The sequence below is a fragment of the Camelus dromedarius genome, chromosome X (assembly GCF_036321535.1).
Source record: "Camelus dromedarius isolate mCamDro1 chromosome X, mCamDro1.pat, whole genome shotgun sequence".
Classification (NCBI taxonomy): Eukaryota; Metazoa; Chordata; class Mammalia; order Artiodactyla; family Camelidae; genus Camelus; species Camelus dromedarius.
In genome coordinates this window covers 79,435,294-79,579,472 of record NC_087472.1, presented here as the reverse complement: position 1 = coordinate 79,579,472, position 144,179 = coordinate 79,435,294, and the positions used below count along the sequence as shown (strand labels likewise).

General features: G+C 40.2%; 2 long non-coding RNA genes and 1 pseudogene across 2 annotated transcripts; all 3 read right to left on the bottom strand.

The window, feature by feature from the left end:
* Window positions 1–5,360: 5,360 nt before the first annotated feature.
* On the bottom strand, window positions 5,361–7,614 carry LOC135320175 (uncharacterized). The gene is made up of 3 exons (XR_010379412.1): window positions 7,564–7,614; window positions 6,211–6,302; window positions 5,361–5,483 (listed from the first exon to the last, which is right to left on the bottom strand). It is a non-coding gene; the product is annotated as an uncharacterized LOC135320175 (long non-coding RNA).
* Window positions 7,615–40,868: 33,254 nt separating this feature from the next.
* On the bottom strand, window positions 40,869–132,576 carry LOC116150724 (uncharacterized). The gene is made up of 8 exons (XR_004134467.2): window positions 132,389–132,576; window positions 131,515–131,616; window positions 130,157–130,258; window positions 104,362–104,525; window positions 93,657–93,803; window positions 64,488–64,658; window positions 42,738–42,780; window positions 40,869–42,630 (listed from the first exon to the last, which is right to left on the bottom strand). It is a non-coding gene; the product is annotated as an uncharacterized LOC116150724 (long non-coding RNA).
* An 8,339-nt stretch (window positions 132,577–140,915) lies between these two features.
* On the bottom strand, window positions 140,916–141,427 carry LOC105091742 (large ribosomal subunit protein uL11-like; annotated as a pseudogene).
* Between the last annotated feature and the right edge of the window lie 2,752 nt (window positions 141,428–144,179).

Below are 144,179 nucleotides of genomic sequence, written 5' to 3'. Positions count from 1 at the left end.
ACGATCTCATTTATATGTGGAACGTGAAAAAAAAAAAAAGTTAAATTCATAGAAGCACAGAGTAGAACTGTGGTTACCAGGGGCTGGGATGTGGGCGAAATCAGAAGATGCCAGTCAAAGAGTCCAAGCCTTCAGTCATAAGATGAATTGGGGGCCTAATGTATAGCATGGTAACTATAGTTAACGATGCTGCATTAGATACTTGAAACTTGATAAGAGAATAGATCTTAAGTCTTCTTACACACACACAAAAATGGTAACTATGAGAGGTGATGTGTGCATTAATTAACGTGATTGTGGTAATCATTTCACAGTGTATACATATGTATACCAAATCATCACGTTGTACTCTTTAAATACACACAATTTTATTTCTCAGTTACACCTCAATAAAGCTAAGGGGAAAAGAATCACTGTAGTGTATGATAGAAAATTCTAAGGGGGAAGGTATAGTTCAGTGATCGAGCTTGTGTGCTTAGCATGCATGAGGCCCTGGGTTCAATCCCTGGTACCTCCATTAAATAAAAATAAATAAATAAACAAACCCAATTACCTTCCCCCCCAAAAAACCCCACAATAAAAGAAAAAAAATGCTATAGTAGAGTTAAACATGTGCTTACTTACAGGGGTGGGGCATGTCACCTCTCCTGGGGGAGAGAAGTTGGCTAGGGCCCACATGCACAAATGTCTGTCTATGCCATGATCCATTTCCATGTCAGGGACTGATATGTTTCTATGTGAGGTTTTGGAATTTTTACTATGGAGGACAGGAGAGTTGGATTTCAGAGGGCAAGAGTAGAGACTTTCTTATCTTCAAATATATATACACTTATTGAGCACTTATTGCATACCAGACTCGTTTCTAAGGACAGGGAATACAACATGAAACCAAACAGACAAACATCCCTATCTTTATGAAGCTTATATTGTACTGGAGGGAAAACTGGTAATAGTGTCTAACTAGGGAAAGCACCAGGCGCTTTTAGGCTGTGGAATGAATCTGTATTGTAGTGGTAGATGCATGATGCTATGCAATTCTCAAAACACGCAGAACTTTAAAACACAATGAGTGAACCTTAATATATATAATTTTTAAAAAAATCAATCAGAAGGTTGGGAGAATCCCAGGGTGGAATGGAGACACTAAGGCTAAAGACAATAGGGACTGTATAGAAACATGGGAAGCTAGTTGGTAAAGTTGTTTCTCATGGGGGTATGGCTTAACAATTCCAACATTGCTGTACAAGTATCCTGGGATAAGCAAATAAATTAAATGTGTACATGTGTGACTGAAACATTATTCTGCACACTGGAAATTGACACCTTGTAACTGACTGTACTTTAAATCAATCAATCAATCAATCGATCAATTGAGGGAGCCAGGCCACTCACTATTGGTGACAGAGGTTACAGACAAGCAAGGAAAGAAGGCTAGAATGATCCATATGGTATTGGATTAGAGTCAGAGATACCAGCATAAATTCATGCTGAGCTTAATACAGATACAGATGGATTCATACAGAGATAATTACAGATGCGACAGAAAGAAGGTCTGAGCCATGGCAGTGGTGGGAGGGAAGAAGGCAACGGACTTGAGAAATCTTATTTTATGGACTGGGAAGAAGAAAAGAATGGTCTGGAAGGAGAAAGGCCCCCTGACCATGGACAGTCCCTACACTATCTTATCATGTGACCATGCTCAGGGTGCCATGGTTTTACCATGGCTCAGTACTGACTGCATAGGGTCCTCGCTGAAACTCTGGGGTCCTGATCCTCACGTCTAGGAATCAGGACACTGAAGCCCCGACTGAGAGTTTCCCAGCTCACAGCTCTCAAGGACAAATTGAAAAGTTGAAAGTAGACCTTCTGACCATATATCCCATGATTTTCTTTTTTTTTAATTTTTATTTTTCTATTGAAGTGTAGTCGATTACACTTCAGTGTTAACAATGTTAGTTTCAGGTATATATATATATATATATATATATATACACACACATATTTTCACTTTGCCTCTGTCCCACAATACTTTTTGTGACAGTACCAAGACATCTTGAAGGGGGCATATATCATTGTACTCTGCTGAATCCTAGGAAGTTTGATGGCGCAAACAGCCACCTCCCCACCCCCCACCAAACCCCGGGGACAGGTCCTAGCCCAGTTTAAGCCTGACTCAGAAAAACTTCTCTAAAGGTCTTATAAGTTCTGATATGAATAACGTCTCTTTACAACCTAGATAGAAGGTCAGGGTGACAGGTTTCCCGCTACTATATTACCATCTTTTGAGATCCCAAATGGATCTTGGGACCTCGTGTGTGTGTCTGTGTGTGTGTGTGTGTGTGTGTGTGTGTGTGTGTGTGTGTGTCTGTGTGTCTGTGTGTGTGTGTGTGTGTATGTGTATCTCCTAAATTTATAGATTGCAGAACATATGTTCTCATCTGTGCACATGTTCTTAGGGTTGTCAAGGGCTGTAACTGCCCCAAACAAATTTTCCCAGGCCTAACAGCTGCTGGCTCCCCTTACGTGGTTAGCTGAGAGTGAAACCAACCACAGGAAACTATCATGCTAAAGTCACGCCCTTCCGGGTTCTCAGGCCTCGAGATGATAATGGTGGAGATCGGGAGCAGGGCAGAGCCCAGAGTTATCTATCTGATTGATATCTATTTGATTATCAGACCATGTTATAGCTAATATTATCAGGCCTCTGAATCATCAGGCTCCTGAAACCATAACATATAAAGATTTTTCGACACTCTCTGCCTCCCATTTAAAATCATTTCTAATTTATTTTCCCCCAAACGTCTTAGTAGTGGCTCCAAACCAGTCTTGGAAAGGCATCCCACCTTGTTAGCCCTGCACTTCCTCCTCTGTCTGGTCCCACCCCAACTCAATGCCACCCTTCTCCCAGCCCCAAAGAGCAGAATTTCTTCTCAGCCTTGAATCCCTGCCATGACCATCTTCTTCTGAATGGTTATATGGAACGATCCTTAGCATTCTGGAACCTTTCTGGATATTGAGCCTTTGTGAAAGAGGACTGAATCTTATAGCAGTGAGAAATTTGAGTGTGGAAAGATTTTTTTTTTCTCTCAAGTCCATTTTGATCTCAAGGAGGAAAAGGATGTTTGTTAAAATGCGTATCTGACCATGAGAATTTAATCTCTCTAACAATCTAATTTAACTTGACCCATCTTCATGTATTAATAGCTTTTAGAGCAGTGTCCTCCCTCCCTCTCTTACCCACTCTCTTTTCTCCTTTCTAAAGGATACATATTCATTAAAATCTCCGGGCTTAGTTGCTCAGAGGTGGACTAGGGGACTGCTTCAGCTGCTAAGTTCTTCTCTGTTCCCGAAGGAAAATCATTGGAACATCTATGTCGGCAGCCGTCTTGGAGAAAGACACGCGATTGGAGGCGTTAAATGAAATTACATTGTGGTTCTAAGTTAAACTGTCTGAGAACTGACTTCCTCGACAGCTCTGATTCAGGCCTCCCAAAATGTCGCACACTATGACTCATGCTTCCTTCTGGAAATGACAAAACTTCCTCACCACCCTGATCTAAGCCGCCTGCTTTTGGTCCTCCGTGCTCTCAGGAAGGGATTGAGTTGTATGTTCCATTTTTTCCATGGTGGGCAAGGAAACCCATCTTTTGTTTTTCCAAAGGGAGAAACACACACACACACACACACACACACACACACACACACACACAGAATGACACACTGAAAATTCTGAAAATTAATACCAGGCAGAGAATCAATACCATCATCCCCACCCTCCGCACCCCTGGAAAATAAATAAATGATTTCAGAATTGTAAAAACCGGAGGGAGCTGACTTTTTAACCATTTATGTCCCAGAGCTCTTAAAAAATATGTTCCGTTTTCTAAAGAAAGAAATGTATAGTAACTTTGCCAAGCTCATGTTTTTAATATTCAAAGTAGTCTTAAAGAGCTTGGATTTTGTAGGTGGCTAAAATTCAGTGCTGAGCAGTGTTGCTGGCGTGTTGCCCAAGGAAACTGCCTTCCCTGTGTGTCACTGGAAGAGACGCTGGGGGGACGAGTAAATCTGGGGCATCAAAGAGAGGAGAGGAGAGGGAGGATGAGCAGAGGAAGGGGTACCATTGCCAATGACATTTTGTTCTTCTGAAATCTGCTCTAGACTATCCCATAGCAGCCCCAAGTATAAACGTGTGCCAATCTGTGTATCACAATGCATAACCCAGCACTGATTAAAAAATATTATTTACTAGAGTGAAAAAGCATTTAGGATATTAACGCAGTATAAACATTTACCATCTGGTGAATAAGGATTTGTTTTGAGGGTGAGAAATTTTGAGATCAGAAATTTAAACTTATTTTTTTATTTTCTCGCTACATTAACTTGAAATTCTGATGAATGCTTTCTATATGACATGTATGCAATAAAGCATGGTATGCATGCCTATTTATACAGCCTTACTTTTGTTCTCTGAGTCTTTGTACATGATGATGGAGAAGGCGAACGTTGTCTTAGATACACTCCATCTCTTTTTCTGTCCCCACAGCAAGGCAGTGGGAATCAGTCCTGAGTTCTATTCCCAGCTCCACTACTGGGTTATTTTGGGCTAGCAGTTTAATTGAAAGTAAGAGGATGGAGCAGATGACTCCCAAAGAAACCTTCCAATTTTGAAATTCTATGGTCCAAAATTATTTTTCTATAGCCATGGGATTTCTCTTCTTCTTTTCCAAGGAAACACCAAGATGTATTGCCTGTTCTTGTTGACAGTTCTTGACTGTCACTTGGGGACCCTAATGACTGCCAAGCTCCAAGTCCTAGGAGATAGGGCCTAGGAACAGGACCATCACCCATCCTACTCTTTCTGGACCCCCCTCTCCACTGGCAGATCTCCACTGGCCCTTGGCCTGGTTCTGAGAGGGATCAGGAGGCCTGCCAGAACCTAAGGCAAGATACTTATGTTCCTCCTTGATCAACATTGATTTGCATTTCTTGCAAACAATTTTATGAGTCAGTAGAAGTCCCCATTCATGCCACACACATTTATGAGTGCTTGTCATATGCTTAAATCACTGTGAAGTTTCCCAGGTAATGATTCATTCTTTGAATCTTGTAAGTTCCTCAGACTTTGAGAGTACTCTATTATATATTTTTTAAAAAGTACTCAGAATGAGGGAGGAGCCTGTTTTATGGCCCCGAAGGAATGAAATGAAGAGGAGGAAGAGGTGGGGAGGGGTGAACAGACATCCAAGAGAGACTGGGGTGATTCACAAGAGGTGGGAAGAATGGGCCCCAAGAGGTCCATGCTTATAGAAAACAAAAAGTTCTAATTAAAGCATTCAACTAAGATCTGTCCTGATGGTGGTCTATTATCAGTTGGTCAGCCTTCTGGCAAACATTGAATTCCACTTGGGTTCCAGGCATCATTCCAGGTGCTGAAGATAAATCAGCGAACATGACAACACTGCAGAATGGAAGGAGCTTCAAGTCTACAGAGAAGGAGAAAGGCAGGAAGGGAGAGAGGGGGGAAGGTCATTTCAGAGCTTAATAACCACTAAACGACCAACCACTAAAGGGACCAAAGGAAGAGATAGTACAGGGTGTGACTGGGGAGGGCCGGAGTGGCTACTCTAGTTAGGGTAGTCAGAGAAGAATTTTCTAGAAGGTAATATTTGGGCTAAGGCCTGAATAATGATCTACAGGTAGCCTTGTAAATATTTGGGGGAAGAGTTCCACGTTAAAAGAACAGCAAATGCAAAGACATTCACAGCTTGCTTGAGGGTCAGAAAGAAGGCTGGTGTGGCTGGAGTACAGTGGATGAGAGGCGAGAATTGTAGGGGATGAGGCTGGAGAGTTGAGAAGGGGCCAGCTCATGCAGGGCAAGCTGATGCCTCAATAATAATAATAATAATAATAATAATAATAATAATAATAATAATAATAATAATAATAATAATAATAAAATAATATAATAATAATAATAACATCTGACATTTATTGAATCATTGCATCAGGCCAAACACTTCCTGTGGATTAGCTTCTTTACTGGTCACATCTACTCCATGAGGTGGGTGCTATTTCCAGTGTTCACATGGCCATTGGTACATGCTAGACCTGGGGTGTGAGCCCCCGCCCAGAGTCTGATCCCAAACCTGGTTCTAGTTATCAAATATTTTACTCAATTGACATACCAAGGAAATAGGCGGACTCACATACCTTGTTGTGCACATATAGGAGGCATGCCCAGTATCATCATCCAACTTAAAGTCCAGAAGGCACTATGGAAGGGACCGAGCTTGTTTAGAAGTCTGTGTAAGAGTGGAGAGCAGTGCGTGAGACTACAGCCTCTGTGTGGCTGCTCTGTCCACTGCCTATGGGTAGAATGTCATTTTTCCTTCCCTGATCTACCCTCAACCCTCACCCTCGGCCCAATGCTACTGAATATGGTGCCCAACTCACTCCGGCATCTCTTGAGGACACACCTCCCAGAGAAGAGGCACTGGAGAAAGGTGAGAAACATGCCGGCAGAGCAACACGAGCCCATGTTCCAGACTTACTCCTGCCTCAGTCACCCCGGAGGGTTGTTGGAGATGATCATCTAGTTCTCTGGGCTTCTGCTTTCTCATCTGTGAAATGAGATTGGCCCTACACAGGAAAACGTAACAGTAGGCAAAGGCAATTCAGCAGTCCCCAGGAGGTGCCATAAACTTTAGACTTTAAAAGAAATCATAATGTTTACTTGCTGAACTGCCGTCCCTAGAGCACACTGAAATTTGCAGTCTGGCTAGTATGATGGGCAGAATAATGGCCCCCCCAAGATGTCCACATCCCAATTGTCATCTTACATAGCAAAAGGGGCTTTTTCTTTTTTGGTTTTTCTTTGTAGGGGGAGGTAATTAGGTTTATTCATTTATCTACTTATTTTAAGGGAGGTACTGGGAATTGAACCCAGGACCTCATGCATACTAAACACACACTGTACCACTGAGCTATACCCTCCCCTCTAACAGGCTTTAAAGATGAAATTAAATGAAAGATCTTGAGATGGGGAGGTTATCCCGCATGATCCAGGTAGGTCCGAATGGAATCACAAGCTTCTGTCTAAGAGGGAGGCAGGAGAGTGAGTGCCACTGATTTGATGTTAGGAGGTCTCAACCCGCCATTTCTGGCTTTGAAGATGGAGGAAGGGGCCATGAGCCAAAAGACGCAGGCAGCCTCTCAAATCACTAGAAAATGCAAGGGAATGGATTCTGTCCTCCGAGACTCCAAAAGGAGCCATCCTGCTGACACCTTGCCTTTAGTCCAGTTAGACTGATTCTGGACTTCTGACCTCCAGAACCAGAAGATAATCAGTAAGTACTGTTTTGAGCCACTAAATAGGTGGTAGTTTCTTATGGCAGCAATAGGAAACTCAGCTGGCGGGACCTTTGGCAGTGCACGCTAGTGTTAACTCTCCACCATAAAGTCTTGTAATAAAAACTCTAAGGAGAATTTCCAATTTGTGCCTCATGACCTGGTTTCTTTAATTTGTCAGCAATGCTCCACCCCCTCCCCACTCACCCCTCTTACCTTGATCTCTTCTGCAACGTCAGGTTGGTATTTATCATTTTTCATTTCACAGGACACTGTTCCACAAAGGGAAAAAAATAACAACATCAAAAGGCAAATCCACCTATAGGCAAAAGTATTTGAGTTCTGTTTTAGAGAAATATTCCATGTACGAGCGCCATATTTGTTCTGTAAAGGGTGTGGCCACTTTTCTCTCTACTCCATGAACGGAATTCTGTGAAAGTACAAAACAGTCCTTGGATTCCAGAGCCATGTGCCATATACACTGACATAACTCACACCCCTCCTTCATTGACTAAATATAATGGGAGCTGTGAGAACTTTAAAGGCGGAGCGGTAGCCTCCTCGGTTTGGGAGGGATCTTAAAGATCACTTAAGTCCAACTGTGAGAACAGACATCTCAAAAATGGGATATGGTGGGGATTAGCCCTTTGCTAAATTAAATTGGGTCCTCTCTGGATCCTTGTAAGTTCTCACATGTCTATAAAATAAACATAAAAAGGCTGCCCTTCCCTGGTGCTACTCTGGAGGAGTGAGAAATAGGTCTCTTGGTCTATCCATGTAAGAGGAGCTGGGATGTCCAACTTCTGAGGCTGGGCAAGTGTTCCATTTCTCTTTAGCCTGAACTAGGCTAACATTTACTGAAGCTCTGAAGCTACTGTTGCTACAGAAGCCAACCAAGCAGATGAATACTGATATTCTTAGAAGAGATAATTTGAGAGTAATTTTCTACATCAAATGAAGATTCTAGGATAGCTACACACTGCAGATTTCTTATTTAACCTAATACTGAGTAACAAACATTGTGGTTGAAGGTACTGTGGAAAAAAAAAAAACTCTTCTTCAGCTTTTTTTAAGTTTAGAAGGGTAACAATCACGGGGATTTTTTTTTTTTTAAGATGGGAAACTTTTTGTTCTCAAGTCAAACAATTGACTATATTGCCTTCACAAGTCAAAAAAAAAAAATCTTTAAAAAATCTGACCGTGAAACATGGATATAATTTCCCATCTCTCAAAACATAACCTCAGATTACAAAATCCCACTTAAACTTCTCTTTTCTTTGAATCAAATGAGAAGCAGGAAAGTGAAACTGAAACACTGGTGTAAATAAGGAGCTTTTCGAGGAGTGCAGAAAAATCTGCATGTACACAATTTCTCAGTATTGCCAATATTTCGATAGATCTTTTTGGAAAGTTCAACGTAAAGAAAATCTACTTAACCCTTAATCAAAATGTTCTCCGTATTTGCTTTGTTCTTGGTTCTCTACAATTAGAACACAACAAGCATAATTTTTTTAGTGAATTCCTGCCTCTTTTTTTCCTTTTTCTTTTTATTTATTTTTTAATTTTTTAAAATTGAGTTATAGTCGGTTTACAATGTTGTGTCAATTTCTGGTGTATAGTCTGCCTTCCAAATGAATGCTATTGGTGATGTTTCTTACTTTTTGTATCACATTGCTTAATGAAGATACCGAACTTTTAAGGGTTTGTAGTATGTTAAGAAAACAATGGATACTTAGATGCTAAATTATAATGTCTGCCCAATTCAGAGTTTTCTGCCAAATCTAGGAGCCTTTAATAAAAAACCTTTTAAATGTTCAAGGCACATTAAACCTGGAATTGAAAGGTCACTAAAAGACACTGAGATTTTCAACCAAGTGTAGTTCCCTTCTGGAGAAAGATAACAGTTCTGATTCTCTGCATGAATATTCTTAAGGAATGATGAAGGGGTTTCTGAGAGTCAAGGTCCTTTAAGATCAGAAATAAGAGCATCAATTTATTCTATACGTCTGTTTCCCTTCAATTAGAAACCTGTACAATTACGTACACAGCAAAGTGAAAGCTTCTGCCATGCTGCGTACATATTACTTGCTATATGCTTGAACATTTGCAATTATATGCTTTATGTCATATTTCTTTCAAAACTCGGCTAAAGAAATTGCATGAAATTGTATCCCTCTCTCTCTCCAGTTGTATCATCAAGAGCCTATTATAAAGTCTATCTACTAGGCTTTCAATGTTGGAATAACTCCACAGTCCATTGGATGGACTAATGAAGTTGTGTTTGGCAATAAAAAGCAAACTTCCACCTTTCCATTCAAGACCATCAGAGTAACCCAGAGCGTTATCCAACAGTAGTAATGTTTTTAAAATTAAATTATTTTGCCTGTAACTTCTCTCTGTCACTGGAAGACAAGGAGATGACACAACTCCATGCTTTGTTGTCCTTGTATGAAGTGAACAACAGATGAGCAGTGACCTATCACTGGCTGACTTTGAAAAAGAAGGAATGTGATTGGTCGCTGACCATAACGTGCATCTGTTATTTACATAGTGATGTGTGGACTGGAGAGCTAGCAGTGAAATCTGGACTTTATGTAATTATTCATAATTAATACATGATGATGACTGAAATTTGAACGAAGTTGTTGGGTGACTGATGTTAACTAGCCCATGGTGATTGAAATTCATGTAAATCAGAACTGGCAAAGTGAGGACTATCTGTATTATTACAGATCTGTTTCTTTGCTTGTTATGTTTCTCCCACCAGAATGTAAGCTACGAGGGATGAAGACTTGGCCTATTTTGTTTACAGGTATGTGCCCAATGCCATAGAACAAAGCCACAGTAGGGGCTCAACCAATACTTGTAGGAAAAAAAAGGAAAGGAAAGAAAGAGAGTGGAAGAGAACAGGAAGGAAGGGAAGTCAGAGCTCAAATCATCAAGTTAGATCAACTATCACGGCTCTCTAAGAAGCAAAGTAACTTTCCCAAAGGCACTTCAGCTCTCCAATTTTCTAACTTGGGGTCTGATATTTACCCCCTAACTTACACTGTTCCTCTTTCTCTCTCTCTGTCTCTCTCTCTCTCTCCTTCTCTCCAATCCTTAATTCAGGCTATGCATTCACATGAAAATGGGACTAACAACATTGTCGGAGCCTTAATCACTTGACCTTTTGAGGAGGGATTAGAGCCTTAGCTCAGAAGGCCACAGCCCTGTGGCAGGGAGGTGACATTAGGGTCTTCCCAGACTTCCCAGTATCAGACCACAGAGCCTACTAATTCTTAGTCTATGTCAAACTATTTGCATTTTCTTTCCTAAATGTCCTTGTGTGGGGCTACAATCAGAGAGGACAGGACGCTGGGGTTTTTCTCTGAGTACCTCACTCCCTTGAAGTTAGGTTTCTAATTTACTCATGGGGCTCCTGTGTCCCAGAGCAGATGGGGCAGCCTGGCTAACTCGGAGGGGAAAAGACTGACTTCAGATGAAAAACTTCTGTTTCTGTGACTCAGGACTTAGTCAGCTACCTGGTTGAGGATGTACTATTTGTCAGAAAGTAGATCTGGAGGAAATATCACTCATTCTGGCTAGAGTAATGGTTTTCGGTGCATTTTTTACTCATGAAATTCAAAAAGAACAGGGTGCCAGTTTAACCTTGTGGTTAAGGTTATGAATGAGAAAGGAAGTTTAAATTACCCAGGGAGGCCGTCCCCTTAGTCAGAGTTTCAGAGCATTCCAGACTCTTGTGTCAATTAAAGCATCTTGAACTTCAATAAAATAACAAAAAGGCAAACGGTGGTCTGTTTGGAGATTCCCCCACTCCCCTACCCTTTTGCCCACTTGCGTTCTCTCTCCCCCTAACTCCCTCCTTCTCTCTCTCTTTCCCTCTTTCTTTCCTTCCTTCCTTGAAAAAAAAAAAGCAGCTGTTCTTTATAAGAATAAAATAACTTAAGTAATTAATTGGAAATGACCTTAGCTGATCTAAAGTTTCTAAATCCAGGCTCTATAAGCAACAACTATATGTTTTCGTTCATTTCAGATCTTTTGTTTGTTTCCCTTTCCTTCTCTGTCTCTCTCTCTTCCTCCTGGACCCTCAGATCACTATGCTTTGGACCTCCCACTAATGGTTCAAACCTGAAAACGAAGGAGCTTGACTCCCTACAGAAAGAGTTGCGAGGAGTCAATGGGGCCTGAGCCTCTTCTTGTTAGATACTCTTGCAGAAAGTTTGGGGAAAAGAATTAGTTGGCTAGAATTAGTCTTCGGTTTGGTCCATTTCCAACATCTGTGCTTTCCCTGGTTGTTATTAGCATAAATATTTGAGAGTCAACAACTGAAAGAATTTGAAAAACGTATTGACTGAAGATTTTTGTCACAGACACTCCATCTCGACTGGCATCTTTCACTCTTTAAAAGGGCTCTCATTTTAAACAGAACTTTCTTCTTTTGTCCTATTGGATTTCAATTATGTGCCAGCCCTGTAGGGAGACACCAAGATGGAGAGGACGTAGATCTGACCCTTACAGCTTAAAACCATGCAAGGAGATGATTCTGGATAGCCAAAAGCTGAATAAGAACATAGGGCTAAAATAATAGTAAGAGAAGACATTGAACAAGAAAGGGCCCATGCAGACCTTGTTTGACTTTCAGGTTACCATTACAGACAGAATATACCAAAGAAGGTCTGAGGAAAGAGGAACACCTTGGGGGTTGTGGTCAGGAGGGCACGCGAGGATGGAGAGAGGAGTTCAGATCAGAGATGCATCTGGAAGGAGTTGGAAGGCAGAGTTGCAGGGGAAGGTATCTTAGGTGGAGAATATGTGGGCAAACAGGGCCACCAAATGAGGTTGCACAATCCATAACACAAGGGGTTGCCATTCACATCATATTCTCTGCACAGAATACAATCTGTGTGGCCACTGGTGGCAATCTTGGGGCAAAAGTCTAAGAGTTATCCAGTATAAAATCTCTAGTGGAGACAAGGAGTAGACTTGCTACCTGGATGTAAGTCCTCAGAAGGCAAGGCCTGGGTCTTATTTGTCTGTGGATCCTCAGAGCTTTGCATAATGCCTGGCACATCTTAGATATTTAATACATGTCTCCCAAATGAATGAATTGTATAACTCAATCTTATCCACATCCCACCAGTTGGTTGGTCCAAATGAGGGGGAAGTCACAGAATGGGGAGAACTCATATTTCTTTGAGAACTCTGGATAATGTTGGGACTTCAGCCCCCACACTAGTCCCATCCCAAGTCATTTCAGTTACTCCCAGGACTTTAAAGGGTGTTTTACAGGTGCTCATACACAGCCCTCTCTTATTCTTCCAGTTTGGTCTTTATCCAGTGTTTTGAAAGGGCCAGCACCCCTGCCATGCCCACTCTGCAAAGCCTTCACCCCTTCTGCATGTACAGTATATCTATCGCCCAGGTATTTATCTGCGGCGCACCCAAAGCTGCTATAGGAGAGGCCATGATGGCGTCATGGTTCTTTTGATTCCTGGGATTGAAGCCTTATTAATTCTATGGAGGAATGGAGAGAATGGCCTTTTGTCCTCCAGGGTCATACACATAGACACGAAGCTATTGTTGAATGTCTCATATCTGACACAGCCCTCCTTAAAAAAAATGTCATCAGCTTCTGCTGATCCCAACAAAGAGATGCACGTCATGCAGCTCTTTCTACACCCTGTCCTCGAGGATCTTTCTGTTTTTTGTGAAAGAATGCACATTAGAAAATATGGGAGGTCTGTGGGAACATAGAGTATTTTAGTTTGGCTGGAGCGAAAGTTTTGTCCAGGCGAACGGGGACAGAAATTGGCTCAAAGGGAGACTGAATTAAATCGTCAGAATGAATAAATATGAACCCTAAATATTATTTAGTGGAAAACCATTTGAAAGTTATTTGACGAGAAGCCATGGTTTTATGATTAAGTATGGAGAAAAACATCATTATGACTGGTTAAAAATGTAACAAAAGTCTGGGCAGAACAGGACAGTGGAGTTACACAGACCCGGGTTCAAGTCTCGGCCACCTTAGTTAAGTCACTTAACCTCAGGGACTTCCTCGTTTCCTTATCTGTAAAATACGTATACTACCCACTTCTTGGGATCTTTTGTAAGAATCATTCATAAAATGCTTAGCACAAAACCTGGAACATAGTAAATATCTAATAAAATGACCAGAAAAAAGGAGCATATTGTAAGGTATGCTCACTTCTGGGGTGATCAGGAATCCCCAAACATAGCTAAATAATAAGTAAGCAAAACTGCAAAGGAGACAGAGTTTTTTACTTGGGGCTCCTTATCTTCTCCTTAACCAACCAATGGCCCAGATAATAACTAGGGAACCAGTTTGATTAATTAAGTCACATTGTGGTGGTAGCCCTTGGTTTTCTCCCATAAATTCCAAAAGGAAGGAGGCTGGGAGTCACCCACGGTAGAAGTTCAGAGATCAGCAGCAGTTTGGGACAAAGATGGTGGTCTTTTGAGTATGATTTTTTTGTCCCTAACCTTTTGCCCCTAACTTTTTGTACCACACTTAAGATGACTCATCATTACCCAGAGTTTATTTTGGATACAGTGGCTCAAGGCTTTTACTCCACTGAGCACTCTGTGTATTTCAGTCAAAGTTCATTGTGGAAGACTGGCACTGGACATCCAGAAGTGTGGCCTACAGTTGCCCACCCACCATTTTTAAGCACCTTATTCCCAGCAGCCAGAAAGCCCTGGATTCCAGGAACAGGCTCCACTTACCAAGAATTTCTAAGATCCCTGAAGATCAACTTCCACCTTATCAAGTACCTTCCAATTATTTTGGAAGAAGTGACAACACTACCGTCTCTTAGGATTATGGTTGCAAGTCTAGAGGTTCCTGAAGAGAGTTCATCATTGCATTTTTAAAATTTCCATTGACATAACTTCCAATAATATGAAGAAGAAAATTTTTAAATTGCAAATCCTGGTCATTTTGTAATCGATGGTGTATTTAAGGATGAGTCATACTTATGGTTACCAAAGGGGAGCGAGAGAGAGGGATAAATTAGAAGTTTGGGACTAGCAAATACAAACTACTATATACAGAATACATGAACAACAAGTGTAACACAGGGAACAATATTAAATAACTTACAATAACATATAATGAAAAAGAATATGAAAGAATATATATGTATGTCTATGTGTATGTATAACTGAATCCCTTTGCTGTACACCAGAAACTAACACAACATTGTAAATCAACTATACTTCAATTAATTTTTTTTTTAAAAGAGAATCATTCCTACTAGATGGCACTAGAGAAACAAGAAGTTTCTTGATGTGGTCTACTTCCCTGAGACACAAAAACAGCCAAATCTTGTCTCAATCTGAAAACTGAGTGATCAATCCATGGGATGCCTGACTTCGGAACAGAGGAATAGGACCACGCCACATGTGGGGGACTGGATTAAGAGCCAAGAAACCTGGGTTCTTCATTCTCTCTGCCCATATCTTGTAGCCTTGGAGAAGAGAGTTTCCAGGAGCCTCCTCATGATTTATGACACTGCTCACCTTGGACCAGGAGAGTTAAGAGACTTAAGGAAAGAAAGAACTTGGTAAGAGCTTCGAACTAACTGGCACTAGCAAAGTCGTCCACCAGTAATACTCAAACAAAGAGTCCTCGAGAATACCAATGTTGTAGCCAATCTTTCTGACATGTCAGGAGCCTGAGAAATGCCAGTGGGTTTCTACTGTCTGGGGCAGAGCTTCCTCTGAGGAAGTCCTCCTGAAGTGGCAAGTGTTTTCTTTTCCACTGCTTGAAGGTCACACCAAATCACTTCTTCCTCAAATAGATCTCATTTTCACAGGCTCATAAAATGGCCAAGTTAGGATGTGTCTTGGTTGATGAAGTCAGTTGAGGGTGTGAGGCTGACTCAGGCTTACCCAAGTTCCTCTGTTTATTCAGTACCAGGAATATTTTAAATCAGAGCTGACCTTAAAATAACAAGTCTTTTGAAAAAGGGCTCAGTACTGACTCTTAAGAATCTCCTACAGCGACTCCCTTACTTTTCTCTTTCAATGGTCACTGTTAGAAAGTCTATGACAATATATGCCTTGTGTCTGATATTTTCACTTTCGCTAAAGAACATGATTGTGCCACATAAAATTCTAGAATGCATGAGGGCTGATGAGAATACCTTAAATTCCTTTGCTCACTGAGAACATTATGGCAGAATTTTATCTCTTGCACTGGGATACTTAGAAATTGGCCTGCGTGAATATCTTTGTTTGATAAATATTTGAAGTATAATATTCTTCATTAAAGTTTTTAAGAAAAGAATACCACATTATTTCCTCTCATTTTATGTACTATGATCAAACCAATTTTGATCATTCTAACTACAACTGTGGACTCTCAAACTTCTCTCTTGGGGTCTAATTGGCTGCTATAACTTTCCACCTGAATGGCTCATAAAAACTCCAAACTCAGTGGGACTAAAAGATAATTTAAACCTATTCAGTTTTCTGGCTTCATCTTAGTTAATGACATGACAGTTGCCAATTCTCTCCAACTGGGAAACCTAGAGTCACTTCTCAAGCCTCCCCCTCATTCATCCTTATTGTGCAATTAGTCACCGTACACTGTAGATTCTCTGGCAGAAATGTCTCTCGGGTTGGTCCGCATATCCTTTCTCGGACAGCTTCATCAGCCTCCTGCAGAACCCTCTTGCTAATCTCCTCTCCAAGGGAGTCCAGGACCCACATCTGATCATGCCACTCCCTTGCTCTGAAACTTCAGGTTGTTGGAAGATTAAAATCCAGACTCCTTGGCTTGGCACTCACAGTTCTTCTTAGCCTGGCCCCAGCTGCCTCTGCAGCCTAATTTCCTGCCAAGTCACATCCCCTCCATCCCCTAGACTCCAGCCACGGTCATTTTTTCACCACTCTAGAAATATGGCTGACCTTTTTTGCCACAGTTACCTGGGTCCAGCCCCTTCCCTCGCTCCCAAAGGCCTCCTCCCTCCCATCTCAGCCCAGCCAAGTGCTACTTATCCTTCAATCCCCATTTCAAATGTATCCTCCCGAGAGAGGCCTTCCTTGATCTGTTCCCCAAACTCACCCCAAGTTAATGACTGCACCCTCCACTCTGCCTCAGCATTTATTAACACCTAGATGATAATGGAACTCTCACTCAGCATTTGTGAGAACCTGGCAAGAGGTGCCCTGTCTTTTCATTTCATCCCTGGCTCTCAGTAGCATTTGATAAATGGATTGATGGACAGATGGATGGGTTGGGTGGTAAAATTTTTGTTCTGGAGAGTGGGCAGACATTAGAGATGAAATTGTATAAGAAACTGGAGAAAAGGGGAAAAAATTTGGAAATCATGTCTCTTCATTGACTAGCTTCTAAATTTTATTCAATTCATCCATTTTCCTTCAAATGTACTTATAATGAATGTTAATCTTCTTAACAGCCCTATGCCCTTGTATTTAAGAAGCTGGGAAATTAAATTTCCCTTCCAAATCTGCTTACTGAATTCATGAAAAACATTTTCCTACAAGTTTATTAGTGGAAATTGTATTGCCTTTTAAATATTTTACAGCAAACAAAAGTACTATGAGCAACTTCCTCTTCGAGCCCAGATGGAATAACAGGGAGATTTATCTTCTTATCATCTTCGACAACTAAGGAATTGGACAAAATATATGAAAAAAAAAAGGTTTTTAAGACATCACACAGCAGGCAAATAAAGACAGTGATCCCTGAGAGGAAGTAGGTTCTACAATCACTCCTGCTTGCTGTCTAGAGAAGGTATCCAGGTCACAGTGCAGGGAAGAACAACTCGGGGAGGGGGCAGAAGACTCCTTGAGTTGAAGACGTGAAGCTGAGAGATCAAGGCAACTAGAACTCACAGTGTAGAGATAAGAGAGGTATACAGAGAAAAAAAACTCAGCAGATCAGCAGAAGGCCCCCGCTTAAGTATTCAGCAGAGTACTGATCACTGTGTGTGTGAGGAAACTACGCAAGGCTGGGCAAAGGACCACCCCAAAGGGTTAGAAGGAACAGAGTCCAGTGCTCACACAGAGCCAGGAAGAGTGCATAGTGCCTGGTCCTACCAGCCTAGGGATGGGTGGGGACGAGCAGGGCTACACGGAGTGGGAAGGAGACATTATCAAAGGTCAGGAGGAAAGTTTTGGAGGTGATGGCTAAGTTCATTATTTTGATTATAAGGATGGTTTCACAGGTATATATGTGTGAAAATTTATTGAACTGTATAATTTACATCTATGCAGTAGATTTTATGTGAAACATATGTCAATAAAGCTATTAAAAATATAGCAATTAAGGGGAGTAGGGTATAGCTCAATGGTAGAGCACTGCACTTAGCATGCACAGGGTCTTGGGTTCAATCCCCAGTACCTCCATTAGTAAATAAATAAATAAATAAATAAACTTATTACTTCCCCACCCCCAAAAATAAATAAATAAATAATAAAAAGAAATAAAAATTTAAAACTATAGCAATTATATGGTGGAAGTATGGAGTTTCTACAGATAATTCTTCTGTGTTTTGCTTTGAAACAATGATTTATGATAAATAGTTCACATAGATGTCCACCCATTCATTGATTTCAATGGTTTTTAATGCAAATGCAAATAACTCACTACATGTAAAAAAAATTAAACATCCAACTGCTAATGAAAAAGAAAAACAAACAATTACATAGCAAAGTAAAACGTGAGCAGTGAGACATGAATAGGCTAGAAGGAAGGTGAAAGGTGGGCTGCTTCTGTCCCAGAGAGATCCTTGGGCTGGAAGAAGCTACCCCTCCACAAGCATCTCTCAGCTCCTGGGAATGGGTGAGGCATAAAAATCTGACTCAAGCTGGGTCATCTCTGAAAAATAAATCTCCATTTTCTCCACAGATTTTCTCTTTTATGTGGATGGATAGACCAACTTTATAGACAAGCAGACTGAGAAGCCTGGCTAATTCCCCAAATCACGAGTAGGGGTGGAAAATGGGAGAAATTAAAATTGTATGAGTTTCCAATTCAATTTGGTGGGTGAACTTGAACTCATTTGAAACTGCCTTGTGTTGGAATGAGCAGGTGCTCACCAGAGTGGAGGGGACGTCTACAAAGACATCTAAAGGACAAAGACTGCCTGAGAATTAGCGGTGAATGTACTGACATACATTTTTTTTTCTGGCTGACAGAGTCATGAGGCAGCACTAGAATCAGGTAGAATATAGTTGGAATTACAACAATCTCCCTAATGGCTTCCATAATCTACAGCCACTTCAGGTTGAGGTAGGAGGACAGAGGCATGTGTGTGATTGGGCAATACTATGCCAGCTGTTTCTTCTTTCCTTGTTTTTGTATGTTTCTTTTTTTTTTTTTCTCACGCACGGCTCATAGCCCTTTACAATATTTAAGGATCCATTCCTTTGTGTTTTTTGAGAAACCAATTGTGGAACATTTTGATTTCGATTCTTCCAGTTGCCCTATCCAGTACCCACTAAGTATTTGGCCTTCCTTGGGCTGCTCTTAGAAGCCTGACCACAGGCATAGATACCAGATGAAGGATGGTATTTGCCTGTGAGAAAGAGTGTGGCTGGAAACAAAAGATAGTTTTTAGGAATTCTCTAGAAGATCTCGGTATTATTTTATTTGCTTTCTTTTCTTGAATGATAATCAGAATGATTATCAGAAATAAGTCTCTTTTGGGGTAGATCAAGAAGAAAAGGTTGATCAAAATTGGGATGGTCAATTTGAATTAATATTTATTGAAGCCTGGTATGTGCAAAGCTGTGCTTGGCACTGTTGGAGATTTATAGGCAGGAAAGACTCAGATCTTGCTTTCAAGGACTCAGCAGCCTGACATACAATAAAGGTAGGAAATCATCCACACACAAAGCTAGTAGGAAGATTAAAAGACAAAAGTAGTAAAATCATCTACCACCACAATAGGCAGTTAAGGAATACACAAAAAAACTAGATGTAAAATATGATATCAGAAAGAGTAAATGTGAGAAGAGAATGCAAATGCAGGGTTGTTAAAATGCATCTGAAATGAAGACATCAGCAACTTAAAAATAATCACATATATACATAGATTGCTATATAAAAATCTCATGGTAACTTCAAATCAAAATTCTTTAACTGATGCACATAAAAAAGAAAAAGGAATCCAAACATAATACTAAAGATAGTCATTAAATCACAAGAGAAGAGAACAAAAGAAAGGGAAAAAATATATACCAAACAACCCCAAAACAGTGAACAGAATGGCAATAAGAACATACATATCAACAATTACCTTAGATGTAAATGGACTAAATGTTCCAATCAAAAGACATAGAGTAGCTGAATGGATACAAAAATAAGACCTGTATATATCCTGCCTATAAGAGACTCATTTCAGATCAGTGGGGAGAAGGAAGGGGGAGGGCCAAGTTGGGGTAGTGGATTAAGAGGTACAAACTACTATGTATAAAATAAATAAGCTACCAGGATATATTGTACAACATAGGGAATATAACCAATAGTTTATAATAACTATAAATGGAGTATCACTTTAAAAAATTTGGAATCGCTATGTTGCACATTTGCAACTTGTATAATATTGTACCTCAACTATACCTCAATTGAAAAAAAAAGAAGCCAGTAGTCCGTTAAAGAGGAAATGACCAGTAGACAAATGGCTGGAACACAAAACACAGAGAAAGTCAAGACCTAAGACTGGGCCAGCAGATTTAAGCTGGGGAAGAATCTGGGGTTGTCCCCATGTCTTGCAGGCACCAGGCAAATTACTTTACAGTGATCTCTAGGGCTGGCATCACAGATAACCGAAGTCACAAAATGGCTTCAAGAACAGAGAGCAGGCTGGGTTGCTTGAATCCTGCTGGAGGAGTGTTGGGGCAGATTATTAAAAATCATACCTTCCTGTGTCCATGCCCCTTTGCAACGTGACCTTGCTGCTTTTCCCACCAAGACGTGACATATTTTCCCCTCCTCTTGACTCTGAGCTAATCTTGCGGCTTGTTTTGATCAATAGAATGGTCAAATTTACATCACCTGAGTGGGGCTTGTTCCATGTAATGAGTTCTTCCTAAATCCAGGTCATCCTGAATCCAGGAAAGAAAAAGAAAACGTTTTCTGAGCCCTTCAAGCACTTTAAGGCGTCTCGTCCTCTGCTATCCTCCACTGTCAAGGATTTGCTGTCTCTTGCTTCTAGATGGGGCTTTGTGATTAGTTCTCATTACCTGGAGTGCACGGAAGTGAAGGGTCACTTTTGGGTTGAGGTATTAAAAATTCAGAGGTGGTGCGCCTTCTCTGAGTTTTCTCCACCTACCTCCTGTCTGTAAGCAGATGTCCCAAGGTAACTGTGAAGCTACGTGAAGATAGTGGGATCCCGCAATGAAAGGAACTGGATCTCTGGGTTTTGCCTGGAGCAGCAACCCCTGTCAACTGGTATTATATGGTGATGTGAGCAAGAAATAAAAATGTATTGTGTCAAGTCACTGAGAGGCTGGGATTGTTTGTAAAAGCAGCTCATACAACCAGTTGTGTGCTGGTAAATGTTTAGCAACTGGATCTCCAAATGAAACAAAAGAAAAGAAAACAAAAAACCCTGATTTGTAGAGTTTACTGATTTCCATGGTATAAACACTCGCACCGTGGCCAATTTCAAGCTACCAAAGTGATGTCACTGAACACAGAGTCGGGAAGTGGTGCTAACCACTGGCTCTTGTGAGCCTGTATGAACGAATTCCAGCACACCACTGTGCATAACTTACCCTGACTTATTTACTCCGCCATCTTCAACTCAGGCTGGGTTTGGTGAGACTTCCGTCAGTGGGTCACATGGCTGGAGAAAGCTTGGGTCACCTCATCATCCTGCCAACGCTTGCTGACTACATTGGCCTGTGACTTAAGTGTTTAGTTACTGAGATTTAAGGATTGTTTGTTAGAGGCAATGCAATACCTCCTTAGCATCTGGCCCAGTGCCTTGTACGTGGCAGGCATCAATAAAGGTCTGCTGAATTGAATTCTTGAAGTTAGTTCTTGATGAAATTTGTGTAGCTTTCAAGGCTCATATACATTTTTTGGTGTTATTCTTAAGAATGCGGACTAGGAATGTTCAGAGTGCAAGTAGTCAAATTAGCCTTAATAATAGTTTTATATATACATATAGTTGTATCTGATAATATATCTAGCAGATATAATTGTATAACATATATAGCAGATATAACTGTATAACTGTAAAATATATAACCATATGTTATATAGTTATATCTGATAATATATAATATAGTATATATTATATATCTATTATAAAAATATATAATAAATTATATTTTTATATGTTTATATATGGAACATATATATATTATCAGATATAACTATATAACATATATCTGATATATATCAGAATTATATGTATCACATATAACTATTTAATTGTTACATATTATAATATTATATATTATAATTATGTTTATAGTTATATGTACTTTTTCTTTTCTTCACATTTCTTATGTGCTAACAAAAATATTCAAAATGAGAGCTATATAGCCATATCATTTTGATACACTCCAGCTCATGATTACTATTCTTTAAAGTTATTTTGCTAAAAGCAGATACATACCTTGGTTTAGCAGCAGGATCTCAGTACCCTCATCCGTAAAATGAGAGCAATGCGCTCTATCTGTGAATTGCTGGCCTCCCTGGATCTAAAGGAGCTTGAATAGGTAATATTTTTAAAAAGGAACTTCTATAATATGCTCTAAAGTTCATTTTCTAATTCTTCAGTTTCTTGCCAGCTATGAGGTTGTTTTGAAAATGGGACCTTAGAATAAACAGAGAAACCAACAAAACCGGGTCCTTGTGATATTGGAAAGTAGCCCAAAGACTTTAAACATATCTTAAGTATGTATAATGCAGAACAGAGGGCAAGTTGATTGTCACATTTCTGCAGAGGGATTTTTTTTTTTCGCTATAAATCTTCCAGCAAATGGCATCAGGACTTGGATTTTAAAACACTCTATGTTTGCCCTTTCACTCAAATTACCCAGGACATATTTCACAGAACTAAAACAAATCATAATAAAATTTATATGAAACCACAAAAGCCTAGAATTGCCAAAGCATTACTGAAGAGAAAGAAAGAGGCTGGAGGAATAATTTTCCCAGACTTCAGACAATACTATAGAGCTATGGTCATCAAGACAGCATAGTATTGGTACAAAAACAGACATATGGACCAATGGAACAGAACAGAGAGCCCAGAAATGAACCCACAAACTTCTGGTCAATTAATCTTTGACAAAGGAGGCAAGAATATACAATGGAGAAAAGACAGTCTCTTCAGCAAATGGTGTTGGGAAAACTGGACAGCAGCATGTGAAGCAATGAAGCTAGAACACTCCCTTACACCATACACAAAAATAAACTCAAAATGGATCAAAGACTTAAACATAAGACAAGATACAATAAACCTCCTAGAAGAAAATATAAGCAAAACAGCATCTGACATATATCTTAACGTGATTACAACTTTAGAAATGCATACCATCAGCTGAGATATGTATGTTACAGATTAAAAATTTTCTTCAGTTCTATGTTTACTCTTGGGACTGATTAAGATGTGAATATTGATGGACCAAAGGCTGTGTGCAGGTTCAGTCATTGGAAAAGGAGAGAAGGACATTTTTACAAGAGATCAAACATGAGCCCACATGGTAACTTTGACCAGAGGCCATGTAAGCCATGTAACAAACATAAGAAGTTACCAAAAAAAAAAAAAAAAAAAAAGCTCAGACTTTAACCAAACTCCTTGCATCTGAGCTGAGTTCAAATGAGAAAAATCCAGTTTGCCCAAAGGACTAAATACTTCAAGAACTCATAAAACTGATGATCCTTTAACTTTGATTCAGCTGCCAAACAAGCAGAACACAAACTTGCTAAAGGAAATTTCAGGGCAAGGAGTAGAATTTGGGGCATGTGAGCTAAGCCTTCCTTGGCTTATGGGCTAAATCCTTTTTGGTGGCTGCTTTCACAATGGTTACGGCTCACCAAGGACTGCTGGGGTAAAAATTTCTGGGTTTATTATCTTTGTACCAAAAAAATCTTTGTTTACACAGCAACTTGGAGTGACAACTGAATAAATGGAGAATATTCAGCTTACTCCTTTTGGTCACATATTATATTCTTTTATTTTATGAATGAAAATGAATTATTTAGCTATTTCTACCTTGGTGACATACTATCACTCTGTTTCCAATTACTGGTCTCTTGAACGCACTTCTATTTGCCATTCAGATGCTAAAAAAGTGTTTTCTGCAAATAAACACACCAAGCACCATGGTCCTCGTAGCATCCACCATTAGGCTGCATGAAGGTCTTGAGCATCTTGTAAGAGTCTCTGAAACTTCTATAACTAAACCACTCCCCACTAAACAGAATCCTACTGTGCCTCATTACAAAGAAACAAAACAAATTACTGGGAGAAGGGCCATATGCAAAGTGAGAGGGCAAACTCTTTAAAACTGCAAGTTTCTGTATCACTTACGCGGGTCAGGAATTCCTTAGAACTAAAAAAGTGTGATGTGAACAGGAATATTACTGGTTGCAAGAGTAATAAATGGCTTCTATAAAAAACTCATTTGGATATCAACATTGCTATATTCCATAAACACTAAAGTCAAACATTTGGGAGAGTATTTTAAAATTTCACACCAGATGATCTTTTGACCAAACATAGGGTCAGAGCCACTCCAGAAGAAGGTGTCTTCTGTTGAAGCCTGTGGACACTATAAGGAAACAGGCTTTCAAGGACACTGGGCTGATGGATGCCAAGAATGTCCAGGGACACGTTCACACTCACTCTGTATTTTCCTTTAAATGAGGATGGGGTCTTGCTAATGCTGAGTTTCCTCAAGAATTGCTTGCGTGTCTACTCTCCAGCTTGCCTCTAATATTTTAAGATATCTCTAAATAGTTCCCTTTCAGGGCATACATTTGTATAAATTCTTCTTCATTGGTACTGGGGTATAGTTTTTTTCCTTTTCTTTTTAATTAAGTATAGTCAGTTTACAATGTGTCAATTTCTGGTGTACAGCATAATGTTTCAGTTATCTCTCTCTATATATATATTCCTTTTCATGTTCTTTTCCATTATAGGTTACTACAAGATATGGAATATAGTTCCCTGCATTATACAGTTTATCTATTTTATATACGGTAGTTAGTATCTGCAAATCTCGAACTCCCCATTTATCCCTTCCCACCCCATTTCCCACCTGGACACCATAGTTACTTTTCTATGTCTGTGAGTCTGTTTCCATTTTGTAAATAAATTTATTATTGTTTTATTTTGAAATAATTATAGACTCACAGTAAGTTTAAAAAGAAGTACAAAGAAGTGCCATGTACTCTTTATCCAGCTTCCCCTAATGGTGACGTCTTAATAACCATAACAAAATGAGGAAATTGACATTGGTACAATCTACAAATTGTACTCAGATTTTGCCAGTTTCACGTGCACTTGTGTATGTCTAAAGTTCTATGCAATTTTATTATGTGTAGAACTGTATATCAACTCCAGAATCAAGACACAGACCTGCTCCATCACCACAAATACCCCTTGCTACTCCCTAACAGTTACACCCATGTCCTTCTCTCTCCATACCCTTCCACCCAGGTCCTAAGTTCTGGCAATGTGTAGGTTTTTTTTTTTTTTTTAAATGAATTTCTCAGGTCAAGAAAGAAAACAAACAAAACACCCCAGCTGTGCATGTTCAGTGTCATTTGCAGCTTCCAAGGGATGCTAGGGAGAAGGCTGGAAGGATAAGCTTTGTAAACTATGCTGAACCTGCCCTTGTTCTGTTTGGCCAACTTGCTTCCAAGATGATTCCATGTTCTTTTCTAAATAAACTACAAGTTTAATCTAATCATCTTCTGTGTGTGTGTGTGTGTGTGTGTGTGAGTGTGCCTGCATGCACTCACGTACACTCAAACACATATGGTTTCTTCCAACAGTTGCACTGAAATCTGCAACTGTCATTCAGAACCTTATGTGTGTATCATGAATGAGATCTAACATTTGAACATATGGCTAGATTGAGGGGAGAGAGGGGTGGTGGGAGCAAAGGGAGGAAATAAATGTATCAGAAAAGCACAAGACTATTATATTGCATTTAAGTTAAAAGGAGGGCACTGTTTTGGATAATAATGACCAACTGAACACACACATTCTATCAGCCATAGAGCCATGAGAACAAAGAGAAGAGAGAAGACAACAGCAATAAAATTATGGAAGGTGGAAACAGATGGAGAAATGGTAACTGACTTAAGAGACTCAATTCAGCTAAATCCTAAGCCAGCAGTGGAAAAGCCAAGAAACAACCCATTTTGCACCTCAGACTTTCCTAAGAGCGCAGGGATTGGTGGCAGCTGTAGAAATGGCAGTTAAGGTAAGACTAAACACAGGAGGTTTCATTGAATAATCTGTGTAAGAAGTTAAACCCCAAACTGTCCCTACATTCCCAACAGCCAAGAGACAGATCTTACCTCATCCTAGCAAAAGACGGAAGTTTTATTCCTTGTAGTGGGTGAGAAGGACAGTAAGTTTCTGGACTAGGGGACACCAGGTACAGCAGACAGAAGAGATGCTATAATGAACCTGAAGAGAATAAGGGAAATTTCACACACTAAATGTTGACATGGCCAGCTTTCTTTTCCCAGTCAGGTTCCCAAATGCTGGCAAGAGATGAGAGTCCTCTCTTGGGAAGCTGACCAGTTCAAGGGGGGAAATATATTATCACTGGGGATTTCCTAGTGAAACAGATCAGGCACATCATCCTATAGTGTCTCCCACACTTGAAAAACCTACTCACGTGCACAAAGCTTTATAATGTATTCAGACAATCAAAGGTCATCAGATATGAGAAATATGAAACAAAGTAAAACAACCAAACAGAAAAAAGAAACAAACTAACTTGGCCGAGAGAGGGAAATTTTTCTTTCACAAAGGAAAATTCATTGTCTCAGAGAGATAAGATAGATACTATATCTACAAAACAAGAAAAAGATGGTACAAGAAAGGAACCTTTAGGATATACAAAGAGTTGAAGAGCTCTTGGAAATAAAATTAAAATTCAATAAAAGATTAGGAAGATAAAGTTGAGAAAATCTCCCAGAAAATAGAGCAAAACATATGAGATTAAAAATAAGAGGGAAAAAAAGATAAGTTAAGGACCAGTTCAGAAGATGCAAATTTAAGTGAACTGAGTTGGTTTTGTAGAAGAAAACTGAAGTAACTCAAATCATTTGCTGAGGTAATCTAATGAGTTCTCAAAAATCCAGTTGTTTTTCTTATTTAGAGCTTAGTTTTGTAAAAGCTGCAGGGGAATCTACAGAGTTTAAGAGGCAAATAGGTCTATACAAACACAGGGCAAGGAAGAACAGATGAGAAGACATCATCAACAAAATAATTCCAGAACATTTCTCAAAATTGACAGACTTGAATTTCCAGTTTAACAGAGCTCATCACAACGGAGAAAAATAGATCCACATCAAGGCAGAGTTTTAATCACTTGAGACAAAGAAAACATCTCTGCAGAGAGAAAGAGAAGAAGAGAAAAAAAACTGCTTGCTTATAAAGGATCATGAATCACAGCATTTTATTTTTCCACAGCAACGCTGGGAAGCTAGAAAACAATGAAACAATGCCCCAGAACTTGAAGGAAAAAATAATTTCCCAACTAGAATCCTACATCCAATGAAAACTCTGAATTAATTATAAGGGCAAAGTAGTCTCAAAATTTTTACCTCTCATGCCCTCTTTCTTGGGAAGCTACTGGAGGATATACTCACCAAAACAAAAGACAAAAGAGGAAGATACAAGAAAAGGCAATAGAAAAATCAAGTCAAGAAGACAAAACAACCTATCTAAGATGGCGGTGAAGGAAGATTCTTGGATGACGGTATTCAGCAGGTGGAGGGAGCCAACTGTCCATATTTAAGCAGATCTTGAGAGAGAGTTCTCTGAAAAATAGACTTAACTGATAGAATGTCTAATGTCGTCAAACTTTACTGAGAGGAAGGACTGAGAAGAGTCTGGGGGTGAGGTATTGGTAGGCACATAGAAAACTAAACAAACAAAAGAGACAGGAAAATTATTCGTTCCAGGAAAAACAAAAAGGGACACAGTAAAGTAAAAGAAAAAGAGTACTTCCTGGCTTAGCTATGACTAGCTTTTATTACACAGTCATAATAACAAAACACTGAATATTGTTCTAATTGAGATGTCTAAATGGCTACCTGAGGAGAATAAGGTATGGAAAGTGTGCTTGTATGGGATGGCTAGGGGACAACTTTTAGCACAGAAAAATCAAGAAATGGCAGTGTAAGGATTGACTTAGAAATATAGAAGTAAATACGAAACAAAGGAAGGAAAGCAGTGGAAGGGGGGGTGTCTCCAGGGAGTGGGAGATGCTGGGGAAGGGGAGAGTTGAAGGGGGACATCAGGGAAGGCTGTTTCTCTTCTCCATAAATCTTACAGACCTGTTTGCCTTTTAAACTATGTGTATCCCCCACCCCCTGCCAACTTTCAGAAAGGTAAACTCTAATAAGAAAAAAACAACTAAAACTTTAAGAAACGGAACAACGTGTAAAATGTAATTCATAAGAATCCCTGGCCAAATGGATTAAGGTGTTTCAATTTCCTTCTACAAAATGAACACAAGTTGCTGATTACTACGTGCACAAATTAGGTGACAAAAATGCCACAGTTTAAGAAAAACAGTGTATAGGAGTTGCAGGACCCTAGAATAAATAAAACAAAAGTATGTTTTTTGTTTATTTGTTGACTAGATCAACTTTCTAAACGAGAGGTTAACTTGAGATGAATAAGACCCAACGGAAGAAAACTATTAAAAATGACATGTCCTTAATTTCAAATTTTGTGTGTGGTTAAAACAATGATATACACAAGTAGCCTGGCTTTCTAGAATACAAACTATGAAAAAATAACCGTAAAAAAAAAAAACCCAAAAACCTCTGTTTCTGTCTCTTTCACTCAACAAATGACAACAAGCTGATTTCAGGGAGAGAAGAGGATTATTAAAACACGAAATCAAATCCCTGTAGGACGCTATACAATTAAGGATAAGGATTAGACATTTACTAAGGAATTTCATCATCCCGAGGTTTTCTAAATTAAAAACGGAAATAATTTAAATTTAACAATAAATGCATTTTGCTGAATTTTAAAACTTCGAAAGACCACCTCCCACGTGGGGGTGGATATACTATTCAGTTAGCCAAAATAACCCGTTCCTAGCCATTGTGGATTAATTACAATTTATAGTCTCTATTAACAGATGATGGTTATCAGTTAAGAACTTCTTTTTAACAGCACATTCCTACTAACTTGGGAATACCTAGTCACAAACACAATGAATTATTTCAAGAGTCATACATATTTTACATGCAATCTATAATTCCAGTTATTATATATGTTCTGGGTTACCTAAGTACACTTGTGTTAAAATCTGAAATTGTATGTAAACTATTATTTACCAGATTTGCTCATGGAAGACAAGTAGGCTAAGTGCCATCAAGCAAAACAGAAGATTCACAGGAGACAAAAATATATTGCATCTGCCCCCAAAAAAGTCTTGTGTCCTTGCTAGCTAATTCAATCTCAATTTCCACAATTTGGGTAAAACAAAGCAGTTCCATTGTTAAAATGTGTGTCCTGTGGAATGTTTTGGAACACAGAATCAAGTGAATTTAAATTAAGATTGTCATCATCACATATGGAACTTTGATAAAAATACCCATGGCCTTTAAAACTCTTACCAAAAGAGCTTAGGACACCCTTATTAGAGGAGGGGGAAATAAAGAGGCAGAGTTCTGAAACAGAAAACTTACAGCAAGAGAGTACATTTTAAATCTAGATGTCCACAAAGTTTGTTTTTTTTTTTTTAAAGGAAATTTCAGTAATACAGCCAGTTCATCAACCAACGCTTTTTGAATTATTCAGAGAGTATCTACCACATTACCACGTGCTTGGGTATAAAAAGACAAGGTCATAACTCACGTACATCAAAATAAGTCCAGCCTCATTAGTAATCCGATAAATCCAAATTAAACCAAGACACCATTTCTACCCAACAAATTGACAAAGATGCAAAAAGTCATATTATAGTGATAAGGTAGCAAGGAAATTGGAACCTATAGGGCTAGTAAGATTGTTAATTGGTATAACTGTCCCAGAGAGCAATTTGAATGAAAAGATTAGAAATATTTACATCCTTTGAACTCAGTTATACGTCTAAGAATGCCAAAATAGCAAGATAAACAAATCATTTTTATGTATGTCTGGTTGTCTAATTTACCATACTAAAAATTATTATGTAATGTCTAATAATCGATTGGTTAGATAAATTATAGGGTGACCATATTAAATAGCCCAAAATCGTATTTTAGAAGGATATTGAATGTTATGGGGAAAGGTTTTGATAGATTGTAAGCAAATCTGGACACAAACCAGTATGTAAAATATGAAAATATGTGTTCATAACTAAAGAGAGTGGAAAGATACGAACCAAACTGTACTTAGAGGTTGAATTTTAATTTTTTTTGTGCTTTTCCTACATTGAATGTTATTACTTTTATAACCAAGGAGAGAAAAAGGTTGCTTTTACTGGAATTATGATCTGCTAAATTTTTAATAAACTTCAATGAAAGCAAATTTAAACTAAATGAAAATAGCCTTACAAAAAAAAAATGCCAAGCAAGGGTAATGAAGTATTTAAATGCACTGTCCTGTTTTTGTAAATTTGATAAGTCATCCATCATCAGCCAGGCACTTTCAAATCAGGATTTCTTTATAGAGCTGACGGGTCTAAACAAACCAGCCGATCACCACCAGAACAGCCAGGGCGAGGTTGCCCGTGTCAGAGCTGCAATTTGCAACCCTGGGTTGGGTATCGTCCCTGTGGGATACTGACTGAATTTCAATGGGTCTTGACTTTATCATAGATTTCATCCATGTAAAGCTTCCCTAATAAATGCGGCGCTCAACTCTGGATGTTTCTCAACTGTAGCATCATTACTCCCTTTCCTGTCATTAAAAAAAAAAAGAACTCTCAACGGGGGAGGGATATAGCTCAGTCATAGAGCATGTACTTGCATGTCAAGGTCCTGGGTTCAATCCCCAGTACCTCCATTAAAAAAGAAAAAAAAAAATACTAAAAAAAAAAAAAAAAAAAAGAACTCTCAAATACGAGGAAGGTGACAAGTTGATATGCCTGAGATTTGTAAATTTGTAAATTTGTATTTGTAAATTACATCCGGGGAGTTTATTTTTCATTTGATTTATATAAAAGCAATAAATCACAGGATTAAAAAATTCAAACTTGACAGGAGGGAGGGTATAAGATGAAAAGCACGTCATCCTCCTCCCGCCTCAGCCCACTTCCCAGATGTAACCACTTTAATATTTTCTTGGGTATGTCTTCAGATAATTTTCATGTATACATACAAATAGTGAATGAGATCATATTACACACATGACCCTACATTATGCTTTTCTCACTTAGTTATAGGTCTTGGGTGCACTCTCATATTAGTGCATTTAGATCTACCTCGTGATTTTGAACAGCTCCATGGATGTATTATTATGCACTTAGGGAATCCCACTTAGTAATTTTGAATATGCACATGGAAACAGTAGTTCGATGCTGAAACCTAGTGTAGTAAGTCAAAGGAATAGGGAAAGAGCGGAGTTGTGAGGTTACCTCACTAGGAGGTCACGTGTTCCCAGCGTTGATGACAAATCAGATGTTTTGTAGAATCTCAGGTTGCTCAGAAATCACTTTCTCCTGTTTTCTTCACTCAGGTCCTTGGATTTTTAAATATTATGTAAGCTTCCTATCGAAGTATAATATACATGCAAGAAAAACCTAAGCCCCTTTCACTTTTGAATATAGATGCAAAATTCCTAGAAAAAATTGACCAAATTAATTTTTCAAAAGGTAACAGCAGCAGCATGAACAACAGTAGATCATGTTTACACCAGGAATTAAAGGATGGTATACAACAGACTAAAAGGAAGAAATCGTATATTATCTTAACTGATGTAGAAAAATAATTTGACATAATTCTTTACTTATGACTAAAAAAAAAATCAATCTAGGAATAGAAGTGACTTTTCTTACTTAATAAAACTTACTTCCAGCATTATATTTATTATAGAAAATTCAAAATGCATTCCTCTTAAGATCTGGAATAAGACAAAGACACCCACTAAAACTGCCACTAATTAATATGGTCCTGAAAACACTAACCAGAGGCATAAGAAAAGAAAAAGAGATAAGAGATTAAGTGTTAGAAGGAAATATATGAAACTGTCAATATTTTCAGATAAGTTTATCTCCCTAGAAAAGCCAACAGAATATAAACTGTTACATCTAATAAACTGAGCAAAGTTGACAGGTACAAGAACAGCTTACAAAAATCAGTATATTCTTCTGCATCAGAAATAAATGATACCGTTGATAAAATTTAAAAACCGTAATTTATCTAGGAATTATTTTATTCAAGAATATATAAGACATCTATGGAGAAGACAAAAATTTTACTAATGATTGATGATCTGTATAGAAGGGGAGAAATTTCATTTTCTTTGATGTGAAAACAATATTATAAAGATCTCAATTCAATCTAAATTAATTTATAAATTCAATGCAATTCTAATCAAAATCCAAGGTGAAAAAAAAAATCCAAGGTGGATTTTTTTTTTTTTTTTGGAAACATAATATATTTACTCTAACATTGGTACAAAATAGAGGTCATAAGCTAAGCCAACCTCAAAAAGAAAAATTTAGGGATATATCCAACTCAGTAGTAAGATCTTAATATCTACAGAATCTGCAGTGATGTCCCCTTTCATTTTTCATATAATTTGTGGTTTCTCTTTTTCGCTTCATCAATTGTGCTGGAGATTTTTCAATTTTTATTGGTGTTTTCAAAAGCTAGGCTTTGGCATAATTGACTTTTTTCTATTGTTTGTCCATTTTCTAGTGGATTGATTTCTGTTCTTTTTTTCATTTCTATCCTTCTACATACAATGGGTTTACTCTGCTCTTTTTTTTTCCAGCATCTTAGGTAGAAATTTAGATAACTGACATTGGACCATTCATCTTTTCTAATATTAATATTTAATGCTATACATTTCCATCTAAGCATTGCTCTTAAATGTATCCTACAAACTTTGATATGCTCTATTTTCATTTTCATTCGGTTCAAAATATTTCCTAATTTCTTTTTTATCCCTGGATTACTTAGATGAGTGTTGTTTAATTTCCAAATACTTAGGGTTTTTCCAAATGTCTGTTGTTTATTTCCAATTTAATTTTGTTATACCAGAAAACATACCCTATATCCTTTCAATTGCTTAAAATATATAAGAACATGTTTATGAACATGATTTATGTTTATGATTATGATTATTAGCATGTTTATGATTGCTTGGTGAGCAATCCATGTGTATTTGGAAAGAATGTATATTATGTTGTTGTTGAGTAGAATGTTCTATAAATGTCAGTTAGGTTAAGCTGATTGATACTGTTATCCAAGTTTTCTATATCCTCATTGATTTTCTGCATTCTTGTTCTATCAATTACTGAAAGAAAAAGTGTTGAAATCAACCAGGAAAAAAAGTGAAAAGACACAAATTCCTTGGAATACACAAATATGAAAACTCACTCAAGAAAAAAACAGAAAATCTCAAGACTGGTATCTATTAAAGAAACTGAATTCTTAATTTAAAATCTTCCCATAAAGAAAACTCCTGGCTGAGATTACTTACTGGTGAATTTTTATCAAATATTTAAAGAAGAAATACTACCAGTCTGATGCAAACACTTTTAGAAATTAAAAGAGGAAGGAATAGTTCCCAGCTCATTTTATGAAGCCAGCTCATTTTATGATACCAGGGTTATCAAAACCAGAAAAAAATTACAAGAGAAAAAATATAGACCAACATCCCTCATGAACGAATCTGCAGACATTGTCAACAAAATATTAGCAAGGATTAGATGTTTTGACCAAATATAGTATAATGTAAAGTCGGTTTAACATTTGAAAAAACATTCCATGTAATTCACCTTACTGACTAAAAAAGATATGCCATATGATCATCTTAATTGGTAGAAAAAAATAAGAAAGAGAAAAGAGAAGTATGTTTGTTCTCACAACTTCTATTTAACATTGTACTTGAAGCCTTACCCAGGATAATAAGACAAGAAATAAAGATATATATATATATATATATATAGGAAAGTAAAACTGACTTCATGCACTGATAACATGACCATGTTTGAAAAAAAAATATCCTGAGGTATCTACAAAAAGCTACAAGAATACTGCAAGGGACTGAATGTCTGTGTCCCTCCAAAATTCGTATTGAAATCTTAAACCCCAGTGGGATGGTATTAGAAGGTAGGACCTCTGGGAGGTGATGAGGTCCTGTGGGTGGAGCCCTTATGAAGGAGGTTAGTATCCTTATAGAATGAGACCTTGGGGAGCTCCCTCATCCCCTTTGGGAAGCAGACCCTCACCAGACACCAAACCTGCCAGTGCCTTGATCTTGGATGTCTCAGCCTTTAGGACTGTAAGAAGTAGATTTCTGTTGTTTATAAACCACACAGTCTATGGTCTCCTGTTATAGCAGCCCAGACAGACTAGGACAAATATGTAAGTTTAGCAATGTCACAGGATACAAAAATCAATTGTATTTCTATGTATGTAGAATGCAGAATTGGAAACTGATATTAAAAAGACCAGTTTCAATAGCATTGAAAAAACATAAAAGACTTGGAATAAATTTAACAAAATATGGACAAGATCACTACTCTGCAAAATATAAGTCATTGCTGAGAAAAAATCTCAAAGCCCTAAATAAAAGGATACACAGACACACACACACACACACATTTATACACACCATGTTCACAGATCAAAAGACTCAACATTGTAAAGATAATAATTCTCCCCAAATATATCTACAGATTTTATGTAATCCCAATCTCCCACTAGGTTGTTTTATAGAAATTAAAAAGATGATTTTGAAATGTATATGAAAATGCAAAGGATCTAAAATAACCAAATGAGATTTGAAAAAGAAGAATAAAGTTGATGGACATACACTACTGACTTCAAGTCTTACAATACAGCTTCAGTTACCAAGACATTGTGCTATTGACAGGAAAATAGATGTACCTGTCAACAGAACAGAATCGAAAACATAGAAATAGACTCACCCATGTACAGTTAATTGATTTTTTTAAAAATGAGGACAAAGTAATTAATTAGGGATAGGATAATCTTTTCAGCAAATGATGCTCAAAAAAATTGGAAATCTACATGGAAAAAAAGAACTTTGACCTTTACTACACACCACACACAAAACGTAGTCAGAAATGTATCATAAACCTAAATATAAAAGCTAAAAGTATGAATATTCTGTAAGAAAACATAATGAAAAATTTTCCTGACAATGGGAGAGGCAAAGAGTTCTTCAACAGGCCATAAAAGCAAGATAATCTTAAAAGGAAACGCATAAATTAGATGTCAAAATTAAAATCTTTTGTTCTCTGAACAATACTCTTAAGAAAATGAAAAGGCACTCAACAGACTGGGAGAAGAAATCAGCAAAACAGGTATTTAATAAAAGATCTACCTAGAATATACAAAGAACTCTTAAAACCCAGTAATGAGAAGACAAACAATCCAATTAAGAATGAGCAAAAAATAAAGAAATATTTAACCAAAGAAGATATATGAATGGCAGATAAACACATGAAAAGAAAGTCAATTGCTTTAGTCATTATTACTGCAATTTAAAACTATTATTAGTGCATCATTAGTGCAGTTTAAAACCATAATGAAATACTATTCAAATTTTAGTGTAGCTAAAATTAAAAAGGACTGACACTACCAAGGGTTAGCAAGAATGTAACGCTAATGAAACTCCCATAAATTGTAGGTGAGCACATAAATGATACAATCACTTTGGAAAACAATTTATCAGTTTCTTATAAAATTATAAAATTAAAATTACAACTACCTGTGCCTCATAGGTATTTTCCCAAGAGAAAACATGTGCCCATACAAAGATTGAATATTCATTAACTATTCATAAAAGCTTTATTTATAATAGTAAAAAACTAATGAACATAAATACAAAACAGAAACAGAGTCATAGACATAGAATACAAACTTGTGGTTGCCAAGGGGGAGGGGGGTGGGAAGGGACAGACTGGGAGTTCAAAATTTGTAGATACTAACAGGCATATGCAGAATAGATAAACAAGATTATACTGTATAGCACAGGGAAATATATACAAGATATTGTGTAGCTTATAGAGAAAAAAAGTAACAATATATGTATGTTCAGGTATAACTGAAAAATTGTGTTCTACAAAGGAAACTGACACAACATTGGAAACTGACACAAAATTGGAAACTGACTATGGCTCGATAAAAAAAAATAATAATATAATAGTAAAAAACTGATAATAACCCAAACATCCATCCACAGATGAAAAGACAAATTGTATGATATTCATACAGTAGAATAGTACTCAGCAAAAAAAAGGAATAAACTACCGATACATGCAACACGAATGAATCTCAGAAACATTATTCCAAGTGAAAAAAGCTTAACTCAAAAGGCTACATATTAAAAATAAATAAATCATACCTACATAAAAATGATCAAAGTAAAATTTGAAAAATAAAAAAAATAAATAAAAGGCTGCATATTGTATAATTCCATTTACATAAATCTCTAGAAAAGGCAACACAATCTACAGTGATAGAAAGCAGGTCAGTGTGTGCCTTATGTGGTGGCAAGGATGGGAATTGACTTAAAAGAAGTACAAAGGATATTTTGGGGATAACAGAATGCTTTGTATCTTGATTGTAATGACTGTTATGGGTATATACATTAACCAAAACTCTTTGAACTCTACTTAAAATGATTTCATTTTAACACATGTAAATTATCTTATTAAAGGTGATTTTTAAAAATTAATGTAATTCACCACATTAACTAAACAAAGGAGACAAGAATTAGATGGTCATCTTAATAAATGTAGAAAAAGCATTTGATAAAGTTCACTATCTTCTCATGACAAAAACTCTTACCCACCTTAGAGGAGAGATAAACTGCCTTAAAAGATGTCTACTCTACAAAGAAACTATAGTAAACATCATACTTACTGGTGAAATGTTGAAAGCTTTCCTTTTAATACTAAGAAAAGGATGCCCTCTATCTACTCTTCTTCTAGTCAACACTGTACTACTAAACAAAAATAAATAAGAAATATAGAAAGAAAGTAGAAAGAAAACTTATTCACAAAGAAATCTTCGAAAGAATCTACAGTTAATCTTGGAATTCACAAATAAATTTAGCAAAGTTGCTGGATACAAAGTAAAAACAAAACAAACGAACAAAAACGCTGCATTTTTATATACCAACAACAATCCATCACAAAGTGCACTTATCACTGCATCAAAAAAGATCAGATACCTATGCATCTAACATATGATTTACAAGAGCTCCACATGGAAAATTATGAAACACTGTAAGAAAATAAAGAAGACCTAAACCAATGGAGAGATCCCAATATTCATGTATCAGAAGCCCCAATAAAGTAAAAATGTCTATTCTCCCAAAATTGGTTAACTACAATTCCAATTAAAATCCTAACTTTTTTGTCAAAATTGACAAAGGATTCTGAAATTTTATAACACAAATGCAAGATGCTAAAATAAAGATCCCAAGCAATAGCAAAGAACAACTCTAGTGGATATCAAAACTTATATAGTTTAGTAATAAAGGCAATGTGGTATTGGCACAAGAATACTCAAATAGACCAATAAAATAGGTATCTACATACCTACATATATGGACAGTTGACTTAAATGTGGCACTGCAGAGCAGCGGGGAAAGTCTTTTCGACAAACAATGTTGGGTAAGTTGTATAGCCCTATATTAAAAAGTGAAATCTGATGTCTAACACAGCCAATTTACAAAATGCAATTCCAGGAGAATCGTTGATTTAAATGTGAAAGGCAAAACAATAAAAGAAAATTTTTGAATAGGGGAAGATTTTAACAGGGTACACAAAAAACCCAGTACTTATTATGAAAGAAAGGATTGATAGATTGGATTACATTAAGAATTTTTGATCATTGAAGTGGAGAAAATGAAAGGGAAATCAGAGTAAAATATATTTGGAAGAAAATAACAAAAAGCTTACATCCAGGATAGATGAAGAATCCCTACAAGTCGACAAGTAACCCAACCCAATATAAAAATGAGCAAGAGATTTGAACAGGCACTCCGTACCAAATTGGGTATGTAAATGGCCAATAATCATATAAAAGGGGGCTCAACCTCATTAATCATCATATTAAATACACCATAAATACCACTAAATACTTAGCAGAATTTTAATTCTTAAAATTAAGAAGATTTACAATAATGTGTCGGTGAGGATGTGGAGCAACAGGAATTCCGATACGTGGTTGGTGGGAAAGTATAAACTGTAACAATCACCACGTAACCTACTAAAGTTGACTTATCCAAACACTAGGACCTAACACTTCTTCGCCCAGGTATATTCCAACAGAATGAGTGTCTATCTGCCAACAGGCTATAAGTGAAAGAACTTTCATTGCAAGGTTATTCACAAGCACACACAAATGGAAATACCCAAATGTTTATTAATGTAGATTAAGGTGCAGCAATGAAAATGAACAAACTACACCTCTTCATGAAGCATGGAGAAATCTCACACTTTTTGAGAAACGTAAGTCAAACACAAAATATTATGTACTATATAGTTCCATTTATAGAAATTGCATTAACAAGCAAAACTAAGCTAAAATTTTTGATTTTAGGGGAGGAGTTTCCTTTGGGGAGGGGGGAGGGATAGTGGCTGGGCTAGACACACAGGAATAGTGTTTCTGGGGGTACAAGCAATTTTCCATTTCTTGACCAGAGTGACGGTTACACAGATCCACTCAGTGAATTGTTCATTTACTTTATATGCATTTTCCCATCTGTGCACTACATTTCAGAATTTTAAAAGTTAAAAAGTGGGAAAAGATATGGACTGGAGAATGATGCAAAACTCCCAAAGCTCAAATGCATATGACAAGATGTTCATAATCCTTAGTAACTAGAGAAATGCAAATTAAAACAAGAAGATGTCACCTTTTGGGGTTTTTTGGGGGGAGGAGGGTACGTTTATTTATTCATTTATTTAAATGGAGATGCTGGGGATTGAACCCAGGACCTTGTGCATGCTAATCACGTGCTCACCCACTATACCCTCCCCCCACTTCGCACCTTTTAGACCGGCAAAAACATCTTCACTGAATCAATTATTGGCAGAGATAAGCATAGGATGTCTCACTCACTGATGTCTGGAGCATAGACCGATCAGACCATTCTGAGGTGTATGTTGTGTGTGAATGTGTGTGTGTGTGTGTGTGTGTGTTTATCTATTATGACTCAACAACTCCACTCCTCACCATATATTCCAAATAATTCCCTACACACATCCAGGAGACATGTATTAGAATGTTAATTACAACGTTATTTGTGGTGACAAGGAATTGGTTCCCATTTGGGGTCCATCACTGGAAATGGCATAGATGAACTGTGGTAGTTGCAACTCCATGGAGTACTATGCAGAATTAGAAGCAACAAATTAGACAGCAACGTAGACTGACCATGAAAACATAGTGCCTAACTTTAAAAAAGTAAAAAAAAAAAACCAGAATGAGGTATAAGACAGTACCACTCGTGTAAATTAAAAATATCTGAATGCCAAAAACAAGATGTCTTTTCAAGAATATATAAAAATGAAATGATGTGTATTAAACATAGCTAACTTGGGTGGGGAATGAAGGAAAATGGGAGTACAGGATGGTGATAGAAGGAAATTTTTTTAAAGCAAGAAAGAAAAATGAAAATAGCCAGGATCAGACACCAACTTAACCAAATGATCGTTAACATCACCAGTAGTGGGACAAACCAACATAATGTGCCTTCTGATACGACACACTACGAATGACACTATGTCATTTGCGTGGTATTCTTGTCAAACATGTGGAACCCGAATTTAAGCAGAAGGAACCATCAGAGATATCCAACTGAGGGACAGCCTACAAAATAACTGGCTTGTATTCTTCAAAAGTGGCAAAAGTCACAAAAGACAAAGGGAGGCTGAGGAACTGTTCTGGGTTAAAGGAGACTAGAGACAGGACAACTAAACACAGCATCTTAGATTGGATCTTGAAACAGAAATAGGACAACAGTGAGACATGTGATGAAAGCTGAATGAGGCATCCAGAGTATATTAGCCTATCGATGTTAATTTACTGATTTTGTTAGTTACATGAGATGTTAATACCTGGGGAATTGATAAGGAGTAGTATGTGAGCACTCTCTGTATCTTTTGAGATATAATTCACATATCATAAAGTTCATCCTTTGGAAGCGTGCAATTCATTTGTCTTTAATATAGTCACAAAGTTGTGTAACCATCACTGGAACATTAATTCTAGGACATTTTCATCACCCCAAAGAGAACCCTTCTACCCATCAGCACTCCCCACTCCCTCCCTCTGCTAGCCCCTGGCAACCACTATCTGTCTCTCTAAACTTGCAGATTCTGGTCATTTCATGCAAATGGAATCATACAATATTTGGCCTGCTTTGTCTGGCTGCTTTCACTTAGTGTTTTCAAGTTTCATTCAATGTTGTGGCAGCTATCAGGACTTCATTCCTTTTTATGGCTGAATAATATTCCATCATATGGCTAGATCACCTTTTGTTTATCTGTTCATCTGTTGATGGGCATTTGGGTTGTTTCCACCTTTTGGCTATTATGACTAGGAACAGTGCTGCTGTGAACGTGTGTGTACGTGTATTTGCTTAAGTACCTCTCTTCAATTCTTTGGGGTGTATACCCAGGAGTGGAAGAGCTTGGTCATAGATATGGTAACTCTGTTTAACTTTCTGAGGAGCTGCCAAACTTTCCCAAAATAGCTGCACCATTTTAAACTCCCACCAGCATTGTCTTTGTATCATCTTTGGTAACTTTTTTCAAGTCTGAAATTGTTTCAAAATGGTAACTTAAAAAAAATAAGAATACAGCCAGGATGCTGTGACTCTTTTAGAAGAGCCATCATACCCATGTCCATCCCTTCCTGGGTCCCACAGAGTGAGAGTTGAGAAAAAGTGAGAAAATACCCCCTAGTCATTTGCACCTTTATTCTTGCTTTTGAGGATCAATTCAACACTGGTCTATCAGACTTGAGAGGGAAATGAAAACCTGACCACGTAACGACAGAGGCCAGTGACAGCTACAGAACAGATGATGGAACTGACTGGTGGACAGAAAGCCAAGAAGCACACACACGCAAAAAAAAAAAAAAAAAAAGTAGAGTCTTTTAAAAGCTCCAAGTCATTAGCTTTATTTTTATTGAATTCAGCAGGGAGTGACAAAATACATTATATCATTACCATCGGCTATTACATGCAGACTTTGCTTGCGTTCCTTACATTCATTTTCAACTTTAAATCTGTTAATTCATATTCATGTAAAAGACATGATTTCTTACTGAAAAGTCTCCAGTTCATACAACCAAGGGTTTATAACTTCTCTTTTAAAAGTCATATTCTTTTTATTATTAAAAAATTGAGGGTTTAGCTTGATTTTTTCTTTCTTTTTTTTTTCTTTTTAGTGTTTAGAGATGTAAACTGATTTTCCATCATTCTTTTCTTCCTTTACTCCTGCAGACTGGTGGTTTCTCTTCACAAGTTCTCTGTCATTCTATAAGAAAGCTACTTTACTTCTGGTCTCGTAAGAGATGGGGAACAGTGGTAAAATAAAAAAAAAAAAAAAAGAAAGAAAAATCCAGTTTCCCTCAATTCTAGAGTTCACTTCAGGGAGCAAATGATGGGATTCGATGCTGGGCAGAGTGAGAGATGGATTTTGGTGAGACTGAGAATCACTCACAAAAATGATGGGGCTGTCTGTGGTGAAGACAGAACAAAAATAAACCAGGCCCCCGTAGGTGGGCAAGAAGCCAAAACGAGGAGGAATGGATGGTGAGGGAGCCGGGCATTGTGGTTAGGCCCATAGGAAATATGGACAGAAACCCAAACAATAATTAATAACAACATGTGAGTGACCCATCCTTGAGAGCTGAGGCAGAGAGAAGGAAAGACAGCATTACACCTTGGGTCCAATTCATTGAGTTTCCTGGGCTGATATTTGACCATCTTGGGTAAAATCATAATAAAATCAGTGTTTGCTATGGTGATCAGCCCTCCTGGGGTTCTTTCTCTGCATTTTGTCCAATGATAGAGCACACGGATCATTATGCCTCCTAGAAAAGTTATTCCAAAACAGTACAGGTGAAGCATTGATGAAACCGCCATGAAGCACATGTTTCCAGGTAGCCTGAAACCCAGCAGACAATGTAGCTGTTGCCCATCAAACACAGAAATCTACATTGTATGCCAGGTTCATGCCCCAGACCTGGACGTCGGGCCTGTCCAGTCTTCCCACATATGATTTCCACATCACTTGCCTGCTTGCATTTGAGATTTCTGGCTTTCAAATTCTCTACCATGGGGAAAGGACAAGCACAAGTCACAATGCACTGCTGGGATGTATTTACGACAAGTGAAATGTCCTTAAACTGAAATCACCACGTTATTTTGAGAATGCCCATTTAAAAGTCAAGAAATGAAGAGAATAAATGGATGGATGGATGGATAGATGGATAAGATAGATGGACATATAAGACAGGTAGGTAGGTAGGTAGATGATTGATAGATAGATAGATAAATGTAGATAGTTTTGTAACCAAATGCTTGATTTATAGATCGACAGATAAATAGACAGACAGACAGACAGACAGGAGGATAGTTTTGTGACCAAATGATACCTTCCACAGGGGGCAGAGAGAGGGAAAAAAAAAAAGAGACAAACAATCCATGGATAAAATAATACAGATTCCTTCCATTTGTGGTGTTGAAATCAAATACATCTCGTTATTCACAAGACCTTGACGGTCCCCCACTCCATCTAATAACAGAAGACTCATCACCCCAGAACTTAACTCTGGGTGGGTGTGTGTTCTGTGTAAATCAAGGTAAAGCTTGCATTACTGAGGACTCTCCAATCGCTGCACTCAGGACGCTGTAACGGAAGGTAGAAGATGCCATCAGAGACCCAGTAGCCAGATGTAGCTACTGATTACCAAAGACAGGATCTACACTGGCTACTGAGCCATTGAGGGTACCTACACATCCAGCAGCCGGAGGATCCGCAGCCTCCTGGTAAAGGGCTCTGTGGAAGGAAAGAGAAGACGTCAATTCTGGAAACTGACATGGAAATGGTATCAAGAGATTTCAACCGCTTATCTTCTTTTAGTGACATTCGGACAATAATCCCATGAATGAAGTTTAAACCAACCTCTAGGCTGATTTACTTACACATATACTGACTAAGTAATAGAAAGTGCTAGAAAGTCTTATCAGGGGCTCAAAATCCAGCAGCAAACAAAAAAAGATGACAATCCTTGACCTTTTAGCGTGCATGCTTGTTTGTGAGGAAATCTACAATTGACTGGTGTGTTTTTGCAGTAAAATTTAAAAATATATATATTTATTTATATATTTATAAAAATACATATACATTTATATATATTTGTGTATATACAGATATATATAGATATATATATATAAAAGAAAGACAAATGAGCAAGCAAACCAAAAATCCAATCTACCATTTCATTGTGCCCTTGGAGCATTTTTGTTCACTTGATGCCATTTTAACTTTGGGTAATCTAGTGATGCTGCACATAGGGCAAGTAAGTTGCAGTAAAAATATACTGTTTCCCCTATAAACTGAAGATGATAGAGTATTTTTACCAAATGTCTAAAACACCAGAAAACTGCAAAAAAAGCATGTTGCAAGGTATTCAAAGCAGCAGCTCTCCAGTATGTTGGTTCCAAGCTTTCCTCGCATGATACGATGTCGTGAGAGGATGGGTGTCCTCGTCATGGACTGACTGATTCACTGATTCATTCATTCACCCTAGAAATGCCTACTGAGTGCCTTTTCCATAGCTCCCACCAGGCACTGGGGATGTGACACTGAACCAAGACCCTACACTCGTGGAACTGAGAGTCTAAGATTTATGGTGAAGGTAAGGACCAGACAAAAAAAGAAACTCGACACGTAGGTATGGTCATTTCATAGAGGAATGCTATTTTCCAGAAGGTAGTCAGAGTGTGACTTTTGCGCAGACTCCTGGAGGAGGAGGAGGAGGAGAACTATGTGCACATCTGGGGCCAGAAAACATCGCAGAGAAGAGGCAAGAGTCAGAACAAAGGCCCCGTCTTGGAGAAGGTGTTTTTATATTAAAATGTGACCACAGTAGCCAATTACTGCTTTCAACTTTGAGGATTTTTTTTTTTTAAGACTGTAAATGACCATGCAGCTTTGCTCCAACTACACACGTTTTAGAATCTGACCCTCTTCGGAATTTACAATGCTTTGGCTATCACTTCTAAAAGACTTAGGAAAGCTAAGATCAATTAGAGAAAAGCTATGCTCAGAACTTTGAAGGTATATACACAGTTTGACTGGACCTGCAGCTGGAATGCAAATAGTCATTGCCAGAAAAAGTAACGTTTAAAAAAATGTGTCAAGTATAAGAAAAGATGACCGGCTTTCTCAGAGCTTGAAATAATATAAATTGCAAGGGAATGATTTAACTCTAATCACAGATGTCTAATTTTCAGAGTTATAATAATAGTGTTTCGCCAAGTGGTTAGCTCTTAGGAAAGGAGGAGGGTGGGACTTATAAAGTGAAGTAGGTTTTTGTTTGATGGCTTGGGTTTCTTTTAAAATAAATTAAGAACAACTCCAACTGTAAGTATACATTGGCGTTGCCTAAAAAGCCAGGGCGTACATACCAAGGTAGGAAAAAAGACTGCTTCGTACAGGTTTGGCTGAGTCTCACCATTAATGTAAAATAAAGCATTTTTGGAACATACAAATTGACATTTCATTAACCACTCAAACTAAATATGCAAAACTATTTTTATAAATAAGAAGGCTGATAATTAAAGCGAGGCAAGAGTTTAGTTTGGTAAGTTTTTAACAAAAAAAAAATCCAAAGGATTATCTCTTATAAATTTTGGTCTACATCTGGATTAAAAGAATGGTATTTTTAATTCTCAAAGCTCGCCTGAACTATCCTCCAAATCTTCCTAAGTCTAAAGAACCATAAAGTTAAAATGGTCTTTGCCGTCTTCTTTTAGATTTATCTAGGTCATAAAAAAAAAGAAAAAACTATAAATGAAATTTTATTCAAGGCTGTTCTATAGATTATTGTCAATCACTAACCAATAATACACATTGTAAAGTTTATTAAAATATAGAGAATTGAATATATAAGGAATATAATATAACGGAGACTATTAACCAATAATACATCTTAGAAGTTCGCAAATCAAAGTCAAAGAAAAGAATTAAGTTCCAACTGAAAATGGCAAATTATATAATTCTATTATCTAATAATTAAGAAGACAGCTAAACCCCAGGGACAGGTGGCAGAGCTGTAACCAAGGTACTCACTGCTCAAGTCCTATTCACAGTGCAAATAAATGAAACAGAGACAACAATAAACAAACAAACAAGCATCCATTCTGGCTAAAGACCATTTATTTGAGGTACACAGAGTGGGAAAGAGACTTTAAAGGAAGGAAAAGACTAATTAAAAGTTAAGCCTGCCATCTGCTGTTGGAAAACCCGTTTGGGACTGGGATAAAGACCATTTCTTGCAACATTCACCTAGAATTTGAAGAGCTTCCTCTCCAGAATTAGAGCAAGGGTGGCCGATAAACCACACCAAGAAGTAAAGAAACCCGCTGATGTTTAATGACAGATATAAAATGATATTCTCATCAAAGTTTCACTATAGAAATGAAAGAAATGCTGCTTCGTGGGTCATTCAACTGAAGGAAGAGGAGACATGCCTGTCTTTTGAAGGCATTACCTGGATGATTCTCTTTTGCACCCCCACCCCACCCCCATAATTTGCATCCTTAACTGTAGAAACTGTCATTTTTGGAGAAAAAATTGGACCCCAAGCACTGTAAGGGCAGTAAATGAAGAGGGATGAACAATTTCATAGCCTCACCAGGATGTTAACTTTCCTGAGCCAAAATTGCCAAGTTTGGCTCTAGGTGTCTAGATGGTCCCTCCAGCCCACGTCCGTGATATTTCACGTGTTTTAGCACATGTAGCCAGCAGCCTTCTGTAACCAAACAGGAATACAGTCCACCACTGCAGCTTCTATTATGGATTTGACAGAACACACAGCACTGTGTTCCTCCAGCAAAGAGTTTACTTCAAAAGTGAACAAAAGTTGTCTCCCTTGGTGTCAATCTCATGTTAAGTGTTCTGACTACACATACGTTAAAAAAAAAAAAGGACAGAAGGGAGCTATGGGAGGTACTGGACATGTCTATGACCTTGACTGTGGTGACGGTATCATGGGTGTTCATTCGCGTCTAAAAGCATCCAATTCTACACATTAAATACGTGCAGGTTCTCTGTATATTAAGTCTACCTCAATGAAGTTGTTTACAAAAAGACAAACAGACAAAATAACTGCCTTCCACATGGCTAAAAACAAAGAGTCTGATTAACTCTTAACTGTAGCCCAGGAAGAAATGCACACGGATATACGCAGGGTACCACGGGGTGAAATTGTGCCAGAGGGAAAACCAACTTTTTAAATACAGGTGTCTAATTAAAGTATGTTCTTGTGAACTTGGATTCCTCGCGTGTTACGTTAGAGGCTTGGAACCAGGGTCTCACCATAACCAGCTCGTGGTTGTAGCCCGGCCAACTCCTGCATACCTGAGATCCTGTGACCACACAGACCGAAAATATTTACACCAGCTGATGGTCACTTGATTCGCACATCGCTTATTTAGTAAATTGCTCTGCAAGTCAACTTGAAGACTGAGGTGAACATTTTCCGAGATGTTCCTGCTCATTTTTTTTTTCAAAAAAACAAAACAAAACAAAACTATTCCCTGCCAGATAATTCTAGTCTGAACAGGCCTGGGAAAGGATGGGGTTGGCACAAGATCCTAAAACAAGCTTCTAAAGGCGAAACCACTCACAGCCCATAAAGACAGACTCAGACCAGTTCTTCCAAAATAATATTCAGCAATTAGGCACATGCCTTTAATCCGTCTCAACAAAAAACCAAATTTTTTAAAAAATAATCATCGGATAAAAACACTAATCATTTTACTCATTAAAAGCAATTCAGAGAAAAAGTAGAGTTTTCACCTAAGTAACTGCCTTTTTCAGGACAAGTTACATAAATGAATTGCACTAAAGCCATGTGCAAATCTCTCTTCTCTGTTACTCCCTCCCTCTCTGAAAGAAATTCCTAAATTCTCTTTACCCAATGTCAGCAGTGTGCAATAGTGGTGAGGCACTCCTATCACTGAGAAAAAAGACACAAAATAATTTGCATTCTATCCATGCTAAGTGAAAAAAAAAAAGATTAGCAAAATAAGGCGACTGTCTTCTAAACCTGTAAATAATAGAAAAAAACAGGTCTCCCAAGAATTCCTGACTTAGATTTTTCATCACCATCAACCCATTACTATTCTAGACTATTGCTGGGGTCTTTCTAAATTTGGTCTCATTTCTAAGCCTTGGGCTGTTTTCTAAAGGTACCGACATCATATACACCTAATATTGCAGGTTTTATTTATAATACAATCTCTACCAAGCCTCTATACAGAACTCCTTTTGTCACTGAAAGTTCTCATGGTATAAAACTCTTCGCTTGGTCTCCCTTGACCCTTCCCATCAAGTTTCACTCAGCTCAGATGGATAAGGGAGGAGCAGACCCTTGGGCCTCTGCATCTTGCTTGCCCAGTTCCCCTTCACTCTGCTGGGCCTGGCTCGGAGACTTTTCTAGAATGTTCGAGAAGGGGGCTTCTTGAAGGCCTCCTTAGTTGCGTGCTACTCAGGGCCAGCTCCCTGATCCCTCAGTCTGTGTTCCAGAAACTCATGCCAAATTGTTCTTCAATTATTTGTTTAGAAACAAGTCTCCCTGTGAGAACGTACTCTTTTGAAGGTAAGGATTGAGTCCCAATCGTTGGGGATTTCCCCAGGCACTGGAACTACACACTGGATCACAGTCATCTTTTAATAAATATTTGTCAAATAAAGAAATCTGAGTGAAGGGCCTGGCACCTGTACTGATACACTTCAAAAAACAAATAACCAACAATCAGGTTCTACTGTAGAGCTCAGGGAGCTAAAGTCAATACCTTGTAATAACTTATAATGAAAAAGGATATGAAAAAGAATATATAAATGTATGTGTAACCGAATCACTATGCTATCCACTAGAGATTAACACAACATTGTAAATCAACTATACTTCAATTAAAAAAAAAAAAGACCCTGAGGAAAAAAAAATAACCAAAAACAGTGGGAGAGTATCTCCGTTTCAGGAAAATTCTTCTATTTCTTTACTCTTTAAATATTACTCATGTCCCATCTTAGTTTTAGGGTAACTTTCTACAATATTTGTTGGTGCTTCTAGGATCAAGCTATTTGTAAAGGAATATATTTTCCCAGCAGAAGTGTGGACTAGTGAAAGCACTGTCTCAAAGTGAACATTTCAATACAATCCCTTGTAGCATGGAAGAGTCCTTGAAACTCAGGAAAGCTATCCCAACTGCCTTCCTTCGTCAGAGAAGTAAACTCTGATGAAAGGGGAAAATCAACACAATTGAACAGGTGATGGCGAAGGGTTGGGACAAGAGGACAGAAGAAAGAACAAAGGGAACATCCATTGTTGCAATTTCCCCTGCCTGTGATGGCTGTGAAATGAAGTATATTCTGTGATCAAATGAAGCCTCTTCCCCAAATCTTCGATATCCACCAGGCGTTCACACTGGGCTTCAATTATTATGAGGTCAATGGTCATATGTTGATTTCTAAAATTGTGTGCTTTGTGTAAATGGCTCATACCACAAAAGAAGGCAAGGGGAGGCAGCTAAGAGGTAAGTGTGAAGATATGGAGGTGCTAATAAAAACGATTAGAAAAGGATGGTGGGCTAAAGATATCAAGTATCAGCCTTTCTGATACTATCTGATGACCTAGCAGATACGACACCCACAAGACAGCAAAGAGGAACAGGAGGAAGATGTGAATTCTACTTGGGTAACTAACAAAGAGAAAATGGGAAAGTTAATTGAGATTTATAACGACTGCTCTGGTACGTGTTAAATGAAGGAAAAGGGGGGGGGGGAATTGGCTATTTGTAAACTTCTAGAGAATGGAAGACAGCAACATAAAGTCCTAACCTACACAATCAAGTATTTGCCCCCAGAGTGGTTACCGCCCAGTGGATGTGGGATTGGTTCTTCAACTGGACATAAGGAAACCAAAAGTTGTTTGGTGGTAATAACTCAATATACAAACTAAGGGCCTGAAAAGCCTTGATTTTTTGCCTCTTTCTTCTCTCCTTCTCAGTTGATGCTGGACTACGTCTATGCACCATTTTGGGATTTGGGGATCTGGGGAATTTTGAAAAGGTATGGACGATTTTGTAGAACAAATGTTAAGTGTTTAAAGCAATGCTATCAATCTAATTAAAAATCAGATTCAAAACCATAATGTAAGAAAAGATCAAAAGATCAAGCTTGCAGCTTACAATGGGAGATGAATTTTTGAGATCGTCACCAAAGTCATCTGGAATGTAAAAGGAAAAAGGGATATTGAAGAAGGAGGGCCATTGAAAGTGACAAAGATCAGGGAGGAGCGATGATCGGTCAACACAGCCAAAAAGGGGTAGCAGAGAAGCCCAGAGCCCCACCACAACCCCAAGGCACTCATCAACGGGGCGACAGCTCCAAGGGGGTCCCATGAACTAGGCAGAAGAAGAAGTTTATGAGATGGAGAAAACCAGAAGGTTGGGAGGGGAAGGATATGGGACCAGTGACTCTCAGGAGTCTTAAAAAAAAAAAAGTTAGAAAAGGTGAGCACCTGGAATCCAAGAGAAAGGGGAGATTATTCACCAGCCTGGGAAAAGTCAAGAGATGAGGGGAGGAAGTCTTTCTTCCTGTGCGGGGTCGGGGAGTGGGGAACAGCAGCAGTAGCAAACTTTATCGCTAGGTTGATAGGGAAAATGACAGAAACAAAATTACTGTTTGTACTGATGGTAAGTAACGTGGGGGAAATCTGGTTCCTCTTTCTATGAGTGGAGAAAGAAGTCAGGAGAGGGACTTGGCACTAAAGGATAGTACAACCTTGAAGGGTTGAAGAAGGACAAGAGAATGTGTGTGTGTGTGTTGTGGCGGGTGATCTGGGAGAGTGTAAATAGTGATGTGTTGCAGGGGTTAATTTCCAGTCAAAAAGGAATAGAGAAATCCTCTCATGGAGAGAAAAGGCGGGGTAGAAAGGAGCTCAGAAATGAAGCGGAACCCTCATCGTCTGATGGGAACACACTAGACGTTAGATGGTGACTCTAGAGGAAGAGTCAACCTCAAAACCTGATGAACAATCCGAACCACAAGACCAAGCCTTCCTGGGATACCCAGCTTGTGTCTCTAGATCCTGTCGGTTAGATGTCACAAGGCAGGAATGATCCAAGTTTCCTAAGCCCAGAACTGTCTGCTCCCCTTCCCGACTCAACGTCCCGAACCCCATGTTCATTCTCCTGCCTCCCATTCCTAGCTCATAGTCAATGGCATGGAGACTGTTCAAATTTCTCACCGACAATTGCTAGTCATTCTGACACGCTCTGTCTTCCAAGTCTTATCTTGATTAAACTTTCTGGAGTCTGAGGAACAAACTATAAAACCACACTCCATATGGTGAGAATCCTTTTCATGCTGAGAGGTCAAACTCATCCTCCTACTGCGATCACTAAAAAGTTAATGCAAACCCTATGCAGATGGGAGGGAGCTCTCATGTCCATCATCATTTTTTTTTCATGTCTGCCCCTATGGAAGCCAGGATGGGCCACGGAGTCAGGGATGGAATCAATGAAGGTACTTAAAAGGGCAGAATCTAGAGGATTCGGTGAAACACACACACACACACACACACACACACACACACAAAAACAAAATAGGTAGTCCCTCAATTGGGTTTCATCCTTAGACAAAAACCTCAGACATGCCAGTAGAGACAGACAGAAAACTCTTAGGAAAACTGTCATTTTACCAATCTATCAAATAACAGGTTACAAAACATTACCCAAAGTGTGTTCTTTGAAGTATTAAACCAAGAGATGATTCACACAGACATACACACACACACACACACACACACACACACACACAAACCCCACACAGTTCTCTGAATCTATTAAATTTGGGAAATGTTACAAATGCACCATATGTGCCTCTTGAAGTTTCAATACAAATATGAAAGGTTCTGAGAAGTCCTGCAGGAAAGAAACCTCTTCAATGTTCAACCCAGATTTTCCTGAACTTACTGGACCGTGGAATTTTTTTTTTCCTATCTCCTGAAAATATGTTTTGTGAAATGCCATCCTAGACAGTACTCAAGGTTCTACTGGTCCCCACACTGTGTATCGTGTACGCTGGGGAGAAGTTGGGTGACAACAGACCTGTCAAGAATTCTGCTGAGGCAGCTGCCCCCAAACCAGGGATGTAAAAAGGAAGAGGGATACAGAAGAGAGAGGGCCACTGAAAGTGAGAAAGAACGAAGAGGGATGTCAATCAACACAGCCAAGGGGGGGCAAAGGGATGCCAGGCATGGGCCAATCTTCTTGGCTGAGTAAACTCAAATGGTACCTGCTTTTAGCTCTACTTTTGTCTCCTTTCAAAGCCACCGGTTTCAGTCACTTGGGCCAAACTAATGACTGTTTAGATCTTTAAAAGAAGAACTGAAAATAATCCAGTGTACTAGATTTCATTTATTATGAAACATGGCAACCTTGATGGAAGTCCTAGTGCAACTGATGGAAATAAGCTGTCATGTTTCCCTGTTGGCTTAACAAAGCCACTCGCTCAGTACCGTGCCATCAGTCATCAGGCCGGATGAAGGCGGTCACATAGTGAATGTCAACACCCGCTGCGTATACAGTACTGTCTGGCGCTCACAGCTGTTTCACATCCGAGTCTTTGCCCCTTGCAACAACCTCGTGATGCCTGCCGTTGTGTTCTTATCTATTTACAGATGGGGGAGCAGGATTAGAGGGGATCACTGCCATGAACACCTCATCTGCAAATAGAAGGGACCGCCCAACAAATTGGTAAGCAAAAAGTCCTCGCCAAATACTCAGTGACATGAGTTTGGGGAAGCAGCAAGGTGCCCTGGGAAGAATGGCAACTCTGCCAGAGATGATGGGGGCTCTGTGATCCAGGCAAACAACTGTCATGGGATCACTGAGACGACCACCCACACAAAATGAGGCTTATGCACGTACTTCATGAATTCAAACAGAAGACATTCTACTTCTCTGACAATGATGGAACATGAAGGTAGTATTTCCCTGTCTTTGCGATCTGAATCCTGCTCCAAATGCTTTAATCCGCATCAGACAGTGAGTGCCACTGTAGCTGTGTTTAAGTGCAAATTCTAACCAACCAGGCAGGCGGCTGCTCCCACAGTGCTGGACAAGATAATTTTCTGAACCACTTGTTACACACCTTGTAAACAGGAGGAACTAAAGTGGTAACGTTTACTATGTTCACCACTTAACTGTGGTTTCTCATCTGTACTAGAAGGTTCTATTTCTATCCCCAGACCATTAAAACTTCACCAGGCATTTTCTTTCCTAAGAGATGTTACGTCTTTCCTTTGCCAGATGAGAGCACTTTAAAACCCCTCCATCCACTGTAACAATGATGGCTCATTTTTTAAAGTTTTTTTTTTTTTAAATTGAGGAATAACTAACACACAATAAACTGCATATATTTAAAGCATACAATTTGATACTTTTTGGCATACGTATACACCCACGAAACCATCACCACCATCAAGGTAGTGAAATTATCCACCAGCCCGAATGTTTCCTCGTGTTCTTTTATAATCACTCCTGCTTGCCGCCCCTACAGATCTGCTTTCTGACATTACAGATTTCTTTGCATTTTCTAGAATTGCATATAAATGGAATCATACAGTATGTACTATTTTTTTTTTTTTTGGTCTGGCTTCTTTGACTGAGTGCAAGGTCATCTGTGCTGTTGACTACATCCTATATCAATAGGTCAGTCTTTCTCATTATTGAGTTGTACCCATTGTATGAATACGCTACCATTTGGTGATCATTCACCTGCTGATGGATGTCAGGGTTGGTTCCAGTTTTTAGCCATTACTTTTAAAACTGCTGTAAACATTCATCTATAAGTCTTCATACAGACATACGCTTTTTTTTTTTCTCTAGGAGTGGAAATCCTGGATCCAATGGTAGGTGTATGTTTACCATTTTAAGAAACTGCAAAACTGTCTTCCAAGATGTTGGTACCATTTTATGTTTCTACCTACATGTATCCTGAGAGTTCTCAATCCTCCAAAATCATGGCAACACTTGGGGTGGTCAGCTTTTTTAAGTGTAGACATTCAAACAGGTGTGTAGCGGTCGTTTTGCTTTGCATTTTTCTAATGACTAATGATGTTGAACATCTTTTCATGTGCATATCTGTCATTTGTATATCGTCTTTAGTGAAGTGTCTGTCATCCATTCATCCATTTTTTCCCCTATGTTGTCTGTTTTCTTACTATTGAAAACTCCATCAGTTTTAATGGGTGGTCCAAGACTGGTAACTAACAACTCAAACAAAATTTTACATAATTCATGAGGGCCCAAGAGAATAAACGATTCACAGTGATTATTTCCTAAAACCTATGCTGAGCTAAAATATTCTCTCAATGGTATGACGAGCTTGAAATTCTTTTAAAGCTTTTAAAGAACTTAATTATTTTTATCAGTATTGCTACTAGGTTCAGAACTTAATGAGTAAACAGAATAATTCTCTTTCCATATATTCCAGTAGAACATAAACCATTTTAGCTCTTCCTCAGTGCATTAGCTGAAAATCACCAAAGGTTGTCTCTAAGCTCCAATTCACACTGTGTACTAATCACATTCTTATTCTGTAAGACTTCATTTCACAAAAATAATTCTTTGATGTCAAACTTGGGCCCACATTCCAAAAGTGATGAAGGCTGAAAACCTCCACCGCATTGTTTCTGCAAATGGTAACAGCTAAAATGTGATTTGCAGGCACAGAGAAGAATTCTCCTTTAAGTTCTGGAGAGGAGGCTAGATTTGAGGACCACGACAGGCTTTCCTTTGAGGAAAAGCAGGCTGAGCTCTGCTGTGCAGGGCCATTGGTTCGCAGCTCAATTGTTACAGTTGATGTGGGTTTCCTTTGAGATGCCTGGAAAATGACTCTGCTGACCACATCCACATTCTGAAATACTTTTTGAGAACTTGTAACCAAACTGCAGGAACTGACTCATTTTGCAGTGCCCAGCTACCACACAATCGTACCAGAATAGACGCCAGTCAAAAGCAGAAATATCAAGGTCTGAGACCAGGGGCAACAAATTGCCTGTTTATATGGGGGAAGAAAGGGGGAAATCCCCAGGGCACATGGGGCAAAACGGCTCAAGCCCCAGGAGACCATCAGATGTGATCAGCCTGAGAGGAAAGACCGAACAGAACACATGATTTTAGGGGTAATCCGTGTGTTTTCCTCTGTATATTACACTTAGAAAGTAGATTCAGTTAAGACAGCTGTATGCAGGGGGAGAGGAGGGGAGACGATGTCTTGAATGCCCATTCCTGAATTCCTTGCTCAGTAAATCAGGAACACACCCCTCATCTCCCAGGAGATAAGCAGGAATAGACATCCGGCCAGGGCTCAAGGACACCTGGGCTGAGGACCAGAGAGATGTGCGGGTACCCTGAGGCTCCCCTACATCCTTCCTTCTCCATGTCTACATCATCCTCTCTCAGCTCCCAATGCAGTTCATCCAAGTGGGTCAGCTTCCTCCTGACGGGCGAACTCTCATTCCCTCGCCCAACGCAGAGGTCCTACCTGAGGGGGAGGACGGGAAGGAGCAAACGAGGCCCTCCTCCACGAAACCCTCCATGTTCCCAAATTGCTGATTTCTCCTCCCCACAAGTGAAACTGTCATTCTCTCAGTCAGTTTCAGCCAGAGGCGGGGAGGAAATCCGGTCCAGTTGAACGAAACTATAAATGACAAAACCATTAACTCTTTTCTGCAGGTGGGTTCCTGGCTAAAAGAATATGAGTGTTAACCCAAATGCATAACTAACTAGTCAGGCTAGGTCGGGCGAGGTGATAAAAATTAGATACAAAGTCTCAGATGGTGTAAAAATAAGAGAAACCTGGACAATACCTGCAAGTAGCTACCGAGTAACTGTGAAGAACTGTATGTTATCGGACCTGGTTTCACGGTCCCACGTTGATAAAACGATGTGTATATATGTTCTGTGTCTCATCTCCCTGATGTGATGTCTCTTAACATGTAAAATTCCAGAAAACGGAAACTGTACCTACCTTACACAAAAGGTAGGACTTTGAATATCAGATTATGGCAATGAAAGACTGACTACGGGTTGCAATCCATTTATAGCAATTAACTCTATCTTTAAGAAACTGCAAAAGTGTTTTTAACACAAATTTAAAGAAAAAAAGTAGATACAATCCTATTCTTCCCAACCGGTCAACTGCGTTTTTCTTCTCTTTTTGCCTCCAATTGTAAAATGTTCAAACAGTAAATTTTCCTCCAGAATTAGAAGAGGGAACCTGTCAAGTGATTGAACATAAAACTAGGTGCTACCAAAAAAACCAAAAAATAACAACACTTTTAAAGGCAGACTTACCTAAAAACCACGCAGTTCAAACGTCTAAACCATCTATCACTGAGGGTAAAATCAGCAAAGATGTTCCCCATGGAAAGTGAGTTTGGGACAAGTATAAATTGAATCAAAGCATCCCACTGCTAGAAAACTTGCTACTGCTAGAAAACAGAGCCTCTGAGGAATAGATGTGACAGAAAAAAATGACCCACTTTTGGATCTTTAGCTGATAAGGAATTGTCACCTCAGCTTTACCTTTCTTTACCAACATTTTCATCCCATAATCGTTTAAATGACAAAAGTAGCGTTTTACTGAAAGAGAGCCCTACGCAACTTGTACACCACCTGGGTATGAGGCACGATGGGCTGGACTCTCCAGGATCCCTACATAAATCACCTGTACCTTCAGAACCCCATCCTCCATCCCTTCGCTTATCATCTCCCACTTTCCGGCAGCTTCTTGCTATGGCCCACAGGGCCCTACGTGATCTGCAATTCACTACCACCCAGAGCTCATCGACTACTTTCCCCCTCGCTTGCTGTTCTACAACGACCTCTTTTCTGTCCCTTGAACACACCAAGCTTGCTGTCACCTCCACTGCAAATGGTTCTGTTTTCTCTGCCTGGAATCCTCTTTGCCGAGATACGCGCATGGCCGGCTCCTCACTTCCCACGGGTAAGGCTCTGCACGAATATTGCAGCAGAGAGGACTTTTCTGTCAGCCTTGGATAAAGCAGCGCTTTCCCAGACCCCTGGGTACTCCCTATGTGTCTGATCAGGTTTGATTTTTCTCTCTAGCACCTTCTGACGCCCAGCATATACTTACTTGTTCGATCATTTGTCAGTTTCCATCCCCTCACCTCCCCACCCCATGCAATCAGGGCCCCTGCTCGCTGCTGTATTCCCAGACCAAGAACCCCATCTGGCATATGGGAGGTGTGCAATACATTGCTGTAAAATGAATATTTCCCACATGACATCTTTGTTCATTGTTCCGCTACGAGCTTATGAGGTCCGGTTGGCACCTGGGACAATTTTTGTTAACATCTTATCAAATCCCCCATCCTTCACGGGCCAGGTGGACAGGAGCTGAAGGAAAGTGATCATTTCTCCAGCATTCAGAGAAACTGTGCAGGGGTTGGGGGCGGGGAGTGGAGAGAGAAGTGTTTCTTTATACTTTCCCTGCTAGCCAAGGGTAGAAGATCAGGAAGAATCTTTTTTAGAATATGGCTCCCAGACAGGATGGAGGAAAAGGTAGAAATTTACTATCTTTATCAACCTAGCTTTTCCCAGTCAGTCCTTATTTGATCTTGCTCAGAGAGAAGAGCCCTGAGATGATGAGCCCTCCTTTTAGAGGGAGACCCTCTAAATGGTTTTGTTTTTAAATCCACATTCATATTTCCTTCCATGGGGCCATGTATACCTACTATTGATGGTGACTTCACATTTCATGCTGCAAGAGGGAAAGCATTTTCATTGCCTTTGTCGCTGTGGTCAGCCCAGTATCAGCAAACACACGTTTGTGCCGTTACAACGAACTTGGATGGTTAGTCACGTGTTTTCCAAAAGCTATGGAAAATAACGCCCAGGTTTAAATTCCTACTAAGTCACATATAAAAATTATTTTCCAAGCCAACATTGCAGAGGCCTTCGTTCTCTCTTAATTGTCTCCAAACAGAGAAATGAGTCCAAAGCTCAGGGGAATTCTTAGACTGTCTTTACTGACACATTCCCTGCTATGAGCCCTTCTACCACCACTAAAAAAAAAAAAGAGAGAGAGAAAGAAAACCATTTCTTGGCCTTATTTTCCTGTCATGAGCCTTTTCTTTCCCGTACTTTTTAAAAAAAGAAGATCGGCTGTCAAAGGAAGATGCTTAAAGACTTTTATGCATGTCAGTCTGTGAAATGTGCCTTGTCTCCAAGATGGCAAAGGATCAAATAAAAGATGGAGTCACTGAGGTGAAAGGAACAAAGAGTGAGCTTGTAGTTCCTCCTCTTCCTTCCCCTAATGGACCCTCAGCTCGGCCTTTCTTTCATCTGTCTGCAGGTAGGCGTTGAATGAGTTACACGAGAATACAGATAAATGAATGAATGAATGAACAAACGAAAGAAGGAAGACAGGTATGCTTTAATAGATCCTCCTACAGGGAGGCTCAGTCCAAGACCAGGAGATTTTTAAAAGAGATTTCTAAGCACTCTGAACCCATGGGCTGGGGTAGCCTGCCCTTGCCTTCAAAGACAAATCCTCGACCCACATTTGAAAGGGGAGGAAATTCTCAAGGTGAAACGTCTTTTTCCTGTATTCTGAAAATTAACCCCTCATCCAAACATAGAGTTTTACGCTTATGGATGGCTTCTTATACATCTGTACTTAGAAATTTTGCCCCTTGAGACAGTGCCCAGAACAAGATGGAGATAAAGGAGAACATATTCGTAATTACTGATCCTTACTCATTTTATTTTCGATGGACTAATTCTATACCAGGTAGAAGAGTCTCCAGAAAGGCTGATGAAAATGCATCCCTAGGACTCAAATCCTCACGTACTTCTCCCTTCCGCCCCCACTTTCAAGTGAAAACATTAGAGGAAAAAAAAAAAAAAATAGGGGAAGTTCCATGAGTAAATCTGTTAAGTGTGTGAGATCAACTGAAAACAAGGAATTCCCCTCCTGGACTTCAGTGGCCTAATTAAAACTCATAAAACACAACTGACTAAAACTGCTCCCACTGATCTGTGAAATAAGAAGCAGACAAAGTCAATCTGGTATTTCAATATTGAGAGGGCCAGGCCTGGAAGAGGCGACACTTTGCAAAATAGAAATGAGAAGACCATTTCTGAGACTTTCAGGTTCACTCAACTTTTGTTTTGCTGCCAGAGGTACTCACCATCTGTACTGGCAACATCCTATTGGGATTTAGATTCTAGTTCCACAGCTTATCAGCTAAGCATATGCCTTTACCTCTCTGGGCCTTACTGTCCTCATCTATGAAATGGGCACCATCACTGTACCAATGGGCTGTCAAGAGGACTAAACAGGCTCTCACAACTGGGAAGTGTACAATAAAGGGCACCCACCATCGTCATCACTGTCTTGCCTCATCTGATGTAAAGAAAAACACGTAACTTAGGGGGAGAGTGTAGCTCAGTAGTAGAGCATGTGCTTAGCAGGCACGAGGTCCTGGGTTCAATCCCCAGTACCTCTGTCAAAAGCAAACAAAAAACAAAAACAAAAACAAAAACAAAAACAAAAACAAAAACAAAATTAAAAAAAAATATATCACTTAGGATGGAGCTGCAGGCTTTGAGACTAAAGTCTGTCCTGAAAGGCTCTGGGAAGGAACTCAAGTGTATTAGGTGCCACAGTCCAGGGACCACAGCATGTGCTCTACTTGTGTTATTTCGTGTTAACAGCCCTGTGAGTTAGTAAGGATGCTCCATTCGTTGGGGCTTAGGGAAACAAACGGGATAACCTATGCAGCTAGCAAAGGGCACCCCTGCCTCACTTCATCTATATATTACACAAACTCTCATTGAGAGAAATCAATGGATTTTCATTTTAAAAGTCTTTATCCATCTGCTTTTTGGAAAGGTAGGGAAACTAAGCTGTCTTCTGTTACCACCACCAGCCATGGGCTTTCAGTGGACTCGGTTGCTTAAAGAGAATTAAACTCTTCCAAGGCAGAAAGGGAAGAGCCTTTCGGATAAAAACCTTAGCTTGCTTTTCATAATCAATGACCCCCTCCTCTTCCACCTGAAAGCAACCAGTTGCACTTTGTTTTTAAGTATGTTAATACTTAATTAGATTAACCACTCAGAAGAAAGCAACTAGAAATTATTTTGCTATTAAAACATAACTAAGAAAAACAAAATGTCTCAATTATTATATTGACTTGCAAAAGCACATTATATTCAACTTCTGTAAGCACCTAACCTGTTCCTTTAAGAATTAATTCAAAGAAAGTCAACTCTTTGAGCACTCTACTGATGTATTTACATGATGATGCTATTTACAGTTAATAATATATATGCATTTAAAAATTTTTATATTTTATATTATCCTAAATACTTTGGAATGTATAAACTAAAACAAATATAGGACTGAAAGACAAGAGGTTACAGTTGAGAATGTAAGAACTTGAGCCAGGAAATGTCCAAGATGAAATCACTTACATTCTTTAATATAATATATAGAACAATCGTTTTATATTTTTTTAATTTTTTAAAGGAAAAGGGTAGCAAGCATGTGGGTTTAAGATGGTCTCATTGGAATAAATGTTATGTATAGTTCCCCAGTTTCGTATCTAAATTGAAGGTTAGTTCATAAAATATCGAAGAATTTTACATTGCGTGTTCTGCTTAGTAAGTTACAATCTTGATTTTTAAAATACTCAACGATCATATTCAAACTTGGCTAAGTGTCCTCTCCTGAATGAAGACAGTGATTCTCCAAATTCTGATTGCACAATCAAAACAGTTTGGTTAAGAAAAAGAAATCCTCATAGTTGTGAACATAAAAATGGTAACTAATAGCAAGAAAAACCCAATGGGCAGAAAAACAAAATCATGATTTATAACAATCTGAGACGGACAAGAGGAAATGAGTTTGAATATAGAGATCAAAGAGAAATAAATCTAGGACCCTCAAATTTGTTCCAAGATAACATCACTGCTAGTGTTTGACTGAAATGCCAAACAAATAAATAAGTAAAACGTACAATATGGCAGACAGAGGTAAGTGCGAAGAAAAACAATTAAGCAGGGTAGACAGTTAGAGAATTTGGGAAGTAGAATGGGGAGGCTGCTGTCAGCTTGGAATGAATGTTTATGCCTAGAAATACATAACTATTAGAAGACATCTTACATATTTTTTTTTTTGCGAAGTACTGTTAAAAGTAACCTTTTGTGGATTTAGAAGATCATGCAGCTCTAATTCCACAGGCTTCCAGAATTCCCCCAAAGGGCCCTTGCTGTGTCCCAGTGTGGCTCCCACGCCATGGAGCTCGCTCCCTGTGAGGGGACCCAGGCCCTCCTCAGAGCCCAGACCTCCTGCTGGATCCAGGGCCCAGAAAAATGTCTACAGAAAGACTTTTCCCACTGTTCAAGATAATTTCCTTGGGGCCGGGCAAAGAGTTACTTTGTGCATCTTAAGTTTTCAAGATTAAAAAAAGCCAGGCTGACAGCTGACTGCTGATCAATGCTGCGAAACCTCTCCAGAGATTAAGAGCCTCTCAGAGCCCTGGAATTCCCACCCTCCCACCCAGGAGACCTTGTTAGAAGCATTCCACAACAGGCCCCTGGTCATGACTAGGAATGAAAGGCTGAAACGCCCCTCTGACTCAGTCAGGAGTTCCAGCGCCATGTCTCCAGGCCTCCCTCACACTTGAGGTGGATTCCTTAAGAGCCGGACTACAGCTAGACCGCCTGCTTTCCCTTCTTGCTTCTCTAACTTCCTGGCTCTGACCCTTCAGGCAAGCTGCATCACCTCATCCCTCCATGGATAATGGGGATAATAATCATACAGACCCTGTTCAGCTTTTGTGCGGATTAAATGAGTTAATGTATGAAAAGCATTTTCTCCCCAAAACATATCTACTGAGTCTCTACCACGTGCCGGACACTGTTCTGGATGCCAGGGACTCATTTAGTCCAGTGCCTGACACAAGAGCTCAGTGTATACCCGTAATTAGAGGTCTGCAAACCCTCCTGACACTCAGGCTGATAATGATGATGATTCTTTTCTAAAGATAATAGGGTGAATCTTCTAGCTACAGAATATAGATATATTTTGAAGCTTGAGGCCTTTTCATGGACAATTCTCCGTATATACAGACATCCTTTTAGCTTTTGAATTTCTGGACATGCTAATGGCCAAGTAAACAGTCAAAGCCATCCAGCAGGAGAAAACAGGGAGCTTTTCAGGCATGGAAAACCCACAACTGTGTAATTAACCTCAATATTATCTAAAGAATCCTTCCCCACCAAATACAGTGCGCCATTAAGATTCTCAGTCAACCAGTTCCTTTCCACAAACAACAGGTCTCAAACCATTTTTCAGGGTTTTTAAGAGTAACCATTGACTATAGGGTAACATACTGAAGTTTTACCACTAGTATAATAATACCACCCTATCGTTCCCCCATGGAAGAAAGACAAGCTATGATTTTAAATGCTAAATAACTGACTTAAAAACATGTACCCTGAAAGAATACAGTCCGCTCTGTAGTCAGTCTAAGGGAGGTGAATAAATGTTAATGCCAAAGTGGAAAACTATCCCGCCACCAAAGGAATTTTCCCCACATTGCATTTAAGGAAATAACCTGCAGCTCTCAGAGAGCTATTCAGTAACCGGATCAAGATGTTTGCACTGCTGGTCCGCACTGGCTAAAGGATTTGCACAAACTCATGGAAGCTGACTTCTCTTGCCTCTTTATTACCCCCATATGTTGTTATTTATCTCCCCCAACTTCTCTGACCCGCTTCCATTTATTTCCTCCTGAAGGATCGCCTTGCTCAAGACCTAAGTTCACCACTCTCACGGTGCTCGGTACACAAAGGCGAGTTAGGAAGACATGAAACGAACAGAGATATTTATGTTGCTTCCTGGTTTTTTTTCCCCTTCTCATTATCCTCCTACTCAATGAGACTGTAGTGGGAGGTCTGAATGACATTTGCAAAGCAAGAACTTCAAGCTACATTTCAACACCCAACCCCTCAGTTGTCATAGGAACAACACTGTGAGGCTGATCTAGGGTCTGACAAACAACCACTTGTTCCGCTGGTGATTAAAGTTCCCCCTTCCAATCAAGTATGTACACACATGCATATCCAGTCCTCAAAAAATGTAGCTGGGCCAAACTGTGTACCGCACGAAAAATTTGAAATACAAGCCCAACGGGGAAGGAGTTTATATTCCCGAATATGCAAATATCAATACTATTGCAGAGAAATTATTTTGAGCTCTGTCACTTGACTTGAGTCCCTTCAGTTTGTAGCTTTCCACACCCACAAAGACAAAGACAGGGCGTACTGCTAATATCTTTGAATAAAGTATACAAAAATATTAATATCTCTCCATAACTGTAGCAGAGAACTCAGGGCAATGCTAAGTAAGTTACTGATTGCACATGTATTTTTAAAAATTAATAAACTGATATCACATCAGAGGACACAGAATTGAAAACATGAAGATCTAAAGGAATGCTTCTGGAATAGATTCTCCAGCATTTACTGTTTCAATCTGCTTCTGTCATCTTTTCACCATTCAAAACAATGGCTTCTAAATGGATCAGTAAAACCTAAAATTTCGATAGAGCCTTTTTTCCATTAAGCATGGCAGTGTTTAGACAGATTATAACCATCATGTTTCTCCTAAGTATTTACCTGAAACACAGAGCTGAAAATAATTGTGACTCACTGAACACACACTAGCAGTCGGATATAAATTACCTGTAAATATCTTAATGCTTTGTCACCATTTTTCTGTCTTCAGGACTTCGAAACCAGTAAATCCATACACTTCAAGGAAAGCAGTAGCATTTTCCCACATCCTCAGCCACATCTTAATTAAGTCAAATAACTTGGAATATTAACAAGTTTGGATCACCAACCTGATTTATTTGGAGGACCTGCCCTTAATGGTCACGCTTACCTTGCTTTTTATCTATTTCTTTGAAAATAAATATTTATACAGAAGTCCTGAGAGCTATTAGTTGGAGAAAAATAATCTTAAAAGTTCTCGAAGTATATAAGCAGGGGGAAAAAAAAAGACCATTTAACAGATGCCACTAGATTGCTTTTCCTCCCCTCCACTCTCATCTCACTCTCATGCCAATGAGATAAACTGAAGAATTGTTCCCCTGTTTTTTATTATACATTTTTTTCCTTCCAAGTGAAAGATTTTAAAAATTTCAAAAGTAACAGAATGAAAACCAAAAGTCAGAAATGCAGATTCAACTTTCAGTTTGAAACAAGGTACTTTAAAAAGTAAATAGATAACATTGTGTCCTCCATAGCCCCACACTTACAATTCTATCAAGAACAGTTTTAATTATATATAGTCACATTCATATAGGGCAAGCAGCAAAACTGCCTGTATGTTTGCTAGCAGTGAAAGAACAAAATATGTTTCCATCTGTTTCTGTGAGTGGACATCACATGATTGCTTCTGCTGACCAATAAGAAACTGGTAAAAATCAGGTAGCCACCCATCATTCTAGTTTTATTTTCTTATTTTATTCAACTTTTCCGACACAATCATTCTTAGGAAGCCAAATCAAGAAATCAGACACTCAATGCCTAATATAAAACTGTGTTTCCTTACAGTTCATGAACAAGAATCTATTGTATATAATGCAGTTATTCAAAGGTTTATTGTATTTTTCTGGAAATTTAAACGCAGGGGCTGTTTGGATTTCAGATTAGAAAACTGAATTTAAGGTTTCAGAGGAAGAGAGACACAGGCAGACCAGTAAAAACGGCTGATCATGATTTCTCAAAATGTCTCTCAAAATGAAACATATAGAAAGAACCACCTTTTCCCTGCACTAACGCAATCAAATAGAACAATCTTAAAATTCACGACACAAATGCAAAAAAAAAAAATCTCGTACCATCTTAATCTGCCCTTCACAATCAGCAGGATATTGCTCCAATACATTACTTCAGCGTTCATTTTGTACAGTTCTAACTAAATTCTTGACCTCCTTGGGTAGAAAGAGGGAAAGGAGGGCCAGTTGACTAATTTTGAAAGCATCCCTTCAAACATCTAGCATACATACTCTTTAGACTAAATGGAAATCTACATCCATGGAACGTTAATGCCACAACTCTACCAAACAACCCATCTTTATTTTTTTCCCCCTCATGAAAAGAAAAAAAGGGACGGGGGGTGGACCCAACTAGCTGTAGGACATATATTTGGCTAAACTGGTAACGCTCAGCTCATCTTTGTTAAATTACCTGGCTTCTTCGTAGCCTGTAATGCTCTATTCTTGGGCTGTTCCTTTTTAGAATTCCTCACTCTGTTTATGTGTTCTTTGGTTCAACACGGTTGTTAGGGGTCTGTGAACAATTTTACAATTCCCACACACACCATATGATATCTATTAGGGAGCAATGCCATTTTACGCTTACCAATTCTGGATAAAGCAGTATTTCCCGGTGACAGAATGCCGCTGCTTCCGTTGGCTAAAACGCCCTCTTCACAGCTTGATAAATCTGATTATAAAATGTCTTTGTTCCAGATCACACGAGGCGCTTTTTTTCCTACGAAAAGTTTTCTAAAGAGTTATCTGCATTTCATTCCTGTGACAAAACGAATAAGAACAGAGGGTGGGAAAGGGGGGAAGGGGGAAGAGGGGGGCGGAGGGAACAGGGAGTAAGTCCACACAAGTTCCTGGCAAAGATTTTTAGCTGCATTTTTCTGAGTTTAATCAGTAAAGCTATATATTAAAGTGACAGTTACCAGTTCAGGGAGCCAGAGTTTGAGCGAGTCAGCCACCACCGGTTTGGGTGTCTTCCACTGATGTGCGGACCCCAAGGAAGTAGTCCCTTGGTCATCTATCACATGTGGCTGAATCACTGGACCCGTCGCCCCCCCCCCCCCCCCGTTCCTGTTGAGCAGCAGCCCAGGCAGGAGAGTGGCCGGACGCCCAAAGCGGGACCTCTTATAGGGACCCGCCAATTAGCTGCTGACCAATTGCAGGCTGCACCTAGTACCTAAGTCACATGACAGGGCAGTCCCTCTGACAGAAGGATTTCTGAATTACTGGGGTTACACAAAGGACACTCATTCAGGAAAAGAGAAAAAAAAAAAAAGCCATAAGCCGAAACAGAAAACGCCCAGACTGTGACAACTCCGGCTTTAAAACAGGGAACACCCGAGCCTCACACAGACAGAGAAAAAGCCACAAGCAAGCCAGGATGGAAATCAGAGGAATGGCGGGCACATATTAAAAAAAAAAAAAATCCCAAAGCAGAGACTGAGTTTACAAACCCACTTCAGCTAGAGGTCGTCTCCTCCTCCTTCCCCTTCCTCTCCGGTCTCCCCAACACTTTTACATTCTAAACTTCTTTCTTTCTTTCTTTCTTTTTTTTTTTTTTTTTAAAAAAAAAGCCCGGGTGAGCCTTTTTGCAAAGCCACGGTAGGAAAATACGGGAGACACACAAGCCCCAGCTCTTCTCTGCCCCTCAAAATACCCCTAAAGGAGATTCAAAGTCTGCCCTGAAAAAGTGTTGTTTTTTTTTTTCCCATGAAATACATTTCTCTCAAAATGGTTGGATACATCAGGCAAAATTAAACACTGTCAGGACAAATTCGTGCTGTGAGTACCACATCACTCGTCTCCCCTTTTCTTTCTCCCTCTTCTTTCTCTCGCGCATGATCATTTTGGACTTTTCACATCAAGACCGTTCTTCTTAAGTAAATGAGCTCCCACTTAGTGAACTAGCTACCAATTTATTTTCATTTTAACACTCTCAATTTATTTCCTAAATCTTTTTTATGTCCAAGGAAGAATTCTACTGTAAATACCCTCACTTTTTCTTTGACACCCCCCCTCCCCACCAAAACGGTACTTACATTTGTTCCTTGTTTGTGTCTTGTCGGTATCTCCCCCTCCCCCGACATCTGAAGCCAAAATATGGGCTCCGTTTCAACCTTCAAACCTAAAAGGCCCTATTTTGATCGTGCAAGCTCCAAGAGCTCCTCCGAGGCAAGCCCGGAACATCGTGCTGCTTGCCATTCCCAATTTATGGAAGGAAGCGTATGTCAAACAAACCAGGTGATGACTCAGACTGCCTCCCCCAGCCACGTTTTCCCCAGAATGGGAGGGTAGCATAAGTTCAGCCCATTTGGATGTGACTCAGTTTTATTAGACTGATGATTGTAGTTCATCTGACAAGCTCACATTTTTTTTCCTTTATAACTCGTACATTTCAGGATCAGAATGCACGTTCTAAATGGTTTCAAAGAATTGGATTCCGTACAGGAGAAAGTTGCAGGATTATTTTTAAGGGACGGCAAGGCGCTGGTCCTATTCCCAAATATTTAAAACTTCGTAATTGTTTGCTGAAATTTTTACAACGGAGGCTAACCGAACATTTGAGTTCACATGACAGCAGTAAACCAGTTTTATAATTTTAGGTCTGCTGGAGGCTTTTACCACGAAGCAGGGGGTGGGGGTGGGGTGGGTGGTGGGGGGACTCCGACTCTTTCCATCCTGAGGATCTAAGCTTAAGTCTTTAAGCCTGCAGCCCACATGGCAGGTTCTTTAGGAAGTGGTCAGGGGGCAAGAGCGCTATGTTGCAGATTTCACTTTTGCATTTACTGCACATTCTAACGTAAGCCACTCACACACAAACATACATGCAATACAAATCTCTCTCTCTCTCTCACACACACACACACACACATCTGTACTGTCCTTTAATCCCAACCTGCCTACAAGCTGCAAAATAAAAACTTGAAAAATCTTCAAATGTCATCTGAAAAAATTCCGATTAAATAAATTGGCATGCCTAAAAGTCTTCCTCTTCAATAAAAAAAAAAGTTTACTACCAAGACGGGGGTGGCATCACATGGAATAAATTGTTCCCAGGTATTACACAGACAGGAAGAATGCAGTAATAAGAAGTGCAAGTCCCCACACAAAAAATCTGGAAGGCTCGGTCTGAGCAGTTTAACTACAGTTATCTCCTCTCAGCACACTTCCTTTAGCCTTGAGCAAAGTCAGCAACTGCTTGGACCAAGGCTCGACATTTATTGTTGATTACGCCTTGATGGAGAGCTAATTTTGTCATAAAATAAAATAATACATTCTATTTCTATAATACATAAAAATGTTCAACTATCTAATTTTCCAATTGGTAGAGGAGGGCAGACGAAAGGGATACACACGGAAACAATGAAATTCAGTTCATTCGGGAGGTGACTCTGCACTTCGCAAAAAGTGACCCTTCAGGGTTTTACTGGAATAAGCCCACTGAGCTCCAGAAATTAAATCCACACAAAACAATTTGGCAGTGCATTTCCAAATTACACTTTCAACACCTTTCCATTTTAACTCTGTGCACGTATTTCTCACTCGGTTCTGAAAACACATTCATACTTCAACAGGGATGTATTAATCTAGCCACTGGCTTTTGTCAGTAAAATGGTTGGCTTAAAGTTACCTTTCTACAATACATAAAGAACGTAAAATCTATAATTATATGGCTTTTGATGGAAATAAACACAGACTATGAAAACAGCATATTAATAAAATCAAACACGTAAATTTTTGGCAGCTCAAAGAACCTGTAAAATATTTTCAAAGCCTGGAGCCAGACTTGCTGGGGTATGAATTCTGGCTTGGCTATACCTCACTGTGGCATCTGGATTAAAAATATAATATATGACCGGGGGAGGGTAGAGCTCAGTGGCAGGGTGCGTGCCTAGCATGCACAAGGTCCCGGGTTCAATCCCCAGTACTGCCATTAAAATAAATAAACAAACCTAATTACCTTCCCCACATCCCAAAATTTAAAATATATATAATCTATGGACGTGCGCTGTGTGAGGACTGGCCGTTCTCTTATTATTATCATCCAACCTCTACCCTTTACCTGCTCTTTGCGCCACCGTTTTAGAGTAACACACACCTTAGTCATTTCCTAAATAACATTTCTGCTTGAGGGAAACACAATTCCAAAACTTTTTCCAAAAGAATCACTTGTAATTATTTTACTAATGATGACAAACACCTAGTCAATCCGTATTTTCCTCCCAGAGTTTCAGTGGTTTAAGTACTCATCCGCTTTTACATTCGACATCTGTTGGGACCTTTCTATCCAAATTTCTCGGAGTTTCCAAAAGCCAGTGAAGGATCGGGCTGGGGCCAGCTGGGGAAGACATTCAAGAAGAATTTCCACTCCAGTCAGCCCAGATGGGTCAAGACATGGAAACTCATCGGCCAGAGAAGAAGGTGAATAGGTCAGAGACTGGGGCAAATACGACAGCCCTGTTGGGACAGAGCACGCACCACCCCTGACATCAACAAGGGGCCCCCAAACAAGAGGCATGAGGAAGTGGTTTCCCACCCAGAAAAAAGCACCCGAGATCCACTGTTTTTTCTCTCTACAGGGTCACGACATAAAATCCCAGCATAGTTACCCTAAGGGAAAACCATGGAGGGAGGGTGTGCAGGGTGGGGTCCGAAAGGAAACATATATGCATTCTCTCCTATGCTGTCTTTCATTAAGAAATTTTATTTCTTTAAGGAGAAAACTACGTGGATTTCCATGTGAAAACTATATGAAGAAATTCAAGCATCCCACAAACCCTCCAGTAACAAAAGCTAATCGTTTCCAGCCAGCATGGAACATATTTGACGAATGATAAAAAGGACAGCAACCAGACATCGCTGAGGTGCGGGCAAGCTTTATAAATATGGAACTCCCTCAAATATGGTGCTCCAATATACTGCTCTGGGGGAAAAGAGGAATAATTCTCTGTTTTGTTTGAGGGCGAGCAACTGCTCCAACTTGTCTTTATCCAGGCAATGTTTCTGAGACAGATGGTAACATAACGCAGGGACAGCCAGCAGAACGGAGAGGAGGTGATAAGGATTACAAATGAGTATTTGGGGGAAGGCTTGATTCCGTTCCCCTCCATCCGGGAAGTCAGTTAGAAGGAAGACGCACAGAGACCCGAGATGCAACAGTGCAGTGAAAGGCAGGTTTGGAACTTGGGCATAGAGCTCCCTCTCGGTCACCACTCCCGTCTCCAGACAATCTCTAAAACACCAAATGATCCAACTGTGTCGGGTTCCCACGAACCACAACTACAGGTCAGGATGCAGACAGACAGCCTGGGTTTCAATACTGGCTCTGGGACTATTACCTGCGGGGACTTGGGAAACTGACTTCGTTTCATCCAGGCTTTGGTGTCATCGGGAGAAGGGGGATAAATGAGCAAATACACAGAAGGAAAGAGATCATGACGTCAGTAATGTTTGCCACCACCATCAGCTCACTGGGGGTGAGCTGCCACCCCCAGTACCAATTTTCCAAATCCTCGGGGGGGGGGAACCCCAACAATGTTAGGCTTCTAAGTCACACTGTTCATTTGAAGGCTGACAAAACGACTCTATCACCTATGTTTGGCAGCGATCAGAAATTTTTGGATAACTGCTAGACTGGCTTTTTGATGATAGCGAAGCATCCTACTTTGAGATCAGAAGACTCCTTTTAGATACAGTGGATGTCAGAGCCCCAATATTAGAAAATGTTCATAGAAAGCTGCCCTATGTGGCTATGAGTCTGCCTCTACAGACGTGCACACAAACTATGTCTAGACTTACATAAGACGATCTTAACATTTCTTTATGAGAGTTTGCCTCCGTTCCATGCTTTTCATGTTATGTAAGCAGCCACTCTGCCTGTCTTCCTGCCGTGATTTCAGATCTCAGCAGTATACTTCGCTCAGAAAAGTTTGTATTAGTTGTCTTCTGTCCCCACCCATTTGAAAGAACAACTGACTCAGTTTTCTGATGGCAACGCCACTGGGTGGGAGTGAATATGGGAGTGGGCAGGGTGGGAGAAAGGGAGGAGGAGGAGGAGGAGGTGGGAGCCAAGAGCTGAATCACAGCCATGTGAGTAATCTTAGGCTTTTTTTTTTTTTCTTCCTAAGGGTATGAATCAAATTAAGCTTGTTTTGCTGTGGGTGAAGAAAGAGGAATATAATAGCGTGAATCAGAGCAATTATCAAATATGTGGCACTCACTAAAAACTAATTACAATCACTGCCTTCTCTCCCGTGTCTGCCGGGTGATACTGGAGTGCTTTTGTTAATCAATATAATCCTTGACAAAAATTCTGAGGCGTTTGAACTCAATCCTCACCCTCTTCCCTTTAAAAATTTCCTTTGACATGTGAACTTCAGACACAGCAATTATTTCGGAGCTTCTGTGAGATAATCTTTGGCCCTTAGAGATAAGTGGGAAGACAAGTATGGCTGATCCTGGGTAGAGACTAGGTTATAAGCCATCAAGCCGTGAGCGCTGGAAGCAAAATTCTGAGTTTATGAAAACAATCGCTCAGAAACCAGTTGAACCTCAAGAGCATCCCAATGGGAATGCTGCGACCAACAGCAAACCCTCGGGGAAAAGTGCGCGCTCCTTTCCTTGATAGTTTTCGGGGAGAATCAAGTTGTCATATCAAACTTTTGAACTGCCTTCTGCTGAAATAAGTGGATCCTCATCAATTAAAAAATGTATTCAGGGAAAAAAGAATTTATTAGGAGTGATACTGAGAGAAGGATGGATCAAAACATATAAAAATCAGAGTGGCTTTTTTTTTTTTTAACTTACATAGAGAATAAGACCATAGCTCAGTTATGTATAGTCAGGGTGCATTATCCAACTAGACTTATTGAAAGGTATGTCCTTTTCTGCCGTATTTTTAACGCAATCTATTTAGTTATTTGTGGAGCATAAACATTACCAAGGGAAAAACTAGCTATCTAAAGAAAAAGGCTCCAATGACCAAATATTTTGTACTCCTGGGCAAGTCGATGCATGAGGAAGTCAAAACAACATATTTTGAATTTTACTGACACATTTCCATGTTTCACTACACCAGCGAGCTCAAATGCATTGACCCTTTGGTTATTTACACATGGTTTTTTTTTTTTTCTTTTCAACATAGATATAGAAATTATGTACAGAAGCCAATGCACCCTATGGTTTGTAGGATCCTCACCGAATATTCCACACACAGGCGCTCAAGAAGAGTGTCTATCACACTGTCAGGTTTTCCAAAGTTCATGTCTATTTATGGAACAGTGTTTTTTGTTCTAGCATGACCTTTCTTAAGGTCTCCAAATAAATTCTTTCAAGACCACTCTGAAGAGGCGAAAGCTTTGAACTTTTCCATGCCTATGTGTTTCTCGAGTCAGAAATTGTAATCGGGAAGGAAGAGCTGTTTAGGGATGACCCATTTGTATGCCCGGTTTTACCTACCTCCAAATCTGCCTATCTACATGAACAGTTTGGAGATTTTAGTCAAGATATATTCACATTGTCTACAAAAATATACCAACATTGGGTTCATATCAAGGGAGCTAGATCTGTTTCCAGACCAGGTGAGCTGGATCTCTATTCCCCAGCCCCCAAGGTCCCTGCCACCCGACTCCAGCCAACTTAACAATATTACAGTATTTGACTTCCTCCCTTTCAAATCCGTCCTCTCCCTACTTAAAATCTCTAGTTTCTTATGTAGTAGAAATTAGATTCCCAAACCTAATTTTGTCACATCCTGACTTGTATCTACCTCAAGGGAAGAAGTGTTCAGAAATTTTTCAATTCATATTTTAGTTCTTTCTCTTTCTTCAAATGTTATAAGTATAGCTGCAGGAGAAGACATTGAAACAAAGATCTTATCAATTCTCATATATAAGAGTTGTGGTATATTTATACAATGGAATACTACTTGGCCATAAAAAAGAATAAAATAATGCCATTTGCAGCAACATGGATGGACCTGGAGATGATCTTTCTAAGTGAAGTAAGTCAGAAAGAGAAAGAAAAATACCATATGATATCATTCATACGTGAAATCTAAAAAAAAAAAAGAAAGAAAGAAAGAAAAATAGGACACTATGAACTCATCTACAAAAGAGAAACAGATTCGCAGACATAGTAAACAATCTTATGGTTACTGGGGAAAGTGAGTGGGAAGGGATAAATTTGGGAGTTTGAGATTTACAAATGTTAGCCACTATATATAAAAATAGATTAAAAAGAAGTTTCTGCTGTATAGCACAGGGAAGTATGTTCAATATTTTGTAATAACCTTTAATGAAAAAAATATGAAAACGAATTTAAAAAATCCTCAGAGTGGGAATGCTCAGAAAAGAAGAGTCCTCGGGGGTACCCTGCCTGGGCTCTTTCTGCTCCCCAATATATCAAATGTTTGGGGTGGCGGGGAAGGGGCGGGGGGGGGTTTACCACTGCAATGTTTTACACGAGGAGAAGCAGAATTTCCCAAGGCATAATGGATGCTAAGTGTAAGTGAATTTAAGACTTTGTAAATCAGTCCCTAATTCTGCTGAGGTCCTCATCTAGCAATAGGGGAGAGAAATCACAAACAGCACCCAAAGAAATTTAGAAGCCAGGCACCCAGGCAAGGCCAATGGTGGAGGTGGCTGTGACGATGCTGGTGGTGGTCTCGGCTGGGAGGTGATGAGGTAAAAGAGTCAGTGAGGCAGAAAACAAGAAGTGAGTAGGAGGCTCGGGCTGGGGAGAAGGGGGTGTCGGGGCCCCTGGCAGTGCAGACCACACCCTGGAAGTCTGGCTGGTAGAAGGGAATAAATAACAGAAATGGGAAAGAGAAACCAGAAAGGGAGGGCACGATTTCATTTGCGAAACATGATTTTCATAGCGAGCTTTTGTTTCTAATCTTGTACCAAATCCTCTTTGTCATTATTTTTCCAAAAATGTATCTCTCAGCTCCCTCTCGCGTGTAGCTGATCCATCATTATCCTCTCTCCAGGATGTGGCCAAGCCATCAAAAAACTGCAGCCTGGGGAGAGGCGAGAAGCAGGGGAGTGAGGGAAAGTACTGAAACCACTACAGGATTAAAGGATCTCGACTTATTGAAGCGGAAGGAAAGCATAGAGGTAACTGGCTGTTGTCGGATGTGTGGGTAAGAAAAGCCCCACCACGTGGAATCCGGACTGAGGTCCCAGGCAGAGGAGGGCCTTTGGAAGAGCAGGAATACCAGGTTGGCAGGGATGGTGAAGGGACAGTCACCCTACCCAAGGGGTGGCTGACCTGATGTCCCTTCCGATCCTGTGATTCTAGAATGCCAAACTGCCTTATTTCGAGTTTTATAGTGCATTTTAATTTGCTTTGTTTATGTGTTTCTTTATAAAACTCCCAAGGATTAATTTATTTCTTAACTTTTTTTTTTAATTGACGTATAGTCAGTTACAACAAAACCACTTTTTCAAAAGAAACCTGGGGCTGAAACAAAAACAAATCGATGATGACTTCCTCTGTTGGAGAGTTTGAGGTCACAAATTAATTTACCCTGATTACTTCCTCTGTGAGGTGACAATCAATGTGTGACTCCCTCTGTAACATCGCTGCCTCTGGGCTCACCTCCTGTGACCCTCTTTTTCTAACTTCTTAGGAGCCTGGAATTATTTCAAGGGAAAAAAATCGATAAACAGAAACCTGTAGCTGTCTGAAAAAGTTATCTTCCAACTAATCATGAACAACCAAAGTCAGAACTCATTTTGGGGTCATTATTCCCAATGATGCTAACTCTCCATTTAACACCGGAGAAAGGCATTCGATGGGAAAAACCAAGAAACACGTAACACACAAGTACCTGGTCTAGTCTCTTCCCTTTTTGTTCAATGCCTAGGGAAGAGCAGCGTTTGGTATCAGAAAATCTAACATGTAAACTAATAACTATAAATGGCAAAATAAAGATTTATAAAATTGGAAAAGAGACCCACTCTTTCACCCAACCTGAAATGTCATTGATTGCAAGACATTCTATTCTTTTATGTACCAGGAGGAAAGAAACGAACTTTGCCAATTAACTATGACACAATGCCTTAAACACAGCCCTGAGTGACAAGTCAAACTACTTTCTCGTTGCTTTTGTTCCGCGAGATTTGGCGATTTCTCCTGCCTTCACTTACATTTGCCTGGCGTGTGACTGGCAGTCCCTCTGGATGTATCTCGGCAACAAGTAACACCGCTTCAACTACTTGTATTTTCCTAGTTGTTGCTTTGAAAGAGAATGTGGGACCTCAGTCATTTCTCCAACAATGAACATTTGCTCCACTAATATCGAATTTACTCCCCACTGTTCGCATGCTTTTCTTTCTGTGTACACAATAACGTTTTGTTTTGGTGCCACTAAAATTTTATTTCAATATGTGTAATCTTTTTTTTTTGAGATATAGTGGATGCATAATATTATATAAGTTTTAGGCGTACAACACAGTGATTCACAATTTTTAAAAGTTATACTCTATTTATAGTTATAATAAAATATTGCCCACATTCCCTGTGCTGTACAATGTAGCCTTTGTTGCTTATTTATTTTCTCCACAGTAACTTGTTCCTACTCCTCCCCTCCCCCTATCTTGCCCCTTCTCCCCTCTCCACACTGGTCACCGCTAGTTTGTTCTCTGTATCTGTGAGTCTGCTTCTGTTTTGTTATATATTCACTAGTTTGTTGTATTTTTTAGATTCCACCTATAAGTGACACCATACAACATTTCTCTTTCTCTGTCTGACTTATTTCACTTAGCATAATACCCTCCAAATCCATCCAAGTTGTTGCAAATGGCAAAATTTCATTCTTTTTTATGGCTGAGTAGTAGTCCATTGTGTGTGTGTGTGTGTGTGTGTGTGTGCGTGTACCACAACTGTTTTATCCATACATCTGTTGAAGGATGGTAAGTGTAACCTTATTGAGAGCATATCAAATGGCAGGTACCCTCTGTCATATATGGAACCAACAATTCAACTCAACTAAATTTTTGTTGGCCACGTGAATGGCTGTGGCCAACTTTGTCAATGCATGGGCAATAGCAACTGCATCTTGACCGCTGCCTGGCAGATGGCACTTGGGAGAGGCTGTCCATTCTATTATGCATCCCAATTTTTCAAAAGTGGTCAAATAGGAAGGAGAGGGGGTGCCTTAGACTACATGGAATATTCTAGATGCGAGAGGTCCCCTTCCAGCCTGGGAAAACCCTCATTTCCCATGGCCTGTTCCTGACTACCTCGTTCGGGTGATTGATTCAGTCATTCATGAAGAAATTTTTATTGAGTTCTATTAACTTCCAGGTACTGGGTTAGGTTCAGGGGCTAACACAGCATTTAACAAGAGACAAAGTCTCTGACCTCATGGAGTTTCCAGTCCAGAGGGGAAGGACAGACGATCAAATACATGCAAAATATGCTAGGTGGTGATGAGATCTCTGGCAGGATAGAGAAGGCAAACAATCCTGGGGTTGCAGGTGGGTGCAGGAGTGTAGGGGTGGCTGTTATTTTGTTTAGGGTGATCAGGGAAGAAAGGCCTCTCTGATCAAGCAGCCATTTGAACAAAGTTCTGAAGAAAGGGAGGAAGTGGGTTCCATGAAGATCCCCCGCAACAAACGGGGCGGGGAGTGGTAAGGGCAGAGGAAAGAACTTGTGCGGGGGGCACTGAGGTGGCATCCTACCTGGTCAGTTTCAGGGACAGCAAAGAGGCCGGGGTCACTAGAGGCAAACGGGAAAGGAGGGAAGAAGGAGGAGATGACACTGAGTAGGTTGGGCAGGGACGGGGTGGTGGGGGGCAGATCACAGAGAGCTTTCTAGGTTATTATCTTTCAAGGGCTATGTTCTTTACTCTGAGAAAAGTAAATACTATACAAGGCTTTTGATCAGGAGAGTGGACTGCCTTAGGAGAAGATAACTTTTAAGATCAGTGGCCTGGCCTAGGGTGGGGATAATGGCGACTCGTCAGATTCTGGAATATATTTTAAAGGAAGAGCAGAGAGCATTTGCTGACGGGAGACAGAAGCTAAAGAGAGGAGTCTACAGCGACTGCAGGGTTTCCAGCCTGGGCAACTGAAAGAACGGAACTGCCATTTCCAAAAATGGGGCAGTCCGGGTATGACAGGAGAAGGGAGGTTCACGGAGCGGAGTGAAGAGTTGGGTTTTAGACACGCTGGGTTTGAGATGCCAATCAGACATCCAAGCCAGAGATGAAGTTGCAATTGAGCAGAGAGTTCCGAGATGAAATCATCAGTGTTTAAGTGGTGTTTAAAGCCAAGAGATTAATCTGACTTCGGGAGTGAGGACAGATAGAGAAGTGGGAGGAGGACTGAGGCACTTGAATAAGAAGAGGTTGGGGCGATGCCAGGAGGAATCAGCAAAGAAGAACTGGCAAGGAGCACCCTCTGGGAAGGCAGAGCACCAAGTGTGGCATCGCGGAAGCCAAGCGAAGACAACGATTTCGAGGAAGATGGCAGGAGAGCAGCTGGGGCACATCCTGTCGGCAGGCTCATGTGAAACGTGGAGGTCCTGGGCACTTTCGATGGGGTCATTTTGGGGGAAAGTGGGGACACAAAGCCTAATGGAATGAAGACAATGGAGCCTGGGAGGCGAGGTATTCACAGCAGTAAACAGAGACAACAATTTCAAAGACAAATAGCACAGTGGAAGGGGAGGGTGGGTGGGAGAAATGGATGGTGCTGGGAAACACATGAAAATTGCGAGAGCCTCAATTAGGAGACGGATGATGGGACCCGGTGTGTCGTGGAGAGGTTGGCCCACAAAGACTTTGTTGCTGTTGACGTCACCCAGAGTGATCTGAAGCTACGCATTGAAATGTCTGGCAAATGGTAAACCGCCAGCATGAAACAGAACCGTGAGTGATACATGGCATTTGCTTTTCGTTTACATAGCCAAGAAACACAATGAACTCGAAGCAAAGTGCATCAGTACCAAATAATAACGCAAAGCCACGACAGCAACTATAGCCGTGGGATCCTTTGTATCTTAGTCACAGTGTGTGAAAACACCCAACTACGTTGCTTATACAGATCCATCACCTGGAGTCACGAGACAAACTTCAGATTGACTGTCTCTCTAGCAGTGACACAGATCACCCTGGTTAGAGACACACCTTGGTCTCTCTTGGAAGTTGACAAGTTGGCAGTCCTCAGGTAGAGTCTATCTGTGGCCACAGAACTGAGGCTGACCAAGTTCTTGGTAACTGAAGACATCAAGCCCAATCATTGAGCTTCTTGAGCTCTGAACAGATCAGTTACCTTCAAATGACATTCAAGTTTATTGCAGAAATGCTGTGCATCAGGGTGTGGCTGTGAAAAGCGACAACAAAATTCTTTGACCATGATCGATGACCGAAAAAAAAAAATCAGTTGGTTTCCCTGAATTAATTCATTCTAGAGGCGGACAGCAGAGTGAGGTTAACAGCACAGACTGGGGAGCCAGACCACCCAGGCTAAGTCCCAGCTCCACCATTTATGAACTGTCTAACTTTGGGCAACTAACTGAACATCTCTGTGCTGGTTTTCTTGTCTGTAAAACGAAGAGGAGCCAACAGGACCTATTTCATAGGGTTACTGGGAAGCTAAAGCGACTTGCTGTATGCAACCGTTATTATAAAGTCATAATCTTCATCTTGGAATTGAGAACTGACCACAAAAAAATGGTGCGACTCAGTCTGTTACCTAGCCTTGCGGGCGTCAACTGTACTCCAACTCTTGAATACAATCAATAATGTGCTTTGCAAAAATAATTTTTACATTGCTTTAACGGAGACATCTAGTGAAGATTAAAATACAAATACAACCTTCACATTTCGGGATGTGGCAGAGACTTAATCAATAAATTATATGTATGCCTGCCTCAGGGCCTTTCATCTTTCTGAAACTTAAGGCAGAAAGCCTTGTCTGAGTCAGAGAGGGGATCTCGAACCTATGGGGAAATCATGCTGTGAGGGCTCCACTGTATTTAATCCCTAAAATTAGATACAACAGGCCTAGAAAAGTTCAGTGACCGCTAAAGGTTAGATAAATAGCAAGTGGTGAGGTTAACAAACAAATCAGGGCTCCCAACTGCCGGTTCAGCCATCCTTCCACCTTGCCCTGGGATGTGGGGGCTCCCCTAAACGGTACTCATTTGCCCAGTGAGAGATGCCGTGTTGTAAGTACACTATTTCATGCGGGAGAGTCTGGGAATCCCCAAGGTATTTCTGAGAGGACTGTGATCTGCACTCTGAATGCTGTCGAAGCCCCCAGCTCTCCCTACCTCCCTACATCAGGTGGCTTGAGGCTCCCAGGTCTGTTCCAGCCAGGCCTGTCACCACCTGTCCCTTACTTTCAGCCTTGGGCTTAAACAGACAAAACCCGATCGATGAAAGAAAAAAAAAAAAAAAAAAAGAGAGAGATGGTGGTATGGATGGATTCGATTTTCAAAACTACACACACGTTTTTTTAAGAGGAGCAAGGTATGGCTGTGCCCTCAGGAGGAAAGGGGTCTTTGGGTATTAAAATGTAAATGTGTGTCATCTATAAACTCTGTGCTCTGACCATCAGTAAATGAAATGCTGATCTGCCTGTGCAACAAATACTTATTTTTTTTTTTTACCTCACTATGTGCAGTTCCAGGCTGGGCTCTGGGAAAGAACAGAGACTATGCCCCCCCCCACAAGAATTCAAGATGCAACTGGAGAGAGTGGGTACGAAGGTTAGGAAAGATAATGAATAACATGAACATGTAGGCTCTAAATTTGTGAAACAGACATTACTGTAAGCTTTGGAATGCTTTCTTCAAAGGAAATTTACAAGAAAGCCCAATATGTAAAATAGCCCAAAGGACGTGATCTGGTAGAAGTCGGAAGAGCCCCTGTAGATAACTCTGTTCTCTGCTCTCTGCCCCCAAGCTTTGAACCCTGCCGGTGCCCAGCCTTCAGAGCACTGGAGAAGGAGAGGCAGGATGTGCTTTCAAAGGTGACCGGCACCAATGAGGATGTAGGAAAGGGCCAACTAGGTAAGAAGTCCCTAGTTCCTGTCCCAGCTCTCACCACGCCTCCCCATCCCACAGAGTGACCCCTGTGAAAAGGAGGCACGTTTCTACAGGGGAACCCAACCGAGATGTCCCCTAGGGCTAAACTCTCAAAAACAAATGAGAGACGGAGGCCAGGGCAGATTGGAGAACACAGACTTCTACTTACCATGGCAGGCATTTTTCAAGACCACTCCCCTAACCTCCCTGATGTTTTACCATGTGGGGATATAGGTCCAGGAGGGCCAAATCTCCCACTTTTCCACGAGAAAGAAACACTGCCCTGTTTATAATACTGCATGGGCCAAAGACAACATACGTACTGGCTAGTGTGCATTCTTACATTAGAAGAGGGGTCTGCATCTGTCTTGCCTACTGCACTAGCCCCAGCATCTTGCCCAGATGTGTTCACGTACATGTGTTCAACATGTATCTGCTGAGCGCACAAGAACCAAATATTAGATTAGGCAGAAAATTGGAACCCAACTTCTTTTGTCTCTCTTCCATTAGAGAAACACTACAGCTTAGGGTAACTATACGGGATAGCAGGTTCTAAGTAAAGGGAATCCATGTATAAATTTATAAATTCCTCACAAGCCACTATTAACAACATCAGGGTTACTGCATTTGCCCTCCACACCTCAATTCTTCAAGCTCTTTTGTTTTGCTGTTATGATTACCTCAGTCTCAATCTAATTCTTTCCTTCCTCTTTTCTCTTTTCTCCCTCTTCTAATATTTCACTAAGGGTTTTACCAAGAAAAATAAATAAATAAAAATCACTCAGTAAATGAGAGTGTATGTGCAGTTCCACATGAGGGTGGCAGGTGGCGCTACATCAATCTCCAGCCTCAGAAGAGAGCTAAGACCTGGGCTCTGAGTCTCTGCTCTTCAGAGCCTTGGTCATTGCTGGAGAATTAGAAGGGACATGTGGGTACTCGTGGGATTGTGAGGAACATCTTTGGGGTTCTTATATCAGAATATACTTCTGGAGTTTTTGACGTATTCCAAGTCTCTGCTCTCAGTAGCTCTGGTTGGACTTCACAGAAAGTCAAGTGTAAGGTTTGAGGATCGGTGAGTTCCAAGATGGACAGGTGAAAGTTCTACCTAAGGTATATCTTGTACATCTGAATAAAACAACTCTTTCAAGGTAATAAGGAGATGGCTCCAGAAACCCAACCACTGAAATGAGGCACTTAATCAGAACATCAAAATTGCTGCACACCAGAAATTGACATGTTGTAACTGACTATACTTCAATTAAAAAAAAAAAAAAAAAAGAACTTCAGGGCAAAGACCAAAGTGTCCCTGAAATGCACAGTTCCTGGAAGGGCTGAGACTGAAGAAATCCTTGATCATCTTGCTGAGAGCATGAAGACTTGGGAGATGGTACCATATTCGGCATACGAACATATACCATTGTTCAGAGCAATGGAAGGTTTAGGCCAATTTATAGAGGAAAGGGGAAATGATAGGGCTGACGAGCAAGGATGAGCAGAGGATAGGCTTCACTGGAAAAGCCCTTTTCCTGGAGGGTTTTTAAGAGCCAGATCTAGGAAGGTCAGGACTTAATAGTCACAGCTAAGGAATTTCCATCTGCGCCCCCTCTAAAACACTCCCCCCTACTCCCGTCATCTTCCCCGGACCCCAGACAGCTCCTGAGCTGATCCCATACCACAGGTGCCTGCCTTTGTACTTGGCCTCTAGCTGTGTTCAAATCTTCCCCCAGACCTTTGAAGAACACCAGTGGTAGTCCTGGAACAGGAGTTAGTTTCATCTCTTTCCGCTGCCTCTTGAAAAAATATTTTAATTGTAGAAACTCCTAAAAGCATCTACAAAAGTAGAGATAATACTATAATGAACCCTACGTATCTTTAATTGGCTGTAATGGTTCTTTTTGCAAAACTTGCTTTATCTAGCCTCATCCACCACTGTTTTTTCTCTTTCGTTTTAAAAGTTAATAAAATTGGTATTAGAGAGGAAGGACCTCACTCAGCGCCACCCTGTTAGAAGCAGATAGATATACAATTATAACTCAGGCCAAATTTTTAAAAAATTTTAAAAGGCTCTTTTGAGAGATTAAAATGGAAGGGGACAGGATATAAAAGACAGACCCTCCCTGATACAACCTACTATATATAAAATAGATAAACAACAAGGTCTTCCTGTATAGCACGGGGAACTATATTCAATACCTTATAATAGACTATAATGGATAAGAATCTGAGAAAGAATATATATCTATATCTATATCTATATCTATATCTATATCTATATATATCTGTATCTATGTATAAAACTGAATCACTATGCTGTACACCAGAAATTAACACAACATTGTAAATCAACTATATTTCAATTTAAAAAAATAAGATAGACCCTCCCTCCCTGAGTGAAAGTCACCTACCACCCTTTTCAGCAGATTTGCTCACCTCAGGGGGTTAAAAAGATCAGTAGGAAAATCGGTAAGCAATATAAGAGGTAAATCGGTTCAGGCCAAGAGATGTATTTTTTAAATATTGTTTTAAATGGTTAAGTTGGTTTGTCTTTTTCTTTGGAATTTAAATTATCAGCAGATGAAAGGTTAACGTTCAGTGAATTACCACAACAAAAGTCTGCATGTCCACTGTTCAACATTTAAAAAAAACGTAATGTGGAGGGGGGGAACTATTTTTTAAATTGAAATTCAGTCTTTATAATTAAGAAGATCATTCATTTGTGTGTTATTTATACCCGTATATACCCTCTTGCTTTAGGAGAGATAGTGGTGGCATCTTTTTAAAACATAATTTTCAGAGGGCAGAAATCATTTCTTTTTCAGGTAACTAAAGCACACTCCCTCGTTAAAACTGAGAAGCAGACATCTGGTCTTCTCCGACGACTATGATCAAATGTTTTATTTTATAAAATCCACAGCCTAGATTGTTGTATTTGCTGTTTCTTCCATCTGCCCTTTCAGTTCTAGCTAAATCCCATCCCTTCTCTTTCTCTCTCTCTCTCTCTCTCTCACATCCCCAGTGCCTCAAGAACTCACATTTCCTAGGCGCTCAAAAATATTTGATACACAGAATGAACCACTGTTGATTTACTCGATACTCTCCTCGTTCTTCCCAAACCACACCTCTTTCAGCTTTCCAGCTCCCTTGTCCCGGCTCCCTTCCATCTCTTCATCGATTTCAGTGTTCTGACATTTAAAACTGTGCTAAGTGTTCCAAAATGTCTAAGAATGATGGATTGCACCAGATACCATGGGTATGTTACCTTTTTACAAACCTACGGCCACTTGGAATGCTGAAAAAGGGAACCTGTTTGGATGGCAGATGGGAGCATGGGACCTTGAAATGGCTGAGGCCTTGAAATTCAATCCCCGAGTCTCCAGGCATAAGCTAAACATTTAAAAATAGAACTTAAGTGTTTTATTAACAAGAACCACATATTAATGCCACTTGATGCTAACAAAGCCATATCCTTACAGTGCATTATATTCTGACTCTGCGACCCTACTACCATTTTTTCATGCTTAGTAATAACCTAAACAATGCTGATACACTGGAGCACTCCTTCTGGATGTCGGTATTTAAAGCTCAGGGGGCAATGTAATGGCAGACTCGAAATACCTTGGACAAAAGAATATTTCATGCAGAATGACTACCAGCTGATTATTACTTCCAAGATGGACAAACCAAGTAGCAGTGGAAGAAGCCAAAACTATACCATGAGAAATTCAGGACTGAGAAAAAGAAGCGTGTCCTGAAAGTGAAAACCTAGAAAATAATGGACCCTGGGAATCACATGTAGCTCCTTTTAGTTAATAAGCTATAGTTTCCACTACTTGAGAGGTCTTAGAAATCATGTAACTACTTGCTAGGATGGGGGACTCGGGCTAAAATGTCTTCCATACATCTCAGTGAGGCAGGGAGAACACTGGTTTTGGTTTTGTTTCTTTGAGTTGCAAATTCTTTTTTTTTTTTTGAAGTACAGTCAGTTACAATGTGTCAATTTCTGGTGGACATTGGTTTTAATTGCTTTTCTACATTAATGTTAAGTTACGGTTGCTCACTCCCAGCACTGTTGACATTTGGGGCCAGACCATTCATCGTTGTTGGGGTGGGGGGGAGCTGTCCTGTGCACTGTAGGATGTTTCCACAATGTCCCTGGTGTCAATCCACTAGAGGCCAATAGCATCTCCACTCCTCAGTTGTGACAACCGAAACACCACCTCAGACATCGCCAAATGTCCCCTAAGGGGCAAAGTCATTCTCAGCATTGAGAACCATTGTTTTAAGTCCCCAAATACTCCCATTTGTTTAACCTCCTCTCTTTTCAGTCCCCACCCAACAAAAGCCATACTCACCAGCCTATGCGTACGCGTTCATTTTCTTTCAGATCTATAAATTTACTTCAATGGACAGTTGTGAAAAGTAAAAGAAACCGTAAGCAGAACGAGTGACCTGCTTCTGGGAGGGCACGTGACAGGCACTCTGGAAATGCTGGTTCCCACTCTCCATTTCTGTTGAAGAATTTGTAGCTTCTAAAGCAGATACCTGTCCATTTCACATATCTTATTTCAAAGGTAAGCTCACATATTTTGTTTTGTTTTGTTCTTTAATTGAAGTATAGTCGGTTTACAATGTTGTGTTAATTTCTCGTGTACAGCACAGTGATTCGGTTATACATATATATTCCTTTTCATATTCTTTTTGATTATAGGCTATTACAAGGTATTAAAAATAGTTCCCTGTGCTAGACAGTAGGACCTTGCTGTTTACCTATAAGCTCACATATTTTGAATATGGAATTACATTCAAAATAATATAAAGATTATGATTTCTTCTATCTTCTCTCTCCGTAGGAGGAATACAAGTCCCAATTTTTAGGAGGAACACCAGAACTAAGTAAACGTTAGCATTTCAAACGAAATGCTTTTTACACTTCAGTGAATTCTTGCCAGGAGGCATGGCCTTAAAAACACAGTACCTTCACCAACGATGTCTAATGGCAACAGCCCACAGGACTTATAGCCTCCCACCCAAGCTTCTATGGTGATACTTGAACTCAAAGGGTTGGAATTCAAACTACCTGGTAAATCTAAAGGGAAACCCTAGCCTCATTCCTCAAAGCATTTTTTAAATAATTCATTGGGGGAGGGAAAAGATTAATACTTCATACTTTTTAATAAAATTTTTTTCTAAATAAAGAAATTAATTTTCATTTGAGAACTTCTCAAGTCCTAATGGACTCAGGATAAGATTCTAGACCCATTTTCTTTTTCCCAATCAGGAAATACTAGACATTGTTCAAACAGAGGCAGAGTTTCAGCATGCCATGTCGTTGAAAACTCACCAGCAAAATATTAATCATAGCTGAAACCTGACATGTACTCTCCCGTGTTCCTTAGGTACAATACATTCCAGCAATTAAAAATACATTTCATTTCTTCTAAGTGCACATTCAGTCTGTCAAACTGGATGACAACACCATAAAGCTGCTGAAATTCTGAAACCCAACCTGCTAAACATCCTGAACAGCCCTTTTCTAAAGAAAAGTGAAGACCAATGTCTGCATCCTTTTCAGATGAAGTCTAGAGAAATGTATGTATCCTTTTCAGATGTGAAGACATCTGAAAATTACATACGAAGGGTTTTAAAATAACCCCCTAATAAACTGCTTAATATGAAGAGCATTTCAAATTCAGCAACTTTCCAATTTCCGTATTTGTTGTAAATGGTACTCTAGTAAAAAAATTGTCCTCGTGCTCCTAAGAATGTTAAAGGGTTTAAGATCACTCTGGCAGACCGAGGCAGAAGCCCTTGAAAACCGTGGGTTGTATCTTTTAAAGGTGTCAAAGGAAAAGCAGATGAAATGCTGTAATCTCCACCCACTGTCACTTAAGACAGAACAGCCCACGCACTCTGCACGCCCAGCCAGCATCCTGCATCCACCCTTTCTTTCAAGCCCACTGCATTAGACCATGGAAACTCAGGATGTGTGGCCACAGTGGCCCCTGCACTGTTTCCAGCTGGCCCACCACGTGGCGTGGCCGTGACCTTAGTCACACTTCCTCCTAACATCCTGTGAGTGGGCTCAGGCTGGAGCCAGCCCTTCCCACCGTGCTGCCAGCCCTGCTCCTGGAAATGACAAACCCCTACTCCCGAAAAACATCCCATTCTCCTCTAACACCAACATAGCTTCCTGTCCCCACCCCTCGTGAACAACAGGTCTTTGAGTACCATTCACCCCCCTGGTAATATCTTTAACCATTTAGCTATTGAGGGAGGGAGCTACAACTTCACTTCGACTGTTCATGGAAGCTGGTTCTCTGATTTTAACTGAACTCTTTGAACTATTATCACAATAATCACTTCTCCCAGAATTATAAGCCCGGCTAATCTTCAGAATCGAAAACAGGGCACCGAAAAAATCTGCACAACGGAGCTCTCTTCATTAAAGAAGTATTTCATTTAGTAGAGAGAGTGCTGGTTGGATTCCAATTTACAGAAGCACTATTTTTAGGGTCTTTTTTCTAGTTGGACTAAAAGGATTTTAGAAATCTTTGGCTTGTGTATATAACTTGTGTGCGTGAAAAGGAACTTTCACTTTAATAAATAGGTTAAGGAGGGAAAAAAACACTTGCTATTTAATTTTAGTTGTAGAGTCAAGAAAGAAGCAATTTTTCTTTCATCAGATGATGGAAAGAACACTACTGACTGGCAATATTAATCCCACCTTCCTCCTAAAATGTGCATCTGGGTCCTAAGGATGGTTTTTCAAGCAAAGCTGTAAAGCTGGGTAGAGTAACACTGAGGAGACCGTTCACACATCCCTGGTTTAGACTCATCTTATTCTACACGTTCAAAAGCAGACACAGAGCTTCCGGTTCTGCAGAAGCTGGAGTGAGCACGCTCCACCCTGTCTTTCCCAGGGAACATGAACTAGAAAACCTGGAAAGACTGCCTGGAGCAGCTCCTTGAGGCCTGCAAAGTAAATCGGAGGAGGCAGATTAGGAAAAGACCAGAATTCGAAATAGCACCAAACTGCCCGTGAGTTTACCATTACATTTTCCTCCAGTTTGCCCCAAGTACGAACCCAATACACTGCCAGCAGGCACGGAGAACTGACAGAGAGGGAGCCAGGAGATGCCCTGCGGCTCTGGCTCGGGAACAGGAAAGAAAACTCCAGACGCTCAGAGAGTGGGGGAAGTCCCCCAGTTTTTCCCCTCCTCTCTGTTCTCTCAGGCCACAGCCCCCAAGGGGCAATAGGGGCCCCCAGGACCAGAATTCTCAGGGATGAGGACCTTCCTCTGGGTTCAGCAGGGCTGTGGTTCCAAGAGGATGGGGCCAAACCTATTATTGTTTGGACACGGGGACGTGGGGACAGTTGTGAAAGTATGTGCCAGAGCAGAGTAATGAAATCCCCAGCTTTCTGGCTAAATAACCAAAAAAAAAAAAAAAAAAAAAAAAAGGTGGGGGGACTGGAAAGTATTGGAGAGATCACTGAGGGGGAAGAGTTCGGGAAAGAGACCCCATAAGTTGTTTCTGAACTTGTGGGCTCACCTACAGCTTTGCATGCATGGATCTCCTCCAGAACAGCCTCCCGGAGACTACGGGAACTGAACTGCCTAAGTCCCAGACCAGGTGGAGGGGTACGTATCAGACACATCCAAACAGCACTGCCAAGGCTTGGGAAATTGAACTGCCATTGGCAATGCACCTCACAGAAAGTGGGTTAGAAATTACTCTATGAACCTCACCAGGTCGAGACTGCCTGCTAAGACGAAAATATCAACATTCTCCATGGGATTTCAACAAGATGCAGAGTCTCATAACACAATATTCAAAATGTTCTGGATAAAATCCAAAAGTACTCCGCATGGAAAAAGACGATCAACAGATGCCAATGTCACGATGACAGAGCTGTTTGAACTGACAAAGACTTTAAAGCAGCTATTATAAAAATGCTCCAAGCCACCAATCATGTGCAATCTTGAAACGTACAGAGGAAAAGAAAGTCTGAGCAAAGACATAAAATGTGTAAAGAAGAACTGTTGGGAACTTGAGAACTGAAAAAGAAAGTAAGTGACATAAACACTCATTGGATGGGCTCAGTGAAGCACTGGAGATAAGAGGCCGTGAATCTGAAGATAAAACCAGAGAAATTAGCCAGTCTGAGCAACAGATGAAAAAAAGATTTAAAAACAAAACAACAGAGCCCCAGGGATTTGGGGGACAAGGACAGAAGCTCTGCCTTCTGTGTCACGGGAGTCCCAGAAAAAGGAGGAAGAGTTTAGAGCAAGAAAATAAAATCTAATAATATAACAGCTGAAACTTCCTGAATTTCTCAAGAGACATAACTCTATGCTTTCAAAAAGCTATCCTTCAGGGATGAAGGTGAAATACAGATCTCCTCAGATGAAGGAAAGCCAAGACCATTCACTGGCAGCTGACTTCCTCTGAGATAACAGCTAAAGAAAGCTCAAAGGGAAATGATACCACAAAGAACATGAGGAATGAAGGAAAAGAGAAGTGGTAGATATCTGGGTAAACAGAAAACACTATACTTCTCTTGAGTTCTTTGCTGAAAGCAAAAATTCTAACATTGTGTATGGGGTTTTCAAAGTATGCCACCGTTAACAGATCAGATAAAAGCAGCAAAAGAAGGGAGGATAAAGGGAACTACATCATGGTTAAGTTTTCTATGGGGCACTTAAAGTGATAAAGTATTGATTCTAAACTGACTATGAAATACGTACATTGTAATTCCTAGAGTAGGTACCAAAAAAAAAAAAAAAAGCCATACAGAGAGATACACAAGAGATCAATTAAAATAAACCACTAAGAAAAATTCAAATAACTCAAAAGAGGGCAGAATACAAGAAACAGGTCTGAAAAATAGAGGGAAGAAACAGAAAACAATAATGAAATGGCAGGCATAAACCCAAGCATACCCATCATGATGTTAAACTTAAATGGTCTAAACATGTGAATGAAAAGGCAAAGACTATGAGGATGAATTAAAAATATGAGCCACATGCTAACAAAAACTCACTTGAAGTATAATACTGTCAAGAGGTAGGTTAAAAGTAAAAAAAAAAAAAAATAGTAAAAGGATAGAAAAAGGTATACCATGAAAACACGTCCAAAGCTGGAGTGGCTGTAGTTCTCTCAGACAAAACAAACTTCAAAAGAAAGACAGTTGCCAGGTACAAAGAAGGACACTACATAACGACAAAAGGGTCAATTTGCCAAGAAGACATGACAATCCTAAATGTATTTGTACCCTGCCACAGACCTTCCAAATATATGAAGCAAAAAATTGACAGAACTCGGAGGAAAAACAGGTAAATCTAAAGTTATACTGCAAAATTTCAACACTCCTCTCAGTCATATATAGAAATAGTAGACAGAAAATGCCACTAACCAACTGAATCTCATATTTATAAAACATTCGAACCAACAAAATCAGAAAACACATTCTTTTAAAGGACATATAAAACATTCGCCAAGACAGACTATACCCCGAAGTAAACTTTATTAGCAAATTTAAAAGAATTCAAATAATGCAAAATATTCTTTCTGATCATAACGCAATTAAACTAGAAACCAATAACAAACCAATAACATTGGGAAAATGAAACTTCCCAAATACTTGGAAATCATACAATATACTTCTAAATAATGTATGGGTCCAAAGGAAAAGTCTCAAGTAAAAAAAAATCTTTTTTAAAATGAACAAAATGAAAATATGAAGATGTCTGTGATGCAGCCGAAATAGTGCTTACAGGGAAATTTATGATCAATATTTCTATTAGAAAAAAAGAAAGATCTCTAATCAATCACCTAAGGTTCCACTTGCAGAAACAAGAAAATGAAGAGCAAAATATACCCAAAGTAAGGGAGGAAATAACAAAGATAAGAACTAAAATAAATGAAATTGAAAGCAAAAAAGAAAAAAAGAAAAAGAAAAAGAGAGCAAAGAAAAAGAGAGAGAGCAAAGAAAAGGAAAGAAAATCAATGAGAAAAATACCAGTTATCTGAAAATATCAATAAAATTGTTAAGCCTCTAGCAAGACTAACAAAGCAAAGGAGAGGAGAGAAAACACAACTTTCTAGTATCAGGAATGAAAGGGATGGTATCACTTACAGATCCCACTGACATTAAAATTATAAGGGAATATTACGAACAACTCTACATACATACATAAATTTGATAACTAATACTGCTAGTGTTTTTGATGATTTTTAACATCGGTATTCATAAGGTATATTGGTCTGGGGTTTTGTCTTTGTTGTTTTGTTTTTAACCATCTTTGGTATCAGAGTGATGCTGGTCTCCTAGCTTAAGTTGGGAAGTTTCCCCTCTTCTGAAAGAGACTGTCTAAAATTAGCGTTACTCCTTCCTCAAATGTTTGTTAGAATTTCCCAGCAAAACCACCTGGGTCTGGAGATCTCTTTTTCAAAAGGTTTTTTAAACTATGAATCCAGTTTTAGTAATGATTATAGAACTACCCGGGTTGTTGATTTCATCTCAGACGGGTTTTGGTAGGTTGCAGTTTTTGCAGGAATTAGTATTCAAGTTCTTGTTGAATTCTCAAGTTTGATTCCCCTTGGATGAGAGAAGAGACAACTCGATCCAGGATTTTCCAGATTGTCACAGAAAGGTTTCCAGTCCTCTTGGCAGTAATCAGATCATGGTAGGGGGAGGTTACCGGGGGATCAGGGGAGGGTAAATTTCAGGCTCCTAGCTCCTGAGATTGGCCTGTCACACTCCACTGTAGTTTCTAGAGTCATCAGAATCTCTATTAGCTGGCCAGGGCAGAGGATTTGAAATGTTCTGAGTTAGCTGGGAACTGTGGGGCTGGAGGTGAGGCAGGGGTGGGAGGTGAGAGTGGGGAGTGAGGTCAATTTTAAGTGTAAAGCTGGCCAGGGGAAGGCCACAATGTCTCTACCCTCCTCTCCCACCAGAGCAACTGCCCTCTGAACCACCTTCTGAGATTCCTCCATCTTCCACGCAGCAGACACCCAGACCCCGGTTAAGAGCTGTCATGGCTTCTGTCCACACATTACGAGTAGTCTCTTGAATTCTTTTCTTATTTTGAAGAGAATTAGGCTGCTACAGAAAAAGTTTGGAAAACACTGGCCCCAGATGTCCCAAAGGAGGTGACTCGGGTTCTGGCATGGGCTCCTGGGGAAGGCGATGGGCCAGCCATTGTCAGCTCAAGGCCGGGCACCTCAATGGAGTCAGCCTGGGTTTGGAAACAAGGTCGTGGCATCCAACTGACTGGCTGCAATCCTTCCTCCATTGAGTCAGACACACAAACTGAGACTCATAAAGCTGAAGGCAACCTCATGAATCTCCCTGTCTCAGCCCTTATTTCGCAGACGAGGAGACTGTGGTCTTGTTACAGGAAGCAGCTGGCCCAAGGTCGCATACCTTGTTGAGGCAAAAATGGGGCGGGAGCCCAAATTCCAGGGTCCCGGCATAGTGTTCTTTACACGACATACAAAAACAAGTATTGACTGGGCAGCTACTCTGTATAGGAGGTAATGTGACAACAGTTCCTATCATCATGGAATTTGAACTTCAGCGCGGAATGTGGACGGTAAACAATCAGACAGATAACTAAATAGGAAATAAGGGTGGGGAAGGTATGGCTCAGTGCTAGAGTGCACGCTTAGCATGCATGAGGTCCTGGGTTCAATCCCCAGTACCTCCATTAAACGATCAAATAAATATTCTGTATAGCACAAGGAACTATATTCAGTATCTTGTAGTAACCTATAATGAAGAAGCACATGAAAATGAATAGATGTTTGTACACGTATGACTGAAACACTACACTGTACACCAGAAATTGACACATTGTAACTGACTATACTTCAATAAAATAAATAAATAAATAAACCTAATTACCTCACCCCTCTAAAATTTTTTTAAAAAAATAAAATAAAATGGAAACGAGTATTAAATTACTAAGGAGCAATGCAAGGAGTGGAAATCCACTGCCTTAAAGTTTCTTCCCAAAATATATAACCCACCAGCCCCAGAGTCATAGTGATCCCAATGGAAAAGTTTCACTTTGGAAGATTGGGGAATTAGCCTATGTGATCTTTTGGTGATGGAGTGAAATTTCATGTTGTTCAAGTCTGCAAGCCAGTGAGTGCTTTTGCCCTACATCTGAAGCACAATCGTAGACAGGGACATGGAGAAGGTCCCATGTCCTAGGAGCTAGACAAAATGATGGACACTGAAAGAAGTGATGATTCTGGCCATGAATCCTTTCTTGGACCAGGATGAAAGAGTAAGGGGATTCAAGCTAAGCATGACCCAGATACTGCAGGTGAGTTAGCACCACAGCCACGAAGGCCCTGAAACAGGCTCCAGCAACCAGCCTGATAGACCCCAGAGAGCAGGAGCCCTCTGCCGAGTCAACCCAAAGTTCTACAGAGCAGAGAACGGATGAATGTAGGATTCTAGGTTTCAACACCTTGACAGTGAAGGAAGACCATGATGAAATACGCACGGATAAAGCTCCTAGTTTTAGCTCGGAATCTGATCAATGGAACACTTTGAACAGGAAACTCCTATGAAAGTTAGACAAGTCACTCTTTGGGGAACACCCTCACGATGGAAGCATTTCAAGTGTCTCTGTCTCCTGTGCTTTCAAAGGATTAAACACAATCATAGAATCTGAGACTTGAGGTGAAAGTGACCATCACTTCTGCTTCGCACCTGGTAAGTTACCACATGAGAGAATTTAACAGAACAGACTCAAGTCTGTAGCCCCAGACCTGAGAATTGTATTGTATCAGGAGGTCAGGCTCTTGTAACCAAAATGATAATGATCAAAATAAGTATGCAGTTCTATATGAAGCACGGAGCCTTCTGGGAGACAAAGCCAAGTCAAGTCACCTCTGAGATGACTGAGATAACTCCTAAAAGAGACTGTTTCCAGAAGCTTCTAAATCACAATGCAAAGTGGGGTAAACTGCACACATAGTTTGCGACAGACAAGCAGGAGTAACTGCCAAGGATTGTTACCAGAATGGGTAAGATTCAGTACACAGCACTACCAAACAGGTGTCTGACCACCCACCTGCCTGGGCTCTTGGCTCATCATTTCAAAACCTCTAAAGGTGCTTATTTTGGTAAAAGGTATAGAACTGAAGATTTTTTTTTTAATTTCTTAATGCATTCAGCTTCAACCTTCATTGATACCTGCCAACTCTGCTGGTGCAGAAGTAACTGATCATCATTACAACAGGCTGCAGACGTCAAAAGCAGCAACGACCACCAAGGCTGAGTGGGGTCTCCCTCCTTGAAAGTTATTAACAATAGAATGGTTTAGTTCACGTTTCCCTCAGCCCCTCAGGAACTGGCCAAGTTCAGTGATTCTGTGAGTCAATGGGAAAATGACAACCATTAACCTTGGGCTCTATGTTTTTGTGCCTTGAGAGTGAAGACAGGACAGGATGAAATATGTACAGAGCTCTCCTGGTTTTATCTCAGGACGGGGCCAGAATTAACACTTATTTTTATATATGTTCACTGCTGTATCCAGAACACCTAGTACAGAGTCTGGAGTATTGCGGGACCTCCAAAGACATTTGGGGGCGTAAATTACACAATCGCATGATTAGACAAAAATTCTGCCAAGCAAAAAATATCTGCCCTGAAAAAAATCACTGTTTTGTTGTCATGCGTATTGATATGAAGTATCAAGTAAGGAAGTAAATAGCAAACCAAACATTCATTTTGTTTTTTTTTTTTTCTTGGTATGGTTTGGTGAAATCAGATAAGTAAGGATAATGCATACCTTTTTATTGGTCACTGGTTATGTGATTTGGGGCAAATGACTTGGATGTCTCCTCAGTATCTGTGGCCTAATATCTAAAATGAGGCCAATAATCTCTTCCTCATGGCATCGCAGTAACGACTCAGTGCAGTTATACTATTTTTGAGTCTGACACACACAACAGTTGTCCAACAAACCCAGGAGAGACTATGAGAAAACCTCTCATATTGTCCTTTGACCCCCCAAACACGAATTCCAAGTAGAGGTTCATATCATCCATGTCACTTTCTGAGTTTCTTCCCAAAGAAATGAGTCCTTCAGTCATTACAGCAAGAATCCTCTACCCTGACTGCAGATCGGAACCTCAGGGAAGCTTTCCAGTCAGGTGACCTGCTCACTGGAACTCTCCAGTCGTGGATGGGGTCGGGGGGACAGAGCTGCCTGGGAGGGCTTCTCCACCTGGCCCTGAACCCCCAGGCCCCGTGCCCTTAGGAAGGGAGCCCAGGTACTTGGGGACAGAGGAGCACCAGAACGGAAGTAGTCAGTACGCGAGGAGCGCGATGCTTTAGAGGTAGGGGACAGGCAGGCACAGCACAGGGGAGCACCAGGGAAGGATGGCGGGCCCAAATCAGGAGCATACAACCTCTTTCTCGGAGAAGCATCCTTAATTCACCAGTAAGTGAAAGGACGTTTGGAAAAAACTTCCGCAAGCTGTGATTTGACAGAAATTTCAAGTGAATATATACCTAAGCTTTCCAAAAAACAGATCTGAAATTGGCTGGTTCATTTGGCCTAAACCGTAACATATGGACTGATCTAAATGCTGCCGAAAGCTTTCATTTTTAAAGGCAACGTACGTGTTTTTTCCAATAGAAGTTTAACATTTTTTAAAGAAATCACAAGTGATGTCATCAGAAGGTCAATATACTCACCGAGATGAGCAAAAGGATTTCTCTTCAAGAGAGCACCAATCAAGGAGAAGTTGTTCCCATCTTTCCGTCCTAAATTAGCCATATGCTATTTTAGTTCTTTCTAGAACTCCAAGGATGCTGCAACGTTTTGTGACTCGGTTTCTCCACCTGTTGAAAAAAAAGAAATGCAGGAGGGATGAATCTAGCTAACTCTAAAGCACGATGTTTCTCTTCTGAAAACAGCAATCATTGTCACTTCTCTCTAGGCCAGGAATTTTATTACCAAATACGCTTATCTTTTAATATGTGGTTCCTGAAAAGGAGGGACCAGAGTTTAAAAAAACAACACAACGAAAGGAGGGATCAATTAGGTGTTTGGGATTAACAGATACACACTACTATATATAAAGTAGATAAACAACAAGGACCTACTGTATAGCACAGGAAATTATACCCAGTTTCTTATAATAAGCTATAATGGAAAAGAATCTGAAAATATATGTATGCATGCATAGGTATAACTGAATTGCTTTGCTGTACACCTGAAACTAACATTGTAAGTCAACTACACTTTGATAAAAAATAAAATTTTAAAAATAAGTAAGCAATAAAGACTTCAAAAGGGGGGGGGAATAACACAATGAGTGAAAAGCAGGCTTAAAGGAAGTTTTTTAGACCCCCTTGTTCACCCCAAAACAGGATAGACCACAACGCCTCCTTTTTCTTTTAATCAAATTTCCAAGGGGAGGGCATAGCTCAAGAGGTAGAGCGCATGCTTAGCATAGATAAGGTCCCAGGTTCAATCCCCGGTACTTCCTCTAAAAATAAATAAATAAGTAAACCTAACTACCTCCCCCTCAAGATTTTTTTTTTAACTAATCTGAACACCCTTGCTTATTAGCCCAGAGCTAGGAGTGGAGGATGCTGAATGCCACACCGCCCCCCCAAAAAATCCAAGACTCAAAGAGTGCTCTCATTTAGTACCGATGAGGGAAGAATCACATATATTTTTGTGATACATACAAACTAGAATCAAGTTAACATACCAGCGAAGGCCTCATTTTGTAACATTCTTGATAATGGAGGACAAGTCATAAAAACACAGTGTGCCCAAAACCAGACTATTTTAAAAGCAGGGGATAGTTAGAGTACATGAAGAAAAATGGATTTTTCATAAATTTCAATACAGAGAAAACCTTAATATTCATTCAACACTGCATAGACTCTTTCATAGGCCTTCAATTTGATAATATTACATGCTCTAAGAACCCAATGTAACTATAGAATATTCGACATTTTTTTAAGGACTAAGAACTGTACAAACTCCATAAGTAGAGAGATCGCTCGTTGACAGAACATAAGGATTCAAAAGCATCTAACAGTGACCAAGTTAGGGAAGAGTTTAACAGTTTCCTTCATTACAACAGCCCTGTTCTATAACCACTTGAAGTGTTCTCGGTTTGTAATCATACAAGTCCATTTTTTTTTAAAACTGGAGAATTATTACTGTAGCCAAATGTTAATAAGCACCTTCGTTGAGAGTCAGTAAAAGAAAATCCATTAGGCAGAAGTGGCTTTGTATTAAAAGACAGTGTCTGCAAAGTGAAACTTCAACTCTCCATATTTCTAAGGGGAGCATGAAGCCCTCTTTTCTTAGTCCAGCTTGTTTTTTGGGGAGCTTACCACTACGCATAAAATGTCTTACTTCTACCATTTTGAAAAGGTTCTCCTAAAAAGCACCAAGAAATGTTTAAGTAGAAGAGAATTAAAGAACCAGTATGACTTTTTTCCACTTACTCTAAGAGAAGAAATACACAAAGGAAGCCGAAATGCTATCAAAAATGCCTGATGGTAACCTCAAGCTGTCAAAATTAAATATGGAGGTTCATGAAAAATAATTATCGACCTTGCAAAACAGTAACATAAAAAGTATTTCTTAATGTGAAGATCATGTCTTAAGGGTCCAGTCTCGAATGAACATATAAACTTTTCCAGAAGTCTATAGTTACATAGGTAAATCCTTTATTTCTCTCATATTTTTCAGAATGTGTTCACATAGCTCTTAAGTTTCATTCGCAAGACATAAGATGATCTAGCCTGCCATGTAAATGGCTTCATTTGGAAAGCCTCCTTTCATTCATAGGCAAGAAGAATGCTTGCTTCCTGTGTTCCAGGAGACCATATTTACATAATTAGTAGTTTTTCTAAGATTTACTTTGCGTGCTTCTCACGTGATTGAGATACTGGCAGGGAGAGCCCCCGTGTTGGGTAGCAACTGAGCAGTGGCAAGATGCTCACTTTCGAGAATGTTCCCAAGCCTAACGTGGTAAGTCCTTGGTCTCTGGTGATTATGCCCCCGAGGCTTTGGTTAAGTTTCAGGTATTTTACCTGAAAAGAATAATACGGCTGACAGTCACCAATAAATTAATAAATACAACATGCTAATATATTTCTGTCAGCAAAGAGGACACCAGGTGAGAGGAAATTAAAAGTGTCTCTCCTCCCCCTCCTCCCCCATCCCCAGTGGCCCAGCTGGGTGGCCTGGGGTCTAGGAAATGAGAGAAAGGAGGAGGGTTCCTAATTGTAGGTGAGAAACCTGAAAGATTGATTTATCTACTTCCCTAGGCTGCCTGAAAGGCAAGCAATTCTGTTTTGTGTTTGTTTCCACTCTCAAGTAACTTTACCTATGCACATAGGGAAAGACAGAAATTAATATGTACTAAGAAAAACACAATGTAGAAGGCCCAGTTACACAATTCATAGAAAAGCAACACATCTGTATCTTTCAGTCAAGCATTCTGGGAAAGCAGACATTCTGGCTTCCCAAAACCCCACCAGCATCTGCAGTTTGGCTACTTTATGGGCGGACCACAGCTCAAAAGACCTGTTGGCATCCTGACGCCAGAGCACATCCATCCTTCCCTCACGCCAATGTCAACCGGATGATGCGTCTTCCGAGTAAGGTGACTCCATTGGCTGAAGGAGGCTCTCGCCACATCAGTCCTCTTTGGGAGGCAGTTTCATTTCATAGAGCATCACCCAGTGGGAGCTGATCTGGGAAAGGCCAATATGAAACTGCACTAGACGAAAACATTATATCCTCCGTGGATGTTCCAGGCCTTTCCACTACTTTTGGCCACACCAGAGTTCACTCTGATCGCAGTGTAAAAGGCAATACTCTGGGTAATGAAGCCCATAAACCAATAAAATAAGCTTCAGGCTGTGTCTTCTCAATGTGTTATTTTCATCTTTTATACACAGTGTCTTCTAAATTTAATCATGACTCTTCAAACCATTATACTAATTGGGGGCAAAAAAAAAAAAAAGCCCTGATGCTGTTTTAGGGTCAAAAATTACTTGTATTTTTCAAAATAACTTGTAATAGAAGTATTTGTTTCAATATGCAAAGCAGCAAAACATTAGTTTGGAGCTCATGAAATAGATGGTTAAACTATTACTTTAAAAAGAGAGGTAAATACATATGTTGTTTAAATGTGACAAATATTTTGAGAGCATCTGAAAGTATTTAAGATACCAACTTTTAAAGAATAAAACCCGATTTATTAGACAGTCTAATTTCAGAAGATTTGTCTTTCATTTCAAAATTTCAGTTACTGTCATAATAAAATTGTTGGGAAAATGAGATTTACTTTGCAACTGCTGTGTAATTTGTCCTCTTTTTTTTTTCCTACCTGCCAGTGTACATGAGACTGCTGTTCCAATTAAGGCAAAATATAAAACTTCCCTATGGCTTAATTTCCTTTCTAAGTAAAATGAGAAAACTGTCAAAGATTAGTTCCTGCCTCTACTTTTCAGAACAAGTAGAACTTATAAAGTACTTTGCAAATACAAAAAGCTATTTTAAAGGATCGGGGGGATGAAATTGTCTAAGCAGGATAAATATTTGTAGATGACAATTCATATTTTATAACTACCTTTTAATTGTCTATCTCCTGTATAATCAGATGTGTTTTACAACAGCCATGATCTCTAGAGACATGTTTTTAATAAATACTCTTTGAACTGAGGAACCGTCTCAGATTGGAGACTATAAAAGAGATATGATGACTAAAAGCACTGCGGGATGGGATCCTGGAACAGAAGGACATAAATGGAAAAAACTGGTGAAATGTGAATCAAAGTCTGGAGTTTAACGAGGAGTTTTGCACCAGTGTTCATTTCCCGGTCTTGGTTAACTGTTCATGGAAGATTGAGGGAGCTGGGTGATGGGTAAATGAGACCTCTCTGTACTATTTTTGCAACTCTTCTACAAATGTAAGATTAGTTCAAAATAAAACGTTTAAGAAGTGTGAAGACAAAAAGAATTTAAGATAACAGTGAGAAAGGAAAACAATGTTACAAGTTTTCTTAAGAACTTAAAGCTTCTAAAATAGTGTTTAAGGCATTACATACCCTTTGATTCCACTAATGAAATGATTCCACTAGATGGCACCCTATTTTCTTCAGTGACCGGAGACCTCTCTTCACCTGTCTACCACCCATCACCTGACAGAAATGTTTCCTGAGCTCATTTTATAGATCTACTGGGCATGGTGCCCAGTATATCTTTGTATAACAGATTCTATGCTGTGATTCCCCGCATAAAACAAGGTTTGCTTTCTTTGCTGGAAATGTCTTCTTTTGGGATTCAAGCTTCATTATCATTCTAGAAATTTTCAGAGATTTGTGAATTTGGTCTTTCAACGCATTTCTCAAGCCCTTACTTTGTGCCACCTCATCTATCTATAGCGTCCGTGGCAACTGATTATCTTGGCCGGTGACCGACAGGAAAACCTTCGCCTCCTCCTGCACACTTGAAAAGTGCCTGAGATCTGGAAAGCAACTTTGAAGAGGGAGCGAACGGCAGTCCGCTTTGTTTCCATGACTCTGATGCTGTTCAACACCTCCCTGAGCTTTCCTGCTTAAAGGAAAGGATAGCTATTCTAGATTCCTTTTTTTTTTTATATGAAAGTTAAAACCTAGGCTCCTTTTTAAGTTAAAACCAAATAGCTAAGAATCTACCTGGTGCCAGTATGGTTTGCCATCCGTACTCCAATCTTCTTTATCTGCAGCATTTCCTGGTCCATTCAATATCCTCCTTGTGAAACATCCCTGCCGTCCACACTCCTTAGTCTGCCACTGCTCTCTGCTGAGAAGCTCTAATAAACCCACGACGCCGGGTGCCATTCCCTTCTGAAGTTTCATTTTAGGAAAGCTATTTAGAACATCACTCATGTGAATTTTTTTTTTTTAAGGATTAAAAACCATTCGGAGGCGCTTATATGTCAAAATGAAAAGAGACTCATGCTGTTTACTAACCTATTTCCAAAGTTCGAAACTTAGATAAGGTTGGAAAACATTCAATCTCTGAATTTTCTAGAATAAGCATTTATCGCACTATGGAATAAACTGGAAACAGTGATTCTACATAAGCGAGACAATATCTACTTATTTATGCCTGGCCCTAGCCAAAAGCAGAAGACATAAAAACAAGGAGATGCCCTCAATTTGGATTAAGGGGTCATGCCGCTGCAATTCTTAAATTGAAAGGTCCATAGGAATCCCTCTCTCTGCATGCGTTTCTCATTCTCATGTACCAACAAAACCTATAAAGCATAGAATGTAATAACTAAACTCCATCTTAAAAACTCTTCCCTTTTAAAACAATTTGCTGCAATTGTGATTGCAAAATTTGTGGATGAAATTTTCCCTAAATATAACGCGAAGCACTACAGTATAGCTTTTCTGGTGCTCTAAACTTACCACCTGTAAGTCTGGAAAATGGGTCTGTTAAATTTAAGATAAAATTACTTAAATTAGCTCCAATTTTAAATGCAACCATATACCTTTTCACATTGAAGACATTACACCGAGGGGACCTCAGGATACATGCTTTAATAAAAATTTCAATTCACTATTTCTAAACCATTAGATTTCTTTAGGAAAAAAGCAAAACTGCTCATCAACTTGCCTGTGGGCTCACATTTATTTAAATAAATATTCCATTTAATTAATTGTTCAAAGAACTTTAGATAATATCCTCACCAAGGAAACCTGAGGCTTTCTCTTTCCTATTCCTGCCATTCAAATTCATGTACTTTCGAGTTAATTTTCTTACTTCTGTATCATACTAAAAGGGGAACATTACTTATTTATCCAAAGCCTTACCCAAATGAATAGAACTTGAGATTATCTTCCATACGTATGTGGAATATATTTATATTTCATATACATTTTATATAGAGAATATAAAATTAAAGAGTGACCCAAGTCCTTGGAAATCTCAAGTGAGAAAAAACAAAACAGCAGAAAAAAATGGGAAAATAAGCTCATTTAAAGATTTGAGCTCAAAACTGAATATCCAGCCGTGCCCTAGGTGTAGCTCTTTGATACCTTTTTCTAGAAAAAAAAAATTATGACATCATAATCCCCAAGACACAGCCAGATGAATCCATCTTTAATGTGTGATCCATGTTGTTCTAAGTTATTTCTTTGATCCAATAATAAGCGCCTGCTATATGCTAGACACTGGGTTAGGTGGGCGCTGGTATGACAATAATAACCCACGTGGTGTCCTTGTCCTTGGGGAGTTTAAGTCAAATGAGGACAAGAGACCACTCAATAATCAATGTCAACAGAAATAAAACAGACGCTATGATAGACGGCAAATCCCCTTATCTGGCTTAGGGTCAAATACTGCTGGGAAAAAGAGTTTCAAGGAAAATAAATGAACATTTCAAACTGTTTTCAACCAGAATGAAAATATTTTCTGATCAACACTCACATAACTGGAAATTCCACATGTCTTTGCACATTTTGGCCAGTTGTATTTTTGCTCTATTTATAGCCTATAAGCATTCATTTAAAAAAAAAAAGATAGCCTCTATGTTTATAAAAAAGATGGTTTGTCAGTTCTTATACTTTTCTACCATGATTAGAAACAGACACCAAGAAAATAAATTCAAACGAACCTTTTTGTTTCCAGTTTACAGGCACCACCAACCAAGCTTTCTGAAATCAATTGCTTGTTCTTGCTTCCCACCGGACACCTATGGCATTTCTTCCATGCAAAACCCCAAGCAAGTTCATCTGCCAAGAATTCCCCCCCAGGAAGCAAGTGGAAAAGGAGCCATATTTGAAAGAACTCGGTCTAATTTCCCTAAGATGACTCCTTTGGAGAAACAGAACTTTGTAGGGGTGAAATGAACTACTTCCATATTTCCCAGAGGGAATCCTTCCTTGCGACCAATTCAGCTGCCTTCTGTATTATAGCAATCTTTAAATAGTTCCCCTTCTACTTATAGCCCTTCTAAATTCACTATTGTTACTCATTATGAGTTCACTGGTATTAGTCAGGACAAGTCAGTTAGTCACTATATTTTTTAAACCACCAACTCCCCCCGCCCTTTCTGGTTTTCCTATCCCTTCAGTATTTTGCAACATTTAAAAGATGAGTAACTGGACACAAGGAATGCTGCTGGGCATTTTGAGTTCGTTTGTGGTTTAAACAGTGACCATATCCCCATCAATAAAAGGCGTACATGGTCACATTTCTTCTCGTGAAAAGGTGACACCTACATTTTAAACTTTAGGATGAAAAATTCAAGTCATATATGTTTGTTTGACCATCATTTCTCATCAACCTATTTAGAAATAGTTCACACAAATTCTTTATTCAGACAACACGGCGGTAAATGGACACCATTCCTTCTTTTGACAAAAAGACCCTTGTCTGCTAAGATTTCTGTTAATCCCAGGAGGGGAGTGGAAAATAATCCAGGAAATTTCGGACTGTTCTGGTCTTTTAAAATTATCTGTCAATTAAGGCCTGATGTAATCGCCCCAACTTATCTTTTCAACCTTATCTGCCATCAATTTATGCTGCATTGAGGGAAAACGCATCTCTGCTGTGAGCCATTCAGAGACCTTCAAAGCCCCCGCCCCTTCCTCGCTCCATCCACACCCAACCATTGCAAAGCACGTGCTCCCCTAGAACCCTCCCCTAACCACTGCAGCTGCCAGCCACTGCATGCTCTTTGAATTCATGCTACACTTTACTGCCTTAAATCCTTCCTGACCTATTATGTACCTACATCCCCTCTTCCTGAGCAGACAGTAGGCTCCCCCTAGACATTCTGTCCTTACAGATGTCTCTTTAACCCACAGCATCTGGCATTTGGACACACACACTAAATTACGTGCAAAACCAAATCTCCTCCATTTCCCCTTTTAAAGGCGGGACATCACACACACCCACAGCAAATTCTTGTCCTATCTGAGTAGCTTCTTTTCCATCATTCAAGCAGCTTAGCACAGCCGTGGTGTATGGACAATTAAAACAAACGTTACAAGGAAGGATTCCCCAGTGAATCAGTAATAAACAGAAATCAACATCTGCATCGCCCATTTTCCTAACGAGCATGACAAATGCACCTTCGCATATTAAAATAATCCACCACTTCACAGGGACATTTAATTCTACGTGGACACACACCATCATGAACTGCCACGGAATTAGCTATTTGGACTTTATAAAATGGCTATACTGAATCGAGGAACAGTTTTTTTGTTTGTTATGAAATATTGTGACTAGACGTTCTCATTGAATTTCTTAAGAAACGGAAAAGTATAAGAAAGTGGTTGCCAACATGCAAATGGCAAAAACTAGAAGTTGCTTTTGAGCTCACCCTTCACTGTGGAGCATCCTAAAAAAAAAAAAAATCTTCACCAATTAATTGCTTTCCTTTTTTCCTCTCTCCTGTGTGTGGAGGGGATGGAAGAGAGGGGAAGGGAAGCAAGAGAAGGGCCAGGGTTCATGTTACAGTGAGCATCATCTTTCCAATATGCTCGTCATATGCTATGGTTCCCAACTACTTGCAAAACTTCACTTCTTAAATCATTTATGGAAATTCTGTGGCTAGCCAGCAGTTCAATTCTGTCCAAAAGAAAAAGTTTGGTTTTGTGAAAATGACAGAAAAAACAGCACTTTACACAAGATTTGTACATTTCATTGTATGTCAATTTGATCTCAGAAGGAAAAAAAAACATTGAAAAAGAAATACTGAACTTAGAATGCAGAAACACTGATGGGTGTCTTTTTTTTTTTTTAATGCATCAGAAAATGAGATGGGTTAATGGACGACTCGATGAACAACTAGATGGTTAGATATTTGATAAAGCAAGTATCTTAAAATACTAGTGTTCACTGTAAAATTCTTTCAACTTTGCTACAGACTTGGAGATTTTCATTAAAAATGTGAGGGGACAAAATTCACTGATGTAAATTTATCTCTTGGAAGCCATACACATCCACAAAATGACTTGCTAAAGATCTTTTCAACTATTTCTTTGTACCGCCCAACTGGCATCCACAAGGCAGAAAGCCGTTGGCTTCCCTCTGGCTCTTAACGCAGAGCCCTCACTGCAGGGGCCAGATCTGTCAGGGCCCTCACTTGACTCAAGCCTGAGAATCAGCTGACTGCCCTGCCACTTGGCAGGGCTGGAGTGTGCCCCTCCTCCCCGGCACGCTGCCCTGGGAGGCAAGACAGAACCAGCTGTCCCTGCCGCAGGACCGCCCCACCTGCCCCACATCCTCAGGCTCCATCCCTGAAGTGCCAGAGGGTCTGGTGTCTCCAGGTAGCCACATGCCAGGCACATAAGCGTTTCCCCAGACACCTTAGGTTTCTCCAAAAGCCGCTGGCCATTTCCCTAAGCTTTGCTTCTCCCCTCACCCAGCCAGCAGCACCCTGCCTAGCTTTCCTTGGAGGAAATCCAAGAAGAAGCAGAGAAAAAGGCAAGTCTCCCCCACAACCCCAGTCCCGAGACCAGGAAGGACCGGGACATTTTTTGATGATACACAGTGAGGACCACACGCTCTACGCGTAGGTCCCAGCAACTCACAGGGCAAAGAAAAAGAAGGGACTCTCCCATCCTCTGTTGCGCCTCACCCTTATCCAAAAATCAGGGCCAGGGAGGGAGGAAAAAAAGGCTCATTCTCACAGCTCGTGCTTGCCAAGGACAGGAAACTCCCGACTCGACAGCATCCCTGAGGACAAGGACCCCAGCCACAATCCAAACCCAGCCTCCCCATCCGCCTCATCATTTTGCTCAGAGGAAGAACCGGAGCTAAGAAGAAGTGTGGTGAAAGTCACACTGTGTGATTTAGCCTCCCAAACCACGGGTTCCTCCTAGTCAAAACTTTTGTCCTCTGGTCCTCCGGCAACACTGAGACTCGACCCAGAGCACAGAGGGTATTGTTTGTGTGGTTCGGCTTGGGCCAGAGTTGCTTCGACTCTGAGCTTGGGGCTGAAATCCACAGAGCCGCTCATCTATGAGAAAAGCCCAGAGTCCGGGGTGAAACCCCATTATTAACCCTCATGATCTCATAGGTCAACCCTTCCTGCCCTGCCCCGGTCCCCTTATCTCTTCCCTCTAGACACTGGCGTGAAACACAGACAGTTTGAGGAGAAAATGCCATGGTTTATGACGCCCTCCAGTAGTTCAGAGTGTCCCGCCTCCCAGGCACCCTGTCCCTTAAGGGACAGTCCGAGGGACTGTAATTCCAAGAGGGCTGGGCAGGAGTAGGGGAAACCAAGAGGGAGGTGTTGGGGGAAGTGGGAACCCAAACCACTTGTGCTAGAATTCGAGGTGAGGCAATGCCAGGTTTGGCGAGTATGGAAGTCCAAGTCTGACGCTAAATATCACAAAGAAAAATTCGAATTCTTACCACACGTGACTGGGATTTGAGTCCTCGAGGTCCTCTGTGGTTAGGTTGCTTTAACTTCCAAGAAGAGCTTGCATCAGAACACTTTACAAAAAAGACACACGACTTCCACAGGTAAGTGGATGAAGAAGATGTGGTGTCTACGTGCGATGAAATATTATTCAGCCCTATAAAAGAAGGAAATCCTGTCATATGCTACAAACATGGCTGAACCTTGAGGACATGATGCTATAAACCAGGCGAGCCAGTCACAAAAAGAAATACTGCATGATTCCATCTATGTAGTCAAACTGTTAGAAACAGAAAGTAGAATGGTGGCGGCTGGGGCTGGGGGGTGGGGTTGGCAGGGAGAAGAGAGATGTTTAATAGGTACAGACTTTCAGTTTTGCAAGATGAAAAAGTTCTAAAGATCTGTTGCACAACAACGTGACTATAGTTAACACCACAGTACAACATGTTTAAAAAAAGGTTAAAGTGGTCAAATTTATGCCAGGGTTGTTTTTTTTTTGGGTTTTTTTTTTTACCACAATTAAAAAAAAAATACCCACTGCCTTCACTATATTTTGGATATATTCTAAATCTCCAACTCCATATTTTGATATTAAAAAAAAAACCAGAACAAATATTTAAGTGATTTTTTTTTCTGATTGAAAATGAAAACTCTCAAATTAAATTGCTTCGAAGATGCTAGCAGAATGATTAGAAAACACTTGAAAGCACTGCTTGCGACAAACTTTGTCATTTTCAGCATGCGTGACATTTCCATAGCAGGAAGAAGCCTGACGTTCTTCTTGGATGGCATGCGTGGTATGCTGAATTGGCTTCTAAATCAAATGAGACTGCTGATAAGCAGCGTTTTAGCAAAGAGAAGGATGTATCACAAGACCATCTTAGAGACTGAACACTGTGGCCATTATAACAAAGGCAGTAAAATGAATAATTCATGCATAGACGGAGTGTTCAGGCATTACAGGCAACTGTGACTCCATGAACCAACGTTCCTGCATCATTCTAGCAAACCAGTCTTTACTCCCTTACTACTCTAAATGCTAACTACATCATCCATGTCTCTGAAATAGAAAAGTGACTTAAGGAGACACATTTCTAAGAACAGTAACTCAAGTCGATGAAGCAAAAAAAGCAGGGCAAACTTTTATTCACCCGGCCTTCCTTTCTGAAATGGCTACACTCACAGGAAACTACACATTTTCCAAAGCTCATGATTTCAAGAAATTCCACTCTCTCCCTTTGTCATCCTCGCCTGGCAAGACCTAACACAGCCTTAGATCCAATTTTTTGCCTACACCATGTCTGTGCCCACTACACTGCTGGAGGAAAGACACACCCACTCCGGCACAAACCTTATTCATGGTCACCAACCTCTGATAATCATGATGAATTTTGCTGGTCCAATGACTCTCAGATTCTCCCAAATGACTATTTCATCCCCTTTGCTCTCTCTTCAAATCCCCAGTGCCTCCTCACCCACCTCACACTCAGCTTCCAATTTCACTTAAATACCGGCACAATCATAACAGACTTTCCACACGCCCTCACCATTACATCTGTCCTCTGATCTACATTTGTGCCTGTATCAGTTGGGATCGGCTAGCTAATGCTACAGCAATAACTTCAAACCACCAAGGACACTAGATGTCCACACCGGCCAGCTAGGAGCTCTGCTTGGTGTTATACGTACTCGGGGATATAGAAATTGATGTGTGGTCAATTTCTGGACTATTACCATTCACCATGGCTGAGGGGAAAATGATTTTGAAGCTTTTCCTGCTAACAGTTCAGTGCTACAGCCCAGAAATGCCATGTGTTACTAAACATAACTCTTTGGGCCACAACCAACTGCATGACCCCACCAAGCCATAAGGAGCTGGGAAGTACAATAATATAAAATAAAATAAAGTAAAATAAAATAAAACAGTAACAAATTTAGTACGTTTCTAATAAAGTTAAAATGGAAAACAACTAAACAACTAGAGTAAGTAAGAAGCAATCTATAAAAATCCCAATTAAAAAAAAAAAAAAAACCCTACTGGTCTGTGGAACTTTTAGGTAATTCTAGTCTGAAGTTAACTCTGTTCTCAAGACATTCCAGCCACAGCCTGAACGAACATCACAAAGAGATGCTGTCAGAACAGGAGTTTGGGTCTCTGGAGCTGGCCAATTGGTAGGATTTAAGAGTGATCTTCCATGAGTAGGGCTGCCAAATGATCACCTCACTACAGAGATGTACTTTCACTTTTGTTTCATCTGTATTTCCCAGCAACCCAACAAGGCTAGTTTCATGGCAAGAAACACACCTCCTCTTTCAAATCCAAATGGACAACTTATTAAGAATCTGAAAGGTGCTAGGAAAAAAAAGTAAAGCTCAGTTAATTTGCCTAAGTAAAGGTCACCTTGAGTGCTATTACACATAACTCAGGTCATTTTCTTTAAGGTATGAGCCCCCATTTCCAAACAAATTAGAATACTGTAATACAACAGACTAGACAAATTTACAAATAGGCATTTATACACTTAATCATACCCAGTGTAACTATATTTAATTAAGTCACAACTTTAAATTCAACCATCCTTGTTCTACATTTGCTTGTATGAAAAATGCAGTCGTTAGACCAGATCATTTTTAAATAACTTCCCACAGATTATCTGGAGGCGCATGAGCCACATAATGAAAAGCAATGGCTTACACAGTCACGAGGCTGTTCTAACGGGCTACGATTGTAAAATAATTTAAAGAGAGGCAGGACAGAGGAAGCCAACCCTGACCAGAACAGAGATTAAACTAGGGCTATAACAAGTTGGTCCTCCATGATCAGCATTAATATATGTATTACTTCTGAGTATAAAGAATGCATATAAAACATAAGGAATAAAGACTGAAAGGTAAATCCATCCTAAAAACTATAGCAACTTTGACTTTCAGTGATGAGAGATCAAATAATTGGGGCCAACACTCCCACTGAAGATAACTAAAGAAGTTGAGCAAAGGAGAACATCTTAAAAGGTATCAAAGAGCTATCAAGATGGTGAGGAACAACTGAATACCAAGTCTGGAAGTGGATGGAAGAGTATGTATAGGGCTATTTTTGCCTGGGGTATGTTTGCGGATACCCTAGGAACATGAGTGGATGAAGGTTACTTCTGATGGCTCTGGGGGAGAAAAAAACGGAAGGTGGGACCCACCAAGAGTAAGTCACTTCATTTTGGGATGAAAAAATAAAGTGAACAGAAAGTAACCAGCCCTCATGTGGACTTACAGCCAAGCTTCAATTCGTTGGGGTGGCTCAGATAACCTAGACTAAGACGATTCCAGAGAGCTACCTTCAGGCATCTGACCAAAAAAAAAAAAAAAAGAAAGAAACATTCTCTAGAGGCATAAAACTTCCAACTTTTCAAACATAGTATCTGGACACAACCAAAGATAATCACTTATGCAAGAAGAAAAGAAACCGTGAGCAAGAAAAAGTCAGCAGAGCTCAACAAGACACAGCGGGGAGGGGGAAACCCCAAGACTCCAAATATTAGAATTGTCAGAACTGGAGTATAAAAAACTACACTTAAAACATATTCAAGAACAAAAAGCCAGACTCAAAAACTTTCAGTAGGAAACTGGAAACTTTTTTTTAATGATACAGATTTGAAAAAAGAAGAAAATATCCATTCTAGACCCAGAAATACAATTTTTGCAAAATTAGAAACTCAACGGATGAAGAAAGAATTAGTGAAATGAAAGATAAGTCTGGGGAAAAAAGGTATTTGGAATGAACTACAGAGAGGCACTAGGATGAACAAAAGGACAGGGATGAACAATATGGTAGCAAGTCTCAAAGACAGGGACATACAATGAACCATGCTTCCCAGTACTCATGAACTTGTATAATCCCCTCCCACATTAAATCTAAGTTAGCTTTAACTAAAGCTTCAGTTATCTTTAACTAAAGGAACAGAGCAAAAGTGATAACTAATAAGCCAGAAAAAGAAAGAAAAATATCATATGATATCATCCATATGTGGAATAAAAAAAAAAAGACACAAATGAACTTATTTACAAAACAGAAACAGACTCACAGACATAGAAAACAAACTTATGGATACCAGGGGGTAAGGGGGCGAGAAGGGGTAAATTGGGAGTTCGAGATTTGCAGATACTAACTACTATATATAAAATAGATAAACAACAAGGTCCTACTGTACAGCGCAGGGAACTCTGTTCAATATCTTGTAGTAAACTATAATGGAAAAGAATATGAAACAGAATATATACATATGACTGAAACATTATGCTGTACACCAGAAATTGACACAACGTTGTAAACTGACTATACTAAAATTTTAAAAGAAGATTCTATATAACAACAAAAAAAAATGATAACTATGCCAGTTCTGGGTTTGTGTCTTAAGAGAGCCTGGCAGCTTCCACTTTCCTAGAAGCCCTCTTTGGGGAGCCCTGAGTCACCATGTAAGAAGCCCAGCTGCCCCGCTGCAGAGACCACGTGGAGAGGCCACAATGAGAGGCCAGAGGAAGACAGAATCCTGAGACTAAGATGTCCTGTCATCCCCGTTGACACCAACTTCCAGATGTCCCCATCAAGGGCACCAGACATGTAAGTGAAGGCATCTTCAGTGTTTGTCCCAGCTGTCTTCTAACTGTAGCCTCGTGACAGATCCTCAGCAAGACCAGCAGAAGAATCACCCAGCTGAGCCCTAGTCTACCCACAGAACCATGAGAAAGAATGGAATGGTTGCTGCTTTAAGCCACTATTTTTTTTTTTTTTGGAGAATATTTAACACGTATTTCATCGGATAGGGAGGAATGAAAAAAATGAGCTAGAAACAATGTACAAAAACAATGGCTGAGAATTTTCCAAAATTCACTAAGGGTATCATTCTCAGATTCCAGAAATCCTAATAAACGCCCAAAAGATAAATGAAATCTATGTTTTAGCACATCATAGTAAAAATGCAGAAGACTAAAGATGCAGAAAAAAATTTTTAAAGTAGCCAGAGGGAAATAAAAGCAAATTACATTCAAAGGAGCAACAATTAAGACTGACAGCTGACTACCCCTCACCAAAAAAATCACTGAAGTCAGAAGACAGTGAAGTGGTATCTCCAAAGTGCTAAAAGAAACAATATGAATAGAATAGTTCCAACCTAGAATCCCAAAAGTGGTGAACATATCTATCAAAAATGAAGGTGAGAAAGACACTTTCCGAATAACAAAAGCTGGAAAAAAAAAAAAACCCTATCACTAGCGGAACTAAATGAAATAGAAATGATGTTTGTCCAGCATAATTAACACCCCAAAGTGTTTAAAAAGTAAATAACATATCTAAGTAACTCATGGGTCAAAGAAACAAATACCCACATGAAATATTTTAAACTGAATAACAAATATCCTGCACATTAAACTTGTGGGAATGGAGCCAAAGCTGCTTAGAATAAGAAATATATATGTTAAAAATAAGAACAGCTAAAAATGACCAAGCTAAGTATGTATCTCAAGACATTCAAAGCAAAATAAACTAAGAAAGCACAAGGAAGAAATATAAATAAGGGCAAAAATAAAGTAGAAAAAAAGCATAAAATAGTGATGATCCACAAACGTGTAAGTTGGCTGTTTGAGAAGATTAATAAACATGCCAGGCCTTTGATAAAGACTGATGAATAAAATAGAGAAAGAGACATAACTACAGACAATCAAGATAATTAAAGAGTATATTTCAATCAACCTTATTCCAAAAAGTTTAAAATTTTGGATAAATTGGAAAAAGTCTCAAAAACTAGAATTTATCAAAATGGTCACAAGAAATATAAAACCTGAACAGTGCTTTAAGAAACTGAATTTGTAATTTAAAACCTTCTCATGGTAAAAAATAAACTGCATGTGCAGATGGCTGTACCAGCAAGTTCTACCAAAACTTGAAGAAAGCAGTAACACTTAACACAAAGATTTATGGATAAACGATACAAACCTTGTCACAGAACAGAGCAAAAGGCATTATCCACAGCTTGGAGTCTAGATTGAGCCAAACATAAAAACACAACTAGAACTAAACAAGAAGTGAAAACCAATCTCACTCATGATCACAGATGCAAAAATCTTAAAGAAAATCCTGGCACACAAAATCCACATTATTTTAAAAGAATAATATACCCTGATCAAATTGAATTTAAATATGGAATCCACACTCAGTTTAAAATAATTTTTTAAATCAGTCAATATAATTGACCATATTAATACATTAAAGGAGAAAAATCTTCTCATCTCAATAGATGTAGAAAAAGTGACATCTATTAATGATCTAAAACATAAGCAACAGGCGGAAAATTCCTATTCTAAACAAAGATACATACCAAAAAACTACAATAAACATAATACTTAATGATGATACATCAAAAGCAGTCCCTTTTAGAAAAGGGAATGAGACAGGACATCCACTGTCATCTCTTCTACTCGACAGTGCACTAGAGGTCTTGGCCATGGCAATAAGGCAGAAAAAAGAAAGATTAAAAAGAAAGAGTTAATATTTACAGATGAGAAGATTATATTCATAGAAAAACCAAAGGGATCACTATTATTACAATTATAAAGGGTTTTTAGCAAGATTGATGACTATAACATCAAAGCTCAAAAATAAAATTTGTTAAAAAAATAAAATAGAATTTATGTGTATATATCAGCAATTGTTATAAATAAAATGTTTAAAAATATGCCATTTTGATAATATCAAACAAATACATGGGACTAAATCTAACAAAATATGTGTAAGATCATTATGCAGAAAACGACATCAATGAATATGTTGAACAAATAAAGCCAGATGCAAGAGTATGTAGTATATTAATCCATTTACATAAAGCTCAAAAATCGGCGAAACTGCATCATCTGGGGATAAATATTTAGGTAGAAAATTAAAAAGCAAAATAAGGTTTGCATAGAGTCAGGATACCTCTGGGAGCAAAGGACACTGACTGGAAGGGGAAAGACAAGGCTTCTGAGGTCCTGGGACCATTCCAATTCTTGGCCTTGGTGGTGGAGAGATGGGAGCTCGCTGACAATATTTCTTTCAGCTGCGCACCTAAAACCACATTTCTGTATGTAGAGTGCATTTCATACATGTGCATACATGCAGAAAAGGTTTTTAAAAATCCCCATGGAAGCAGCTACAAGACAGGGGGTGGGAGGGTGGAAGCAGAATCCCAATTGGGAACAATCACTGAAGAAATTTAGTGAAATGTCATTATTTTTTTTTTTAAACAGAGTAAACAGAGGAACAGTCTCCCTAGCAAGATCTTCTAGAGTCAGAAGACTTGGGTTTCAGTCTTAGCTCTACCGCTCACTAGCACTGCAGTATGGGGAAAGTCTTTTTTAGCTAAGTCCAGTCCTCTCTACTGCAAAATAAGAATTCCACTTAACTCCCGATTAGAGAGAATATATCTACAGTGTCTTGTCACATAATAGAAGGTCAGTAAATGGAAATTGCTTTTGTAATTATCTTTGCTATAACTGGAAGGAGGGGGTATCTTCCCGTTTTTATTAATAAGTTTACAGTCTTAAACTGACATATGAAGTTCTGAGCAAAGACATTACCAGTCATTCGGTTAATAAAAATTGACCACCAGGAACTACTTCACTTGAAATCATTATTAGATGACAAGTTTAACAGAACTCTCAATAAATTACATTTAACACATTCAATAAATAAGACTTCAGGAGGCTACGCCAATAGTTCTTTTCCGGAAAGAATTGTGAGAACCCCTTTTACGTGTATATAGTAGATGATCACAGTATAACTTTTCCATAAAAGTAATAAAGAGCCTTCACAGGCTGAAGACACTAAGGATCTCTATGTCGCCCATCAATGAGCATTCACATTGGTCCAAAGATGTTCAAACACATAGGTATTCACTGTGGCAGCATGAGTTGCCCGTGAGCTTTCTTGTCCTTATTTCTACATTCACAGCCCAAGCAACTAAGGCCATGGGAGATTCAAGCAACATGTGAGAATCAGTGTGATAAGATGCAAAAAGAATATTATCTAAGAGACCAACAGATCTGCCTGCAAATCCTGGCCCTGGCACCTCCTATTCAGGTATCCTCTTTCAGCCTCCGTGTCCCGAGTTGTCCAAATGGAATAAAACCAATCTCATGGGATCGTTTCATGGAACGTCTTCAGCGCAGAATGGTGGGACCATCATTCTGCTGAGTGAAGCTACCACTTAACTCTGATTTCTCACCCCACCAGATTAGGTCTCCTTCCTCACAAAGGTGTTTCCTTGCTAAGTGTCTCAAATGAGTTGGCTAACGCAGCCATTAACGAGACATCTCCCACGGTACAGGGATTAGAACCCCAGAAACTCAGAGCTGCAGAGAGCTCTGAGACCACCAGACACTCTAGTTATAACCAGCTGCATCCACCGCAATTTAACATCTTTTACAGCATTTTACAGATCATCAGTATGATGGTGGTTAACTGTTAAGGATTTGCTAAGGGTCTAGAACAGGAATTCTCAAGCCTGACTGCACATTACAATCTCATGAGTAGTTTAACACACACACACACACACGGACATGCCCAATCTCAAATCAATGCAATCAGAAATTTGAGACCAAGCACAGGCATCTATATTTTGTACAAGCTTAAGACTCCAGGTGTAGCTAGGGGATGAGACCACCACAATAGAAGAAAAGATGAAGAAACTGTCAGTACTTAGTGATCAAAAAATGGCTTTAATAATTATGTGGGCATTTTTTCTATCCTACTGAAATATGAAAGAAAAGTCAAGTGAGAAGCAACTCAAGAGATCCAGACTGGGGGAGGGTATATATATAGCTCAGTGGTAGAGCACGTGCTTAGCATGCACGAGGTCCTGGGTTCAATCCCTAGTGCCTCCTCTAAAAAAAAGTAAGAGCGAGAGATCCAGGCTGTATTTAAAGAATTTCATGATCAAGAGAGTCAGCTGATGTGCTGTGCACCAGAAATTGACACAACACTGTAAACTGACTATAACTCAATATAAAAATAATAATTTTAATTATTAAAAAAAAGAGTAAGCTGAGATAACAGAATTAGAAAAAATAAAATTACCTCCTCTAGAACAACGTATTTCATGTGAAGAGCATATTTTGGTACTGTCATGCTAAGAAAAATAAATGGAAAAATGGAATGACGCTGATTTCTCTCAGGGCTCTGCACCTTCTCTTGTGATTTTATCCAAACCCAACAGGGCATTAGCAAGCCACTCAAAATGTCACATTGTAAATGATTCCATGTCATAAAAGTGTTCTTAAGAAAAAGTGGAATCAAAAGCATGACTTTTCTTTTGAGGTAGTCTCCATTTTGTACAAAATATATTTCTACCCAAGTCCTAGGGATTCTTGCTTTATTTTGCCAAATTTCTCCTCTAGAAAATTAGTTGTTACCATAGTAATATTTACCCACCCTGATATCATTTCCCGCTTGCTTATTCTAGGGCTTTTGCACATAGCAACCACACAGATCTCTACTGCAAGCTGCTCACAGCGCTCGGGTCCTTGGCAACATTCAGGAACAAATATATCTTTAAACTATGGGGACATTTAGCTGAACGCCATAGTTTTAGACATCTCTAAAGTGCTATTTGTGCTGAATGTATCCCAGATCTGTCAATTCTTATGAGTAACATATCTCTCCTCATCTTCATCCAACTCGATTGGTGAGAGCTACGGAAGAATAATCTGGTTCATAATTTTGCTCATAATTCCTGTATTTTGGAGCTAAAGACATTAATTGCAGCATATCTAAGCAATTGATTCTTTAAGACACAGGCATTTTATCACTTAAAAATTACTGTAAATAAATGATATCATCTTTCTTCCAATTTTGAGAATATTCTAGTCTTTAACGTAAGAACTTGGCAGTTACTACAGTAGTGATTTGAATCAATGGAATGTTGGTGGACTGATGTGGCGTGGTCAACATATTTCATCTAGAACTAAGTGGAAAGTCAGATAATGAATAATGCAGTTCTTTGCATATTATTTTTAATATTATCTAACTATTTAAAAGTATTTACGTATATATAGTATGTATAGTATTTTAAAAAATATACCTACAACCACATAGAACAAAGCGTTAAGGAAATTGAACTAAAATGTAAATTAAGATTAAATCCCCAAAAGTCCTAATGAGAAATGTCTTTTTATTTTTTTAATGTTTACTCTATGCCCATTTATAGTAGGAGGAAAAGGGTTTCGAATCATAATAGGGGACTTTTTCCAAATTGTATCCACCAGCAGGTCGTCCCAGTCTAATGATTCATGATCTCTTAGGTACACAATGGGGTTTCTTACCCCGGAACGGGGTTTGCAATGAGTCACCCCGTGGCTGATTCACTTTCCTTGATGACTAAGTTGTGCAGGAGTTTGTCAGTGAAGGGCCCACGGCCCACCACAAGGCGGCACCCCAGGGAAGGAAGAGCCTGAGATTGGCAGGTTTGGAAGGGAAACAGTCACTGGGCTGCAGGAGAGAGCTAGCATACATCCACAAAAAATATAAAAACATACACAGTTCATTGATGAACTAGTGCACTGTGTAGGAGAGTCAGCGTCAGAGCACCGTCTTCAGTCCTCTGAAAAGGAGTGGTTGAAAGACTTAAAGTTAAGTCCAAAAAGTGGCAAAGTTAATTTAACCTATGGTCAGCCCTAACACAAACAGATAATTTGGAAGAACAGAAATAAAAACCTAATCAGTGTTAGATTGACTCCTTTTTTATCTAAAGAATCAAGACTCTTCCAACACCTTTGCTCAAGAATTTCACACACATCCAAATAGCTATCTTTCATTATTGATACCAGAGGTTGACAAATCTTTTCCATAAATGGTCATATGTAGTCTCTGTCCCTCTGCCGCCATTGTGTTGTTGAAATCAGCCACAGACCATTAAGTAAAACGGCATGGTTGAGTTCCAATAAAATTTATATCGACAAACACAGGTGCACATTTGCCCTAAAGCCAGGCAAACACTTCACATAGGTTGGGCATCTGAGTTTGTAAAGGATTTTTAAACCCCACTGCATTCAGCGCCTCCCTCCAGTGAGTTAGATCCGCTGATATCTACACAGAATCCACACGTAAGGAAACTCAAGGACAAGATGACCATCAAAGAACAGGAACAAGCAGCACAAAAGATTCTTTAGTTCAAGAATCATCACTTTGTTCCAAAGACTCAAGATGTTACATGTTAGATCACTTGTAACACTGCTTGAGTTTCATCTCATAAAAACCTGAGACTTCCGAGATTCAAATAAGCCAAACAAAATGTCGTGGCCCAATAGCTTGTAAGCAAGATCCAAGACTTCCAGATAAAATAACATCGCTTTTCTTAGAAGTTAAAAAGGAAAAAAACAATGATTCTAAATAATTACTGTTCCAATTATGCCTATTTTAAATAAAGAGGTATACAATAAATTTTTTAAATTTTACCTAATTATTATTATTATTGATGTATTCATCGGGGTCAAATTGAAAGGCAAATAATTCAAAAAGAAAACTTCTTTTAAAACAGCATTTCTAAGGACCATCTACCTCAGTGCTATTCAGCTTCTAATACACAAAGGAATCCCCTGGGGATGTTGCTGAAATGCACACTCTGATTCAATAAGTCTAAGGGAGGAGCCCAAAGTCCTGCATTTCTAACAAGCCCCCCAGTTGCTGGGGAGGCCGATGGCCCGTGGACCACCCTTTAAGTAACAAAGAATACATAATCATTGGGGAAATGTTGATATTCACCCCTTGGGGATTCCTAGGGACCAGGAATTTAAAATTAGCTCCCACCAAAAGTAATTATGCACTTTTTAAAGGAATTTAAGGAGACTAATGCACAAATGAGGCGGATCTTTTCTTTAAAGACTAGAAAATCCACAATGGCTGTATATATTTGAGTTAAAACTCAAGAAAGTCGAGTTCCATCCAAACAGGGGCACTGAAATGGCTCATTCAGTAACATGGTACTAACTACTATACATAAAATAGATAAACAACAAGGTCCTGCTGTATAGCCCAGGGAACTATATTCACTATCTTGTAGTAACCTATAATGAAAAAGAATATGAAAACGAATATATGTATGTATCTGTATGACTGAAACTTTATGTTGTACACCAGAAATTGACACATTGTAACTGACTATACTTTATTTTTTAAAAAATTACATCTTTAAAGGAAACTAACATTGACTAGCAGTTTATTCCATGTCAGGCAAAGTGATGCTTTCAACACATCACTTTTTAAAATCTTTCCACTTCAGAGGAAGCACCTGCAGACAGAGCCTCTGCTTGAGGTCAGAATCTGGATTCAAAACCCACCAGTCTGTCTATATTTACTGCTTTTATTTATTTCTATTTTTGTGTTTTAATCCTCTCTTTTCCCTTCCCGGTAGTAAATGGGATCATGACTCCCAATTACTTCTCCCTCTCTAAAATCGGGCTGCTCAACCTGTGGGCCGTCATGGGCCGTCATGGGGGAGAAGTGTGTGTGCCCACCTGGCGGACTCTGGGTTTGGCCCCAGGACACACTTTGATCACACTTTGAAATGTGAGCAGATATGTCACCAACCACCTGCAAGCAGAGGTTTTAACTGTGTTGCATGGTTTGGATTGTGTTCCTGCTCTCAGCCAAGAGAACAGCATGTCCCAGATAGTAACTGTTCTTTCAGTATTACTTGTAATCAAAAATTGGAAACAATCTACGCCTATTAAAGATAATAAAAACACATGAGAGGAAAAAATACATAATGTAAAATGCAAAAAGTACAATGTGACTATGATTATAGCTGTGGGAAAGGACGACATTCATATGCATGGGAACAAAAGGACTCCAAGGAAATATATCAAAATATAATCAAGATTTTGGTGAACTTTCAGTCAATTTTTGTCCTCTGTTGTCTACGTCTGTTACAGTGTCATACGGCTTTGATAAAATTCCAATTCATCCTCAACTTTCAAATTTGAAGGCAAGGCTTCTTAAAAATTAGTATAAATCACAAGCATGCGTTGCAAAAAAGGGAAGCTGTCACATCTCAGAATTTCTCTCTTTATGTGCAGTGAACCCTCGGGGTCACCAGTTACTAGCAGTGTGACCTTGTGTAAGTTAACCGCTCTGCGCCTGTTTCCTCATCTAAAAAGGACTTAATATCTATTTCTTGGATTATTTAGCACATTCAATATGGTGATAGGCAGAAAGCGCATGACTCAGAAGGACCTCTCTTTCACTACAGCTAAGAAAGATCACAGAAAACCGATATGATTATATCTGTTATAGAAAAGAATTTATCAGTGAAGCATTAACCAAAAACAATATTCAAGACAATCTGAGGCCCGCAGCAGTCCATGAACTTTAGCTCTAAGGAGATCCTACAGTACATACCACTTTTAAGGACCCTTGTGATTACAGAGGGCCCACCCAGATAATCCAGGATAATCTCTCTATTTTCAAGTCAGCTGAGCACTCTTAAATTCCAACTGCAACCTTAATTCCCCCTTTGCCATTTCACATGTTCACAGGGTTCAGAGATTAGGACACAGACATCTTTGGAAGGCCATTATGCGACCTAACCTAGTACATTGTGGTACTTGGTGTAAAATAACTCAAGATTTACTGACTAGCTGATGTCACAGATTCCCACAACACAGCACAATGTGCACCTCTCTTTTCTGATTTTATACCTTGATGTTCCCTGTGGTTGAGCAACATTCAGCCCCTTAAATCAGAAAAGCACTTATCTACATAGCAAGTGTACTTGAATGAACGAATGCGTTCCTGCCCAGGAAGCACTCTCTGAACACGGAGGGGGGCAGGGGACAAAACTGGAAATCCCACTGGCACTGAAATCGGGGCTGCTAGAGAGACTGCCGAAGTTCTGTGGAGCTGCAGCTGAGGATGCTGGTAAAGACTTCCCTGAGGAAGGCACTGGGGCAGAATGCGGATGAAGAAGACAAGCAAGGGGCTGGAGGCATGGCTCAGCTGGGTGTGTCAAGGGTGCGAGGAAACAGCCCCCCTCCATGTCGGCTGGAAGACCAGAGATGGAGGGAGAGTGGGCGAGGGGCTCCGGGTTGCTGCTGAATTGCCCTGCAGAAGGACATCATCCAAAAAAAAAAAAAAAAAAATCAGACGAGGGGAAGAAAGCCAGCCTAGATCCCGAGGAGGGATCAAAGAGGCCAAAAGGAGGAAGAAGTGCCCAGGAGCTGGGGACCAAGTTGTCCCCATGAGAGGCCAACAAACAGATTGCAACCATTGGGGGAATGGGCGGAGCAGGGGGCAAGAGAGAGGCAGAGAGTGAGAAAAAGGAAAGAAAACGAGGAACAAGAGGGAGACAGAGGACAACAGGGAGGGCGGGGAACTTTTCTGGGCTACCACCAAGCCCCCCCCCATCACTGTGCTTGCATACCCTTGCGTAAGGAATACATGGAAAAATTACATAGACAGTAAGGGGCACGGCGGTTGCCAGGGGCTTGGGGGAGAGGGCCCTGGGGAGTTACCGTTTAATGGTGGTAGCGTTTCAGTTTTGCAAAACGAAGAGCATCCTGGAGACGGATGCTGGTGATGGTTGCGCGACACTATGGATGTATTTAGTACCACTGACGTGTATAACGTAAACATGGTACAAGCTAGCAAGTTTTACGTCCTGTGTATTCTACCACAATAAAGAAAATGAAAAAAGGAAAAGAAAAGGAAAAGAAAAGGAATGAAAGTAAACGGCTTACCCATTTCTCTTTCAAGTAGCCAAGTACTGAAAAGAAGTAGTGTGTGGGACAAAGTAAAAACAAAACAAGAAATTCTATGACAAGCTTGGGTACCTCCACAGGCTAAAGAGAACCAGCAGAAAGGGAAAGAAAGATAAGACACAGATAGGATAAGGGCTGGAATAAATCCCGGAGGAGGCAAACGGGGTCAGAATCAAAAGCACATGTTGTTGTTGGGGGGGGGGTTAGCAGCTTTGGGTGAGAGGTGGAGAACTCTCTCTTCTGAAGTAGGGGGAGGCACCACCCACCAGGATGGGAGTGGGGGCTGTGAGGCAGGAGACAAGTGAGCGATGTCAGGAGGTTAGGGAGAAAGGAAGTGGAAAATCCCAGTGTTTGAAAGCAAAAGAAATCTCTTTATTTCGCTCCTTGACCAACATTGTAGAAGTAATTGTCCAACTCGAGGTTTAAACAGAGAGCAAACACTTACTGGTCCGAGTTGTGGGCTTTACCTAGAAGCAGCTCTGTTCCCTTAAGTCAGTTAAAGTCTCTAAATTGCATCTTTAAAGGAGGAGGATTTGCGAAAATAATCCTACCGTCCCAACCAGCTCTGCATTTCAAGGGCTTCAAAGAGAGAGCTTACACCTTGAATACAGTGTCAGCTTACCTAGACCCCTTCCCTCCCACCCCCCACCCCCCACAAAAAGTGAAAGGGGAACAAAAGTCAAGGTGGATATAATTTAAATACCCTTGGGCTGTTTTCCCATCTCACTTCTGACAGTGACAGCCACAACAAACAGATGGTTACTGCTGACAAGGTGTCATTCCAGTCCTAATGATAATGGACGTTTTTACAGCTCCTTAGTGTTTATAAAGAGCCTTCACACATGAAGTGAAGTTTTAGTGAATCATCACAACAGCCCTGAGAAATAGGTAAGGCTGCTCTCCTATTCTACCCATTTTCCGATTGAGAAAACTGAGGCTTATAGACATTGAAGATGTGCCCGAGGCCCCCAAGCAGATGAACGATAAACCTGGGATTTGAATCTAGGCACTCACAACTCAAAGGTACTATTTTTTTTTTATTGTTTCTTAGAGAGAGACACATAGCTTTTGGTGTCGCAAACAGAAAATCCATGAGTCAAAAGAAATTGGCATAGCCGTATTCTTTTCATTGATCCTGCAATATAGTTTACTGAAATGCAAGTACAATCTTAATTTCCAAGTGGGGAACGACTGGAAGCCAAAGGGCAAGATCCTCATCCTCAGGATGAGAACACAGGCGTCTCTTGGGACAAATGACTTGTGGCAGGCAGAGCTCACACTAGATCTCAGGGCTCCCACTAGCCCCAGGGCTCTCGGCACCAGCCACGTCTCACACAGCTTCAGAGAAAAGTCAGCAACACAACTGCTCCCTAACAATGAAATGGTTCCAATTTCAATCATTTGAGGGGCTCTTTCTCTCCTTTAACATGTGCAAACCATATGGATGCTGCCTATTCATGGTACTAGAATTCTTTGCAGCAAATTCGTCTCACGAACGGGAGGGTCTGTAATGACAGTCGTGCCTCATTTTAACACAAAATAGAAGAAAATGTATCCAAGAAGGAATCCATCTGAGAGAGCTTGAAATCAACTGAAACTACCTCCATTACCATCTTCTACCTACAAAAAGGTTTCTAGACAAATTAAAGCTGAAAAAACTGAACAAATGCAATGGAATTATTTTGAAGGGGACCATATTGTTTAATATATTCCCATTTGCCTCCTTTGGAAGGATTGGAATGAGTCAGCAGGTGCTTGCTACCAAAATTACTTTTATCACGAAGCTGAAAAATGTTTCACGTTTAAACAGAAGACCTCATGAGCAGAATAGATGAGGACGTGAAAATGATGCATTCTGAAATTGCAGACCCCATTTTATATGTTTCATGCAGGGAGAAAAAAAAAAGGATGAGTCTTCCATTAGACCATAAAGGACTCCAAAAAAGATAAAAATGTTATTTACAAACCAGAAATAGACAGACACAGAAAATAAACTATGGTTACCAAAGGGGAAAGAGGAGAGGGATCAATTAGGCACTTGGGATTAACAGATAAACATTACTATATATAAAGCAGATAAACAATAAGGACCTACTGTATAGCACAGGGAGCTATATTCAATTTCTTATAGTAATCGATAATGGAAAAGAATCTGAGAATATATGTATATATATGTTTGTGTGTGTATATATATAATTGTACACTTGAAACTAACATTGTAAATCAACCACACTTCAATAAAATTTTTTTTAAAAAATACAAAAATATTTTAAAAAAGAATAGTAAATGAAGGGAGCCCTTCTGAGGTGAGCAGATAATCACTGATCTTCCTGTGGGAACTTTGGGCTCATATGGATGAGACTTAACCAGGAGAAAGGATTTCTACTGAGGCAAAGAAACCAGCAAAGCTTTTTGATGAACATGCGAAAGCCAGTGTGACAGATGGAAAATACTGCCATTCGTTCCGTTCTGGAGCTGGGAGAGGGAAGCTGAGCTATTAAGGCTGAAGGTTTCTAAAAAGCCAGAGTGAAGTCTCCAGTTTCACAGGGCATCGGAGATGAAGTTTTTATCAAAGTAGGAGTGTGGCCTCAAATACATAACCAGCTTTCTCCTTGAGACAATCATAAGAATTTGAAATTAAGGGGACAGGAGACTAAGCCCAAGACTGCCAAAGGGGAAAATTTAATCTCCCACGGTCTTTCAGCGCTAAGAAGACAAAGATCCTCTAAGGTTTCAATCAAAAGTCCAGGAGGAAAAAAAAAAAAAAGACACTTGCAACCTGTACATTCAATTTCTGATGGAGTGAAGGTGATCAGCACCTCACTGTTATTTATCTAACAGAGGAAAATAAGGAAATCGTCTCTGGAGGAAGATGTAACCTAGAACTAGTAAGATCCTTTCACCCACTGTGTCTGGCACAAAATTAAAAAATTCTTAAGACATGAGAAAAGCTGCAAGTAAATGTAACCAATATTCAAAAGGAAAAAAAATACAACAGATGCAGGCTCACAGAAGATTCAGATTATTGGATTCAGTATACAAGACCTTTAAACTAAATGATTATCTGGTTAAAAAGGAAGGAAATGGATGAAAAGATGGAGAATTTCAAAAGAGAATTAGAATCGATATAAAAAAATCAAATGGGCAGCCTAGAAAAATTAAGTATCTGAAATTAAGAAAAACACAGTGTCTGATATTAACTCACCGGATGGGTTCAATACCAGACTAGAGATAGCAAAAGACAGGATTCATAAACTTAAAGATAAAGGTTGATGGAATAAACAACAAGTTTCTACTGTATAGCTCAGGGAACTATATTCAATATCTCATAGTAAGCTTTAATGAAAAAGAATATGAAAAGGAATATATGTATGTATATGTATGACTGAAACATGATGCTGTACACCAGAAACTGACACAACAGTGTAAGCTAACTCTACTTCAATCAAAATAAACAAATCAATAAATAATTCCAAAAGAAAGGTTAAGGGAAAATATCCACATTAAAACTCAAATAGAAAAGAAAAACAAAAAAGAACAGATCCTAAGAAATATGATTATGTGATTGGAGAGCCAGAGGGAAGTGAGGACAGAAGAGGACAAAAGCAATATCTGAAGAGCCAATGGCTGAGAATTTTCCAATACTGATGAAAGACATCAACCTCCAAATTCAAGGTCGGCAGACCAAAACAGGATGAATATAAGGAACACCATACCTGGATTAGTCAATGTCACATGCTTAGTACAAAAACTTGGCAAGCACTGAGGAAGTCACATAGCAGCCCCCAAACTTAGTCCAGTACAAACTTAGCCTTCCTATTCTTGAAAAGATGAGAATAAAGAGGTCAGTGTAGGGGTAGGCACTCCACTCAACATTAAGTTTACACTCTTTATTAAGATTATAGTCACTCTGCTCTTGACCCAATACGATAAAATTCTACAATGACATAAATCAGAATATACTATGATGGATCAGTGCATCCTGGTTTCCACCTAGCCACTGATCGCCTTTCATTAACCTTACTTATAATCATGTAATTCTACATTTTATACAATCAAACAATTTTAATCGCAATAATAGTTTTTAGAGGCTAATAAAATTAGGGGGAAAAAAACACAACCACAGCTTTAAGACTGATGGGTTGTCAGAATAAGATGGGACTTTAAAGATAAATAGTCCAACCCTTATGTTAGAGATGACATAACTGAAGCCCAGAGCAGTAAGAATGATGCGTCCAGCCCCATGGCTATTTAGAAGCCTGCTGGGAACCAGAGCAGCAATGTTTCTCTCTCCACATAGTATAGATGTATTTATACATCAGTAAATATACACATTACGCAACATGTTGGGAATATAATACATAAAATGTTTTACAATGTTGTCTATAATATCAAACTAGCTCTTTTAGAAAAACAAAGCACAAGTTAACCTATAAATGCTATCTCAATCAGCACCCTATTGCAAGCTGCTAAAATTCCTTGATTTGATAAATTTTTAACAGAGAAAAAAATATTGATTTTCTAACTCAAAATTGTCGTGGCCTTCTGAAAACATTTCACTGTGGCCACTTGAATTTATGTTGTCATGTTAAATAAACTGCACATGCAATCCAGAGATTTAATAAGAAACTGATCGATAAATAGGGTACAGTAAGTGAGATAAGAACTACATCTTTTGTTCTCTAAAAAACAAAAGGAAAAACATCTCATAAGAAAAAGCTCCAAGAAGATATTTTTATCACAAGTGAAAGTTCTATTTTCGCCCATAAATAGTAGCACATCTGTTATGTAGACAGAGGCTTACTTGAGTTGTGGATTTTTCATGCCTCTAAACTGTGTCAATGGCCGATCTAGGAGTGGTGCAGAGCAGGAGGAAAACACGTGAGAGACGTCATAAGGGGTCTTTAGGGGTCTTAAGGCCCTTTAAGTGCCTTCTATTCTTTTAGGCTTTTTGGCTGCCTATCAGTTCATCTGTATCTCTAGGATTAGTAGAAATAAGCTCGAATGATGTAAAATTTTTATCTGTTTTCTTAAACTCCTTCAACCAGCTCTCCTGAAACATACAGATGTGTACTAAAACCAAGTTCTGGACAAACTCATACCTACCCATGGTTACTATATTATCTCTGGAAAACTGGCCTCGCTCATGCTTTACTAAGACTATTTACTAGTGTACACTTCATGTATATTGCAGCTAGGCTCCTCCTTGTATAGAGTAAGGATGCTTCTTCCTAATGTGCTCTCTTCCTTCTATAGGATTCTTCAATAGGTAGTAGATCAGAAACATTTAGATTCATGTGTCCATTCTGAAGAGTTTGTAACAGCTGGAAAAGCACACAAACACGAAGACTGGGTAAACTACTGCTATTTCTCAGTAGGAGGACAGCTTCAAATTTCTCACGTGGTAACGGAGAACACAGATGCACAGCCCCGATCAATTAGATCTGTTTTCACTTCGTGACATTCTCCTCTTCCAAAAATGCCTCTTAAATCAGATGCTAGAGACAAATCCATGGCAAATTCTCAAGGGTGCTCCGCAACGAGGAGGTCCCCAGGGCCCGAGGGTATATACAGCAGAAGACAGCCCACAGCACCAATGGTACTTCATCAACGCCAAAGGAAACTGGGACTGTCTCAAATAAACTTTGGATAAAAGGACAAGGAGAGAGGACTTGAGGGGAGCGCAGATGGAGGATGCTAAGAACCACGGGGCTATCTTGGTTAGGGCTCCTCTTAGATGCAAACAGTCGACGCCATTAGTCAGGGTCAAGTTTTGTTCTCCCTGCTGGTGACCCAAGTGGAAGCAGCCCTCTGGAACAAGCCTCATCTAATCTCATATTCCTGTTCCTAGCTAAGTGTAAAAATGGCTGTAATTAATCTCTCTCTCTCTCCATCTCTCTCTCTCTCTCTCTCTCTCTGCTCCTTGCGACATGACTGCAGCTCCTCCCTTCAGGAGAGGGAATCTATTTCCCCACCTCCTGAATCAGGGGTGGCTTTGTGACTTGTTTGGGATAAGAGAATTCAGAGGAAGTAACCTGGTACCCGTTGCAAACCTAGCCCTCAAGAAGTCCTGCATGCCTCCACACTCGCTTAGAACCCTGCCACCCACAGTGTTAACAAGTCCAGGCTAGCCTGGTTAAAGCTGAGAAATCATGTGGAGAGGAGCTGAGGCCACCCCGGAGGAGCCAGCCCCCAACTCACCCAGCAAAAAAAAAAAAAAACGTGCCCAGATCCAAAGAAGTGCCCAGCTGAGTCCTGTCCAAACTGCCAACCCACAGAGTCAAGAGCGAACTAAATGCTGGTTGTTTTAAACCACTAACCGAACCAATATTGCGGTGCTTTGTTAAGCTTCTTCATGAATTATTTATTCAGTGAACATTTGTTAAATGCCTTCCATATCCGCGGCAGTGTTCTGGGGGTATAAGGATTAATATGCGCTAGTGCCTGCAATTACGGAATCATGCCTCTAACTGCACCAAAGGAAGTATGAATAACAGGGTCGACTTCGAGGAAAAGAAGGCTCGCTGGAAAGACGAGGTCACGTGTGAGCTGGCTTTAAAGGGAAAAAACTGGGAAGTCACCAGTGGACAGGAACAGACATTGAAGTAGAAGCAGCGGTGTGTGCCAAAGCACAGACGCAGGAAAGAACTCAAGGAATGTTCTAGGAATGGAAAACAGTTTAAGACAGATGGCTTGCCGGGAGGAAACGGCCGATGACAGAGCCGGAGAAGCAGGTTGAAGGCAAATAATGAAGGGTGTCATACTGTAAATCAGGTGACGGGATTTGAATGCCTCTCGGGGGCGTGCAGAGCTACAAATCATTTTTTAGGAGGAAATGACATGATTAAATCTGTCTTTTAGGAAAAGAAAGCAGAGGACAGGTGGAGGATTAGAGGCGAGAGGAAGAATCGGGGAGATCAATTGGGAGGCTATTATTACAAGCCCATGGGGGACCTGAACCACGAGGTAGCAAATATAGAGAAGAGAAGATGCCTTTGAATGATGTTTCAGAGACAGAAGAAGGACCCAGCAGCCTTGACAACCAACTAAATCTGGGCTATGAGGGTGATAGAAGTTGCGTGGGAGGATCGGGGGCAGTGCCAAGATTTCTACTTTGGGATCCTAGATGAATAGCAAATATATTAATGAAGGCGTAACAGCAGAACAGCAGACTGGAAAGGAAAAAATGGATATCTTTTATAAAGTTGCCGGGGTATCTAGTGGGAGATGATTAAGAGGCAAGTAAGAACACGACCTGGACCTTGCATTGAGGGATGGGTGGTGGGAGCAGGAGATCTAAGACCTGGGGAGTCTTCAGGACACAGGGCAGGGGGAGAGGGACAGCTCAAGACAAGAGGGAACGTGGACACGAGGCATTCAGGGGAAAGATGCAGATGGAGACGAGAAAGCAGCAGATATTTCAGAGGCAAAGGAAAGAAGTAGCAACAAACAAGGGTCAGCCCTCCTTTGGGGATGGAAGAGAGGCAGAGAAGGATCATTCAGAAAGTCTGGATGACAATTAAGGAAAAACTGGAGACCATCCATTTTGCCACATTCTTTCCTCTGGCCAAGTCATCATCCACCGAGCTCTTCCCTAGGGTTCCTCCCACTTTCGAGGGACCCTGAGGTCATAACTGGGGGGAGGAGAAGGCAACAGGAGCCACTTGAGTCAGAGCATCTGTGTCCATGTATTTTATTGAAAAACACACTTTTTTCCAAACCCCTCCTGGCACCTGCTGCAGCAAAGAACATCACTAACTTTCATTTTTAGGGTGCTTTTTTGGAAATACACTTCTGGTTAATTTCCTGCATCCAAACTGATTGCCTTTATATATTCTCAGTTAACTAAAAGGGAAGGTTTTTTTTTTTAAAAAAATAACCCCAAAGGGGTCAAAGATTTCATGCATAGAACACAAAAAGCAATAGCCATGGAAAAAAATGGATTATTAAAAATCATCAAAAAAAAAAATACCATGAAGACAATGAGAAGACAAGCCAGAATGGGAGAGAAAATCCACAATACGTACATCCAACAAAGGACTCATGTGCAGAAGATACAAGAAGTCTGACAAAGAACGAAGAAAAAGACAAAAGATTTTAACAGGAATTTCACCAAAAGGTATCCAAATGCCAAGAAGTAACTGAAATGGCATTTAACAACATTACTCACCAGGAAACATGAAGTAGGACCATAAGGACCATCTCGCACCCATTAGGATGGCTACCATCAAAGAAACAAAAACAAAAAAACCCCAAAAAACAGAACATAACAAGCATTGGAAAGGGTGTGGAGAAACTGAAACCTTTGTACGTTCTTGGGAATGCAAGATGGTGCAGTGGCTATGGAAAACAGTATGGTGGGTCCTTAAAAAATTGCAATAGAATTACCATGTGATCCAGCAATTCCACTGCTAGGTATGTACCCCCAAAATAAAAGCAGGGTCTCAGAGAAATATCTGTACACCCATGTTCTTAGCAGCATTATTCACAATAGCCAAAAGTCAGCAGCGACCCAAGTGTCTGCCGACAGACAAATGGAATAACAGAAAGTGGTGTAGAGTCATGCAATGGAATGTTATTTAGCCTTAAAAAGAAAAGAAATTGACACATGCTACAACATGAATGAATCTTAAGGATATTATGCTAAGTGAAATAAACTATTTATCAAAGAACAAATATTCTATGATCCTACCCATATGAGGAACTTAAAGTAGTCAAATTTATAGATAGAAAGTGAAATGGTGGTCGCCAGAGGCTGGGGGAAGACATAATGGAGAGTGATTGTTCAATGGGAACAGTTTTACAATGGTAAATTTACGTTACGTCTATTTTGCCACAATTTTAAATTTTTAAAAAGTTTTAAGACCCACAAGGAGGTAGCACTATGCCCCCACAAAAATAGCTAAAATTACAAAAGACTGGCAAAACTAAGTGTTAGTGAAAATGTGAAGCAACTGGAACTCTGGTACGCTACCGGCGGAATTTAAATTGTTACAACCACCTTGGAAAACTGTTTGGCAGTATCTATTAAAGCTAAATATAAGCCTTCTCTGTGAGCAGGCAATTCCATTCCTAGGTATATGCTCAAAAGAAGTAAGTGTGTGCACCAAAAGCCACAAGAATACTCATAGATGCTTTACTCATTTTAGCCAAACACTGGAAATAATCCAACAAACCAACAGAATGGTTAAACACATTGTGGTATGTCCATACAATGGAATTACTACTCAACAATAGGCGAGAATGAACTACAAATACGCATAACATGGATGAATCTCAAAGACATTATGTTCTGTAAAAAAAGACACACACACACACAAGAGTCCCTTCCATGTGATATTATTTATATGGGGGTTAACAGCAGATTAAACTAGTGGCTGGAGTTTGTAAAAATCACAATGTGAAAACAAAATCACAATGTGGTTGCCTTCAGCTTGGCAGTGGGATGAAAACTGACCAGAAGGGGAAAGAGGAAGAAATCTTCTGGGGTGCTTGGAAATGTTCTCTATCTTGACTTGGGTAGGGGTCCCATGGGTATATACACATGTAAAAATTCATTGAGCAGTACACTTTAGATGATTGCATTTTGTACACTTTATTGTGTATATGTTATATCTCAAAAATAAAATAAAACATCTCTAAAGCACCTGGTGTCTCTATCATGAGAATGCTCTAATTCCAAAAAGGAATAAAATCTCAACGTTGTGCTTTTTCTTTCTAACTTGGATTAGACCCTACTCCTCTTAGACCCATGGGGCGAGGACGAGTTACTGCCCAGTTTACTGAGTCAGAGAATGAATTCAAATCCCACACAGTGCAAATTTCCGTGTTCCTAAAGGTCTGTGGGCTTTCCTGAAGCCACTCCATCTCCATGCGATCTTTCCAGTAAACAACCTTTCAGCCTTTAGAGCCCCCAGTGTGCTTTCTATTGGTAAAGTGTCCCATTTGATCTTTATGTTAAGCGTCAAGAACAGTATCTGATTTGTTTGACACTCTCACTGGCAGGGGCTAAACAAACCCCTCCACAGCTGTAAAGGCAGAATGTCAAAAAAATCACAAGGTATCACCACGTTCTGCCAATGCATGAAGGCATACACCCCCTCCACCCCAGGAAAGAGAAAGCTTCATTCTCGTAACTGCCATTTTGATCCCCGCCGCCCATGCACAACCACCATCATAGTAACTTTAGTTTCCCTGTGAAAAAAAAGGCACCATTAGCTCTGGCCCACAAATTTAAGGAAAGAAAATAAAAATCCACAAAGGTGAACTCTGACCTCTGCTCTGGCTTCTTTTACCATCCATAATAGTATGCTAGCCAGTGGGTGAAAAAGGGTCTTAATAGGCCAAACTTTGTCATTTAATGATGACCCAAGGCAGATTCTTTTGAATTGCGTCACAAGGAAAAACTTTCTGAGATTGAGACCTTGATTATCTTTGATCCCATATTAACCCCGCCGTTAGCTGAGTCAAGGGGGCAAATTAGGAAGGTATCTCTAATACGCTGGGCTTGGAAAAGCAGCAAGGTAGGGAAGAATGACAAAATGCATTAAAAACAGAAGGGCTGGTTTAAAAGAGGCCGCCTAATGCATCGGTATTCTGATAAGTGAGATGTGCAGTCAACAGTGAGACACCGTTTTTGGAAAAAGCAAATACCATTCTGCTGGCTCAACCCGGTGATTTTTGGTAACAGTGTCCCAAAGTAATTTATTCAGAACAATAAAACTGGCAGTTTTATACAGTTTCCGGGGAAGTGTCTTTAAAAGCAGAGACCAAGAAACAACGGGTTAAATGCAAAGGCACGTGGGCACCTCTGTTTTTGAGCAGTCAAAAGTAATGCAGTTTAATAACAAGCAGTATTTGTATTTAAATACACTGTCTGAAATAAAATACACTTGTTTTCTCCTTTGAGAAGACCTCAAGATACATTATACTTCATAAAAGTCTATGTAAATGTCAAGATTCTGGAATGCAATCATTATAAAGCCGGTTAGATGGATTAATTGCTCTACATACCTGTGGTTTTTCAGACCCCTGTGCTTGCTTACTCCGGTATATTCACTCTTATTTTTCGGAAACCACTTCTGGAAGCTCCCGTCTTGGCTTCTACACTGCCACCTGTAGACGTAAAAGCGAAATAAGCCATGTATTATTCATCAACCACGCATCTTTCCTAGGCATCTGACAGGGACAATTGGAGGCAAAGTGGCAAAATATTTGCTCCAAGAGATCAAAGTGTTCCTTCTCCTCTGTGTGGAAAACTGGTGAGGTGTCCCTCTCCCGCAACGGTTTGATAAAATTATCTAGAAATTGAACCATACATAAGTCTCAGATCAACACCACTCTGATCAGGTCATTAAAGAGACGGAGTCACAGAACCATTTTCACGCCAACCTACAACGCATTTCAAGACCCTTCCTTTAAAATTAGAAGACAACTTGACCATTTTGTTAATCGGGTAATTAAGAATTCTGTAAATTGCTGCAAAGACAAAAAGAGGGAAAGATCTAGGCAAAGATGACTTTCTCACATGGTAGTAAAATGTCTATTTAAAATAATATTAATGCTAACACCAATTAGAGCTTTGTCCAATCTAAACAGCAATTAGGTGGGGCATTGTCATCATAAGGCCCTATTCTTGATTTGAATGTGGGTGAGTGCTGAAAGGTCTTTCTGACACCCCACAGATTTTAATACGGGTAGGTATTTTATCTTAAAAAAAATGGGGGAGGGTAGAGCTCAGTGGTAGAGCTCATGCTTAGCATGTGTGAGGACCTGGGTTCAATTCCCAGTACCTCCATCTTAAAAAAAAATTTTAAACGTAGATGAATAAAAATCCATGAGCAAAAACTATCAGTCAAAGCAGCCATGAGATGAGAGGGATGTGTGGAGAGGGGAGGAGAGACAGACAGACAGACAGACAGACACAGACACACACACACACACACACACACACACTGAGATTCTAGAGTTAATTTAGAATAACAGATCAAACCAGGGTGTGTGTGGTGCGGTGTGGATGTGAGTGAGAGACAGAGACAGACAGACAAGCAGACTACGCCAGGGTGTTGTGTGTGTGTGTGAGAGAGAGAGAGAGAGAGAGAGAGAGGAAGAAACAGAGACAGACAGACACTGAGATTTCAGAGTTAATTGAGAGTAACAGACAGCACCGCACAGCTTTTTGCCTCCTCCTAGTCCCACAGTCTACCCAGGACGAGTGTCCCAGCTCCAGCACCTTAAGCCAAAAACAACACGCAGCACCCCCTACCCCCCACCCCCACCCCCTAGGCGAGGTAGGGCCAGAAGCCACCCAGCCAGCAGGCCTACCAACCCGGGGGCCGTTTTAGCCCCACCAGGGACCCGTCCCCACTTACCAGTAATTTACTTTAACGCCCCGAAAGCCTGGTTGGGTTTAAGGAACTGCAGCAAATCCAGGAAAATGAAGTCTCCTTGAGCCACTCTCCTCCTCCGCCTCCCTAGGACGGACATTCACACACACTCACACTCTCCCTCTCCCTTCCTTCCCAACCCCAAACGCGCGCTGGGCCATCCCAAGAGGCTCTTTTGGGGGCCCGCCAGCGACCAATCCTGCTCCCACGTGCCTCCATTAAGCCCTGGTCCAAACGTGCACAAGGCGCCAAGTGCGTGTATGCAGTCAGCCTCCGGAGATAAGTTCAGCAAACCCATTTCCCGCCCCCCTTCCCCCCAACACCACCACCTCTGGCCCTGAAAGCGCGAGGGGAGCGCGCGGACTCAGGCACCCGCCCCGGCAGACAACACTCGAGCAACTCCTGCCTTCCCCGCACACGCCCCGGCTGGTCCTGCCACCACTCTCCCCCGCCCCCAAGGTTCCTACAGTCCCGCGGGCCCGGAGCAGGGGCGTCCTGATGGTGGCTGGGTGGGGATCGCGAAAAGGGGGGCGAACCGCACACACCACCGAGACTGCAGGCGAGGGTAGGGGGAGGCGCAGTCCTCCCAAGCCGCTCGGGTGGTCAGCTCGTCCGAAGGGGGTTGGGGTGGAGACAGGGAGCCCCGAGGGAGTGAATCCCGAGGGAGGCAGCTTTTCGGCACCTCTTCCCCACCTAGCACAGCGCGCGCGCATAAGCGTGCACACTCAGGGGCCGTGCGCCGTCCTCCGGCCCCCGAACCTGGCCAGTCCTCGTCCCCGAGCTCAGTGGCCTGGAAGGGATGGCATCCGGCTCGCGGTGGCCCGGGAGGGGACCGAGCGCCGAGCTCGAGGGTGCCCACCTGCGCGCAGGGTAGCCGTTGCGGCTGGTGCGCCCGCCGGCTGCGCTGTCTCGGCTGCAGGAGGAGGCGGCGGCGGCCCGACCCCCGGCCTCCCAGCGGCTCCTCGCTCCTCCGCGGCGGCGCTCCTTGCTTCCCTTCCTCCCCGAGGGTGAGCCTCCCACCTAGCCCGCAGGTTCTGCCACCGTCCCTCTGCCCGCCGGAGCCTGAGCTGTCCTCCCCGCCCCTTTCCCGCCGCCCCGCGCTGCGCCGCGCTGCGCTCCGCCCCTCGTCCTCCCCCCCCCCACCCCCATCCTCGCCCGGGCCCTGCCAGGGGGGCCGTGGGCCCCGCGCCTCGTGCCGCAGATCCCCAGTCCGCGGCGGAGAAGGGTGGAGGGGTTCCGCCTCCACCCCGCGCTCCTAACCCGCTCCCCTCTCCCCCGGCCGGCGGCGGCCGCCCGCACTCGCCCCGCCGCCAAGGGTGTGGGTACCAGGCGCTCTGCCCTCGCTCTTCCGGTACCTCTTCACTCCCCGCAAGGCACCTTCCACGGCCCCGAGGGTGCCTCGTGTCTGGGGTGGTGGGGGGGGAGGAAGGGGGTTGGTGAAGCGGGGTGGAGCGTGCCGGAGAGAGGAGGCGAAGAAATTAGCATGTCAACTGCCACGGGATACAAGTTGCTGCCTGTGCCTTGTTTCTGTTACATGAAATACCTGGATGTGCTGCTTCCCGTGTTACCACCGCAGCGATATTCAGAAGCATGACTATAAGATGTCCACGCTAACTGGTTGTGGGGGCTTTTTTTTTTTTTTCAGTTTAATGATGCAGAAGACAACAGATTCACTCTTTTTAAAAAGTTCCTTGATATGTATGGCCACATCTCTAATTTTTAAAAATAGCAAAATATAAATAACAGAACAGCTATGTTTTACAGAAACAGATCCAGCGTGTATGCGTTATTTAAGCCCTCTGTAATTACATTAATTGGATTCGTTTTAAAGTGTATTGTAGGTCTTGCTTAAGAAAATGAGTTCAGATTTTAGGGCTTTAGGAACCCGAAAGTTTTAATTTGGCTTTTTGCCATAGTTCTAAAATGTCAATCTCATGGAAATTATTAAATGTGGTTATGTAGGAAAATGGATCCTTTTTCTTCCAGGTTGGCAACATTCTTAGATTTGGCAAAGGACAGATTTTTTTTTTTAAGCCAAGAAATAATAAAATTCTCATTCATTTTCTCGTGATGGAATATCTCGTCTGGCAGCTTTTTTCTTTAGCGTTTTTCTCTGAGACAAACTTTCTTTCTGTTTCCTCTTACACTTGTTTTCTGCAAAAATTTCTCCCTACATATAAAAAAAGCTAGAGATGCCATGATTCTTGAGCTTGTGTTTGCTTAAACGAATAGGAAGATTAATTCTAATTGATTATCAAAATCAACCTTCGGCTCACAATGCTCAATTTCGCACTGATTAACCCTATTCTTCAATTCTGCTTTTAGTAATTTAACCGAACGCTTGAGAACCAAGCAGTTTTTTTTTTAAGTTTTATCCTGGTAAGAATGAAATGCACACTGTTTAATTAACATTTTGAACCAAAATTAAATTCATTAAATTAATGAAAAGCATATTCGGAGTGTCTTTGTTGCTGGGTAAATGAGGACAACGTGCATGATAAACAGCAGACTGAAGAAGAGGCTCCCAAGCAAAGAAAACAGTCTTTAGAAAAACTGATGATCCCCTCTTCAAGGCAAGGATGACAAATACCAGTAATTATGCAAAGAATTGACTGCTGCCTCTTCTCTCTGCTTTGGTTTTGTGGCCGGGCCTGCATTTATTTCTTTTGATCATCATAATAAAAGTAAAGTAATTCAGCATTCCAGTGACATTGCTTAGTAAATTAGCAATTTGAAAATGCTTTTATTACCTAATTAATCCAAGCAAATGCCTCCGATAAATCCGATTTTACTCTTACATTTTTGTGTGTGTGCGCCTCCGGAGAAACACTTGCCTGAAATAAAAAAAGCTAAAGCAAGCTGGAGAACAATTGCCAACCAGATTTTTCTGCGCTTGTGCGTTGCAACAGCGTTGATATTAAGTGACCTTTGGGTCTTAAATTATATATCAGATATTGGTTATGAATTGCTCACTGCTTGCTTCTTTAATAAGTTCCTGTGTGTTTGCTTTGCCTTGCTTATTCCCCAAAGCATGTTTTTTGTCTGCCTCATTGAATCTACCTTTGTCTAAACTATTTTCATTGAACTTCTATCAAAAAATCAGATCCTAATCCATAGTTCACTTGACAATCATCTTTGTCCTTCAAGTTAAGTCTTCCTTGAGCTCTTTGGTAGGAATTCAGCATGAGCAAACATCCAAAATTGGAAAGAGAACTTCATCAGGCATGGTTCTAAGAGATAACAATCAGATTTCTCAAAACCAGGAGGGTGTGTCCTATTTGAATAAAAAGAAGAAACAAAACCAGCAAATCCGTTTTGTTCAGGTCAAAACTGAGCCAACAAAAATCACAGTTGAGATCCTTTCTAAGCCCGAATTATGCTGATATATAAAAAGCACAATTCAAATAACTTTATCCGTATTTTGCTTCACCACTACAAATCCCTTGCTCACTGACCAAACATCACTGCATTTCACATTTCCCTTTTCATTCCTGTACTGTTGAGAATTTTTCACTGATCTTGAAATAAGAAAGTGCAAAACAATTTTTTAATAAAAGAAAAAGAAATAAGAAAGTGCAACTGGGCACAAGTGCTGTCTCCAAAGAATCCTGTGTCACTCGTCATTTGTTTTTTGAAACATTTTATAATGTCATTGATAAGGACAGATCTGAACATCCCATGCAGACCCAAGGAGAGGGGGTTCCAATTCAAAACATGTTTGTTGTAACAGCTTAATCCTACTGGCATCTCCCATTCCGATCCTCACCCCAATATAAAGAGTTTTATAAAGCATTAGCTTTCCCCCATGAGAAAGTTACTATTTCTTTATTCATTTACTCTTTGGGCTGTGTTATCATTTATAGTGAGCCTGAACATAGTGCAGAGTCTTCTCTCCTTTCTTTCCTATGAGAACTGGGAATTGCGGACCTGGAGATGATTTACAAGGGAAGGGAAGATGACAAGACAGCTCTTTTGCCAGAGTTTCCTCTTCTGGTTCTAAGAAAAGCATGAACTCAGTTCCTTCACTTTGGTGGATTGAGGTTAGTGAGCAACATCACTGGCTCAAATTTGCAGAATGCCAGTTACTTTCATTGGTCTCCTTGTGCTAGGGAAAAATGGGACCTGTTATCTCACAATACAATGGTGACAAAGACAATACCACCCACATAATGCTCAGATTGAAATGTTGATGCTGTGAGCCAAATAAAACTGTGTGTGTGTGTGTGTGTGTGTGTGTTGATGTGCGTGCATATAATTCAAAGCTAAATAGAAACCTGAATACTGTGCTAGATCCTTCAGTTACAAAACCCTTGGTGAACTCTCTCTTACAGTTTTGGGGTATGTGATAAACTGTTGAGTACCTCAATATTTACTGTACTCACAGGAAAGTACCATTTCAGATCCAGATCTTCCCATAAATTTACCAGCTCCAAATATTTAACCATATCATTATATGATAAAAGAAAAGAAAGAACCAAAAACAAAACAAAACAAAACAAAACAAAGGAAGGAAGGGCCAACGTGATAGGATGAATACATGTAGGACTGGTTTGTACGACTGATAAGCACATCAGGTGTGTCAAATCATGGTTGCCTCCCCTATGGACCATTTTGTTTTGGTCTCTTTATGGCTGCCAATCAAAGCCTTATTCCTAGACATAGACAAACATTGTTGGTCACCAGATGTTGTGGGTGGAATTGCATCCACCCAAAACGTAAGTCCTGACCCACAGTACCTGTGACTGTCACCTTATTTGGAAGTAGGATTTTACAGAGGTGATTAAGATGTAAGTTAAGACGAAGTCATCCTGGAGTAGGGTGGGTCCTTAATCCAATAGGACTGCTGTTTTCACTGGAGGAGAAGAACAGATACAGACACAGAGGGAAGACACATGTGAAGATGAAGGCAGAGGTAGAATGATGCTGCCACAAGCCAGGGATCACCTGGGACGCCCAGAAGCTAGAAGAGGCAAGAAAGCATCCTCCCATGGGGGCCCTGCCAGCACCTTGATTTTGGACTTCTAGCCTCCAGAACTGTGAAACAATACATTTCTGGTTTTTTCAGCCTTAGGAAAGCAACCCACCAGGGAATCATTAACCCCTGGTAATGCCAGCCCATCCTCTTCCGCACCTAGCACAGAGGAAATGTTCAAGTGTAGGATGTTCAAGAATGATAGACAGAATCATCTCAATACGTGAAGGACAACAGCAGGATAGAATCTTCCAGAAACTGGAAAGACTCTTAAGAATTTACTTAATCTAATTGCTCCTCCAAGATGGGACTTGGCTACAACTGAGAATCATAAAGTCACAGAATCTTAACCTGTTCAAAGACCTTAGAGATTTTTCTCTTCTTCTGAGATAACATGATACCTAGACGGTATGTCTTTAAAAGGTGCAGAATGGGGTCCTCTGTACACATTGTGCCCTCCCCCCATTCAATTCCATCTCCAGTTGGTGGGTTAAAATAGCTTCCACCTTTTGTCTTAAATTAGCTTTTGGTCTTCAGTAGTCCCAAATTAAAATGTAAATCAGTCTGGAAGACTTCCCAGCCTAAACTCTTGTCAGTTCCCAACTTGTACCCTTATCAGTGCGTTGTTCTGTCCCGCCATCACCTAGGAGAATGCTGAGGTCATACAGTGTCCTCCATAAGTATTTGCCAAGTTGAACTGAGAAGCCAAGATTAGCTGGAACTAAATGAAGGATTGAGTGAGGTGGATAAAGGAGAGAGATGGAGAAGAGGGAGAGAAGGAGAGCGCAAGACAGACTTGATTTCTGAGCTCTATGTAGGAGAAAACCTGACAAGGGGCTGAAACGTAGGAGTGAAAGGTCAGCTCAGAGCTTTTTTTCTTTGCTCTTCCCAGTCTGCTAAGCATTTGTGGTGAGGAGGTGAGGCAGGGGGATTTCACCCTCTCTAATAACCTCCATCAGCTCTCACCCCCTCTCCAGCCATCCCCCTAAAATATCTAAGCTGAATAAAAATGATGGACTTGAAATGGAAATGTAGCTTCAAGCAAGCCCCAGCACAGATCCCATTGCCTGCCCCCACCTCCAAATTCCACTTAGATGCAGTACCTATGTCCTTCCGGAATAGAAATGCTGGCGCTGTCACTGCGAGTGAGGAACTCATTTTGAAACGTATGCCTGTGTGGGTAGCAGGGTATAGCTCAGTGGTAGAGCGCGTGCTTAGCGTACAGAAGGTCCTGAGTTCAGTCCCCAGTGCCTCCATTAAATAAATAAATAAACTTAATTACCTCCTCCCCCCTCCCCCCCACAAAAAAAACTAAAAAAAAAAGAAAAAAGAAATGCCTGGGACAGATCCCAATATAAATCCATAGTCAATATCACAAATCCACCCACTTGTCAATATCACAATTCCCCCTACTTGTCAATATCACGAATCCTTCCCCCTTGTTATACTATCCATAAAAGAGAACCCAACACATTTGAGAGAAGTCGGCCCCACTTGAAGATGAATAGAGAGTCTTTAGTCAGAAGTGCCAGGAGGAATACAAAAGAAAGTGTCAATTTTCTGAAGAAAGGAAAACTGGAGTTAATTCTCTGTATGCCTGTTGTTGGATCTTGATACCTAGACTCTACAAACTTTTGAAAAACGTTTGACACGGTCAGGAGCTGCTTGAGGCCTCCTGGATTTATTTCTTCATGAAAATGTGCAGGAGTAATTTAACTATAGCCCTCAACGGGAATCAAAGCATTACAATCGAATAAAAACAATTTTTATATTAGATTTTTTTTAAGTTGGGCTTATGAAGAAAAGTCTAAAATGTACTAGTAATCTACTCATGGTATTTTTTTTATTAAAGTATAGTTGATTTACAATGTCGTGTTAGTTTCAGGTGTACAGCTAAGTGGTTCAGTTATATGTACATATATTCTTTTTCAGATTCTTTTCCATGATAGGTTATTACAATACTCATGGTATTTTGTTATGATGTCTTCAGTAAAGATCTCTTGTCTTTACAATGCACATAAATTCCATCAACCACTAAATTACTTGATGGTATAAATAGGGTGGCCGACTCCTTCCCTGCAAGTTCCACTCAGCAGTTGGGTCCCAGGTCACCAAACCTACTCCGATTCCCTAAGGAGCCAATTCCAGCCAAGAGTGAGGACAAAACTTCCCCAGTTCCCCAGACCAAGGTGATTATTTAGATGGTACCTGAACCCTCAACCCCCACTGACCTTCTACCTCCAACACCTCCACTCCCTGCTTTACATTTCTCTGTCTCATCTGTTTTCATCAAGCATCCTTTCTTTCTTCCTCATCTATTTTTATTGACCACATCTCCCCACTGGAATACACATTCCCTGAGGCCAGGGATTTTTGTCTATTGTGTTTACTGCTGTGGCCCCTGCACCAACAACAGTGTCTGACACATGGTAAGTGCTCAATAAATATTGGTGGAAAGAGTGATTGATATAAACATTATGACTTCATGTATTTCATGGAATAGAATGTTCAAAGCATTCACCTGTTTATTGATAGGAAAGGCAGTTCATTTTTTTTTTTTGACTAATTTTATTCTTTGGAAGCAAAGACCTCAGAATGAAAGATAGTGTCCAACATTCATGATGGGTACTTCATGATTTCTTTCCTTTCATCAGCTCAATTTTTATTTCTGAATATATTAACAAAGATATGCCTGATCAGTTTTGAATCATAAGATTTGTCCACCCAAGACCTTTTTGTTTTGCATAAATTTTGTCTTCCCCTGGTTTCTGTGCAGTAGCCGATGTTCCAATGGTAAAGATGGGGAGGAAGGGATTCTGTGATTCAAAGAACATAAGATTCAGCCAAAGGCTTCCGTGGAGAGTGAGGATCATAAGGAAAGGCTCTTAGGACTTTGGGTTTTCTGCCTTCTTTGCCCTCTAGCTTCTGTCCTGCAAATGTCAGATCACGCCTTTTGGTGTCTACGGCTCAGAGACTTCTGCTAGTGGGTGACTTGCAAAGGGTCTCATACAGAGACTCCCCCTTTTTTTGTTGGAAGTAAAAGTATTTATTGATGTGTTTAAACCCTGTAAGTTCTCCACAGGTTAGATTAAGGAGTTCATAGGTGAAGTTTATCTGTGTATAGTTAGTGGGAAAAGGCATGGGGAGGAAGAAGGAAAACATCTGTCACAGGGCAATAGGAAAAAAAAAATACACCACCGGTTACCAGAATCTTCAGAATTTAAAAAAAGGAAAAGAAGCAGCTGTGAGCATCAACATCAATGATACAAGCATCACAAAGCCTCAAGTGAAGGAAATAAAATTTCCAAGGCTTTCCATGAGGTTTACAGATCATTTCATGTACAACTTGGGGCATCCACGTTGGCTCAAAGGAAAACCTAATGGTTGTTCTCCTACCTCACCAACTCAGAGGGTACAAAGAAAGCCAATCTCTCAGCCTGTTGACTCAAAGAGCAGTGGACCAGGAAAAAGGCAGTGACCATCCCTATTTTGCCTGACCCTGGATGTAGACGTGGTGATGTTTGTTTCCCTCAAGACTCAACACTGCTTGACCTCTTGCAACTCTGCATTGAGACAGGGGAAGTGGGCGGGGTCACGAGGCCCTGCCTACTTCATGGGTCCATGAAGCCCGCCTACTCAGACTCCACCCCCAGCGATTCAGATTTCATTGATCTTGAGTGGGGTCCAGGGATTGGAATTATTTTAAAGCTCCCTAAATATTTTTCCCATGCAGTTAGAATTAAGAACCATCATTCTCGCTCTGGGGAATCATTAAATTCAAAAGATTCTTACAGTTACAATTGACACCTGCATACAAACTTCTCTCTAATTCAATAACTCAAAACCCTGACTCTGAAACATTTTCAGCTTATCCAGGGTGAAATCATCATGACAACATTCTTTAGAAAAATTCTCAACCCATACATAAGTTAAAAACTGGAGTCATGAATCACCCTTTGATTCCCTTTTCAAAAAACAAAAATGGCATGAAAATGGCATATTTTCTCATATAGAAAATTGATATAATTTGAAGTGTTATTACTCATCGTCATTCACATTAGACTTGAAACAAAGCTAAACAAGAATATTGCTAAATGGAAATTTATTATCACATCAATAGAGTTCAAAGTAACGCTTAAAGAAAAAATCCAAACTCATGTCAAACATCTTTTCCCTCACCTCCTCCCTGAAGAATAAAGAGTGTGAAAGCACTATTGTGGGAATTTTATCTGGGAGTAAACCTCCAGGGAAGGTCAAAGGAGAGCGCAGCCCACTCCTATGAGGCTTAGGAGAATCTTAGCATCCTCTCGTATCCCAGGGAACCAAGGTCTTCCTCAGAAGCGCATCTTTTTTTTTTTTTTTGGTTGTCAAATAACCCTTTATTAAATCTTTTTTTTTTTTCTTTTTGTAGTTCTTAACTTGCTGGGCATTCCACCACACTACTGTTGATGTCCTGTATGATGTCATGAGGGTGGTGGCCATCAACATTGCAGCCCACAGACTGAGCAGTCCCAGGGTCTCTTTAATGGTTCCAGAGAGTTCTCCAGCTAAAGATCGCTGCCGCATCTGTTGGGCAATGTTGACAATCTCATCAAAAGTGATGTTTCCACTGAGCGTAATGTTTTGCTGCTTCTTTCTGTCTCTTTGTGGTTCCTTGAGGGCTTTGATGATCAGGGCAGAGGCAGAAGGGATGGTTTCGATCTGGGCCTGTCTGTTCTGAATGGGCAGTTTCACTGTAATCCTCAGACCCTTCCAATCACCAGTTGCCTTGGTGATGTCATCACCAACCTTTTTTGGAGACAGACCCAGGAGACTGATCTTGAGGGTCAAGGCAGGTGTGGCACTGTCTTCCCCACTGGTGCACCCCACATGGACTACTTTTATCTCGCTGGGGTGAAACCTAGGCGGCATAGTGGAGGTGGAGGCAGCTGGTGTCGGATGAACCCGGATTTGGGACTACAGAAGAAAGTTGCACCTTGGCCTCCTCTGAGCCAAAAGCCAGAAATGCATCTTGAGAAGGGCACTCCATGCTGCCCTGGGTGATAAAGGCCACTGTGGTATTTGAAAGACAATAAAAGTCAAAGCCTTCTCCCATCCTCTTCTGCAGCCCTACATCCCTTGTTGAGACTCAATTTCTTCCCAGATTTCCAGACACCTGCTCTCAGTGCCACTGTTGAAACCACTGAGTGTTCTATCAGGAGAGCTCTGCAGCCTTCCTATACTCAACTGGCTCTGCTTGGGTTAGATCTTCTGTGAGACCACCTGAGAGTCCTTCCTTGAGTGGCATTTCAGATCCAGGTAGAGTGACCAACCCTGGGTCCCAGATTACCCAGGACCGTCTAGGTTTCAGCACTGGAAATCTGGTATCCTAGGATACTGTTGGTCACCTTAGATACAAGGCATCACTCAAGAGCTCTTCCAAAGCCTCCTGGACCTAAAAATGTACCTATGAAGAAAGTTGTGCTTGTTTATTTTTCCCTAGGATTTTGCCTAGCTGTGTGTTAAGCAGTTGCAGATATGTTTCTGGAAAAGCTCTGTAGCAGATCATGCTAGTGTGCTGGTCAGATCCCCTAGACGCTCTTTATGGATTCTACATATCCATCCCTTAGCATCCATGTGCTTTGCTCCTAACTACTCTCACCTGCAACTGTCCTCAGAGACCCACCCTCGGGCTCCTGGATCCACTTTGCTGGACCTGATGGGAAGCTTATGTGGCTCCCCAACCCACCCCCCTACCCTGGGCAATGCATAAGCAATAACTAACTGGAACAGAAATATGGAAGCTCCCCCTTCCCTTGTCACAAAGGAAACAACTCTGAGATGCAATTTACACTCATGAGCTCCCTGTAGGATTAGGCTGAGGCTGGGGTATCGCCAGAACTCACACCCTTGGCTTCTTCGCCTTCCTTATCTAGCTTGCCCCATTCCCCTACTGGTTTCTCCCAGGGGCACCTCCTTCATTAATAACACCTACTTGAATTCTCAGTCTCTGTTCTGGGGAACCTGACCAAAGAGAAGCTTGACTCAGGAAGGGCTTATATGATAAAGATATCTTTGCTTAGATGTCTGCTGGGGAGAAAAGGATATCTCTGGCTTTACAAAGTCAAGGGAAGATAATAGATCATCTATCCAGCAGTGATTCCTTCCTCATGTTGTCAATAGAGAATTTTCCTGAAAACACCAAGTGAACTTGGGTAATTTTTCCATTCTCCCATTACATTTACCAGTACTGTAGCAGTTCCTTCGTGGTGTTATACTATTGTTTTGGTTCTTCTCATGAGGTTTTCTTTTTAATTTTTAAAAACTTTTTAAAAATTAAAGTATAGTTGATTCACAATGTTGTATTAGTTTCTGGTGTACAGTATAGTGATTCAGTTATACATATATATTCTTTTTCAAATTCCTTTTCATTACAGGTTACTACAAGCCATTGAATAGAGTTTCCTGTGCTATTCTGTAGGACCTTGTTGTTTATCTGTTCTGTACATAGTAGTCTGTATCTGCCAGTTCCAAACTCCCAATTTATCCCTCCCTCCCTGGTTAACCATAAGTTTGTTTTCTATGTCTGTGAGTCTCTTTCTGTTTTGTTAATAAGTTCATTGTGTCATTTTTTTAGATTCCACATGTAAGTAATATCATAAGATATTTGTCTTTCTCTGACTTACTTCACTTAGTATGATAATCTCTAGGTCCATCCATATTGGGGCAAATGGTGTTATTTCATTCTTTTTTATGGCTGAGTAGTATTTCATTTTATATATATATATATATATATATATATATATATATATATATATATATATATATATATATATATATATATCTCACATTTTCTTTGTCCAGTCATCTGTCAATGAGCATTTAGGGTTGTTTCCATGTCTTGGCTATTGTAAATAGTGCTACTATGAACACTGGGGTGCATGTATCTTTTCGAATTAGAGTTTTCTCTAGTTATATGCCCAGGAGTGGGATTGCTGGTTCGTATGGCATGTTATACTAGTTTGTGTGCTCAGTCTGGTGATCTTAGCAGACCATAAGCCACTAAAAGGCAGAAACAAAGCATTTTCTTCCTCATCACAAGTCACATGAAAGGGTGACTTACAGCACAGAATTCAGACTTACATAACTGGTAGCAACACCACACAGAAGCATTGAGAATTTTTGCCCACTCTAGAAAATATCCATTTCACAGACTGTAAGTTGGAGTTTCAGCAATAAGAAACAGAAGACACGCTCAAATGGAATTTTGAAGAAGGGAATATTTACAGAGGTGACAGCAGGGAAATGAGAACCAGCAAAAGATGCTGAAGCACCCTGGATTTAGTAAGGATGAGAAGCTTCTATTATCCTTAGGCCTGACTAGGAAAGTGGGGAAGAGAAATTGTGGGAACCCAGTGATATCTGTAGCTGTTGGAAAGAGCCACTAGGCAGGAGCCAAGGGTCCAGCAGAACTCAGCCACTGCCCATCTGCAACTTGGTAGGGTAGGAATCGGGAACAAATAAATACTCTGATCTCTCTCTCCTCCTGCTCTCAGATCTCTTCCTGGAGATTTCCGTTGGACAAACTCAACTGGAAGCCATATAATAAGGGAACCTGGGTGATGGAATCTGAAGGGGTTCAAAAAAAGGTGGAGGATGAAAATGGAAGGGCAAATGGGGAATAACCTGAACATTTAAC